Raw genomic sequence first — 144,179 nt, 5'->3', positions numbered from 1 at the left:
GTGATGGGCTCATTCTTACCCGATACTAGGAGTCACGACAATTTTCCTCCACCTCCAAGATTTAGTCAGGTCTGGTTCCTGTGATTCCTCTGGGATATATTCTGGCTGTGGTTCCCACCAGTCTCACTTCTGCTTTGGGTGACAAAATTCTTGCTGCTCATGTCCATGCTCCTCCTGAGAAACTTTGTGACTGCTGCTTTGTCCCAGAGAGTCTCCATACTGCGGTGCTCCAGACTTACCATTCTCCCAAGGCCGCTGGCCACCCTGGGAAGAATCAACTCTTTTGGGCCATTTCCCAACAATTCTGGTGGCCTAGTCTATGTGCTGATGTAACCGCCCTCGTAGCTGTCTGTTCCGTGTGTGCTAAGAGTAAGACTCCACGACACCTTCCAGTGGGCCTCCTACAGCCCATACCCAATGGAGAGAGGACCTGGACCCACCTGTCTATGGATTTCATTGTTGAGTTACCCAACTCCCAGGACAACACAGTTAATTATCCTTATAGTGGTTGACTGGTTCTCAAAAATGTCTCATATTCCACTTAAGAAGTTGCCCACTTCTAAGGACCTGGCTTCCATTTTTTGCTCAGGAGAACTTTCGCTTATATGGGCTACCCAAAGTAATTGTCTTGGACAGGGATAAACAGTTTGCGTTCTGGTTCTGGCGAGCGTTTTGTGTACAATTGAGAATTCAGCTTGCTTTCTCCTCTGTGTATAATGCGCAGTATAATGGGGCCGCAGAACGAGCCAATCAGTCCTTGGAGCAATTCCAACATTGCTATATTTCTGACCAGCATAATAACTGAAAATTCTCAACCAAAACACTGCGCTATTCTTATATATAAAAAATATGAAAACAGCTGCTAACACACCACCAGGGTATAAAGTGTGACGTGATAAATGTTAGATAAAAGTGTAGCGCTTCAAAGATATGGCGTATTTTATGCCAACCTTACAGAAATATCATTATATATATGCATTCAGTAAATATTCCCAATGTGAAATAGTGCACACAACATATGAAGTCACATATAAATATTACTTGCTATATATAAATATATAGCTATAAATTAATTCCATAAGAAAAAACAAAAGAATAAGTCAAAAAATGAGAGAGTCTAAACATGAAAATGCCAAAGTCTCTTATATGTGATGTCCGTGTATAGTCCACAGGTGTGCAGGGAAAATCATACACCTCCTTCATAAAAAATCATGCAGTCACCACGTGATATTCCCTTCACCAAGCGAAATGGACGCTTACCGGATTTAGTGGATCCACACAAATTTACATTTGGAGGATCGCATAAGCTCATATATATATATGCAGACTCCTTCAACGGTGCGTTTTCCAGAGGGATTTCAAATATAGTTACTCCATTCATGTATTAAGAGGTGACTTATCTCCAGCCATACAAATCCACAGGAGTAGTTGAGCACTTGTAGACAGTGGGTGGTTTGCTTAGGCAGCGTTCTCCATTGGCAGCGAGGGTATATCAAGACATACACAACTCCAGTTCATTCAGTGTAGGTACAGCAAAATGCAAAATGATGTTTGCAGAGGAGAGCAGAAGCCGGTCCGGCACCATACAAATGTACCTGATGCTTAGCGTTTGTCTCAGCTTGCGTCTCAGCTGCGGGGAAGTGGAGGACTCGTGTAGTGCTTGTCGAGCCTCGCTTTCAATATATTTCACGCTCCTGCGTGTGTCATCAGAAATTTCCTGATGACACACGCACGAGCGTGAAATATATTGAAGAGGAAGGGGAGGGGTAGAGGGAGAAAAAGAAAGGGGGACGGGGGAAGAAGGTGCGGAGCACAAAGTGGTGGGAACAGAGAGGGGGGTTGTTGTTCTGGGGATGGGAATCACACTCACCAATTATGTCTCCCCCATTCAGTCTGGTGTCCCTCAAGACTGTGGAATCTTTTGTTTAAAAAATACCGCTCAGCTGTTCACAGAACTCCTATCCCAGCACAGAGCAAGTGCATGGCATGCATGTGGATGGAGTGTGGGCGGGGTCGGGCGGGCACAAATGGGAGGCGGTGTATCAGATTGGAGAATCAGCAGAGTGAGGCAGGGGTTAGGAGGACAGTGGAGGGCTGTGGAGCGCTGGAGATAGAGATAGAGCTGCTTTCCGTCTCCACACTACAATTCATGGTGCCTGGGGGAGAAGAAGCTCCTCCCGCAGCTGCCCACATAGACTCTGCCCCCTGCTTCGCTTGCTTGTTCATCCTTATCACTGGACTGATACTGCCAGACTCCTCCGCTATCTTCTGCTCTTTTGCTAGCTCTTTTACTAGTGGAGGAGCCTGGCTTTCTCCTTCATCGCCGCCATCAGAGGGTCTTCTTCCGACTTTGGGGGTCATGTCCCGCTCTTCGGTTCTTTTTGCCGGGCCTCCGCTTTATTCTTCCAGTTCTTTTACTAGCGTTGGTCCGGTCTTGTCGCTGTCGCCGCCTTCTTCTTCTTCTTCTCTCCTTCATTCCGATGTGGACACAACGCTCTCTCCAGCCTTAATGCGACAACTTATAAAGGGATAAGGGGCAGGGTCACCGGGGGATGTAGCATGGTGACTCTGCCCCTTATGATGTCACAGTCCCGGAGGATGCTGGGACTGTGACATAAGGGGCGGGGTCACCATGTGGCATCACCCAGTGACCCCGCCCCTTGTCCCTATATAAGTCGCCGCACAACGCGTCCCTGCCATTACGGCCAGAGAGAGCGTCGTGTCAACATCAGAAGAAGGAAGAAAAAGCAGCAGGAGGTGGTGACAGCGACAAGACCGGGCCAACGCTAGTAAAAGAGCTAGAAGAAGAAAGTGGAGGCCCGGCAAGAAGAACCAAAGAGCGGGACAAGACCCCCGGACGGCGACGAAGGAGAAAGCCGGGCTCCTCCGCTAGTAAAAGAGCTAGCAAAAGAGCAGAAGATAGCGGTGGAGTCCGGCGAAAAGACCCCATGAAGACGGAAGAAGACCCCCGGAGCTGTCTAATAAAGTATTTTGAAAACCTGTGTTGTGTTTTTTTTTATGTACACTTTTTTTTCCCCAGGTGAATGGATAGGGGTACATCGTACCCCATAATCATTCACATAGGGTAGGGGGCCAGAATCTGGGGGCCCCCTTATTAAAGGGGGCTCCCGGATTCTGATAAGCCCCCCACCCGCAGACCACGACAACCAACGGCCGGGGTTGTCGGGAAGAGGCCCTTGTCCTCATCAACATGGGGACAAGGTGCTTTGGGGTGGGGGCCGCAGGGCTCCCCCTTCCCCAAAGCACCCCCCCATGTTGAGGGCATGCAGCCTGGTACGGCTCAGGAGGGGGGCACTCGCTCGCCCCCACCACCTTTCTTGACCGGCCGGGCTGCATGCTCGGATAAGGATCTGCTATGGACTTTGGGGGGCCCCCACGCCCTTTTTTTGGCGTAGGGGTTCCCCTTTAAAGCCATACTAGGTGACGGGGCTCACGAGGTGTCAATCTCGCCAATGGAGGCGGCGACATTGAATTCCTGCGCTAGTCCCGTCTACCTGGAGTCACGTTCAAAATGAACAGACTTTTCTCCATGTGTGGGCAAGTCCGTTCATTTCAAAAGTCCGGCGGACAATTTTGAGTCAAGACTTCTTTCTAAGTACGCCGGACTTTTGGGAACAAAAAGTCCACCGGAGCCCACACATGGGCGGGTTGATAATCCGATTGTGTGTACGCGGAATAAGAGCCTTTATGTCCCTACCTTGGACTACTACACGAATCGGGTAGTATGTCTTTATGCTCAAAACCTTGGTATATTTTTACCCCAAATAGTAGGGTATGCATTATTATTATTTTCCATTTCTAGGTCGCCTTTCTTAATCTTTGGCCTCAGTGCTCTTATTTGTCCAAAATCTCATGGTCGAGGGAGTTCGTCGTCACTGCTTTTTTGATCCACCCCCCAACACAGAGGAATATAAAACCTCCAAGGGGTTACTGAACGCAACTTTTGAGACTGTCCTTTTTACATCCTCCTTGATTTCTTTTTTTTTTTTTTAACAAGAAAAAAAACATTCTCCTTGATTTTAAAGATAGTTCAATGGAATGTTCATCTGTGACACCACCCTAGTATATGTAAATCTACCAGATATTGCATATTGTATCTATTATAAATACTCTATTGAAAACAAATTATGTTTGGTGATATTTAAATATTTTTTTATAATGTTATAGACGTACAATCTGTTTCCTAACAAAACACCCCTGAAGAAAGGAAATAAACTGAAACACGTTGGGTGAAGGACAATACTGGGCGTTGCTTGGATTATGGTGTTTATGAAACATTTGTATAAATCCCATGTTTCTGTAAAAATGTTTTTAAACTTATTTTGCTAAATAAATACTGTTTGTTACCAAACATACAATTTTTCTATATATCGCTCTTAAATACATAAGTGCCTATAAAGTCCGCTTAGGGGTATTCATTTTGTTCCTGTATTGATAGATACTGTATATATGGGAGTACAGCCAGTAAGAGTTACCGTATGTGCCAGCATCTATGTCAAAATTATAGAACTGGACAGCTTGGTCTGCATGTACAGTAAATGTGCACCAAAAAGTGAGTTTACTCCAGACTAGAAGTACGTTTTAGGGCTTTTTCTGCCCACTTTTATTTAAAAGTAATGCAAAAGTTCACACAGGTATCTTCTTACGCAGGGGGTTGTCACTATCAACACGATAAAGAAAATCAACATTCAGCTCTTTGGCTCTCTCCGCAGCTTTACTGCTCACCTTAGCAGATTTGGTCCTCCTGAACATCAAACACACTTCCCGAGGCTCGTGCACATCCGCTGTACTTCAGCTCTGTGTCTTTTCTGCAGCTTCCCAGCCACTTCGTCTGTCCCAGACTAACTCTCTCTCAGTGGCGGCTGGTGGTTTTTCTTTTGGGGGGGGGCAAACAGCCACTAGGAAGTGGGCAGGCAGTGTGTCCGTCTGCTTTCTTCCTCCTCCTGTGGTGTGGATCATGGTGTCTTCCGCCGTGCATCCCCTTCCACCTCCTCCTAGGCATCCAATAGGATCGCCTGACCTTTCAGCCAATCAGTAAACAGGTATCAGACCTGCGCCTCTTGATTGGCCGTTGGAGAAGCGATTCAGTGTTAGAAAAGCGAATATTAATTAGCTTTTCTAACACACTTGGTTGGGCTCTGAGTATTTTGAAGCCTATGGCTCTAATCTGGTGCTTCAAAAAAACACCCCCGTTGTAATTCATAAGTCCAGCCCCTTTCAGGGGGGTGCCCGCGGCGGCCATGGATGCATGAATCTATCCATTAACCATGTGGGGGTGGCGTGAATAGAGGGGACGGCCCCATCTACCCTTAATGGACGGGCCGCTCCTGCTTTCTCTTTCTCTCACAGGCTCGTGCCTCAATCTGTCCTGTCATGGACAATGTGGGGTAACATGCACCTCTCATGGTTCCGTGATGTTGGGGACCTACTGGCCATAGCGCAGCTGAAGTTCTGAAGCAAATGCGCAGGCATGGCCCTATGGGTACCCGTCTTGATGGGCACAGGCACATGAAGATGTGCATGCCTATGTGCACCATTGACACTGGCGCCAAATGGCCTATATAAGTGCAGGAGCTGCACTAGTCCATTGCTGTCTGATCTGCAGCTGTACCCATGTTCCTGAATCGGATTCTGCTGGCTTTTGTGTTTGGCTGTTTGGCTTGCTCCCGACTTCGCTTGAACACTACCTACCCTGACCTTAGCTTGTCTCTGGACCTTGCTCTGCCTGAGTTTGTGTTGCCAACCTCTGCCTGTACCCTGACTATTCTTTGCCTGCTGTGTGTGCCTGTACCTGACCTGGCTTGTCTGACCACGCATCCAGTTTCTCATCTGCCCTGCATACACCTACTTAGCTCCTGCTGGAATTTCCTCTACTGTGGGCCACCAATCTTCCTGCACCTGCTATCAGCTGCTGCCTATGCCTGCTGCCCACCAGTCCAAGGTCTGCTGTTGCTGCTGACATCTGCTGTTCCAGCTATCCAGTCCACATTGCTCTGTTACATAAGACATGTTCGGTTAGAAGTATTGGCTGTAAAGGAAGTCATACAAACCACGGCCAGGCCAACTGCAAGATCACATATTCTGTTTTGTTAGTTGGTCAGGAGCTTGTTTTGCTGTTGTTGGCTGTATTTGACATTTCAGCATGGGACAGTTAGAGCTCAGGAGGCAACAGGAAAGCAGAATGTTCTCCAAAATTTGGAGTTTTGCTGAGCAAGCAGAACACAATGTTGTCAGAGCAGTATGAAGAGGAAATTCCTGGATCGCAGCTTCTGGACCGTGGGCAGCAAACTTCATCCTTGCTTCATGTTCTATTGCTGAACACATACAGCTGTGAACATCATTTTTTTTTTTCCTTTTTGCAAGAGTTAGTAATGATGCAGCAGCTCCTAATCATTTTCCATAAGTAGCTGCAGGTCCTCCAAAAACACCCAGCTATTTCATCCCTATCTTTTCCTTTGGATCTGTTGTGAAGTTACTTGCTGCGCCATCTGCTGGTTAGAATAGTGAACTGCAGTGTTGGTTCACTTTAGCATGCCTGTCATATTGCTGAGAAAAAAGGCTTCTGTTTATTTCTTGTAGTTGGGTTGTAGATTTTGATCTGGTTCTCGAAAAGCTCACCTCACTTGCAGATACTCACCTTTGCCGCCATCCCACACTGCTCCATGGCTCTCTGTCAGAGCACTCAGCAATGCCAGGCTCGCAGTCTCCACTCTAAATCATCCGAAGATGTTTTATCAGATTGAGGTCAGGACTCTGTGATGGCCAGTCAAATTCCTCCACCCCACACTCATCCAAGTCTTCATAGATGTTGCTTTATGCACTGGTCCAAACCATTAGGCGGAGGGGGGATTATGGTGTGGGGCTGTTTTTTAAAGGGTTGGGCTTGGCCCCTTAGTTCCAGTGAAGGGAACTCTTAAGGCATCAGCATACCAAGACATTTTGGACAATTTCATGCTCCCAGCTTCGTGGGAACAGTTTGAGGATGGCCCCTTCCTGTTCCAACATGAGTGCTCACCATTGCACAAAGCAAGGTCCATAAAGACACGGATGAGCGAGTTTGGGGTGGAGGAACATGACTGGCCTGCACAGAATCTTGACCTCAACATGATAAAACACCTTTGGGATGAATTGGAGCGGAGACTGCAAGCCAGCACTTCTCATCCAACATCAGTGCCTGACCTCCCAAATGTGCTTTTGGAAGAATGGTCAAACATTCCCATAGAGACACTCCTAAACCTTGTGGACAGCCTTCCCAGAAGAGTTGAGAAACTGTTATAGCTGCAAAGGGTGGGCCAACTCAATATTGAGAATGGGATGCCATTAAAGTTCATGTGTGTGTAAAGGCAGGTGTCCCAGTACCATCGATAATATAGTGTATTTGAAGCTGCAGAGTGCAAGAAATTTTACTAAGGCTTCCAGATTTTCTCCTGTCTAAAATTTGTTGGGATATATTAAATGTGTTGTGTATTCTGAGAGGCAGAGTAGTTATAAAGTGCTTTATTAACACGTTCAGGTATCCATAAAGCAGGGGCAGGTTACTGAGTATATCATAGCAGGAATGCCGCGTACACACGATTGGACTATCCAGCGGACAATTTGACCGTGTGTGGGCTCCAGTGGACTTTTTTTCCCCAAAAGTCCAGCGGATTTTGAAAGAAGACGTGACTCAAAATTGTCCGCTGGACTCGGCTTTCCGGCGGACAATCCGCTCGTCTGTGTGCTAGTCCACCGGACTTTCCAAATGAGCAGACTAGCCCACACATGGACTAAAGTCCGTTCATTTTGAACGTGACTTGAGGTACGATGGTACTAGAGAAGGAAGACAATGTCCACGCTTTCATTGGCGAGATTGACACCTTGCGAGCCCGTCGTCTTGTATGGGTTTTAAGGGTAACCCCTATGGCGAAAAACGGCGTGGGGATCCCCCCAAAGTCCATACCAAACCCTTATCCGAGCATGCAGCCCGGCTGGTCAGGAAATGGGGTGGGGACGAACGAGCGCCCCCCCCCCCCTCCTGAACCATACCAGGTGGCATGCCCTCAACATGGGGGGGTGGGTGCTTTGGGGAAGAGGGGGCCCTGCGGCTACCCCACCCCAAAGCACCTTGTCCCCATGTTGATGAGGACAAGGTCCTCTTCCCGACAACCCTGGCCGTTGGTTGTTGGGGTCTGCGGGTGGGGGGCTTATTTAATAAGGGGGCCCCCAGATCCCTGCCCACCACCCTATGTGAATGAGTATGGGGTACATCGTAGCCCTACCCATTCACCTGAGGGGAAAAGTGGCAATAAAAAAAACACACAACACAGGTTTTTAAAGTAGTTTATTAGGCAGCTCCGGGGGTCTTCCGACATCGGGGGTCTTTTCACCGGGCTCCTCCCCTATCTTCTGCTCTTTTGCTGCTCTTTTGCTAGCGGAGGAGCCCGGCTTTCTCCTTCGTCGTCGTTGCCGTTGGGGGGTCTTCTTCCAACTTTTCCGAGCTTTCCGGTCTCGTCTTGTCTCTTCTCCCACTCTCTGGTTCTTCTGGCGGGGTCCTAAAGGCACTAAAACTCACTTGAACAGAGAATAGAAAGTATGAACACAACAGTATACCATGCCATAATGCTTTGGGGAGGTTTTTCGGTTAATGTAGAGAAGGCTTAAAACCATGGCAGTGTATGTATTGCTGTGTTTGTCCGATTGGGGAGATCTTAATTTTGAGATGCAACAAGAAGTGACAGGGAATCGTTTCAATGTCAAGGGAGGCCAGGAAGTCCCGCCGCTGGGGTTTTACCACTATTGCCACAAGGAGAACTGGAGTCATTCTGCACAGCCCATTGTGGCTCTCCTGGGGGTAGTACCACATTGTGATGAGCATTTTCCCCAATGACCCCCAATAAATAAAAAATTTTTTTTTTTTCTAGGGCTTTCCAGAGACCTAAAAATTATTTCAGGGTTCCTCTAGGGTAGAAAGGTTGAGAAAGGCTGATGATGACAATACACAAGTGAGGGTGTCAGTTTTGTGAAAGATCTGTAAGATCAGAATTCCTTTTCAAACATTAAGCCTTGTAATAATTCTCTTTCAGATTCGGAGTGGGAGAGAGCTGCACTGCGCACAGATGTCTACCCAAAACTACGGGAATATTGCAGACACAAGTACGGCCTGGAATTCCAGGTAAGTGATCTCTGGAAGATTCCCATAAGTATTGGGATGGCTGCCCTTACACACATTATTATACAGGATTTATATAGCGCCAACAGTTTACACAGCGATTTACAACTTGAGGGTAGACAGTACAAATACAATACACTTTAATACAGTAGGAATCAAAGGGCCCTGGTTCTTGGAGCTTACAATCTAAGATGAATTTAAAGGCATCCCAGTCTCAGTCTGTAGGGTTCAATATTGAGTTGGCGCACCTTTTGCCGCTATAACAGCTTCAACTCTTCTGGGAAAGCTGCCAACAAGGTTTAGGAGTGTGCCTATGGGAATGTTTGACCATTCTTCCAGAAGCGCATTTGTGAGGTCAGGCACTGATGTTGGACCAGAAGTCCTGGCTCGCAGTCTCCGCTCTAATTCATCCCAAAGGTGTTCTATCGGGTTGAGGTCAGGACCCTGTGCAGGCCAGTCAAGTTCCTCCATCCCAAACTCGCTCATCCATGTTTTTATGGACCTTGTTTGTGCACTGGTCCAAATCATTTGGTGGAGGGGGGATTATGGTGTGGGGTTGTTTTTCAGGGGTTGGGCTTGGCCCCTTAATTCCAGTGAAGAGAACTCTTAAGGCGTCAGCATACCAAGACATTTTGGACAATTTCATGCTCCCATCTTTGTGGGATTAGTTAGGGGATGGCCCCTTCCTGTTCCAACATGCACCAGTGCACAAAGCAAGGTCCATGAAGACATGGATGAGCGAGTTTGGGGTGGAGGAACTTGACTGGCCTGCACCTCAACCCGATAAAACACCTTTGGGATAAAGTAGAGCGGAGACTGCGAGCCAGACCTTCTCGTCCACATCAGTGCCTGACCTCACAAATGCTCTTCTGGAAGAATGGTCAAACATTCCCATAGACACAATCTTAAACCTTGTGGGCAGCCTTCACAGAAGAGTTGAAGGTGGTATAGCTTAAAAAGGTGGGCCAACTCAATATTGAACAATACAGACTAAAGCTGGCCATACACCTATAGATTATTTGCAGATTTTCTATGGTTAGATGGAAATATAACCATAGAAAATCTGCAGATAATCTATAGGTGTATGGCCAGCTTTAAACTGGAATGCCATAAAATTTCAACAGTGTCCAACAGTGCTATAGGATTTTGAGGGCCAGAAAGATTTTAGATAAGATTTAGATAATAGGTAAATTGCGGTTGTTCTTGGGTGGAGTTTAGATTGTTCTCTTTCCCAGAATGTAATCTAAAGCCTCATACACACGATCGGACTTTTGTACAAAGGGCGTGGTCCACAAGTTTGTATTTCATACACACGATCAGACTTTTTGACAACAAACACAAACGTAGTGACGTCACAACGTACTGACGACACTTCAAAAGAGGACGTTCAATGACTCCAGCGCCACCTTTGGTCAACTTCTGTATTGTAGTCTGATCTTTTGCATTGGTTCTGAGCATGCGTGTTTGTACCTTGTACAAAAGTTCGATGCTTTTGCGTACACACGATCGGACTTTGCTCCATTGGACTTATGTTGTTAAAAAGTTTGTCCGTTTGCACAGCCAACAAAAGTCAGATGAAAACAGAAAAAGTTTGTCCGATGGAACGTACACACGGTCGGATGTTGCTCCAAAACAGCTAATTTGCATGTTTGTTGTCAAAAAGTCAGACCGTGTGTATGGGCCCTAAGAGTGTTGGCAAGACTTTGCCGAAGACAGGTGAGAGAGAATCTCCTAGAACCAAGCGGACTTCAAAGGCAGGCATTGCATTACTGGGATCCAGGCGTAGAACCTAGGGGTCAGGCGGAGGTTGCAAGATATAATATAATTGGGACATCTACAATATATTTTCCTTTCCTATTGTGGACTCTTAGAAGGTGCCACATCTTTTTCCTATTTTTGTGATGGTTGCAAGATATGAGTATTGATTCCTGAGGGCCACCAAGAGTTCCAAAGCCTGGCTACCCTCCAGACAATAATGGCACCCTATAAAATGGCTATAAAAAAGCGCTATGAAAAAAAAAGCGCTATAAAAAAGACTGACGATTTTGAAAAACAAACAATATTTTTTCATTTTTTGCTATAAAACATATTCAATAAAAAATATAAAAAGTCATTTTTTTCATATATTTAGCCCAATATGTATTCTTCTACATATTTATGGTTAGAAAATCCCATTAAGCGTATATTGACTGATTTGCACAAAAGTTATAGCGCCTACAAACTACATACTAGAATTTTTATTTATTTATATTTTTATACTAGTAATAGCAGAAATCAGCGACTTATAACGGGACTGCGATATTGTGGCAGACAGTCTGACATGAACTGACACTTTGTGGGGACCAGTGATCAGTGCTAAAAATATGAACTGTCACTGTACTAATGACACGGGCTGGGAAGGGGTTAAACATCCAGGGTGATCAAAGAGTTAAATGTGTGCCTAGCCAGTGTTTGTTTGTGTGCTGCTTTTACTAAGGGATGTGCTGGATTTGATTTACTGCTTTGCAGGGAAACAAAATCCAGCCCATCGATGCTGACAGGGCAGAGCTCTGCCTTGTTTGCATAGACAGAGCTCTGTTATGTCTTTCTCCTCGCCGATCAGTGGGTGTCCGCGGCCATCCACCTTCACCCGCAGATCGGCTTGTGCTGTGTCTAATCACAGCAGGGCCGCGCCCCCTACCTGGAAGTTCACAGGAGAGCCGCTTTCCTGCCGTACTCCTATGTGTGGTGGTGGGCGGGCAGTTAAATACAACTTTGCCCAATTAGGTGATTTAGAGCTGCTATATGTCTCTATGTAACTCTTGAGTTTTCCAGACATCCAGTGGGGTGAACAACCCTTGTTGCCTGGGTTTATGTCCACCTTAAAGCAGAACATTTAGTAACTGCATTAATACATTTCTTGCATGTCACCAAAAACTGCAAAAGTATCACTTTTCAAAAATGCTCCACCTTTTATCATTAGAAAGTCATCCAGTGACTTAGACTAGGCAGAGATGGTGCTATTAGTCTGCTGCAGGTATGAGGTAGCATTTCCTCAGTCTGCTGTCCTCTAGATGGTGCCATTACACTGCTATGGGTAGGGCGTAGCATTTCCTCTGTCTCCTCTCCACTATATTATGTCATTAGTCTGCTGCAGGTAGGAGGTACTATTTCATTTGTCCCCTCTCCCCTAGATGGTGCCGTTAGTCTGCTACAGGTAGCATTTCCTTGGTCTCCGCTCTGCTAGATGGTACCATTAGTATGCTGCAGGTAGGAGGTAGAATTTCTTCTGTCTCCTCTCTCCTAGATGGTATCATTGGTATGCTGCAGGTAGGAGGTAGAATTTCCTCTGTCTCCTCTCTCCTAGATGGTACCAGTAGTATGCTGCAGGTAGGAGGTAGCATTTCCTTGATCCCCCTCTCCCCTGGATGGTGCCATTAGTCTGCTGCAGGCAGCATTTCCTTGGTCTCCTCTCACCTAGATGGTACCATTAGTATGCTGCAGGTAGGAGGTAGCATTTCCTCTGTCTCCTCTCCCCTAGATGGTACCATGAGTATGCTGCAGGTAGGAGGTAGCATTTCCACAGTTACCTCTCCCCTAGATGGTGCCATGAGTATGCTGCAGGTTGGAGGTAGCATTTCCTCATTCTCCTCTCCCCTGGATGGTTCCATGAGTATGCTGCACATAGGAGGTAGTATTTACTCAGTCTCCTCTCCCCTAGATGGTGCCATTAGTCTGCTGCTGATAGGCGGTAGCTATTCCTTGGCCTCCTCTCCCCTAGTAATCAAGACAACAATATTGTAACTTTGTAACAAGTCACAAGGTGACATGTGGTGTTCAGACATTTATGAACACCACCAAGAACTGCACAGGCGCTAGAATTTACATGACTGAGAAATCTCTGAGCCAGCTTCTCAGTATAGGAAGTAGATGGAGACTGTGGAGGATGCCTAAACAAATCTGGCTCAGTCCTGAGAGAAAAGCAGATGAAAGCATTGTCAGGGGGAATACTGTGATATATTAGGCCCATGTTAATTGAAAGCAAATGATCCCCTTTCTTTCCAAAGCCTCTTCCACAAACAGCCCCAGTTCAGCTGCAGTGCCCAGGCTGAGCAATTAATGAGCAGAGGTTGTGGAGAAGTAATAATAGGCCAAATAAAACGACATGTGGAAGAAAATTGTACTACTGGATGGTGAGCTTCTCCCCTACGTCTATTGGTTAAGATTGTGAGTCTACCCTGTGATGTCAGGTGCTGGATGGTGATCTTCTCCCCTACGCCTATTTATTTTGATTGTGAGTCTACCCTGTGATGTCAGGTGCTGGATGGCTATGATGGGATGATCTCTACAGCGCTAAGATTCACTATTTTCTAATTTGTGGATTTTTTCATTTTCAAATTTACGAGTTTACAAATTTTTTGAATTTATGAATTTTTGCATTTACAAATTTAACTAAAAAGAAACTAAAAAGAAAAAAAACGAATGAAACGAAAACGAACACATTTTTCGGCAGTGCATATGTCTAATTCCAACCAAAAAAAAAAAAAGTTTTGTGTTTAGTTATGTTTTAAAATATATATTTTTTCTACTAGATTTCAAAGTATTTTACCAACTTGTTGTCCATTAATTAACTCATGATTCATTACTTTTAGCATTCAAATGTATATTTTCTGTAAAGCAGGGCAAAATAAATAAATTCTAGATTTGTCTCGTTCTTCCATCCAACACTCTAGAGCAGCCTTTCTCAACCTTTTCAACTCAAAGGAACCCATGACACAACTTTCCGGTCTTAGGGAACCCTCTGCTAAAAATGACTATATCTACAACTCGTGATATATTAGTTTGATGGTCAGTGGAAAGAATGCTCTCCTTACACTTGTGGTCATTGGGAAGTATTTCCCCCTTATAAGTAGTTAAAGAGATCAATAGTGCCAGAGAGAGGCAGAAATTGCTCATTGCTCATACCCCTTTTACGCTGCACTGCCTAGGGCGTCAGCGGTAAAGTAAACCCACCACTAGTGGCCGAAAAGGGGTTAAAACCGTCCGCAAAACACTGCCGGAGCAGCGTTTTTCCAGCGGTATGGCAGCACTGCCCCATTCATTTCAATGGGGAGCAGTGGTGGAGGAGCGGCGAGTTCACCGCTCCAAAGAAGCTGCTGGCAGAACTTTTTCTGACACCCTGCAGCGCCCTGCTCCAGTGTGAAAGCCCTCAGACTTTCACACTGGAGTGAATGAGGACGCTTTTTTTCAGGCGCTATTTTTAGCTCTGTAGTGCCTGAAAAACGCTGGCAGTGTGAAAGGGGTCTCAATGAATTCCTAGCAGCCCCTGGAGGAACCCTAGTTCAGAAACCTTGGTCTAGACAGGCAGCTTCATCTGTTGAGGAACATGGGAACTAACGCTCAGAGCTGCCTCTTTTTTGCACCAATCAATAGAACAGATTTTTTGTTTAGCAGATTTTTTTTAGGAACACAATAAGATATATAACTGAGAAAGTGAAAAGTGTGTTACAATCCCTTCAATTAGCACTTTCTGTGTCACCTGTCAGTGCAGTTCTACCTTCTATCAGGGCTGGACTGGGACAAAAATTTGACGCTGGACTTCATCCAGACCGGCCCTCTTTAATTTTGCAAACAAGCACAAAAACAGTATATAAACTATACGCAATTGTGCAAAAAACATAAGTCGCATAACATAAGGAGTCGTCACTAACCTCTTCTATCATTTCACTTATTCTCCTTTGTATTTTTCTCATCCCTCTCACATCACTGCGTGAAGTTGAGGGTGAGCCGCACAGCCATTACTTTGACAGGCTTTCACTGAAACCGGCCCACTGAGCCATCAGCCCACCGGGAAACTCCCTGTAGTCCAGATGGCCAGTACATGCCTGCCTTCCATGGGCTCGTGTCAATGAGCTTTGGGCTTGAGTTGATGGCATCAGTTTAAGATGCTTCTGAGATCATTCAGAATTCATTGACAGATGCTCTGGACTTCAATTGAAAACATATCAGACACAAAAGGTTTTGTATACATTTGGTAGCCAGAAGCAGGCCCGGACTGGGACAAAAAATAGGCCCGGGCATTTTAAACCGGGCAGCCCAAACCCTGGGGGAAGTAAGGCGGAGATGTGGGGTTGGAGTTCGTGGGGTGGTTGGTGACCAGATATTCATTCTGAGAGGCATCTCCATATAGCAAAGAGACAGCGCCAGACCAGTACACAGAAAGCCCCATACCAGTAACAATAGACAGCCCCATACCAGTAACAATAGACAGCCCCATACCAGTAACAATAGACAGTCCCATAACATTAATAATAGACAGCCCCATACCAGTAACAATAGACAGCCCCATACCAGTAACAATAGACAGCCCCATACCAGTAACAATAGACAGTCCCATAACATTAATAATAGACAGCCCCATACCAGTAATAATAGACAGCCCCATACCAGTAATAATAGACAGCCCCAATCCACTCCCTTTCTCCGCCACTACAGCGCGGGATGTAACGCACTGGAACATTTTTATTTTTTTTCCAGTGTGCTCACCTTCCTCCCTGTGCAGCCATCACAGTGTCCTCGGCCAGTGTTAGGAAAGAGGCCTCTGCTGTCTCCTTCAGTGTAGCTATACCTCCAGCGTGGCCGGCCCATGAGGTGTCTGTCCAGTGCAGGCGCTTCCTGCATGTCACAGGAGCCTTCTGCACCTCGTAAATCGGCCCTGCTTTAGGGATGCCTATATAGCGGGAAGTGAGCAGCGGCCGCCAGCTGTGTACCCTATTGCCAGTCCAGGCCTGCCCACTATCTTTATCAAAATATAGAAATAATTGTATGCTATTTCTTTACACATTGCCTAGACAGTTTAGTGATTGAAATAAAATCCATGGTTTTTCTTTTATAAGGTAAACTTCCCAATGACGTGTGTGTGGTGACTGGTGCTGGAAATCTCAGAAGTAAAATATTAATTCACCTGATAGATGTACAGCCAGCAAACATTACACAATTTGTGAAAAAATCTTTGAAAACCTGCAAACATCATCACCTCCATTCCATTTCTCTTCCAGCTATTGGAACAAGTAAAATGAAATGTTGCCTAGCTTACTCTATTGCACCATTAAAGTGAACCCATGCCCAGACACTACACATTAACCAGTTCCTGACCAGCGCACGCCGATGTACGTCGGCAGAATGGCACGGGCAGACAAACGGGCGTACCTGTATGTCCCTTTAAAATTTGCCGCCCTGCCATCGGGAGCGTGCCGCCGGTGGCGCGTTTCCGTGCTGGTCGGGACCCCCGTGAGTCCGGTCGTGGGTCCCGCAGACTCGATCACTGCGGGCATACCCGTGATCGTCTCACGGGGCGGCCGAATGAAGAAATGCCGTTGTAAACAGCATTTCTCCATTCTGCCTAGCAACTAGTGATGCTGATCTCTGCTCCATGTGATTGGAGCAGAGATCAGTGTTCACTAAATGAAAGCCCAGCCCCCCACAGTTAGTAACACACCCCTAGGAACACTTAACCCCTACACTGCCACCCACTGGTTAACCCCTTCACTGCCAGTGTCGTTTACACAGGAATCACTGCATTTATATAGCATTATATAAATGACAATGGTCCCAAAAATGTGTCAAAAATGTCCGATGTGTCTGCCATAATGTCGCAGTCACAATAAAAATCCCTGATCGCTGCCATTACTAGTAAAAAAAAAATTATTAATAAAAATTCCATAAAACTATCCCCTATTTTGTAAACGCTATAACTTTTGTGCAAACCAATCAATAATCGTTTATTGCGATTTTTTTTTTACCAAAAATATGTAGAAGAATACGTATCGGCCTAAACCGAGGGGGAAAAAAATGTTTTTTTATATTTTTTTGGGGGGTATTTTTATTATAACAAAAAGTAAGAAATAATGCGTTTTTTTCTAAATTGTCGCTCTATTTTTGTTTATAGCGCAAAAAATAAAAACCGCAGAGGTGATCAAATACCACCGAAAGAAAGCTCTATTTGTGGGAAAAAAAGGACGTCAATTTTGTTTGGGAGCCACGTCGCATGACCGTGCAATTGTCAGTTAAAGCGACGCAGTGCCGAATCGTAAAAAGTGGTCTGGTCTTTGACCAGCAAAATGGTCCGGTCTGTACGCAGTTAAACTATTTACATAATTTGAACAAGCAGCCAAAAAAAATTTCACAATTAAAAAAAAAAAACTTTCACAATTAGATCATAGTACAAGCAACTAAAGAGGTAAGTGAGTGCTTGTTTTAAGATCATTTGGGTATAAGAATAAAAAAAAAAAAAAAAAAAGTGAGATGCTAACTCAAATAAAAATAATAATCATCTGTGCAAAATTGTCCAGTTCAAAATGTGTAGGTTCCACAATAAAACTCCATAAATTATGACAAGGAAAGTCCTCACAGAATATTCCAGTCACTGTGGTAAAGGAAATAGATGCAGTAGTAAATGAATGTTTTGACTTACAGCAGTGCTAAATGTAAGTGTGCATTTGCTATCTACTTGTTGGAACAGTTTTAATAAACATACTGCACTATGATATTTAATATGCTTCTCCTGAGCTTTTATGGTACATCAATGTAAGAAGACAACTCGAGCTGAGAAACATCCCCTTCAGATATATCACTGACCAAAGGAGTGGAATAGATACAAGACTTATGTCATTTAGGTTTCTGGTAGTTTGCATTTCTCACACGAGGTTGATGGTGGCGCACGGTCAAAACTTTAATTTACTACTGCAACTTTTTCCTTTATCACGGTGACTGGAATATTCTGTGAGGACTTTCCTTGTCCTAATTTATGGAATTTTTTTTATTGCGGAACCTACACATTTTGGACTGGATAATTTTGCACAGATGATTATCTTTGTTGTTTGAGTTAGCACCTCACCATTTTTATTCTTCTTATACCCATTATCAAGGGGGCTTTTCCACTTTAAAAGGGGCAGCTGCACTCACATTTTTTATTCACTATTGGTATTATTCTTTGGTGACAACAACTGTTGTTTAATTACACAAATGGTTTTAAAGTGATGTTCCACAGAAAAAAAAAAATATTCATTAAAATTCCTAAAAAAAAAAAAAATTTGGTAAAAAATGCCTGTTGCTAGGGTGTCCCTTGTAGTCTGCCTCCTTCAGTGTCTGGGCTGGTGACATCACTTCCCCTCGGTGCAGGAAGGGCTCAGCTCTGCCCCCTCCCTCCTGTCAGTCATCTGGGACATGTGACAGGTCCCAGATGACTGCGCAGTGGGTGCCCAGCTGTGAAGTGACAGCCGGGTGCCCACAGTTAGAATGCCAGCGCCGCGGGGGGGGGATACCTGGGCAGTGTGAAAGAAGGGGGGGATACCTGGGCAGTGTGACGTGTGACAGGAGGGGGATACCTGGGCAGCAGGGCTGAACTTTCCATAGGGCTTGACGGGGCTCAAGCCCATGGGCCCCATCCAACAGGGGGCCCGTGAGCCCTACCTGTTAATTATTCACACTAGGCATCCGCGCTATAGCAGACTACAGCGTGGTTGGCAATTGCTGGGAGGGCATCCCTGGACGTCCTCCTCTTATTTACTTCCCCGATGTGTGCCACGGGCGCGCACTGGGGAAGTTCTGTGTCGGCAGTGTCCCTTGGACACAGCCAATCACAGATCATGCTAAATGGCCAATCACAGCGGACATTTAGCACTGATCTGAGTATCTAATGAGAGATGATCTCTCATCGCTGGTGTTCTGGCAGATAGTGTCCTGCCATCATAAAGTGTCCGCCCCGTACTGTGCATGCGCAGTTTGGGGCAGAAGAAGCTTCGGAAAATCTCCAAAGATGAATGGCGCCTGCGCCGTGAGTGGAGGTGGTAGCCCCACCATCCAAGCGGACAAAAGGTTCAGAAAATTAGAGGGCCCCTCGCAGGCGAGCTTCACTCGCTAAGCTACAGGCTTGGCCTCGCTGCGCTCGGCTCTTTAATATTCCTACTCTATGTCCACTTGGATGGTGGGGCTTGAACCTGGACTCACGGCGCAGGTGCCGTTCATCCTCAGCTATTTTTGGAATCTGTGTGTGCTGTGTACTGCGCATGCGCAGTACACAGTGGACACTATCCGATGGGGGACCATATATGATAGGACATCGGCTCTCCCCCTCACAGAGACAACCTGTGAGGAGGGAGAGCGACGTGCAGCTCAAGAGAAAAAAAAAACAGTGGAAAATAAAGTGCTGTCACTAGTGCCATGATAATCTGTCCCCAGTGCCACGTATAAGTGCCATCTGTCATCAGTGTCACGTGTCATCAGTGCCACCTGTCCCCAGTGCCACGTATAAGTGCCATTTGTCATCAGTACCACTGCCATGTATAAGTGCCATCTGTCCCCAGTGCCACCTGTGCCCAGTACCATCTGTAATCAGTGCCATTGCCACGTATAAGTGCCATCTGTCATTAGTGCCACTGCCACGTATAAGTGCCATCTATCATTAGTGTCACTGCCACGTATAAGTGCCATCTGTCATCAATGCCATCTGTCATCAGTGCCACCTGTCCCCAGTGCCACGTATAAGTGCCATCTGTCATCAGTTGGAAAAAAGCTTTTCAAGCTTCAATCGGTAATAGATTATTACTTTTTTTTAGCATTTAACACTGTCTACGGTACCAGTCACCTTTTAAACGTAGCTTGGCACTTCAAATAACGATTGGATCGATTATATTGTTACGGCACCAGATGGCAACAAATTAATATAGAAGGTAGGGCCCGAAAGTGACCAGCACCCTAAGTCCTGCCCTGCTGGGCAGTGTGACTTGTGACAGGAGGGGGGTACATAGACAGTGTGACAGGGGGGGGATACATGGGCAGTGTGATTGGAGGGATACCTGGGCAGTGTCACAGGGGGTACATGGATAGGTTGACAGGTTGGGGCGGATACCTGGGCAGCGTGATAGGAGGGGGGATACCTGGGCAGTGTGACATGTGGCAGGAGGGGGGTACATGGACAGTGTGGCGGGGGGATACCTGTGCAGTGTGATAGGAGGGGGGATACCTGTGCAGTGTGATAGGAGGGGGGATACCTGTGCTGTGTGACAGGAGGGGGGATACCTGGGCAGTGTGACAGGAGGGGGGATACCTGGGCAGTGTGACAGGAGGGGGCATACCTGGGCAGTGTGACAAGGGGGGGATACCTGGGCAGTGTGACAGGAGGAGGGATACCTGGGCAATGTGACAGGAGGGGGGATACCTGGGCAATGTGACAGGAGAGGGGGTACATGGACACAGTGTGACAGGAGGGGGGAATACATGGGCAGTGTGACAGAGGGGGGGTACCTGGGCAGTGTGACAGGAGGGGGGGTACATGGACAGTGTGACAGGAGGGGGGATATCTGGGCAGTGTGACAGGAGGGGTGAATACATGGATAGTGTGATAGGAGGGGGGATACCTGGGCAGTGTGACAGGAGGGGGGGTACCTGGACAGTGTGACAGGAGGGGGGATACCTGGACAGTGTGACAGGAGGGGGGATATCTGGGCAGTGTAACGTGTGATAGGAGGGGCGATACCCGGGCAGTGTGACAGGAGGGGGGATACCCGGGCAGTGTGACAGGAGGGGGGATACCCGGGCAGTGTGACAGGAGGGGGGATACCCGGGCAGTGTGACAGGAGGGGGGATACCCGGGCAGTGTGACAGGAGGGGGGATACCCGGGTAGTGTGACAGGAGGGGGGATACCCGGGTAGTGTGACAGGAGGGGGGATACCCGGGTAGTGTGACAGGAGGGGGGATACCCGGGTAGTGTGACAGGAGGGGGGGATACATGGGCAGTGTGACAGCAGGGGGGGATACATGGGCAGTGTGACAGGAGGGGGGGATACATGGGCAGTGTGACAGGAGGGGGGATACCTGGGCAGTGTGACAGGAGGGGGGGATACCTGGGCAGTGTGACAGGAGGGGGGGATACCTGGGCAGTGTGACAGGAGGGGGGATACCTGGGCAGTGTGACAGGAGGGGGGGAATACATGGGCAATGTGACAGGAGGGGATACCTGGGCAGCGTGATAGGAGGGGGATAGTGTGACGTGTAGTAGATAGTGTGACGATAGTGATACCTCGGCAGTGTGACGTGTGACAGGAGGGGGGATACCTGGGCAGTGTGACGTGTGGCAGGAGGGGGGTACAGGGACAGTGTGACAGGGGGGGATACATGGGCAGTGTGACGTGTGACAGGAGGGGGGGTACCTGGGCAGTGTGACGTGTGGCAGGAGGGGGGTACAGGGACAGTGTGACAGGAGGGGGGGATACATGGGCAGTGTGATGGGGGGATAACTGGGCTGTGTGACAGGAGGGGGGTACATGGGCAGTGTGACGTGTGACAGGGGGGGTACATAGACAATGTGACAGGAGGGGGGATACCTGGGCAGTGTGACGGGGGGGTACATGGACAGCGTGACGTGTGACAGGGGGGTACATGGACAGTGTGACAGGAGGGGGGATACCTGGGCAGTGTGATAGGAGGGGGATACCTGGGCAGCATGACAGGAGGGGGGAATACATGGGCAGTGTGACGGGGGATACCTGGGCAGTGTGATAGGAGGAGGGGATACCTGGGCAGTGCGACATGTGACAGGAGGGGGGTATATGGATAGTGTGACAGGAGGGGGGATACCTGGGCAGTGCGACAGGAGGGGGTATACCTGGGCAGTGCGACAGGAGGGGGGGCACCTGGGCAGTGTGACAGGAGGGGGGATACCTCGGCAGTGCGACAGGAGGGGGGATACCTCGGCAGTGCGACAGGAGGGGGGATACCTCGGCAGTGCGACAGGAGGGGGGATACCTGGGCAGTGCGACAGGAGGGGGATACCTGGGCAGTGTGACAGGAGGGGAGGGGATACATGGGCAGTGTGACAGGAGGGGGGCTACATGGACAGCGTGACATGTGACAGGGGGGGTACATGGACAGTGTGACAGGAGGGAGGGGTACATGGACAGGGTGACAGGAGGGGGGTACATGGACACAGTGTGACAGGAGGGGGGTACATGGACAGGGCGACAGGAGGGGTTACATGGACAGGGTGATAGGAGGGGGGTACATGGACAGGGTGACGGGGGGATAACAAAAGAAGGGGCGGAGTAACATAAGGACACGTGCAGTGGACACACTATTCTCTCTCATGTATAGGGCACTGTCTATAATCCTGGTGCCGACCCTCACATCACACACAACACACAGTAATTACAAAGAATGCTCAGAATTCTCCCCTCCCCCCCCTCCCCCGCTCCTCAGGTTGTTGTTTCTCTTACTGTGGCTGACTTTGCGGTTGGTCTCCTGCAAGTTCTGTTCCTGGGCGGCCGCCTGTACATAAAGAACATGCTCATCGGCCAATCATGGAGCTTCCATCTCTGATCCAGCGCTGATGTCACATATTTCTTCACTCACACCTCAACACTGTGCAGAGTGATCCCACAGGTTGCTGGTCAGGCTCTAAAGAGGGAGAGGGCAGAGCTGGACTGAGTTCACTGTCACAATCCCTCTTCTTCAGCGGCTTCTTCCTCAGCATAAGCTGAGTTCTCAGTAAAGTCGTGCAGGGTTGGGGTGCCCTCCATGTCCGCACTTCTCCTCTCCCTGCAGGATCCCGGCTGCTCCTGTCCAGTGTCTGAGTTTCCATTGAGATGCTGGAATAGATTTTTGCCAGCTCCGCGGGGAAGAAAAGCCATGCCACCCTGGTTGAATAGCGTGTGCATCCCGGCACAATCGGCCCAGACTCATCCTGTGTGCACGCCTATGCTGCTCAGCCGCTCACAAGCTCCCCCTAAATATGGCGCCCATGGCACATGCCACATCTGCCATACCCTGAATATGCCACTGGAGCCTAGCCACGTACGGGACCCTGAAGACCAAGCAACACTTTCAAGATTTTTTATTTTTTTTTTTAATATCTCTTTATTCGTTTTTTTTACATATCCATTATACATTTCACCATTTACATTCATCGCTCTTATATGAGCTTCCATAAAATCCAGATTTCTAAGGGCATACATTTTTTATTTCACTCCCTATCACAGTTTTGAAGTCCATAAAATGCCAATATGGTACAAATACCCCCAAATGACACCATTTTGGAAAGTACACACCCCAAGCTATTTGCTGAGGGGCATGTTGAGCCTTGGAATATTTTATTTAATTTTTTTGTCCCAAGTGATTGAATAATGACAAAAAAAAACGTTGTCATTAAATGATATTATGCTCACACATGCCATTGTTATATGTGGAATTGTACCCCAAAATGCATTGTGCTGCTTCTCCTGAGTACGGGGATACCACATATGTGGTACTTTTTGGGAGCCTAGCCGCGTACGGGGCCTCCGATATCCAATCACCACCTTCAGGATTTCTAAGGGCGCAAATTTTTGATTTCACTCCTCACTACCTATCATAGTTTCGAAGACCATAAAATGTCAAAATAGCACAAAACTCCATAAAATTACCCCATTTTGGAAAGTAGACACCCCAAGCTATTTGCTGAGAGCCATGGTGAGTATTTTACAGCTCTCATTTGTTTTTGCAAATGAAGAAAGTAAAGAAAAAAAAATTTTTTTTTCTTTTTTCAAATTTCAAAACTTTGTGACAAAAAGCGAGATCTGCAAAATACTCACCATACCTCTCAGCCAATAGCTTGGGGTGTCTACTTTCCAAAATGGGGTCATTCGGGGGGGGGGGGGGTGCCATGGCCTCGGAAACTGTGATTGGCAGTGATGAGTGAAATAAAAAATGTACACCCTTAGAAAGCCTGAAGGCGGTGCTTGTTTTTTGCGGTCCCATACGCCAGGGCTTGACAAATTTGCTTGGAATCTAGGAGCCAGCTAAAAAAAAAAGTTAGGAGCTAGGTTTTTCTTTTTTTCAACGACCGACAAAGCTATTTTACTTTTTGCAATAAAACATATCCAATAAACGTTGGCCAAAACGCATTCTTCTACATGTCTTTGGTTTAAAAAAAAAAAAAATCACAAGAAGTTTATATTATTAGGTTTGTGTGAAAGTTAGTCTACAGATTATTATATATTCTGGAGTTTTTCTTTTCTTTTTTAATACTAGTAATGGTAGCGATCAGCAACTTAGAGCGGGACTGCGATAGTGCGGCTTACTATCTGACACTAGGTCGGAACGAACTGCTACGGACATCTCAAGTGACACTAATACAGGGCCAAGCAGGGAGATGACAAATAATAAATTAATTTTAATTAAGAAAAAAATAAACAGTTTTTACTTAAAATAAATAAATAAACCAGCCACCCCACACTCAATATTAGGCAAAAATGCCTGCAATCACTTCCTTCTCTTCTCCACTTTAGGAAGGAGATGAGTGGACAGTGAAAACAGGCAGGGGAAGCTCCATTAGCATTGCTTGTCTTGTCATACCAACGGCCACCACAGGAGGGTGCCAGATTCCAGAAGGAAGCATAGGACTACAGAAGGCCGCAAAGCCACGGCCTCAATTACCGGCCAGCGCAGCCCGATGTGATTGCGCGCCGGGGGGGGGGGCATGCATTGAGACGGGATGCCCCAGCTGTGCCGCCCCAGGCGCCAGGTCATTAATTCTAGTCGCAAATGCGACCTGGCGCCCGGGGTTTGTCAAGCCCTGCCGTACGCGGCTAGGCTCCCAAAAAGTCCCACAAATGTTGTATCCCCATACTCAGGAGAAGCAACAGAATGTATTTTGGGGTGTAATTCCACATATGTCCATGGCATGTTTGAGCAATATATCATATAGTGACAACTGTGTGCAAAAAAAAAAATTATTTTTCCCGCAACTTGTGTCAAAATATAAAATATTCCATGGACTCGACCCGCCTCTCAGCAAATAGCTTGGGGTGTCTACTTTGAACTGTCCTGGCATTTTATGCACAACATTTAGAAGCTTATGTCACACATCGCCCACTCTTTTAACCACTTGAAGACAAAGCCCTTTCTGACACTTTTTGTTTACATAAAAACTTTTTTTTTTGCAAGAAAATTACCTTGAACACCCAAACATTATATACTTTTTTTAAAGCAAAGGCCCTACAGATTAAAATGGTGGGTATTGCATTTTTTATTTCCACACAGTATTTGCGCAACGATTTTTTTAACTAATTTTTTTGTGGAAAAGTACACTTTTTTTAAATTTTAATGCACTAAAACAAACTATATTGCCCAAATTTTTGATGAAATAAAAAAATGATGATCTTAGGCCGAGTACATGGATACCAAACATGACATGCTTTAAAATTGCATACAAATGCGCAGTTGCGACAAACTACATACATTTTTAAAAGCCTTTTTACAGGTTACCACATTAGATTTACAGAGGAGGTCTACTGCTAAAAATTACTGCCCTTGATCTGACCTTCGCGGAATCGCGGTGATACCTCACATGCATGGTGCAATTGGTGTTTACATATGATGCCAGACCGACGCTTGCATCTGCCTTTGCGCAAGAGGGGGGACAAGGACTATACCAATAAGGGAGGTGTATGCTTTGCGTGTAGGTGTTAGCGGTACTGGCACTAACCTAGCGCTGCCTGGGGCGACGCAGACCCTATCTGACCCTAAAACCTAATTGATATCACCTGCTGGGCGATCAGGGGGTTAAACCTTTATTGGGTAATAAATGGCGGGTGCCCTGATGCTATAAAAAGCAAACTAACTAACCAGCGTCACCTGTAACACTTATACGGTGATCACTGGTGAAAGGGCTAACTAGGGACAATCAGGGGGTTAAAACCTTTATTAGGTAGTATATGGGGGTACCTGATGCTATATAAAAACCTGATGGGGAACCTAAATAACGAAATAACTAAATGGCTAACCAGCGTCACCAGTGACACTTATACGGTGATCACTGGTGAAAGGGTTAACTCTAGGGGCAATCAGGGGGTTAAAACCTTTAAGTTGTATATGGGTTACCTAACACTATAACAACCTGGCAGTGAACCTAAAAAATAACTAGCTACCTAGCGGCACCAGTGACACTAAGGCTCGGTTCACACAGGGGGCGACACGACTTGCCGTGCCGCGACCTGCCGCGACCTCAGCGGCGACTTGCAAATGACTTCTGTATAGAAGTCAATGCAAGTCGCCCGAGGTCGCCCAAAAGTAGTACAGGAACCTTTTTTCTAAGTCGGAGCGACTCGAGTCGCTCCTCTTAGAACGGTTCCGTAGTACAGAACGGGGGCGACTTGTCAGGTCACGGCACGGCAAGTCGTGTCGCCCCCTGTGTGAACCGAGCCTAATGCAGTGATCAGAAAAATGATTGCTTAGTGATACTGGCAAAAGGGGGTGAAAGGGTTACCTGGGGGCAATCAAGGGGTTAAACCTTTATGGGGGGAGGTAGAGGGCTACCCTGGACCTAAAGGGGCCTAACACTAACTGCCCTGACACTTTTTACAGTCACAACTGACACTAAATGCAGTGATCAGTAAATAAATGACCACTGCAATCAGTGACACTGTGACTGGGGGGGGGGGGCAGGGGGTGATCTGGGGGGTGAAAGTGTGCCTATGTGTACCTATGTGTCAGTGTAGTGATTGGTGCACTTACTTGGATGTCTTCTCTCCTCGCCGTCCTGTCAAAAAGACCGCCACGAGGAGAGTGACATCACTTCCTCGTGTAGTGTAAACACAGGCAGGAGAAGCTTCTCATGCGCCAGGAGCGATCGCGAGGGAGTGAACAGAAACCAATGGCCGTCCCCTCATCCCGGATCGCTCCTGAAGCTAAACGGACCGCCGCCGCCAGCGGGAGGGGTTCCGATCGGACCTGGCTCGTGGAAAGGGTCTCAGATAATAAACAGACTAAACATAAAAAAGGGGGTATACAATCCTCTATAAGTGCTGAAAAAAGCTATCAGAAATATTTTAAGAACCACTAATTAAAGTACAGATATAGTCACATGTGATTCTAAAACAAACAATGAATTTAAATAAAAAGGTGCAAAGTGCCAGTGCAATGTGTCACATAAAAAATTAATAAACACACTACAGAGGTGTCTTCACCTAAACCATAAAATAGGATCAGAAAAAATAAATAGTGGTGCTTTTTCAAAAAGTCTATACACCTAATACACAATTTTAAATGTAAACGCACTGCAGAGTCGACTGTGGCTTGCGTTACATAAATTCCCTTAAATTTGCTAAATTATCTATCAATATATAAATACCCAATTCGACCCTTAACCACTTGCTTACTGGGCTCTTAAACCCCCCTCCTCCTGCCCAGACCAATTTTCAGCTTTCAGCGCTGATGCACTTTGAATGACAATTGCGCGGTCATACGACACCGTACCCAAATGAAATTTTTATCATTTTTTTTCCACAAATAGAGCTTTCTTTTGGTGGTATTTAATTACAGCTAGGAGTTCTATTTTTTGCTAAACAAACAAAAAAAGATGCAAAATAAAAAAATCACATTTAATAGTTTGCAAACAGGTAATTTTTCGCCTTCATTGAAATGCGCTGATGAGGCAGCACTGGTGGGCACAGTTAAGGTGGCACTAATAGGCACAGATAAGGTGGCACTGATGGGAAAAGATGGGCACAGATAAGATGGCACGGATGGGTGGCACGGATGGGCACTGGTAGATGACACTGATGGGCACAGATATGTGGCCCTGAGGTGCAGCACTGTTTTTGCGGCAGATTGTGGGCACTGATAGGTGGAACTGATGAGTTTCACTTTTTCCCCTACTTAGGTGGCACTGGCAGGGGGCAGGTGGGCACTGATGAGCTGACTCCAGAGCCACTGGTGATCTGCTTTTTTTTTCTCCTCGCGCTGTCAGTGTGAGGAAGAAAAATAGCAGATTACCGGCTCTGTTGTGATCACATGATCAGCTGTCATTGGCTGACAGCTGATCACGTGGTAAGGGGTCGGGATCGACCCCTTGCTCCGATCTGTGATCAGGCAAGTCCCAGACTCGCTGATCACAGGGCGCGCAGGCCGCTCGTGCACGGGACAACGTCAATAGATGTTGTCCTGGCAAAGCAGGTCCGCGCTGTAGCCGTCATTCGGCTATAGCGCGGATCGCTAGAGGTTAAACATGCAAAGGTCAATACAACCGGAAAGTGCTATGTGCTTCTTATGCCGCGTACACACATAGCCAACTATCCGGCGGACTTAGTCTGCCGGACTGTCCGCCGGACTTTCCAAGCGGGCTACTTGCACACACATGGCACTTTTTCAGCAGACTAATACGGCGTACTAAGTCTGCCGGACTATCCGCCGTACCTTTGAAATGAACAGACTCGCCCACAAACGCATTTTTTTGGGGAAAAAACACACTTTTTATTTTAATGCACTAAAAATCACTATATTGCCCAAATGTTAGATGAAATAAAAAATATGATCTGAGGCCGAGTACATGGATATCAAACAGGACATGCTTTAAAATTGCGCAGAAACGTGCAGCGGCAACAAACTACATACATTTTTAAAAGCCTTTAAACGCATTTACAGGTGACCACTTCAGATTTACGGAGGAGGTCTACTGCTAAAATTAGTACCCTCGATCTGACCTTCACGGTGATACCTCACATGCATGGTGCAATTGCTGTTTACATATGACGCCAGACCGACGCTTGCATTCGACGCTTCGCCTTAGCAGGGGGGGACAGGGGTGTTTTTGTTTTTTGTTTTATTATTTATTTTGCTTTTTTATTTTATTTTTAAACTGTTCCTTTCATTTATATATATTTTTTTATCATTTGTATTGTTATCTCAGGGAATGTAAATATCCCCTATGATTGCAATAGGTAGTGACAGGTACTCTTTTTTTTTTGAAAAAATTAGGGTCTATCAGACCCTAGATCTCTCCTCTGCCCTCAAAGCATCTGACCACACCAAGATCGGTGTGATAAAATGCTTTCCCAATTTCCCAACGGCGCTGTTTACATCCCGCGAAATCTAAATCATGAAATGCTCGTAGCTTCCGCTTTCTTAGGCCATAGAGATGATTGGAGCCATTCTGGTCTCTGATCATCTCTATGGTCAGCTGGCGGAACCACCGGCTGCATTCTCAGGTTCCCTGTTGGGACAGAAGAGCAGGAGAAAACCATGGAAGACAGTGGGGGGGGGGGACATTCCCTCCCACTGCTTGTAAAAGCAGTCTAGAGACTAATTAGCCTCTAGGATTGCTTTTACATAAAAGCCGACCGCTGGCTGAAAAGAATGATACCAAGATGATACCTAAACCTGCAGGCATCATTCTGGTACTGTATAAGCACTCAAAGTCCAGCCAACATACCAGTACGTTGCTGGAACTGGTTGGGCATATATTGTAATTTTTTTTCATGCAGCCTGTGGGCTGAACGGAAAAAAAAATATTGATCGGTGGGTATGCCCACCATTAGAATACCTCCCTTCATCCACCCACTTCTAATGGTGGGAATACATGCACCATTTATATATGCCGAAGCATGGGGGCATCCTCCCGCAAAAGTTAGGAGCAAATTGCTCCTCCACCCCTTCTGCCCCCATGCTTTGGCATATATGCTCTTTTTTTAACTGTGGTGGTGAAATCACCTCCGACAGTGCTGGAGTCACGGCTTTATGTATCGTGGGAGCAAACGCTGTTGCTGTCAAGATAAATAAATCCGCGCTGCAGCTGAATGGCGTACCTGCTAAGCAAATGATGGTTAACAATAAAACAAAGTAGGAAAAAAGGAAGGAAACCTGCGCCACAGTGAAAAAAACAACAAATAAATGTGATGCAGCAATTCTAATATATACCAAAAATGCTATATACGTGTAAATTGGAAAAAGAAAAAAGAGAACTGCGCAATCCCTAATATTTCCTATTAGGATATAAATAACCCAACAGTGAAGTTCAAAAGTGCTCAATATAACTTAAAAGTCAAAATAAATTACATTGACTACATACAGAATATAAAGGAACATGCAATGTCACCCATTAGTGTAAACATAAACATATTAGCATATAACACTGAAGCTCAGTGATACCGGTACTCAAAAAAAGACCAAAATTTATCAAAGGAAAAAAATTACATAAAAAATTAGTGTAATAATAATGTAGAGTCCTTATGAAATAAACTGGAAAAACACCACGTGTCCAAAGTAATTGTCCAAATTCAAAACCTATGTTGACGTGAAGCAAATTGAGGTGCACCACCACCATACGAATAACAATGGCTCCTTACCAGATGCCCCAGTAAGGAGCGCTTTATCTTAAAATCAGGTCAGGAAATGCGTCAATCTTGAATCCTCTGAGACAGAAAAACCCTTTGGAGCAGGACTCAAGTGTATTCCAATGGAAAAGCAAAAGGTCCACCATAGGAAGGAAGAATACTCCAAATAGTGTAAAATCATTTATTAAAAATAAACATAAAAAGAAATGCACTTACAAGAGTAAAAGGACACAGGGCATATCATCAAATGGACAAGCGTCGGCCGATCGCGAACTCCAAGCGATATCCCGTTCTATAGCAATTCTGTTGAGGCATAAAGACGTGTCACGCCACCCAACGCGTTTTGTGAAAAGATCACGTCGTCCTGGGGTGTGGGTGACACGCCATAATGCCTCTGTTTTATAATGAATGCTGGCCCAAGTCACCTCCTCCATTAGACCGCTCCGCTCCACTTCCGGGTTAATCCCGGAAGTGACGCATGTGGGTCATAGATCGCAACTGTTGGAACCTTCCCCAACCACCAAATAGGGGGCGAAAAAAGAATAAAGAAAAAGAGAACGCCTACCCTTACACCCAGACCGCAGGCGCGAGAACCCAAAACTATATCCTTTTCGGAAATTGAGATCACTTCGTTCCATATCCACGGAACGGAACCAAGCCTCGTTATCAGCGCCAATGGGACGTGGGGTCAAAGGATTAGAGCGACGGAAGTGACGCATATCAATGCAGTCACCCGTCCCTCTATAGTAGACAAAAAAATAATGATGTCGCCCCTTCCACTAACGTGATGACGCGCCGTGCGTATTGAACGAGCACAACGCGTCACCGCCCATCACGGAAGCGTACGCGCTCCACCTGGGCCAGGCCTCGTTTTCACTACACAAGTGGAGCGACGAAAAATAAATGTGCTCCACCTGAGCCAGCCCTCATGTCAGTTGGTGAATAAGAAGCATCGGAGATCGTACACAGCTCCTCCCCTAAAGAACGGAAAAAAGCGATCGGCAACCCAGCCTGTGTAAATCTGTTCCCAAATCATAAAGGGACAGGGCCGCGGGTGCCAAACTCAGCAACTGTGTACTCAGATAACCCGAGAAAAGTGCACAAAAAGGGGGGAGGAGGGGGCTTGTCCCAGTACTAATATTAATAGAAAAACAGGGTACAAATAATCCCCAACAGCAATTAAATTAAAACATAAAAATAAGAATAAATAAAACGTGAATCCAACATTATATAAAAAATGCCTAGCTCACTTTGTAGTTATACCTATCTCATTCTAATGTGCATATTGCAAATTAAGTAACAAACTTAAATCCGAAACCCCCCACAGCCACGTAGTAGGAGGAATGTCGGTAAGCCTAGCACACATCCCGCAACACCCATCATACTCCATAGATGTTACGCTCCCAGAGTTTAGTTGGGGGCTAATCGGTACATATACACAGATTTCTTCATATAAAAACCCTATAAAAATTGAAAAATTTGGAAAAAATTATTAATTGCATAAATAATGAAAGGGTTGGAATCCACATTAAGCCTATCACTACGATACCTAATTAGGCATAATTAATAAACGCATTCACATCTGTGTCTGTGTTCATACCAAAGGGGGTATGAACACCCAATTAGGCGTTATTGATAAACGCATTCACATCTGTGTCTGTGTTCATACCAAAGGGGGTATACGTTTTTAGCTTGTGAATCCAAGACATTTCCAACCGTGAGATCTCTCTAACCAGAGCTCCACCCCTCCAGTGCGGTTTGTACTTGTCAATCCCCATGTATAGAGTATTGGACGGATCCCTACCATGTTTCTCATCATAATGCCTAGATAGGGGATGCTTGTCAAAGCCCCGTTTAATGTTAGCGATATGCTCATTCAACCTGACCTTTAGGGCCCTCTTAGTTCTCCCTACATACTGAAGACCACAAGGACATTGAATGAGATAAACGACTGCTTCCGAAGAGCAGGTGATGAACGGCTCTACTGTATATCTCCTCTGGGTGCTGGTGGAGACAAAATCGAGGATCTTAGAGTTTTTATTCACATTGCAAGAGCACACTTGACAGTTTTTACATCTGAAGAACCCTTTAAGGTTCTGAAAAAAACATCTATCTTTTTCGGGGGGGATTTTGCACACTGGGGGCGACCTTACTGCCTAATGTGGAGGCCCCTTTAAAGATCACCCTAGGGACTTCGGGTAAGATGGTTCCTAGAATTTGGTCACTGGTCAAGATATGCCAATGCCTGCGAATAAGTTGTTTAACCTTCTGATGTTGCATCGAGAAGGTGGTGACGAAGGGCAATGTTATCTGATCATTATTTTCGTTATTCTCCCTATCGGACAGCAGGCTAGACCTATCTCTATTACGTGGATTAGAACATGCCTCGGATAGCAGATTCACTGCATACCCCTTTTCCCGAAAACGTTGAGACAGTATTTTGGCCTGTTCATCAAACACAGTAATGTCTGTGCAATTTCTCCTTAAGCGCAAGTATTGTCCTAAAGGGACCGACTTTAGCCAAGAATCTAGATGGCAACTTCCTAAAGGAATATAGGAATTCCTGTCCGTGGACTTGAAGAAAGTGGAGGTGATAAAACTATCTCCACTGACCTTAATGTTTAGATCCAAGAAGTTCACCCCTTCCTTACTGGCTTCATAACTGAATTTGATGCCTCTCATGTTGTTATTCAACCCTTCCATATATCCTGTTCATCGCCATCCCATAGGAGGAGGACGTCATCAATGTATCGTGCCCAAAGCACTACCTCCGATCTTCTGGGAGAGTCGATCACTTCCTCCTCCCATTTGGCCATGAACAGGTTAGCCAAACTGGGGGCATATTTAGCCCCCATGGCAACCCCTTTGTCCTGACGAAAAAACTGGTTATCGAACCAGAAATAATTATGCTTAGCTGCAAAATCTAAAAGGTCCAAAATGAAATTTATCTGAGTCTGAGTCAAATTAGAGTCTCGCTCCAAATAGAATTTGGCGGCTTCAAAACCCAGATCATGGGGAATAATGGTGTATAATGATGTGACATCAGCTGTCACAAGCCACAGGCCTTGTTTCGGTTTAATAGTACTTAGCATATTGAGGATTTGCTTGGTATCCTTCACATATGATGGGATTTTTTGCACAAGTGGCTGGAGGAAATAATCTATATATCTGCCCACCCTGGACGTCACAGAGTCAATACCGCTGACTATTGGGCGACCAGGGGGGCAGGTAGTACTCTTGTGCAATTTAGGGAGATAATAAATGACTGGTGTTCTCGGGGCCATGGGTATTAAGAAGAGCTTTTCTTTCTCCGTAAGGATCCCCCTACGAAAGCCCTCTTCTACTATCACCGTTAACTCCTTTTTATATTTAACCACTGGGTCCCTATTAAGCAAAGAATAGGTTTCCCTATCGTCAGTGATTCGATGCAACTCTTTAAGGTAGTCACTCCTATCAAGGACAGCAATCCCACCCCCTTTATCTGCAGGTCTGATAACAAGGGACTTATTATTACAAAGGGTGTCCAAACCCTTCACTGTTGGGTTATTTATATCCTAATAGGAAATATTAGGGATTGCGCAGTTCTCTTTTTTCTTTTTCCAATAAAACAAAGTAACATTACAGTATAACAGTAGGACTTACCATACCTGCAAAGCAAATACAAAAAAAATAAAAAATAGCAAAAAATAAAACATTTAACGCAACCTGTGCCTAAAATATATATATGCCGAAGCATGGGGGCATCCTCCCGCAAAAGGTAGGAGCAAATCGCTCCTCCGCCCCTGCTGCCCCCATGCTTCGGCATATATGCTCTTTTTTAACTATGGTGGTGAAATCACCTCCAACAGCGCTGGAGTCAAGGCTTTATGTATCGTGGGAGAAAACGCTGTTGCTGTCAAGATAAATAAATCCACGCTACAGCTGAATGGTGTACCTGAAAATAAAAAATGGTTAACAATAAAACATTGCAGAATAGAATACAGTACAAAGGAGCAGAACAATAGAGAGAATAGAGAGAGAACAATAAAACAACAACTATTTTTGTTTTTTTTCTCTGGAGTCTTCACCCGAGAGCTGGTAGCTCAATCAGGGTGAAGTGACTCCTTTTCACTAGCAAATGTCTGGAGTCTTCACCCGAGAGCTGGTAGCTCAATCAGGGTGAAGCTACTCTTTTCGGTGGCAAATGTCTGGAGTCTTCACGCGAGAGCTGGTAGCTCAATCAGGGTGAAGCAACTCCTTTTCAGTAGGAAATGTCTGGAGTCTTCACCCGAGAGCTGGTAGCTCAATCAGGTTGAAGAGACTCCTTTTCGGTAACCACCGGCTGCATTCTTAGGTTCCCAGTTGGGACAGGAGAGCCGGAGAAAACCATGGAAGACGGTGTGGGGGGGGGGGGATCATTCCCTCCCACTGCTTGTAAAAGCAGTCTAGAGGCCAATTAGCCACTAGGATTGCTTTTACATAAAAGCCGACCGCTGGCTGAAAAGAATGATACCAAGATGATACCTAAACCTGCAGGCATTATTCTGGTATAAGCACTCAAAGTCCAGCCAACATACCGGTACGTTGCTGGAACTGGTTGGGCATATATTGTAATTTTTTTTTCATGCAGCCTGTGGGCTGAACGAAAAAAAAATATTGATCGGTGGGTATGCCCACCATTAGAATACCTCCCTTCATCCACCCACTTCTAATGGTGGGAATACATGCACCATTTATATATGCCGAAGCATGGGGGCATCCTCCCGCAAAAGTTAGGAGCAAATTGCTCCTCCACCCCTTCTGCCCCCATGCTTCGGCATATATGCTCTTTTTTTTAACTGTGGTGGTGAAATCACCTCCGACAGTGCTGGAGTCACGGCTTTATGTATCGTGGGAGCAAACGCTGTTGCTGTCAAGATAAATAAATCCGCACTGCAGCTGTATGGCATACCTGCTAAGCAAATGATGGTTAACAATAAAATATTGCAGAATAGAATACAGTACAAAGGAGCAGAACAATAGAGAGAGAATAGAGAGAGAGAGAACAATAAAACAACTATTTTTGTTTTTTTTGTCTGGAGTCTTCACCCGAGAGCTGGTAGCTCAATCAGGGTGAAGCAACTGCTTTTCAGTAGCAAATGTCTGGAGTCTTCACCCGAGAGCTGGTAGCTCAATCAGGGTGAAGCGACTCCTTTTCGCTAGCAAATGTCGGGAGTCTTTACCCGAGAGCTGGTTGCTCAATCAGGGTGAAGCGACCCCTTTTCACTAGCAAATGTCTGGAGTCTTCACCCGAGAGCTGGTAGCTCAATCAGGGTGAAGCGACTCCTTTTCGGTAGCAAATGTCTGGAGTCTTCACCCGAGAGCTTGTAGCTCAATCAGGGTAAAGCGACTCCTTTTCGGTAGGAAATGTCTGGAGTCTTCACCCAAGAGCTGGTAGCCCAATCAGGGTGAAGTGACTAATTTTCACTAGCAAATGTAGGGAGTCTTCACCCGAGAGCTGGTAGCTCAGTCAGGGTGAAGCGACTCCTTTTCGCTAGCAAATGTCTGGAGTCTTCACCTGAGAGCTGGTAGCTCAATCAGGGTGAAGTGACTCCTTTTCGGTAGCAAATGTCTGGAGTCTTCACCCGAGAGCTGGTAGCTCAATCAGGGTGAAGCGACTTGTTTTTGCTAGCAAATGTCTGGGGTCTTCACCTGAGAGCTGGTAGCTCAATCAGAGTCATGAAATGCTCGTAGCTTCCGGCATTCTTAAGCCATAGAGATGATTTCAGCCATTCTGGGCTCTGATCAGCTCTATGGTCTGCTGGCGGAACCACCGGCTGCATTCTTAGGTTCCCAGTTGGGACAGGAGAGCCGGAGAAATCCATGGAAGACGGTGTGGGGGGGGGGGGGGGGGAATCATTCCCTCCCACTGCTTGTAAATGCAGTCTAGAGGCCAATTAGCCACTAGGATTGCTTTTACATAAAAGCCGACCGCTGGCTGAAAAGAATGATACCAAGATGATACCTAAACCTGCAGGCATCATTCTGGTATAAGCACTCAAAGTCCAGCCAACATACCAGTACGTTGCTGGAACTGGTTGGGCATATATTGTAATTTTTTTTTCATGCAGCCTGTGGGCTGAACGAAAAAAAAAATATTGATCGGTGGGTATGCCCACCATTAGAATACCTCCCTTCATCCACCCACTTCTAATGGTGGGCATACATGCACCATTTATATATGCCGAGGCATGGGGGCATCCTCCCGCAAAAGTTAGGAGCAAATTGCTCCTCCACCCCTTCTGCCCCATGCTTCGGCATATATGCTGTTTTTTAACTGGGGTGGTGAAATCACCTCCGACAGTGCTGGAGTCACGGCTTTATGTATCGTGGGAGCAAACGCTGTTGCTGTCAAGATAAATAAATCTGCGCTGCAGCTGTATGGCGTACCTGCTAAGCAAATGATGGTTAACAATAAAACATTGCAGAATAGAATACAGTACAAAGGAGCAGAACAATAGAGAGAGAATAGAGAGAGAGAACAATAAAACAACTTTTTTTGTTTTTTTTTGTCTGGAGTGTTCACCCGAGAGCTGGTAGCTCAATCAGGGTGAAGCGACTCCTTTTCGGTGGCAAATGTCTGGAGTCTTCACCCGAGAGCTGGTAGCTCAATCAGGGTGAAGAGACTCCTTTTTGGTGGCAAATGTCTGGAGTCTTCACCCGAGAGCTGGTAGCTCAATCAGGGTGAAGTGACTCCTTTTCGGTAGAAAATGTCTGGAGTCTTCACCCGAGAGCTGGTTGCTCAATCAGGGTGAAGCGACTCCTTTTCGGTAGAAAATGTCTCAATCAGGGTGAAGCGACTCCTTTTCGGTAGAAAATGTCTGGAGTGCTCATCTGAGAGGTGGTAGTTCAATCAAAATGAAGCAACTCCTTTTCTGCGGTAAGAGCCTTAATTATGTTTTTTTCTAGGCATCATCTACTTTAAATAGAAGATTGCGCAAGCATATACTTTTTGGTATACATAAGGGCCAGTTCACACCACATGCAGTCCAGTGCATTATTTTTGCATCAAAAACGCATGAAAAGTAGGTTATATGGTTTTCAATGGCATAGTTCACACCAGTGCGTTCAGTTCCAGTGCGTTCCAGCTCCAGAAAGTAAAGTAGAACATGCTGCATTTTTTCTGCACTAGACTGTACTGGAACGCTGTAAAACACATCAAAAATGCACTAGAATGCACTGCAACACATTTGTCCTTATTTAAGGTTAAAAAAAAAAAGGAGGGGGGAAAAAGCACTAGACTGCATCAAAAACGCACTGGAATGCATCAAAAACGCGCATGCAGGAAAGAACCTGGAACGCATCTGGACTGCGTTTCTATGGTGTGAACTGGCCCTAACCCCATGTTGTTTTCAGGGGACCTGAAAGAGACTATTATAATATACGATGCATTACCTGGATGGGGACTCCATTTTCATCAATCCCCTGGACATAAATAACGTATTGATCACCGTAAATTTCAACATAAGTATGATATGGGATGAATGTCCGACACAAGGGACAAGTTGGGTTTAGCTGAATCCACCTGTTGACACAATCATAATGTAATGTGTGAGAACATATTAATTCCATAGAGTCCTCTTCACTATACTCACCAAGGCAGATGGAACAGGTAGGCTGATCCATTGCCGGTGGTCTCTGGGGCGCTGGGTGCTGATCCCTGTCATCTCCATCCTCTTGTCTCCTCCGAAGCTGTGCTCGTGTTCGGTGGGCGATCGGTGACTCTCCTCCCTCCTGGTGTGATCGTCTTCCACGGGTCCGTGAGGGTCGTGGCATCTTAATGCCGGTATAACTGAAAAAACACCAAAACTAAAAATATTAATTATAATATATACATATATATACAATAATAATATGATAATAGCAAAAAAATTTATAAAAACGCTAATAATTGCAGGAAACACAATCTGGCAATGATAAAATTAAGTGTGAACCTTGCTCTATGATAAATTTAGAATTAGTGATTAATACGAGCTGCTCCCCTAAGTGTAAACACTGACTTGAGTAATATTTAACAGTGATGGGGGGCGCTATTAATAAAGTGCTAATAACTGATCATACCAACTGACACTTTTCAGGCCTGGAAACTTTGACTGGGAATACCTCGGTCGTGTAACACTGTAGCCAAATAAATGTTATATCATTTTATAGATATTACATATAATTAAACTGTACTATAGTAATTTTACCATTTCAGCCCTGGAAGATTTTACCCCCTTAATGAGTATTTTTTGCAATTTGGCACTGTGTAGCTTTAACTGCCATTTGCACGGTCGTGCGACCTTGTACCCAAACAAAATGAACGTCCTTTTTTTCCCACAAATGAAGCTTTCTTTTGGTGGTATTTGATCACCTCTGCGGTTTTAATTTTTTGCGATGTAAACAAAAAAAGACTGACAAAAAAGAAAAAAAAAATAGTAATATTTTTTACTTTTTGCTATAATAAAATATCCCCCAAAAATATATAAAAAAAAAACTAATTTTTTTTCTCAGTTTAGGCCGATATGTATTCTTCTACATATTTTTGGTAAAAAAAAAAAAATTGCAATAAGTTTATATTGATTGGTTTGCGCAAAAGTTATAGCATCTACAAAATAGGGGACAGATTTATGCCATTTGTATTATGAATTTTTTATTTTTTTATTAGTAATGGCGGTGTTTTGCGATTTTTATCAGGACTGCGACACTATTTTGGGACTATTGACATCTATAGTGCTAAAAATAGCCAATGATTACTGTGTAAATGTTACTTGCAGGGAAGGGGTTAACACTAGGGGGCGATCAAGGGGGTTAAATGTGTTCCCTCATCCTGTTCTAACTGAAGGGAGGATGGGCTACCTAGGACATGAAATCACTGCTCCCGATGACAGAGCAGCAGATCCCTGTCAGGTCACTAGGCAGAACAGGGAAATGCCTTGTTTACAATTCCCCATTCTGCCTCTCCTTGTCACCATCGCGGGCCACCGGCAGACATCAAGTCCGAAGGACCCAGGGGCACGGGCCGCCATCCCGGATTATGAAGGGACGTATGGTTACAACCTTTTGCACACCTGTGCCATTCTGCCGACGTACATCGTGCGTGTGGTGCTTGGGAAGCAGTTAACGGCTGTGTATGCTGGGCATTATTCTCAGTATCTGTTCTTATTCTGTATGTATGGACCCTGCACAGTACCACGTCTCTTGTCTCATATGCTGGGTGTAATTTTTAGTAACTTATTATTGTATGTGACTTTATACTGCGCCACTGAATGATCCTGAGCAGGGCCATCATCAAGGTTGTTCCAGGGCTCTTCTATAGCATATCATCAATTGCAGAACGATGCCCTCTGCAGCAACTTAAAGCAATTTTCTTCCTCTCTCCCTCTCGCCAGCTTTCAGCTGCTGGATCAAGAGACACAGACAAGGCTGATCCAGGGGGTGATAATTTACACCCATATTTCAGTTGTGCCCTTTGATGTAATGCCTGAGTGGCTGCTGATCTCCCCCCACCATCGCCCGCTCTCAGAGCCAGGAAAGGGGAATGGCATCCTGGAGCAAACAGAGGAGAAGTGGCAGAGTGGGGAGATGGCATCGGACTGTACACACACAGTTTGATTACTCCCCGCTCATCTCCCAGCAGCAGGAAATGTGGATAGGGGGCTGTAATCAAACCTGTGTGTGTGAAGTCTAATGCCATCTAAGAGCAATCCTCTCTCATGTGCTGGATGAGTGCTGTAGTGACAGGAGAGTGTGAAGGGGGAAGGTTACAGGGAAATTGTACACAATGAGGGGGAATAATAGTTTGTGCATTTGTGGAGAAGGGGGATGGGAAGCTATCTGTGCTGAGAAGTGTAATCAGGATTGGGGGGGGATATTTTCTAGGAGGAATGGGGGGATATGTGCTAGGAGGAGAGCTTGGGGGGGATTTGGGGAAAATGTGTGTGCTAGAAGGTGGTGGGAATTTCTGCTAAGAGGGGGGAATTTGTGCTGGGGGGGGTGGAGAGCTGGATAGTCACCGATCCGTGATCTGAAAGGGTCAACCTTTATTGATACGTGGCACTGGTGGGCATTGATCGGTGGGCATTGATGGGCAGCATGGATAAGCGGCACTAATGGGCATTAATGGACATCACTGAAAGCCAGCACTTACTGGCATCACTAATGGGCACTGTTAGTACTGGTTGGCATGGGTTGCTGGCACTGGTGGCGCTCTAATGTAACATCTCTCACTGTCCCTGAGAGGAAATGCCGCTGATCCGGCTCTCCTCGTCACACACACTGTCAGTGTGAGCTGAAGAGAGTGATTACCAGCACTTCCTTGTTTACATGTTACCGGCTGTGATTTGGACACAGCTGATCACATGATTAAAGAGCCGCGTCAACTTAACTGCATCTTCTTGACGGTACAGAAGTGGCCGTTCGGGTGCGCCATCATATTACGTCCATCCAGAATGAGAGCTGCACCATCCTGCCGTCATTTGGCAGTGGGTGGGGCGGCAAGTTGCTTACTGGGCACTTACCACCCCCCCCCCCCCCCCCGACCAATTTTAAGCGCTGATGCACTTTGAATGACAATTGTGCAGTCATACAACACTGTACCCAACTGATCATTTTTTTTTTCACACAAATAGAGCTTTCTTTTAGTGGTATTTAATCACAGCTGGGATTTTTATTCTTTGCTAAACAAACAGAAAAAATGTAAAATTTTGAAAATAAAATAAAAATCATGTTTCATAGTTTGTTATAAAATTTTGCAAATGGGTAATTTTTTTTCCTTCATTGATATGCGCTGATAGGCAGCACTGGTGGGCACTAATGGGTACAGATGAAGTGGTACTGATGGGTGGCACTGTAGGTGACACTGATGTGCAGCACTGTTGATGAGGCAATGATAGGTGGCACTGATGGGCACTAGTAGGCAGCACTGTTGTCTGCTGCTAGGTGGCACAGGTGGGGACTGAGGAGCTGGCGGCAGCTCTCTGTGATCGTCCTCTCACAGCCACTAGCGATCAGCTTTTTTTTTTCTCCTCACGCTGTCAGTGTGAGGAGAAAAAATAGCCGATTACCAGCTCTGTTTTACATTACATGATCAGTTGTCATTGGCTAACAGCTGATCAGGTGATAAAGGGTCGGGATCGACTCCATACCCCGATCTGTGATTCAGCGAGTCTCATAGACTTGCTGATCACAGGAGCGCACCCTGCAGGAGGCACGCAGGCTGCTCGGGAAAGGGAGGACGTCAATAAACACCCGCCTGGCAAAGCAGGTCTGTGCTGTGTCCGGGGGGGGCTCCCAGACGGGTAGGGTGTCTGGGGGGCTCCCAGTCGGGTAGGGGGTCCGGGGGGACCCTGCCGGGTAGGGTGTTCGGGGGGACCCTGCCGGGTAGGGTGTTCGGGGGGGGGCCCAGTCAGATAGGGTGACCGGGGGGGGCCCAGTCGGATAGGGTGACCGGGGGGGGCCCCAGTCGGATAGGGTGACCGGGGGGGGCCCCAGTCGGATAGGGTGACCGGGGGGGCCCCAGTCGGATAGGGTGACCGGGGGTCCCCTGCCGGGTAGGGTGTCCGGGGGGGTCCCCTGCCGGGCAGGGTGTCCGGGGGGACCCCAGTCGGGTAGGGGGTCCGGGGGGACCCTGCCGGGTAGGGTGTTCGGGGGGGACCCTGCCGGGTAGGGTGTTCGGGGGGGACCCTGCCGGATAGGGTGACCGGGGGGCCCAGTCGGATAGGGTGACCCGGGGGGGCCCAGTCGGATAGGGTGACCGGGGGGCCCCCAGTCGGATAGGGTGACCGGGGGGGGCCCCAGTCGGATAGGGTGACCGGGGGGGCCCCAGTCGGATAGGGTGGACCGGGGGGGGCCCAGTCGGATAGGGTGACCGGGGGGGCCCAGTCGGATAGGGTGACCGGGGGGGCCCCAGTCGGATAGGGGACCGGGGTCCCCTGCCGGGTAGGGGTGTCCGGGGGGGTCCCCAGTCGGGTAGGGTGTCCGGTGAGGGGGTCCTCTGCAGGGTAGGGGTGTCCGTAGGGGGGTCCCCTGCCGGGTAGGGTGTCCGGTGGGGGGGTCCCTGCCGGGTAGGGTGTCCGGTGGGGGGTCCCTGCCGGGTAGGGTGTCCGGTGGGGGGGTCCCCTGCCGGGTAGGGTGTCCGGTGGGGGGGTCCCCTGCCGGGTAGGGTGTCCGGTGGGGGGGTCCCTGCCGGGTAGGGGGTCCCCTGCCGGGTAGGGTGTCCAGAGGGGTCCCTGCCGGGTAGGGTGTCCGGTGGGGGGGTCCCCTGCCGGGTAGGGTGTCGGTGGGGGGTCCCCTGCCGGGTAGGGTGTCCCCTGCCGGGTAGGGTGTCCAGGGGGGTCCCCTGCCGGGTAGGGTGTCCAGGGGGGGGGGTCCCCTGCCGGGTAGGGTGTCCGGTGGGGGGGTCCCTGCCGGGTAGGGTGTCCCTGCCGGGTAGGGTGTCCAGGGGGTCCTGCCGGGTAGGGTGCCGTGGGGGGTCCCCTGCCGGGTAGGGTGTCGGTGGGGGGGTCCCCTGCCGGGTAGGGTGTCCGGTGGGGGGGTCCCTGCCGGGTAGGGTGTCCGGTGGGGGGGTCCCCTGCCGGTAGGGGTGTCCGGTGGGGGGGTCCCTGCCGGGTAGGGTGTCCGGTGGGGGGGTCCCCTGCCGGGTAGGGTGTCCGGGGGGACCCCAGTTGGGTAGGGTGTCCGGGGGGGACCCCAGTCGGGTAGGGTGGTCCGGGGGACCCCAGTTCGGGTAGGGTGTCCGGGGGCTCCAGTCGGGTAGGTGTCCGGGGGGCTTCCAGTCGGGTAGGGTGTCCGGGGGGGCTCCCCAGTCGGGTAGGTGTCCGAGGGGGGCTCCCAGTCGGGTAGGGTGTCCGAGGGGGGCTCCCAGTCGGGTAGGGTGTCCGAGGGGGGCTCCCAGTCGGGTAGGGTGTCCGAGGGGGGCTCCCAGTCGGGTAGGGTGTCCGAGGGGGCTCCCAGTCGGGTAGGGTGTCCGAGGGGGGCTCCCAGTCGGGTAGGGTGTCCGGGGGCCCTGCAGACACACACACACAGATCCAGTCCTTACACAACTTTAGGTCTGGGGCAGGGCAGGAGAGGGGCCCCTGTGATGAGGACACAGAGGGGCCCCTGTGATGAGGACACAGAGGGCCCCTGTGATGAGGACACAGAGGGAATCTTCTGACACGTCCTATGCCCATTGGTTCTCTGTGGCAGACTGAATATCTTGATTCCGTCTGCACAAATCCCCTCCCCCAGTGGCAGCTGGTGAAGTTTTAGAATGGGGGGGTGGCGCAAGACCCCGCCCCTCCAGATGTGGTCCCTCCCACTTCTAACAAGCCACACCTCTTATAGAATCCACATCATATACCTGGCTGCACATTATACACAGGGCTCTAGTAAAGCAAACTGTAAATCGCACATATCTGCATTCTGCAGCCTGTATATCGCACATATCTGCAACCTGCAAGTCGCACATATCTGCATTCTGAAACCTGCAAAGTCGCACATATCTGCATTCTGCAACCTGCAAGTCGCACATATCTGCATTCTGAAACCTGCAAGTCGCACATATCTGCATTCTGAAACCTGCAAGTCGCACATATCTGCATTCTGCAACCTGCAAGTCGCACATATCTGCATTCTGAAACCTGCAAGTCGCACATATCTGCATTCTGAAACCTGCAAGTCGCACATATCTGCAACCTGCAAGTCGCACATATCTGCCATTCTGAAACCTGCAAGTCGCACATATCTGCATTCTGAAACCTGCAAGTCGCACATATCTGCATTCTGAAACCTGTATATCGCACATATCTGCATTCTGCATGTCGCACACATCTGCATTCGGGTGAGTGGGGGAGGGGGGCATGTGCTGCCGCTGACCACAACAAAAGTTTAACAGGTAGTTAAGCTGGGGGGGGGGGGGGGGGGGGGGGGGGGTCGCTGCCAACGACAACAGAAAATGTGCAAACAGTTATTAAGCGACCACCATAAATGTGAAAATAAATCATGAGGGGGTGTGTTGGGGGGGGGGGGGGGGGCGTGAAGGCGACCTCCAAATATAAAAAATTGGGTTGGGGGGGGGCTTTTCTTTTAACTTTTTTTTGAACTGAAAGGGGGGCACCCCCCACGTATCCATCCATAATCTATTCAGTGACAGACTCCCGATCATTGTCCCCTCCCCCTCCTCCTGGGGGTGTAGATGAGTAGATGGGGGGGGGTCCTTGGTGTACAGTCTATCAGCGGGAGGAGGGATGGAGGGCGATCGCTGTGTGTGGGGGGTCCAGGTTTCCTACAAGCGATGCGGGGAATGGGGAAGGTGTCCGGAGGACCACATTAGATCGCCCCCTGCAGGCCGGTCCGGTCCCGGAGCTCAGTGTCGGGACTCGCACTGGGCTCCGGACTTTATTCCGGCACCTCCGTCCTGACAGGTTTGTAGTGAAGGGTCTTATGGGAGCCCTGGGGACACTGGGACCCCGCCCCCTACATCTGTACTGGTTGTCCCCCGGTGGCGCCTCACTGGGAAGATTACATGGAAAGTAATGACACTTACTATAGCTATCCTGCGATCAGAGCTGTAATCTCCGAAGATTCCTCCGCTGTGGGGCGCTGTTCCGAGATCAGATCTTCTCCGTCCTCAAAATATTCAAAATGGCGCCGGGCTCAGCGGTCACGTGCCTGATATATCAACTGTCAACCCCCTCCGCCAATCAGAGCGCGCGCGGCTGTGAGCTCCAATATACCCGGGACTGGAGTGGGCAGCTGAGAGAGGATTCGGATTTCTCCTGCCTGCAGGTGGCAATAAAGAGCGGCGCTGTGCAGTGAGACAGTCTGGCCTGTGTGTGTCGTAACAATCTGCAGTGCTTTGTGTCATCGCCTGAGGCGGGTGTGAAATGGGGGAACAGAGGGGTACCATGTCTTACAGTTAGGTGCAGTGTGGAGACCGGGGGTGTCTGTGCGGGGGAGGGGCTGGTGTGTGTCCCGACAGTGCTCTGTGTGAGAGAAATCCCAACACTTCTCTGTGTCTCCTCACTGCCCCCCCCCCTCCAGTGTGTCTCTCCTCACTGCCCCCCCTCCCCCCTTCCAGCGTGTCTCTCCTCACTGCCCCCCCTTCCAGCGTGTCTCTCCTCACTGCCCCCCCTCCAGTGTGTCTCTCCTCACTGCCCCCCCCTCCAGTGTGTCTCTCCTCACTGCCCCCCTCCAGTGTGTCTCTCCTCACTGCCCCCCCCCCTCCAGTGTGTCTCTCCTCACTGCCCCCCCTCCAGTGTGTCTCTCCTCACTGCCCCCCCCCCCCCTCCAGTGTGTCTCTTCTCACTGCCCCCCCCTCCAGTGTGTCTCTCCTCACTGCCCCCCCCCCCTCCAGTGTGTCTCTCCTCACTGCCCCCCCCCTCCAGTGTGTCTCTCCTCACTGCCCCCCCCTCCAGTGTGTCTCCAAAACACAGGTTCACTAGACTATTAGCTATTTACAGGACATATTCATAACACGCAATGAATAATCTTAAAGAGGCATTCCCCTTAAAATAAAGTCAGCAGCTACAAATACTGCAGCTGCTGACTGCTGTCCCAGGGTCCAGCAATGCGGAGGAACGAAGCCCGTTCGTTTCGGCGATCAGCAAATATTATTTATTATTATTTATTTTTTATTTTTTTATCGGGACTGTGACATTTGGCGGACACTTTTGACACTATGTTGAGACCATTGTTATTTATATAGCGATCAGTGCTATAAAAATGCACTGATTACTAGAGGTCGACCGATATGGGTTTTTCTCTGGCCGATGCCGATATTTAGAAATCATGGCGGCCGATAGCCGATGTATGATGCCGATTTTTTTGGGCCGATATGTTAGGCCGATTTTATTTTATTTATTTATTTATTTTTAATCCCCCTTGATCTAACACACCTTTCCCACTGGGGCGTTTTAAGGCGCTTTTGGTCTAAAAATAGCGCCTGTAAAGTGCCTGTAAAATGGCTCCCCTGCAGTCTGTGTGAAAGACAGAGTGCTTTCACACTGAGGCGATGCGCTGGCAGGATCTTAAAAAAAAGTCCTGCAAGCAGCACGTTTGGAGTGGTGTATACCGCTCCTCCATCACTCCTGCCCATTGATATGAATGGGCACCACTGCCGAAGCGCATGCAATGCGATTTGGCAGCGGTGCTTCATGGGCGCATTTAACCTCTTCCTTGGCCGCTAGCTGGGTTATATGTGCCCCACTAGCAGCCAAATAGCACCGCTAAAATGATGGTAAAGAGCCGCTAAAACTTGCGTTTTACCATCAACGCCTGCCCGCTCCAGTGTGAAAGTGGCCTTCATACGCGATACAGAAAATTTCTTACACTTAAACATTTATTAAACAAAACAAACCTCAGTTTACTTGTATGTATGATTTAGATAAAAAAAAAATATATATATATATATATATATATATATTAAATAAAAACAGGTAGTCAAAACTTTTGGACAAAAAAAAAAAAATGGGCTAACTTTACTGTTTTTATTTTATTTTTATTTTTTAAATGGTGTATTTTTTTCCCAAAAAAATGCATTTAAAAGACCTCTGTGCAAATGCCGTGTGACATAAAATATTGCAACAACCGCTATTTTATTCCCTAGGATCTCTGCTAAAAAAATATATATCCTTTTTGGGGGGGTCTAAGTGATTTTCTGCCAGAAAATACAGGATTTTTTACTTGTAAGCAACAAGTGTCAGAAAAGATTTAGTCTTTAAATGGTTAAACTGAGAACTTCTACACACAGAGATGACTTAATTCATTGAAGTGTAAACATTGTATCTTTCTGTTCTTTTCTTGGCAGCCTGCCCAGAGAGGAGGAAGACGTTTCTATGACGACTCAGGCAACTTACACTGACTTCTATACAGAAGTCATTTCAAAGTCCTGCTGTAGTTCTAAATCGGCTTTTTATCAGCACAAATCGGCCGATGCCGATTATTTAAAAAACGGCAAATATCGGCCGATATATCGGCCGGCCGATATATCGGTCGACCTCTACTGATTACTGTGTAAATGACACTGGTAGCGAAGGGGTTAACCACTAGAGGGCGATGAAGGGGTTAAGTGCGTCCTATGGGGTGATTCTAACTGTGGGGGGGGGGCTTCAAGTCACATGACAGCGATCACTGCCCCTGATGACAGGGAGCAGTGATCTCTGTCATGACACAAGCCAGAATGGGGAAATGCCTTGGTTACATAGGCACTTCTCTGTTCTGAGGCTCCATGACACGATCGCCGGCGGACATAGAGCACAGGCGCGGTCAAGCTGTATGCGGCGGGCAGTCACACGTGTGCCTGCTATCCCTGGCTCTTAAAGGGGATGTACAGGTACGCCCATTTGCCCACCGCTGCCATTGTGTCGACGTATATCCGCGTGCACACATCTGAAGACGTGATTTCAGTGCGGTTTACATTGATGTCTATGTAGAGGAAATTTGCACCACAACGCAGTAAACTTGCACCGGACCCTTTTTGTTGCCGTATCGCATTTGAATAGCAATCGCAACTTGCATCAGTCTGAACGGGCACTTATGCCCGGTACGGAAAATGCCGCTTTCGAAGCGATCGTACGACTATATGATCATTAGTACAGAGCTTTCCAGAGCCAATCAGGACAGTTCATCCGATATTATTTGATCGGACATGCCAGATCGTACGATTTTCATCTAATCAGTACAGTTATCATTCGAAAATGCAATACAAATACACTACAACACATGACATCACTTCGGATTTTTTTTATTCTGTTGTAGGCAAATTTTTGTGACTTTAGTAAACTCATCAGGTTCGATCTGAGATTAGCATGCAAAAAAAATGGGTGATCGTTTGTCCGATAATCTCATGGTGTGTAACGGACATAAGGCTCTGCTGTGACACACAAAGTTGCATGACAAGTTGCAGTCCATTGATTTCAATGGCATCTGTTCCAATACATGCAACTTAAATTCGCAGTGACTTTGAAAAGGTTCCTGCACTACTTTGATGCAACTTGAGTGCAAGACCGGCATAAAGTCACATCAAAGTTGCACTCGAAATCCTGCGACTTTGTACTCTCAATACTGTGAACGGAGCCTTCATGATCTAATGAATACAGAGATGTGATAATTTGTGTCTTTTTAGGCCTCCGTTCATACGAGTGCGATGGAAAGGCACCAAAAATGCTTGTAAAATACATATACATTTGTTTTTAGCAGCATTTTGTATATAAAATTCTGTCTCCTACCAAAAAAAGAAACGCATTAAGCATACAAAAAAGTGTGACGTCAAAGTACAAAAAACGCATTGTGCTGCAGCAGCACTAGTGTGATCGAAGGCTTGTTCTGTATCTGCCTGGAATTCAGCTTTAAATACACCTGTGTACAGTACGTGTCTTTTTTTATGTGGGTTTTTGGAGTGGTGATTGGCCAGAAAAGGTGACCAATCCCAAGTCACACTAATGCAGAGTGGAATCATTGAAGCTTCTCACACAGGCCTGTCGGTGCTTTCCCTCGATTGGTTAGATCTCCTGACATGATCAGCCCTCTTCCCCAATGAAAACGCCCCAATAAATCACAAGCTTAGCTGGTTTTTCCAGTAGTGTGACCGCTAACATTGTCCTGTTCCTTCATTTGTCATCTGTTTTGATTTTTATGATCTGCTCATAATCTGAGTGGTAGCCACAGCAAACTTTATATAGAATGTTGTGTCATACCCTGAGATATCTTCAAATGCAATGAGTTTTTTTTTCTTTCTTATACTGAAGGATGGATATAAAACATTAGTCTATTTATTTATTTATTTTTTAATACTGAAGGATATAAAACTTTTATTCTTGTGTGGGGGTTTTTTTTTTATTTTATTTTTTTTATGAAGGATATAAAACATTAGATTATTTTGTTTTTAATATGGAAGGATATAAAACTTTTTTTTTTAATTTTTAATTTTTTTTGGGGGGGAGGGGTGTTTAATACTGAAGGATATAAAACATTAGTTTATTGTTTGTGTGGGGTTTTTTTTGGTTTTTTTTTTTAATACCGAAGGATATAAAACATTTTGCTTTATTTTTTTTGGTTTTTGTTTAATACTGAACGATATAAAACGTTTATTTTTTCTTTCTTTCTTTATTTATTTTTTAAATACTGAAAGATATAAAACATTTAATTTTTAACTACCGAAGGATAGAAAATGTTTATTTAAAAAAAAAATATATATATATATATATATATAGAACAAGCTAACATTTTACATCGTTCAGTATTTTAAAAAAAAAATAAAAAAAATAATTGAATGATGTAAAGTTATTATATAATTTTTTATTTTTTTAATATTTTTTGATTTACCTGCCCGTTTTCTACTAGGAGTGTATCCAACCTCTAAATCTCATGTAGCGCTGTGTTCAATCATACACAGGCTGTTCACAGCATAGTAATAAACTAGCCTTCTCTAACAAGATTTTGCACTAGCAGTCTTGCTGCTCGGAGGTGGTAAATATGAAATGTCCACATGCTGTTTTCACCTGACTGTGAAAGACGTATTTTATGTTCTGAGCTTTAAAAAAAAGTCATGCGAAGGCTGTGCAGATAGGCCTTGTCCTTTAGTGCATAAAGTTAATAGTATCACCACAGGGTGGTCCTGTGGATACTTCTAAAATACTCTGTGCCATGTCCTATAATTTGAAACTGAGAAATTGGAATAGAAGGCTTGGCCTTTTTACACGAACACATGGGTAATTAATGCATAAAAAGTTTATTATACATTTAAAAAAATGTTGGCATTAGAAAAGTCAATATAACAGGGTTGAGTATTTTCTACTGTACATAGCCATAGGAAATTGGCATAAAAAACTTGGAAGTGTTTCCAATTTGCTATGTACAGTATAAAATACCCAACCCTGTTATATTGACTTTTCTAATGCTGACATTTTTTTTTAATGTATTTTCTATGTATAATAAACTTTTTATGCCTTTAATTACCCATGTGGTCATGCCTAAAAAAAAAAATCCAAGCCTTCTATACCAATTTCTTTGTCCTTTTAATGCATTGAGACCCATTTTTCCCAATAAAATGCATAGTAGAAATTCTGGGAATGCTGTACATGGAGTATGTGAAGTAAGCAGTTAGGCCCGGTTCACACCTATGCAGGTTGCAGTTTGCATATTCCAGGTGCATTTTGCGTTTTCCAATACATGTTTTTGATCCATTGAAGTCTATGGAACCAAAACCCAGAAAAAAATTCCCTGGTCCTTTCCATAAAATGCACAGATGTGTATTGGGCGGCACAGTGGTGTAGTGGTTAGCACTCTCAGCAGTAAAAAGGGCTGCTGGTTCGAATCCCAACCACGACACTACCTGCCTGGAGTATACATGTTCTCCCTGTGCCTGCGTGGGTTTCCTCCGGGTACTCCGGTTTCCTCCCACATTCCAAAGACATGCAGGTAGGTTAATTGGCTTCTGTCCAAAATTGGCCCTAGTATATGAATGGGGACCCTGGATTGTGGGCTCCTTGAGGGTAGGGACCAATGTGAGTGTGCAATGTACAGGGATAGGGACAATTGTAGACACTCAGGTTGGACTGGTGCCTTTATTCAACCTTACTATGTAACTACAGCCATAGACAACCATGTTATATGGACTGTAATGTGTCTCTGCAAAACTAAAAATGCACTAAAAAATGCACAGGTGTGAGGAGGTGAGTTGCCATCTAGATAAAGGAAGGCCTGTAGACGTGGTGTATCTGGATTTTGAAAAAGAATTCCCCCCCCCCCATAAATGTTTACTGTACAAAATAAGATCCGTTGGCATGGACCATAGGGAGAGTACATGGATTGACAACAGGCTAAAAGGGCGAGTTCAGAGGGTGGTGATAAATAGGGAGTACTCGGAATGGTCAGAGGTGGGTAGTGGGGCCCCCCAGGTTCTGTGCTGGGACCAATCCTATTTAATTTGTTCATAAACGACCTGGAGTTCAATCTCTGTATTTGCGGATGATACTAAGTTAAGCAGGGCAATAACTTCTCTGCAGGATGTGGAAACCTTGCAAGAAGATCTGAACAAATGAATGGGGTGGGTAACATGGCAAATGAGGTTCAATGTAGAAAAATTTAAAATAATGCATTTCGGGTGGCTAAAATAGGAATGCAATCTGTACACTGGGGGGAGAACCTCTTTCCTCTGGAAAAGGACCTGGGGGTCCTAGTAGATCATAGGCTCAACAATGGCATGTAATGCCAAGCTGAACAGAATATTGGCATGCATTAAAAAGGGGATCAACTTCAGAGATAAAATGATAATTCCCCCACTCTACAAGACTCTGGTCCGGCCGCACCTGGAGTATGCTGTCCAATTCTGGGCTCCAGTCCTCAGGAAGGATGTACTGGAAATGGAGTGAGTTCAAAGAAGGGCAACAAAGCTGATAAAGGGTCTGGAGGATATTGGTTATGAGGAAAGGTTGCGAGCACTGAACTTATTTTCTCTGGAGAAGAGACGCTTGAGAAGGGATATGATTTCAATATACAAATACCATACTGGTGACCCCCACAATAGGGATAAAACTATTTTGCATAAGGGATCTTAACAAGACTCGTGGCCACTCATTAAAATTAGAAGAAAAGAGCTTTAACCTTAAACTATGTAGAGGGTTCTTTACTGTAAGAGCAACACGGATGTGGAATTCCCTTCCACAGGCGGTGGTCTCAGCGGGGAGCATTGATAGTTTCAAGAAAGAGAGAAGCGCCTGAACAACCGCAATGTACAAGGATATACAATGTAATACTGACATATAATCACACACAAAGATTGGACTTGTCTTTTTTCAACCTCACCTACTATGTAACTATGTAAGCAGGCCTTAACCATTTGTCAGAACTTGTTTAAAGTGACTCTAAATTCTGGATTAAAAAGAAAAAACTCTATTCAAGTATGGATTCTCATGTCAAAGTCCTTCTATTGCTCTCAGCCTCCAAACCTCTAAGTTCCCTTTTCTTTTTTTCTGTTGTGACCCGGCTTCCTGTTAGAGGACTACACTGTATGTAGGAACCCTCCCTTGCTCGGTCGTGCAATGCTGTAATCAAATAAAAGTGGTGTCATTTTTTTTTTCCCTCACAAATAGAGCTTCCTTTTGGTGGTATTTGATCACCTCTGCACTATAAACAACAACAACAATATTTTTTGCTATAATATCCCCAAAAAAAAAAAAAAACTTTTTCATCAGTTTGGGCCACTATTTTTGGTTAAAAAAAAAAAAGAGAATGCAATAAGCGTAAAGGAATTGGTCTGCTCAAAAGTTATTGCTTTGACAAAGTAGGTGATAGATTTATGGCATTCTTATATATATATATATATATATATATATATATATATATATATATATAATTTTTTATTTTTTTTATAATTTTTTTATTTTACTAGTAATGGCGGCAATTAGCGACTTATAGGGGGACTGTGACTTTGTGGCGGACAAATCTGACGCTTTTTTTTGGGGGGACCAGTGATATTGACAGGGAAGGAGTTAACATCAGGGGCGATCAAGGGGTTAAATGTGTCCCTAGGGAGTGCTTGCTAACTGTGGGAAGACAGAGGTCCATGTCCCTGCTTAGCAGAAACACAGGATCTCTGTCTTCCCTTTGTCATAGAACAGCAATATGCCTTGTTTACATAGGCAGACTGCCGTTCTACCTCTCTTGGAAATAATGGGAAGGTCCCAGTGGGCTGCCGCTGTTCACAATCACAATGGGAGCTGGGTGCTGACAGCGCTGCAGACCTGGAAGACACAAACCTGTACGCGTTTTCGTGCAGAAGAGCTGTACGTGGGGGCGGTCAGCAAGTGGTGGTTAAAGGTGGGGGTTCCCCCCCCCTAAATTCCAACTAACCTATGTACCATTAATGTACCTCTGTTGCAGAAAAATAAAAAGCTTTCTGTGATTTTTAGCACAAGCCTTACCTTAGCATCTGCTGACTTCCTGGTACGTAGATTTGGGACGATCCAGTAAGGCACACAAAGCGCTTCACCAGCTTTTGTTTTTTATCTCCTGCATACAGTTGTGCTCATAAATTTATGATTTCTCCTACCACTTCCATCAGCTCATTCCCCACAGGTATAACCTTTTGTACCACCTGCCCCCTCCTATTAGATTGTAAGCTCTTCTGAGCAGGGCCCTCTTAATCCTCTTGTATTTTATTGTATTGTCTCCTTTTATATTGTAAAGCAATGCACAAGCTGTTGGAGCGATATAAATCCTGTATAATAATAATAATTTCTTGCCCATATTTCAGAGAATATGAATAACACACAAACTTTTCTTTCACTCATGGTTAGTGTTTGGCTGAAGCCATTTATTCTCAATCATCTGTGTTTACTCTTTTTAAATCATAATGACAACATAAACTATCCAAATGACCCTGATCAAAAGTTTACATACCCCAGTTCTTAATACTGCAAATACTGCAGCTGCTGACTTTTAATAAATGCACACTTACCTTTCCAGTGATGTCGGCAGCCGAAGCCGAGTAATCGCTCAGCTGCTACCGGCACCATTCTCTGTGAGGGAATCAGGAAGTGAAATGTTGCGGCTTCACTTCCCTGTTCCCTACTATGCATGCGCGAGTCGCACAGCGCAATGAGAATGGTCCGCTCTGTCTCTGGCAACCGTGTGTGTAGACTCCCATTTTAGACATGTATCTGCACTCCCCCTTCCCCCTGAAAGGTGTCAAATGTGACACCGGAGGGGGGGGGGGGGGGGGTTCCAAAAATTGGAGGTTCAATTTTTGTGTGAACCTCCGCTTTAAGCCACTTGAGTACCTGTAATGCCCCTTCATTTCCAGGCCATTTTTCCATTTCCAGTGCTGTTATACTTTGACAATTACTCCATTGTGCAACACTGTGCACAAATTGATTTTATAACTTTTTTTTGGGGACCAATAAAACTTTCTTTTGGTGATAATTAAAGAGGGACCAACGTCAGTAATACCGTTACTCACAATGGATGCCTACAAGGTCCCTCGTCTGGTCCGGCACCTTCTCCCTGGTTTCTGTCCAGTGCCGGTCTTTATTTCTCTTGGTTGTCTGATGCAGGATGATGTCATTCCTGAACCTGCACGGCAATTCAGTCATCCTGGCATGCAGGCACTGTGTGGGTATGTACACTGTACAGCTCGGTATACTGTGTAAAGCAGGTAGGTTTATTTTTATTTCAGAAGAGAATTTGCATGTCTATTCTGCAATGAAGATCCTACCTGCTCTTTTTTGTTTTTGTTTTTTTTAAATTTAGACTTTAGTTCCACTTTAACACCTGTTTGTTTTTTTTAGATTTTATTATATAAAGGAGAAAAAGACCAAACATTTGGGGGGAAAAAAGTTTCCCCTTTGTTAAAATAAAAATGCCAGGACAGTACAAACACCCAGGAAATGGATCTTTTTTGGAAATCCAAAGTGATCCATTTTTCGCCCCAAATATTTTGAAAATTAAGAAACATGCTGGTTAAAACACTGTGCTTGGTAATGGTGAGCAATACAGGTCATACACAGGGAAATAATTGAGAGGAAGGGGTTAAAGGTACAAGGTTTTTTACTTTTTTTTTTTTTTTTTACCTTTTATGCATAAAGGTGAAAAACCTGAGTGCAGCAGCCCCCCTAATACTTACATGAGCCCTCTTCTCAATCCAGCCATGTCCACAAGAGTCCGGTCTCTCTGGGGACTTGCACTCCCGATTGGCTTTCGGCAGCAGTGGGAGCCATTGGCTGTCAATCACAGCCAGTCAGGAGACCGGGGGGGGGGGGGGGGGGCAAGCCGCAGCTCTGTGTGAGTGGACACATGGAGCCATGGTTCAGGATCGTGCCTGCTTGGGTGACCCCCACAGCAAGCTACTGTTGGGGACACCACCACTGTGGCCAAACCACAGCACTATGCATCACAGGCCTCCTGAGACCATCCAGAGGGGCTTAATCTGTATCTTTTGAGTCTGCTGATTTAGCAGTTTATATTTACTAAAATATTTGCATTTCCATGTTCTGTTTCCTGTGGGAGACCAGATATAGTGAATGCAGGGTCCTGGGTTTAGTAACGCTTGAAGAGGAACTGCAGTCTGCTCACATCATTTGTCATAGAAACATCTTCGACATTCTGAAGCTTCCCTCCAACCACTTTGCATATTTTATATATACTGTGATTCTGTACTTGCCAAATATGCTGCAGAAATATCCTTCCACTGAGTCTGGCTGCATCCATTTTAACTGTGGACAGCTGAAGCTGCTGCCTGTTCACTTCCTGGATTTACACAGATACAGAGACACACCTCCAGCTCTGCAGCTCTCATTGGCCCTCTTATGACCTCCCTCCCTCCCTTCCTGGCAACTCTCATGAGAGAGAGAGAGCTGTCCATGATGTCATATGCCTAGGCTTTTTACCAGACAAGAAAAAGGAAGTGGGCTGTATAAGGGATTTACCGTAAGAAAAAAAAATGTTTTGCTATCCAAAGTTAAAACAACAAGGGCAGAAGATTTAATAGATGGAAAGATGAAAAAAAAAAAATGACTAAAGTTGCGCTTTAATATAACACTTCTTCTATTAAACACAACCTTGTTTATGGTTTACATGGGCTGACCGTCTGCAGCTCTGGGCTGCTCCAGCCACATAAGCAGGGCACCCATTCATGCTGTATAGGCCACAGCACCCATGCGATTAAGGCATGGGTTCCCACTATTGCGAACACAGACATTGAATGTGATTCACACCCGCATTGCTGTGCCAATCGCATGCGATGTCTGTGCAATGCAAATTCAGCCATACAGTTGTATGGCTGAGCTCGCATTGGATTTGCACAAAAAAGGTGCAGGGACTTTTTTTTTTCTTCTTCCCCGCACGGGAATTGGATCGCACACTATAGTGTGAACCCAGGCTAAAGGATAAATTTGCCTTTATCTACATGTTACACTCATATATAGGGATAGTCTGCAGGAGCCTGACATTGCACCTGTAATCCCTTGATTGGGGCTGCAAAGCTTTGTTCCTTTAAGGGAAAAAAAGCCCTTTTTTAAAAAAAAAAAAAAAGAGGCCCGAAAGGCCAACGTAGCACGTGAAAATAATTGAAAAAAATGTGGAATGTGAATAAACAATATACAGCGGCTAGCACTTTAAAGTCTAATACAAAAATTTCAAACAGATAAAATATTCAAAAGAAATGCAGCGCTAGTAAAATTGGTGATCTATTAAACAAGCAATGTAAAAACTAAAACAAAGTTCCATTGAAGAAAATCCAGGTGATAAGAAAACAAAGGCAGAGTCCCATTTTAGATTGCACTGCGCATGCACAGTAGAGAACCAGGAAGTGAAGCTGCAAGGCTTCATTTCCTGATTCCCATAGCGAAGATGGCGGTGACAGCATCCGAGGGACAGTTCGTTCTCGGGTGCCGACATTGCTGGACCCTGTGACAGCTAAGTGTCATTATTTTAAAAGTCAGCAGCTGCAGTATTTGTAGCTGCTGACTTTAAAAAAAAAACATTTTGCGGGTCTCCCGCTTTAAGTAATCTGCTTACCAGATCGCTGTGACCGCTAATCGGTGATCTCACCAAGCTCGGGGAATGGTTAAGTTTCCCCAGACCCTTAAAAGGCTGTCTGGAACTGCAGCTGGGACCAATGGTACTCAAAAAACATAAAAGGAAATGCTCCCATAGTGTGATACTGAATAAAAACGAATTTAATCAAGCAAATAGATTTGCACTTGCAGTAGTAGGAGCCAATTAGAAAGCGATACAGCAACGTTTGCTAAGAACGGAACCGCAGCGTCTCCAGAGACTTCTGTTCACTTCCTGTGTAATTCGCCCATCCACCTCCTGAGAAGAAAAACGTGATCACGTGACCGTCGTAGGCTCCTTCCTACGTGTTTCGTCACTAACAGACAACAACTGGGGAATGGCCAGATGACGGTGTCATCACGCTTGCTCATTATATACACCACCGGCGCCATTTTGACTGCTGGACGCTAGATCAGTGTAATCGATGGAATAGCCACGCAGCTGTTTTTAATACTGGCCAAGATTCAAGGCAATGTAAATGAAGTGTGAGAACTGGAGAAAATAGAACACCGCCATCTAGTGGCGGAAATAGAACAAGGACAAATTAAATGGATGACAATACAGAGGAAGTGAGAAGAAGTCATACGGACAACGGATATAAAAAAATAAAATAAAACTCATGATATACAGTGGGGACGGAAAGTATTCAGACCCCCTTACATTTTTCACTCTGTTATATTGCAGCCATTTGCTAAAATCATTTAAGTTAATTTTTTTTTTCCTCATTAATGTACACACAGCACCCCATAGTGACAGAAAAACACAGAATTGTTGACATTTTTGCAGATTTATTAAAAAAAGAAAAACTGAAATATCACATGATCCTAAGTATTCAGACGCTTTGCTGTGATATATATATATATATATATATATATATATATGTATGTATGTATGTATATACTAATAATAATTATATATATATTAATAATAATAAATATAAATATATATATATATATATATATATATATTATACTCAGGTGCTGTCCATTTCTTCTGATCATCCTTGAGATGGTTCTACACCTTCATTTGAGTCCAGCTGTGTTTGATTATACTGATTGGACTTGATTAGGAAAGCCACACACCTGTCTATATAAGACCTTACAGCTCACAGTGCATGTCAGAGCAAATGAGAATCATGAGGTCAAAGGAACTGCTTGAGCTGGCCGTCCAGCCAAACTGAGCTGTCAGGGGAGAAGAGCCTTGGTGAGAGAGGTAAAGAACCCAAAGATCACTGTGGCTGAGCTCCAGAGATGCAGTCAGGAGATGGGAGAAAGTTGCAGAAAGTCAACCATCACTGCAACCCTCCACCAGTCGGAACTTTATGGCAGAGCGGCCCGATGGAAGCCTCTCCTCAGTGCAAGACACATGAAAGTATGCATGGAGTTTGCTAAAAAAAAACACCTGAAGGACTCCAAGATGGTGAGAAATAAGATATTTTTTTTGGCCTGATGAGACCAAGATAGAACTTTTTGGCCTTAATTCTAAGCGTTATGTGTGGAGAAAACCAGCCACTGCTTATCACCTGTCAAATACAGTCCCAACAGTGAAGCATGGTGGTGTCAGCATCATGCTGTGGGGGTGTTTTTCAGCTGCAGGGACAGGACGACTAGTTGCAATCAAGGGAAAGATGAATGCGGCCAAGTACAGGGATATCCTGGATGAAAACCTTCTCCAGAGTGCTCAGGACCTCAGACTGAGCCGAAGGTTTACCTTCCAAGAAGACAATGACCCTTAGGCTCGGTTCACACAGGACGCGGCACGACTTGCAGCGCCGCGACCTGCCGCGACCTCAGCGGCGACTTGCAAAATGACTTCTGTATAGAAGTCAATGCAAGTCGCCCGAGGTCGCCGCAAAAGTAGTACAGTAACCTTTTTTCTAAGTCGGAGCGACTCGAGTCGCTCCTACTAGAACGGTTCCGTAGTACAGAACGGGGGCGACTTGTCAGGTCGTGGCGCGGCAAGTCGCGCCGCGTCTGGTGTGAACCGAGCCTAAGCACACAGCTAAAATAACAAAGGAGTGGCTTCACAACAACTCCGTGACTGTTCTTGAATGGCCCAGCCAGAGCCCTGACTTCAACCCAATTGAGCATCTCTGCAGAGACCTAAAAATGGCCGTCCACCAACGTTTACCATCCAACCTGACAGAACTGGAGAGGATCTGCAAGGAGGAATGGCAGAGGATCCCCAAATCCAGGTGTGAAAAACTTGCTGCATCTTTCCCAAAAAGACTCATGGCTGTATTAGATCAAAAGGTTGCTTCTACTAAATACTGAGCAAAGGGTCTGAATACTTAGGACCATGTGATATTTCAGTTTTTCTTTTTTAATAAATCTGCAAAAATGTAACAATTCTGTGTTTTTCTGTCAATATGGGGTGCTGTGTGTACATGGAGGGGGAAAAAATGAACTTAAATGATTTTAGCAAATGGCTGCAATATAACAGAGTGAAAAATGTAAGGGGGGGTCTGAATACTTTGTCCCCACTGTATATTCATGAAAAACTATGCAAGTTACAAAAAAGGTCCGTATTTAAACAATACATAAAGGACAATAATAAAGAGAACAAAAAATCTTGAAAAAATGTTTTGTTCTGAAAACAATAATAACTAGGCATTATTTATAAAACAGTTAATATCCCAGTTGACGTTTAAGCCTTTTTGTTGTGTTTTATTAGTCTGCTGTTAGGAGTTTAGAACAGATGAGACACTAACATGTATAGATTTTCCCAGTGCCCGCTCCAGACACAATGGGATGATTTAATAAGATGTCTTGTTCCGGTCACTTTATGGTCTACTAATGAAATCCCTGTGGTTGTGGGTTGTGGTGTGTGATGTATCTCTCTCTCTTGCGAAGTATTGGGACATACCTTTGTTGCAGTCTGTTCTAAGGTTGGCATTGGCTTTTCCAGGACGCACAACCCCTGCGGGACACGTAGGGAAGGGTAGCAGGTGTTAAACCGTACGTAATAGACTGGAGGACAAGCCATTCTTTACACTGCTACCTTCTGCAATGTTGGTGCTGCTATAAATGCTCAGATGTAGGGCACTGTAGCTGCAGAATTGGGTTTTGAGTTCAACCACTTAAGGACCGGAAGGATTTGCCCCCTTAATGACCAGGCCATATTTTGCGATACGGCACTGCGCCGTTTTAACTGAAAATTTTGCAGTCGTGCGACGCTGTACCCAAACAAATTTCATGTCCTTCTTCCCCCCCCCCACAAATAGAGCTTTCTTTTGGTGGCATTTGATCACCTCTGCTGTTCAAAATTTTGGCGCTATAAACAAAGAAAAAAGCGACAATTTTTAAAAGAAAAATATATTTTTTTACTTTTTGCTATCAATATTCCCCCCCCCCCCCCCAAAAAAAATCTTCATCAATTTAGGCCAATATATATTCTTCTACATTTAGTAAAAAAAAATATTGCGATAAGCGCATATTAAATGGTTTGCGCAAAAGTTGCAGCGTCTACAAATAGGGGATAGAGTTATGGCATTTTTATTTTTTTTACTAGTAATGGCGGTGATCTGCAAATTTTTATATAATATATATATATTTTTTTTTAAATAGCCACTGATTACTGTATAAATGTCACTGGCAGGGAAGGGGTTAACACTAGGATCAAGGGGTTAAGTGTTACCTAGGGATGTGTTTCTAACTGGGGGGGGGGGGGGGGGGCGCGACGACGCCTGACTGGAGGAGTAGAGAGATCACTGTTCCTGATCACTAGGAACAGCAGATCTCTCTACTCCCCTGTCAGAACGGGGATCTGTCTGCTTACATTGACAGATCCCCGTTCTGGATCTCTGTGGCGCGATTGCAGGTGGCTGGCTGACATCGTGTCCATGCTCATCACCTCCGCCGGTGCCCCCTATCGTTTTTACAATGGCCGACGTCTACCTATGGTGATTCCTGCAGGGGAGCCAACCAGCTCCAATATAATGACAGCGGCTGGTAAGCAAGTGGTTAAATGTATGGTAATGGAAATAGGAATGTTTAGTGTGGGGTTTTTTTTGTATGGTATTTAGTATGGATTTTTAGACAAAAAAAAATTAAAAATTAGGCAATTAAAGTGTTCCTAAACTCAGGACCCTGCATTCACTATATCTGGTCTCCCACAGTACACAGAACATGGAAATAAAATAGTTTTTAGTAAATGTAAACTGCTAAATACCTTTTCTCATTAGCAGTCTTGTGACTTCTATCAGTGCCTGGTTAAAGCTTGTAAGAGTTTTTTCATACTGTACTGGCTGTCCTATCATGATGCAGGGCCCCTGACCCTCTGTCTGGACAGTGCTGATTGGCCTTGTGCTGATCACATGCACTCTCCCAAGAAAAAGGAAAAAAACCTCTAGCAATACGAAAATAAAGCATGTGCAGCCTGACTCCAGTAACTCTGTCTTATCTGGACATGTTTTGGAGACTATGCAAGAAGGGGAGGATCTCTGCATACAGGATCAAACAGCCTTTTTTACACAATGCAGATGATTAACCCCTTAGGCTCCACAGTGAGTATAACGAGCATGCCTTACTGCATATACAGACTGATTTTACTGTTGTGGGTTTAGTAGCACTTTAAAGCTGAACTCCAGACAGATGTAAACAACTCCAAAAGCAGCGCTGTATTTATTAATATATCCTTTAGACCCCTTTCACACCAGGGCGTTTTGCAGGCACTATAGCGTTAGAAATAGCACCTGCAATCGGCCCTAAAAAAGCTGCACCATTGTCTGTAGTGTACATTAACTGTAGACAGGTTAATTTGGTTGTCTGTGAGCTGGTGGTAAGTAGGCTTTGGTTTTTTCCTGGGCATTCCCCAGACATTGTTGTTACCTGTAGTTTAGCCTTCCAAAGCCGCTTACTGCGATAGCCAGCTATAGATGAGGGCGGTGGCAAGTTTTTGTTAACACGGTGCACTGCTGGACCAATACAGACACTACCAACACCTTTGCTGCCATTGTGCTCTCGTTGGGTGTTTGGTGTGCTCCCCTTCAGTCCGCCTGCTCTCATCTAACCATCAGAATGCATGTGCCTCCACTGCGGGGACACTTATATGTTAGTGTTAGGACCACAGATACCAGGATGCCTTGACATGGCTCACGCATGCGTTTGCAAATGCGTGCGGACTAAACCCCTGTTTTTAACGCATACTGTTAGACAGGTTAATTTGGTTGTCTGCGAGCTGGTGGTAAGTAGGCTTTGGTTTTTTCCTGGGCATTCCCCAGACATTGTTGTTATCTGTAGTGTGAAAGCCTGAGGGCTTTCACACTACAGCGGTGCGCTGGCAGGATGTCAGGGAAAAGTCCTGCCAGCAGCTTCTTTGGACCGGTGAAGGAGCGGTGTGTTTACCGCTCCTCCACCGCTGCTTCCCATTGAAATCAATGGGGCAGCGCTGTAATACCGCCGGCAAAACGCCGCAATTGTGGCGTATTGCCGACGGTTTTAACCCTTTTTTTGGCCGCTAGTGGGGGGTAAAAGCGCCCCGCTAGCGGTCGAAATGCGGCGCAGATCCGGCGGTAAAACGCCGCTAAATATAGCGGCGTTTTACCGCCCACGCTATGGGTGGTGTGGTGTGAAAGGGGTCTAAATGTGAAATGTATTTTTTTAAATGTAAGCAGTGTAAGTACCATAATTTGACCTGATGTCACCACCTTACAGTTCCTGTACAGCAAGGCTGGAGTATGAAAGAAAGAAGCAGTACAAGGAGCCAACCAGTTCAGATGGTAGAAGCATGCTGATAGGAGTGACATGGATGAGTTCATCACTGAGCTGCTTCTCCTACCTTTTGGCTCTGGCAGCACCGTAAAGCAGGGGGGTGAATAAAAAAAATACTCGCCTTTTGGAGCATTGCTGACTTTGGGACATAAGGCAATCTGCTTAGATACAGTGCCTTGAAAAAGTATTCATACCCCTTGTCATTTTCCAAATTTTGTCATGTTACAACCAAAAACGACATTGTTGTGTGTGTGTGTTTTTTTTTTTTTTTTATTATTATTATTTTATTCGGATTTTATGTGATCAACACAAAATGGCACGTAATTCTGAAGTGGAAGGAAAATGATAAATGGTTTTCCGACCCTTTTTTTTTCTTTTACAAATATGTGAAAAGTGTAGTGTGCATATCTATTCAGCCTCCTGAGTCAATACTGTGTAGAACCTCCTTTCACTGAAATTACAGCTGCAAATCTTTTTTGGGGATGTCTCTACCAGATTTGCACATCTAGAGTGACATTTTTGCCCATTCTTCTTTGCAAACTTGCTCAAACTCTGTCAGATTGGATGGAGAGCGTCCGTGAACAACAATTCTCAAGTCTTGTCACAGATTCTCAATTGGATTTAGGTCTGGACTTTGACTGGGCCATTCTAACACATGAATATGCTTTGATCTAAACCATTCTATTGTAGCTCTGGCTGTATGTTTTAGGCTCATTGTCCTACTGGAAGGTGAATCTCCGCCCCAGTCTCGTCTTTTGCAGACTAACGGGTTTTCTTCTAGGATTGCCCTGTATTTGGCTCCATCCATCTTCCCACCAACTCTGACCAGCTTCCCTGTGGATCCCCACAACATGATGCTGCCACCACCATGTTTGACGGTGGAGATGGCGTGTTCAGGGTGATGTGCAGTGTTAGTTTTCCACCACACATAGCGTTTTGCTTTTAGAACAAAGAGTAAAATTTTGGTCTCATCTGACCAGAGCACCTTCTTCCACGTGTTTGCTGTGTCCCCCACATGGCTTCTCACAAACTGCAAACAGGACTTCTTATGGCTTTCTTTCAACAATGGCTTTCTAAGTGCCACTCTTCCATAAAGGGCAGATTTGTGGAATACATGACTAATAGTTGTCCTGTGGACAGATTCTCTCACCTGAGCTGTGGATCTCTGCAGCTCCTCCAGAGTTACCATGGGCCTCTTGGCTGCTTCTCTGATAAATGCTCTCCTTGCCCGGCCTGTCGGTTTAGGTGGACGGCCATGTCTTGGTAGGTTTGCAGTTGTGCCATACTCTTTCTATTTTCAGATGATGGATTGAACAGTGCTCTGTGAGATGACCAAAGCTTGGGATATTTTTTCATAACCTAACCCTGTTTTATACTTCTCCACAACTTTATCCTTCTCCTGTCTGGTGTGTTCTATGGCCTTCATAATGCTGTTTGTTCACCAAGGTTCTCTAACAAACCTCTGTGGGCTTCACAGAACAGCTGTATTTATACTGAGATTAAATTACACACAGGTAGACTTTATTTATTTAATAATTTGACTTCTGAAGGCAATTGGTTCCACTAGATTTTAGTTGGAGGGGATCAGAGTAAAGGAGGCTGAATACAATACACGCCACACTTTTCAGATATTTATTTGTAAAACATGTTGAAAACCATTTATAATTTTCCTTCCCCTTCACAATTATGTGCCACTTTGTGTTCTATCAGATAAAATCCCAATAAAATACATTCACGGTTTTGGTTGTAACATGACAAAATGTAGAAAATTTGGAGGGGTATGAATACTTTTTCAAGGCACTGCATGTGTTCTTAAAGGGAGTCTGTTAGGATACTAATAAAAGTTGCTCTTGCCTGCTTAGTTTTGTGCACGTCAGGGTAAAATTAGAAAAAATAAATCCGTATATCTCCGTAGTACAGACAAATTTAGTCTCTTTTAAAAAAAAAAAATAATAAATCTGAGAGTACAGAAAAACATCAGTTGATCTGTCAGAAATCCAGTGAGCTACTAACTTTCTGCAGCAAGTAGACAACACTGCCACTGCTGCACTGACATATAAATCATCGATTAAATGAAATGTTGTTTTCTGACACTTCAATAAAGTAAAAAAAAAAATAAAAATGCAACTTCTTATCACAACACCCCTTCATTGCATACACCAGCCCACGCGTGTTAACCAGCATATTTTGTGTTTGTTTTTTGTTTTTTTATGATTTGAGCAGATTCTACCTAGAAAGGCTGAATCTGCTATTTGTATGGGTGACCATTGTCTTTGGTACAGAATTTGATGAGAAATCCAACATGTTGGGGTTGTCACAGGAATAGGGAGAGGGAGGAAATCTTACAAATGAGGACACTTGTTCCATTGATCACTATCTCAGAGGAGATTTCCCCTGACTTCCTGTTTGCTGCTGGGAAAGGAACGGAAACTGCTCCGTCAGAACCTAGACTGAAAAAAAAAAAAAAACGACAGGGAGCTTAACCACTTATATGTACATATATGTATATGTACATTGGCCGGGTGGGAGCTCTCTACTTCTGAGAGGACGTTCAGTAACGTCCTTCAGAAGGAGGGGGATTGCGCGTGCCCGCGCAGCGGCGCGATCCCGATGTGCTCGTGTCACCCGGACATGGCGCATCTCGGATCGGCAGGAGGGCTCTGTGATTGGCCCGCCTGATCACATGACGGCCGTGTCCAATCACGGCCGTCATGTGATGTAAACAAACAGCCGGTTGCTAGGCAATCGGCTCCTCCTCTCCTCACACAGAAGTCATCGCTGAGGAGAAGAGAGCAGATCGCTGCAGCCGGCTGGTGATCAGTGAGTATGAGCTGTTTTTACAGCTTTTTACTCACTGATCACCAGTCTAGTGTAAACACACATCACCACAATACACATGTCACCACACATGTCCCTAAAACACACATGTCCCCAAATAAAAAAAACATATGTCCCACTAAAATCACATGTCCCAATGATTATCTGCACACATATGTACGTGATCGCCTGCACACATATGTACATGATCATTTGCGTACATATGTCCGTGATTACACAAACCAATTATTATACACTTAACTGAATTTTTTTTTTACCAAAGACATGTAGCAGAATACATTTTGGCTTAAATTTATGACAAAATTTGATTTTATTGGACTTCTTTTAAAATAGAAAAAAGAAAATAGTTCTTTTTTTCCAAATTTCCGCTTATATCGCAAAAAAAAAAAAACGGAGTCGTGAATAAATACCCCCAAAATAAAGCTCCATTTGTGCGAACAAAATGATAAAAATTTCATTTGGGTACAGTGTAGCATGACCGCGCAATTGTCATTGAAAGTGCAAGAGCGATGAAAGCTAAAAATTGGGCTGGGAAGGAAGGGGGCAAAAGTGCCCTGTATTGTAGTGGTTAAAGTGTTACTAAACCCACAACAGTAAAATCAGTCTATATATGCAGTAAGGCATGCTTGTTATATCCACTGTGGAACCTAAGGGGTTAATCCTGTGCAATGTGTAAAAAGGCTGTTTGATCCTGTCTTCATGATTCCTCCCCCCTCCCCCCCCCCTTTCTTCCACAGTCCTCAATCTATCTGCTGATAGTACAGAGCCCTAGGAGGTACTCTGCACATGCTCAGTTTGGTGTGCATTGGTAGTTGTTTCTTTTTTGGAGGATGCATTTGATGGGCACAGGGCCAATAAGCACTGTCCAAACAGAGGGTCAGGGGTCATGCAGCCTCATAGGACAATCCGAGGAATAAAAACCCCTCCTATCAGTGACTGGTTAAAGCTTGTAGAAGTCACAAAACTGCTAAATATTGCTGATGAGAAAAGGGATTTAGCAGTTTATATTTACTAGAATACTTGCATTTCTGTGTTCATTTCTGTGCACTATGGGAGACCAGATATAGTGAATGCAAGTCCTAGGTTTAGTAACACTTTAAAGCGGAGTTCCGACTAAAAGGGAAAAAAAAAAAGTCAGCAGCCACAAATGCATCAACTGCTAACTTTTAATTATCAGAAGCTTACCTGTCCCAGGGTCCAGCGATGCAGGGGAAGTAGAATACCAGTCTCAACCCAACTGGCCACACAGAAAGGGCCAAAGGGCTGCATGTGTCTTCTGGGGCTGCAGGGTGAGTAAAGGTAAGTATCTGCAGTGTTTGCATAGCCCAAGATTTTTTTGTTTTTTAAGTTTTGGATGCAGTGGGGAGTGCAGTGAGTTTTTAAAGTAGAATTCCATCCTCGACCTATGTAGAGTGTTCTTTACTGTAAGAGTGGCAAGGATGTGGAATTCCCTTCCACAGGCAGTGGTATCAGCAGGGAGCATAGATGGTTTAAAAAAACTATTAGATAAGCACCTGAACAACCACAACATACAGGGATATACAAAGTAATACTGACATATAATCACACACATAGGTTGGACTTGTCTTTTTTTCAACCTCACGCACTATGTAACCTAACTACACCTAAAAATGTTCTCTCCCCCTACTAACACCTATGCAGTAAGAAGAATGTATATACTTGACTTTTTTCAGCCCTCTCTGGTCCGGTCATGTGATGCGGCTCCCCTGTGTCAGCCAGCACTGGCTGCAGGGGAGAGGAGGGAACGAATGGGCCTATAGGTGACCTCAGGGCTTCAGGCTTTACCAGCCACGATCAAGTGGTCTCTCCCTTGCAGCCACCTCTGGCTGAAACAAGAGGTCACATTTCTTTCACGCCACCTTATTTTTTTCTGTACGTTCTATCCCTTCCTGCTGTGTGTTTCCCTTATCCTCTTATCTGTGATAATGCATATTGCTGAAAGAAGTATCAGATGCGTAATTTGTAAGGGGGCTGTGGGGAGTATTGATTTGTAAAGCGCTTTCATATTGGTGATCTCTAGCAGTCTCATGTAATGTCTCTCCAGTCTGCCTTTTGAAGCAGGTCCCCATTCTTCAGCAGCCCCTTCGTGACTTCATCTTGTTCAGTCGCCAACCATCGAATATGGCTTTTTATAGCATTACACTCTGTAAATATTATGTGCACCCCTTTGCTGACATCAAAAAAAAAATTCTATTTGAGTGTGTATTTTTAGCTCAAAGTCCATTCTATTGCTCTCCGAATCTTTTTTTTTTTTCTGCTGTGATCTCACTTGCTGTTAGGGTGGCTGTTAATTCTCCATTCTCCCACAGCATGTAGGGATTTGTTGGGTGCATAGAGCACTGCACACGTGACTACAACTGACACACAGCACTGTTCATGTTGAAAATACAATGGGGGGGGGGGGGGGGGGGGGGGAATAGGAGAGGTTTGGGAGCTCAGAGGACGTTCTAATGAGGCTGAAAAACACAGTAGGAAACTATTTTATGAAAAACAGATTACAGGATTAAGTAGTTGATGTTTATGGATTATCTTTGGAGAATAAGGATATCATTTAGTGCAGGGGTGTCTGACTCCGTTTCACTGTGGGCTGCATCAGCAGTATGGATGCCTTCAAAGAGCCGGTTGTATCTGGGGTGCCCTGCGTACAGAGTGCAGGGTTCAGAAGTGCACCGTGTACAGATTTCAGGGTTTTTGGGGTGCACTATATACAGAATGCAGGGTCCAGATGTGCGTTGCATCCAGAATGCAGAGTTCAGCAGTGCACTATGTACAGAGTGCAGGATTCATAGGGCTTCTATATACAGAGTTCAGGGTTCATGGGGGTGCTATGAAGGAGTGCAAGATTCAAAGGGGTGCCATGTACAGGGTTCAGGGGGGGCACTATGTACAGAATGCAGGGTTCATGGGGGGGGGGGGGGGGAATTATGTAGAGATTGCAGGGTGTATTGGTGTATAACACGCCGTTTTTTTCCCCTCTTTAAATCAGGGGGAAATTGTGGGTGCATGTTATACACCGAACCCTGTTTTCTATGAGGGAAGAGGAGCGAGCGCCACTGAATTACATAGAGCTGCAATCTCCTGTGTACCAGGGGGCCACTATTCTGTCCATCATATGAGCAGGGCCAGGAGGCATTGCTGTGAGTGATGGCATGCTGGGTACACAGGAAATCGCAGCTCTGTAATTCAGTGGTGCTCGCTCCTCCTCTTCCCTCGGATACAGCAGGGACAATCCAACACTGACGAGGCTTGCGACTGCCTTGCGTTTATGTAGATTTGTAAATTTGTGCTGATTGACCCGTCAGCTGCTTTTCATACTCTAAGTGCGATTCTCTTTGGATTTATTGATCCATGTTTGGCCGGCTTAAACTGTGATAGACATAACAAACATTGAAAATATGTAACCTTTTGTCCCCAAACATATATCACACACACATTTCAGAAATATACTTTATTTTTTTACTCAACAAACACTTGTTAAAAATACAAGAATGTTCTCACAATTCTGGGAGGAAAAAAAAAGTACATTGTACTTGAGTGGGAAGCATCAATGATTTGTTCATGATGTCTACAACTCTGTAACATACAAAACAGTATTTGGGTTAATGCGAAACACACACTATCTGACATTGTACATCACAAAACCATGATCAGGTGGCATCCTGTAGCATTTCTGTCAAGTAGTCTTAGCAAAAGAAAAAAAATGTCAAACCGATGCATTAATTAGCCAGGGAGTTTAGGAATTTAGCATTTGCAAATAAAGTGTACACTGAAAAATTTACCAGGACTCCACCCTGCTGTAAACAAAGGACACAAAATGTAAACCTCCTAGCATCTTAATCAAAACGGTGAGGCAATCCCATTCGTCCCTTTAAGCTAAGTAACTCAGAGGACCTCATGTTACTAAATGTAAAAAGCATATAAACACTAAGATGGTGCAAGATGAAGAGTTTTGTGGAATGGCCAGGAGACCAAAGAGTAAACTATTAAGAATCTGAGGAGGGTAGAGAGCTGGTTTTGAGAAAAGAGGTGTGGCAGATATAGGAAACCATTGACCAATTATCTAAGGAGGAGTGGACAGATATACCAGAGGCTAGGGTCACAGGTTTCCCAGGAGCAGCCACCGATAGCAGGGGTGAGCAGTGTACTAAAATGGACAGCAGATATTAAAGGATGGAGAACTTATGGTTGGGGTGAGAAAGTGGAATGACATGACTGCAAGAGTCTGGACCCTCATGGCAGGAAAAGCAAAGTTTAGTGGGAACGAAATGAGTAAACATCTGTGAAGGAGCAGACTATCTGCGGGGAAGATGGCTGGCATGTTGCAGATCAGCAGACAATTTGAACTAAGGAGAGTATATGCAGAAGAGTAAACAGAAGAGATGTTGGAGGTCTGGCAGGGAGAGGGTTGAGAGGTTGTGGAGGAGCATACACAGATTACAGCAGATGAGGAGTGCACTGGAGTGACCAAAACATACAATAGTAAGTAACCAAGTACTTGAGAGATGTGGTAAGCAGGGGGATTGCATGTATCAAAATGAGGGGGCACAGATTGTGGGAGGTGCAGAGTATGCTGGAGTAGGCAAGAGCAAATTGTACAAGGGTTTGAGGAGGAGTTGACCATTTTAACAGGGAAAGAGATGAGAGCTTTTAAAAAAGCAGACACAAATTATGGGGAGGTGAGGAATATAAATAAATGACCCCGGAGATGGTACATGGAAGCATACCATCTCTTATCATAAAGCTTTGAATGGAGGACTACTTGGGAGCATTATGTTGGGAATAATCATTTGGTGGAGGTGACCAGAGAGGGCTTGTGAGAAATGAGTTGTGTAGTGCACTGGCCAAAAAAAGAGTAGAGAGGAATGCTCTGGGGAGAAGGATTACAGGTTGTGAAGACATGGCCACAGGTTAGGAGATACCAAGTTAACACACTTGTATTGATTACTGCATTTTGCTTACAGGTTATTAAACCATCCCAAATGGGTAAAAAATGTGCTGTTTTGAAACAAAAAAGTCTAAATATTTTTAGATTCAGGGATACAAATGCTACAGGCAATAGGCAACCGTTTGAAAACATGGTACAAGCAGTAAAGATTTGCAGATTTACTCTCTGGAACACTGCAATTTCACCGCACACTCCCAATTAGAATTCAGCCTGGATAGAACATGGTGATACAAACAACTATTCCTTCCGAACAGAAAATGGGGGTAAAGCTGCAAAAAGTTTCTTAAAATCCTTGCAATGAACATAGATTACCCAGCAGAATATTTGTGGGTGTAAATTACAATTAACAGTATACAGTCACAGACTTAAAGAAAGATGGAGAAATATGCTGTAAGGCTTCATAGATTTATTTTTTATTGGGAAAGATACCAAAGAACCATTTGCCTGAAACTCTTCAGAAACATGCATAAAAACCCAGTACATAACCAGAGCTAACCGCATAAGAAACAAATGACTAAGCACATCAGAGCAAGGGCCAGTAAAGATTTGGAAGGATAGAAACTTAGAGCTTTCAGTCCGATTAGAGGGCCAGTTGACACCCCAATATGCAGTTCGGGAAGGTGGACAAACTACCCTTGCGATCAAGCACTATAGATTTTTTTCTGTGGTCCAGTGCATTTTGCAGCTCATTAAAATAAATGGGCTGTCAAAATACACAGCACGGGAATGCTTGTGTTCCCGTACAATCCCAGTATAAACCAGCCCTAAAAGATAATTTATGAAATAGTCAAATCATTACTGCTTTATGCTACTCTGTGTGAAATGTAATATTTGGGGCCTCATTCAAATGCAGATTCAAAGACCTCAGTACTTTGAAAGTCACAGTCCTGGAAGAAGTATTCAGATTAATTGTACTGATTCCACATTGACTTTCATTATTTGCATGTTTGCTTGGGAGGTAAAGATCTCAATTAATGAAGCAAAAAGACTGCAAATACAGCATCTTGTAAAAGGAAGTTGGCAAAGGTAGAATATGGCATGTTGCAAATCACCTGACACAGGTTTGGGGAACAGAGAATAGTAGTATGGTAAGCAGCAGACTGGAGATTAAACAAAGATGTACTTGGGAGATGTGGGTCGGAGGGAGAGAGGAGAGGTGAATAGAGAAGCATACACAGAATATGGATGATGATCGTAATAGAAATTACAAATACTAGTAAGTGATTGAGGACTTGAGAAATGTGGTGGGGAATGGGATCCATGTATTAAATGAGAGGGTGCTGCTTGCAAGAGTTGAGGAGTGTACTGGAGAGTGCAAACAAAAAAAAAAAAAAATCACACTGAACAAGGTTCCAATAGGGAGCTGGCAGTTGTGGCACAGAAAGGATTGAGGGATTTTGGGGGATGAGGATTGTGTGAGGTGAGGAGTGCTTGCTATAACTAATAAAAAAATGTAAATACTTTGGCCCTAATCATAAACATACTGCAGGTGAAAAGTGTCAGTTCAAGTGATTCAATCAATAGGAAAATGTGAAATACAAAAATGTCAGGTGAAAATCTACCGTGCAATATTAACACAATGAAATGTAATAGGGCCCTATTTTTACGAAATATAATCTTGGTTTTTAAAGTCGTTTTAAGACATTTTAGATCAGTGCAGCTTTTGTATGTGTATACGCAGATCTTTGAGTGCTCATCAAGCCACAGGGCAAAGTGTTCATAGCTTGAAAAGCTTAGAAGCCAACAATATTGCAATCATTATTCTACATGGGCAACTGGCAGCAAATGAAGTCTGCAAGATATGGCCTGTTGCAATCTGTTCAGCAGTGGCTGTGATGTCTGTACACATCACCAGATGTACTCTAGTAGGGATTAAAGCAACCACTACCAGCATTACTGGACACAAATGCAGCATGACAGCACCTGTGTATGCATTCCCTTTATAGTGCAAAATCTAGCTCAAAATGGACCTGACAGAGTAACTTAAAAATCAACTTTTAATTAACAGTAAATGGATTATATAGCAGTCCTTTGAATTACTGTATGCATTTTATTTTTATGTAGATTAACACATGTGCTTAAGCGCTGCCAAAAGCTGAACTTTGGATGCTGAATCTAAGCACCTTTCTGCCAATAATACAAAAATAAGTGACACTATTCCAATTGGCAGCAGACTACAACTCTCAACTGGCACAAATTGATTTCACTTCCATGCTACTCAAAGCCTAAAACTTAAACTGACAATTAGAAAAAAGTCATTTGAACAAACTTTAAGCTGACCTGTGATTTAACCAATTTCTTTTATGGTCTTTGTATGGCAAAAAAAAAAAAAAAACAACATCTTTCAAAACGCCTAGCATTCTGTCACTGACAACTTTGTTCAGATTGTATATATATATTTTTTTAACACCGATACAAAACTAAATTTCTTTTAATAAAAGAGCAAAAACAAACAAACAAACATAGAAATCAGTTGGACATACAGAAAAAACAAAACAAAAAACTAATGGAAGACAGTTTGCCGCGTTTTTTTCTCCACTAAAAATGGCCACAATGATTCTCTAATGCCAACTCTAAATGGTGTCCTCTGTCCAATGCCAAGTCCCTCCAGCTTGGAGCAATCAAGCTGTGGGTTCCATGGTCGAGCAGTTGGGCCTATGGGTTCATCTGTGATCTGAAAAAAAAGTAAAAAACAAACATTCAGCACCACTGATATGGACAACAAAATACAGGTGTCAAATAGAAAATTCTATATGCTGACCCAGTCACAGTTTTTTGTCCTTCCCCCAACATCGGGATTTCCCACTCTACAGTTGAAACCAAGTCTATCATGAGTTTAGACTGTCTTCCCCTTTAACTAATTACATTTGGTACATTTTTCCTGTCAGAACGGTTCTGTGTCCTCTTATTTGTGTCACTACTGTTCAGTGTTTGTAGTCATTTAAAAGCTCCACCCTCTCCAGAAAATCTTTAGGAAAATATGTAGACTGCCACTGATGAGCTCTCCCGAAAATGCTAACTGCCTGACCATCATGCTGGCCCTCATTCTTCAATATGTTGAGTAGTAGGTCTTAAACATTTATGCAGATGAGAACATTTGGCTTTGTAAGCACACTTATTCCAAGTTAGCAGCTCAGTATATACAGCCAGTGGGGTTTATTTAATAAAGCTGGGGAGTGCAAAATCAGACTCTCTTCTGCATAGAATTCAATAGTCTTCGAACGTCAGCTTGTTCAGTTAAGCTTTGGCAATAAACCCTGGAAGTTGATTGGTTTCTATGCAGAAGTAAGCCTGGTTTTGCACTCTCCAGCTTTAGTAAATAAACCCCAGGGTGTCAAGACAAAATGTGAAGCAACTAAGCATTTCCAGCCTCAGTCTCTTCCTTTGTTAGGGTGTACAAGACAGAAGGCCTAGGCCTAAGGCTCCATTGTACACTAGCAGCTCCTAAACTTGAGTTTAGGAGCTTTTGGCGCTTTTTGCTGAGGTTAGAGGAGATTCGAGGAGGTTCAACCTCCCCTAACCTCCCTCTCCTGAACGTGGAAGAATCACATGCAGGATAGGAACATTTTGACCAAGTCTACATGAAGCCTAATCTGACCTGTTTTGGCTTAGGCTTCTGGTCTGCTTTGTATTGCCTCTGACTTATGTTGCTTTCTGCTTAATTTGACTCCCAATTACAAATCCACATGTTCATGCCCATGTACGGCTCCCAAATACAAATTAATTTGCTTAACCACTTCCGGACCGGCTCACGCCGATATACGTCGGCACTTTGAAGAAGGATATCGTTATGGCAGTAGCTAGCTACCATAACCCCCCGGTTATCCTCTTCAGTGAGCGGTCCGGTTTCATAAAAAAGTGGTCTCTGTGGCATATTAGCCGCCAGATCACCTTTATCTGCTGCGAGAGGGCACCCCTCCCGACGCGTCCAGCCCCCTAAGCCGCTTACCGCATCGGTGGAGGTGATCCTTCTTCCTGCTTGACATGGAGTTGATGAGGGGAAGATGACCCCCACCCTGCTCCATACCATTGCAGGGCGGAAGAGGAATCAAAACGTCACTTCTGCCTCATACCCTAACCACTACCAAAACCATCCCCCTTCAGTGGGATGCTGAACTACACCACCATCCATGTACAGGTATGCCTCCTGCTCGAACTTTGCTTTGGTAACAAGAGACAATTCCTACCTCTCCAAGCAATAGAGACACCAGCAAATTTAGCCCTTTGGAGAAACAAACCAACATACAAACTCGCAAGGAACCTAAAGGACCCCACACTTTAAATGAACTCACCAGCCAACCCTGGAACAGTCGGGCCGGGTTCTGTTCAACCGCCTGGCCTCCCAAAGACTTAAATATGCCCTTATCGTACTTATGACCAGAAGACGATTTCTGGATGAAAATACGAGATAAGCTCTCCTTAGCTCTGATGCATTTCCGCCACACTACAACCAATATATCTTGGTACCCCCCCAACAGCCTTCTCCCCTGGTCACCTCTACCCTTCCCTCACCCCTTTCCCACTCTAACCCTCCCCCCCCCCCCCTTCATTCCCAGGTCTTCCATCCAATTCTCAAGGAAATGTAACATAGCTACAGCACGTAAGCAGGATAAGGGAATACTTAGGCAGGTTACCACTTGCTACCTATGCTTGGGAAGGAGGGCCATTCCGTGTGGAGAGTACCCATACCTATATACACTCCCTTAACATATAATTTGTCCATCCTGGTGGGCTCCACATGCAACGGACCTCTAAAAAGGATGACAAACTGCTAGTAGGATCACTCATGAGGCAACAAAACTTGAGGTCCTTTGAAGCATTACCTGCCCGTAGATTAATATTGACTGTCTGTCTAAGCTACAGAGGAGCACATCTTCACCCACAATAGGGCCACTACTGATGAGAGCTCGCAAGCAGCTGGGGGTGGGCCTAACCCCCGATACGTTGCACCCTAGCCGAACTCAAGGGCCTACACCCGAGTTTCCCAGTCACCCTCCCCAGAATATACAACCCTTGGTTGGCACATACGTGTCATATTACAAGAACGCACTCCCGTATTCGCTCCACGCACCTTCCTAAAACCGTAAGGCAATGCACCAATCCTACCAACCCTTGAGAAAGTTCTCTACTGCAGTTAGTATGTCTAGCCAAGTTCCATTTAATGGTTATGTTACATGGTTTGTTAGTTGCCTAGTATCTATATACATTTATGATAGCTAGCTCTCCAAATTCTGTCATCACAGAGCAATATTTTCTAGGTGGTGTAAAATATGGAATAAGCATATTGCCTGTATTGTTTTTGGTGTCTAATATACTAATACTGTTGATATTCCATTGTGTCCCCACAATGACCAGAGATCCATAACAGATTGCGCCTAACATTTCCCCTCTTTACCGTATAGTAGGCTCCAGCTCGACACTCGAAAACAACCACAGAGGACTCCTATTGGACTGGACGCCCCACAAACCCACGTCGGATTACCTTCCACTCCCTCACACAACGGGAGAGTGAAATCTACCATTGACCTACACTGGACTTCACAACTCATACTAGCGTAAGGTAGCCTAGCTACACATAAATCCGGTTACTACACCGCTTTCCATTCCAACAACCCTCATCCTACTGACCCCTCTCCCTGTCATTCAACCTTTCCCCCTCCCTTCCACCCACACACTCATCTTCCCTCCTTGACCCTCGCCCTCTACCACAGCACTTATCACCGAAAAGACAGGGGATTCCTCTGGGAACCACAACTTCCCTTAGGCTATACAATTTCACACCCGCTACGGTCCCAAAAGACCAAACTAACACACTGAATCCAATAAGTCCATAAAAAAAAAAAAACACAACTTGAGAAACACGGCCTTCCCAAACCTCAAGCCGTCACTTTAAGGCCGTGTACACATGATCGGACTATCCGGTGGACCAGAATCCGCCAGACAGACAATCCGCCAGTGTGTGGGCTCCAGCTGACTTTTTCTTTCTAAAAGTCCGGCGGACTTAGAAGTTTTGACTCAAAATTGTCCACTGGACTCGGCAGTCCAGCGAATAATTTGCCCGTCTGTGTGCTAGCCCACTGGACTTTTGAAATGAACAGACTTGCCCCCATGGAGAAAAGTCCATTCATTTTGAAAGTTAGTCCCGGCTACCTGGATCCACGAAGGAAGTGAATGTCGCCGACTCCATCGGCGAGATTGACACCTCGCTAATCTCGTCACCTGGCATGGATTTAAAGGGGAAGCCCTACGCTGAAAATACAGAGTGGGGGTCCCCCCAAAGTCCAAAGCAGACCCTTATCTGTGCCCCCCCCGAGCCATACCAGGCCGCGTGCCCTCCCAATGTGAATGAGTATGGGGTACGATGTACTCCTACCCATTCACCTGGTGAAAAAAAAGTGTAAATAAAAAAAACACAACACCAACTTTTTAAAAGCGGTGGTCTTCTCGCCAGACTCCTCAGCTATCTTCTGCATTGTCGCCATCCGGGGGAAGAAGAAGAAGAAGAAAGAAGAAGAAGAACCGAAGAGCGAGACAAGACCCCAAAGTCGGTAGAAGACCCTCAGATGGTGATGAAGAAAGCCGGGCTCCTCCGATAGTAAAATAGTAGAAGATAGCGGAGAAGACACCCCCAAGGCGGAAGAAGAGAAGAGAAGACCACCGGAGCAGTCTAAAATTTTAAAAACCCTGCACCCAAACGAGAGACTACACGTTCTTTTCAACGCCTCATAACAAGTACTTCGCTTTTTGAAATCTGCTACAATAGAAAATTTCATCTTATCAGATTACCACCCGATCACGTTCCTCCTCTCATTCCCAGAAAGAAGCTGGATCACAAAAACATGGCGTCTAGACTCCTCACTTCTGAAAGTGAAGTCAACTAAATACGCACTAGCCTGAATAACTACTTCCAGGAGAATGATAGCCCTGAAATAACACCCCTAACACTGTGGGCAAGCACACAAGTGCGTTATCAGAGGGAAATTTTTAGAACTTACAGCCACCAGGAAAAAGAGCACATCAGACAATAATGCTAGAATTAACCAACAAAAAAAAGGAGATTGGAATTAGCCCATAAACAATCACAAGCTCAAGAAACTCACCAGGAACTCACACAAACTAGAAAGCAACTCCTAGAAATACTTGATCGTAAAACTTGTAAATTCATACTAAACCAAAAACTTTTCTACCAACAGGGGGAACAAGTGTGGGAGATTGCTAGCCACAGCTATTCATTCAAACTAAAAGAGCAAACGGCAACATCCACACCATAAAAGATTCCCTAGGCAAATCGCACACGTCGTCAGATGACATAGCGGCTCAGTTCGAGCAATATTACAAGGGACTATATAACCTACCTGGCCAACCCGAAGCTACCACAGGCTACAAACCAAGAGAAACCCTCATCACAAATTTCCTTAATAAATACAGTCCCAAAACCATATCCAGAGAAGATGCTTAAGATTTAGATAACCCCATCACCGAAGACGAGCTTAAAAGGGCAATAGCCCCGGCCCAGATGGCCTTTCGGCACCTTATTTTGAAACATTTATAGATACTCTTGCAGTTCCGTTCCTAAGGGCATTCAACTCCCTTGCTACAATGCCTACACCTTTTCACAGATTATTAGAAGTGCACATTACGGTCTTACTAAAGGGTGGGAAGGACGCTACATCAGTTGCCAGTTACAGACCAATATCACTACCCAATGTTGATTTGAAATTATTTGCCAAAATATTAAGAAACCGCCTCCTACCTCTTCCACCCTCAATATTTGGGAGAAGCCAGGGACATCACCATTAAAGCAATAAACCTGTACTATTGGCTATCCACGCAAAAAAACAAAAAGAGCTTCTTTCTGTCCCTGGACGCGGAGAAGGCTTTTGACAGGTTGGCCTGGGGCTACTTGGGGGCGGCCTTATGCCACCTAGGACTGCAAAACAAAAACGTACAACTTCATCACGTCCCTGTACTCTATACCAACTTCCAAAGTTAGAGTCAATGGCCATCTGTCAGATGCCCTCTCCATCTAGAACGGAACAAGACAGGGGTGCCCATTATCCCAAATCCTTTTTCTCCTAACCTTAGAACCACTCCTACAATGCTTACGATCAAATAATAACATAAAAAGTATTCCCATAGCAGGACATACCTACAAATTCGTGGATTTTTCCAATGATCTACTGCTATTTTAAGTGACCCATTGACCTCAATTCCCAATCTGCTAAAATATTTTGATTTGTTCTGACACATATACAATCTAAAGATTCATTTCTCAAAATCCTATGCCCTTAACATATCCCTCCCAAAAGACCTAGTCACCCATTGCCAAAACAATTTACTATTTGTATGGAAGCAAGATGCTATAACTTATTTGGGAATCTAATTACCCACATATTTACCAGACCTCTTCATAAAAAGCTACCTACCACTGTCTCGCACCATCTCAGAGGACCTGCGCAAATGGGACAAACCCCATTTTTCGGGGTTTGGCCGCGCAGCTATTCTGAAGATGAATATTCTCCCCCGTATTCTCTGCTTACTGCAAACCATTCCCATTAAGCTTCCATCCTCTTTTTTCCAGACTATCAAGCGGCTATTTTTCCAAAGGAACTGTAGGAATAAACGCCCAAGGATAAGCTTCGTCCAACTCTCGAAACCCCAAAACAAGGGGGGGGGAAATTGGTCTTCCAGACCTCCAAAATTACTCCCGAGCATGTCACTTGGGAAGAATCATAGATTGGTCAATACATGAGGAATCTATAAAGACTGGGAGAAGCTGGAAGACTCCTTCTCACAACTGCTAATTAAAACTACCCCCTGGATCCTCCCTCGTCACATCCCTAGAGCCCTAAAAGACCACCCTCTTATAGATGCTACCTTGTGCAGCTCCAGAGAGGTGTGAAAGAAATTCCACCTTTCTTCACACCCATGCGACTCAATCCGGCCTTCATGCCTGGAATCTCTTACCACGTCCTAGAGACTACACGGCCACACAAGGACATACAAGCTCATCACTTCTTCCAAGATGGTAACTTCGCGACAGGACTCCATTTGAGAGTCTCTGTTCCCAACCCTCACCACAACAAAACCTGGTCTCGAACATTCACTCCATGCTCTTTACACCGATTTCCCCAAAAGAAGTGAAAGCTTGTCAGGCTTGGGAAAGGGAATTACAAATGGATTTTTCTGAGGAAAACTGGGAAAGAATTCTCACAATTGCACACAAAGGCTCCCTCAATGTTACTACACAAGAGAATAACTATAAAACCATATCTCGGTGGTATCAAACACCTGAACTACTAAACAAATTCAACACAGACATTTCAGACAAATGCTGGAGGTCTTCTAGCGACACAGGGACATTCCTGCACATTTGGTGGTCCTGCCCAATACTCTGGGCACAGGTTCACGATATCACCTCTCAAGTGATCAATTGTCCTATAGAGTATACCCCAGCTCGGCTTATTCTCCATCACTCTTCCACTCCAGCCCACTCATAGAAAATCTCTGGGAATACATATGCTCAACGCAGCCAAACTATGCATCCCAGCACACTGGGGTTCTCCAAACACACCATCTATACCTGAGTGGCTGACTAGAGTGGGGAGAATAGCCAAGATGGAGGAATTAATCCATGTCACACGTGACTCCCCCCATAAATGTGCCCAGACCTGGGCGGGATGGACTCATTTTCGCTCCACGGTGAGATACAAATCCATCATAAGGATAGACCACCCTGATTCCCCAAACGGCTGAAAGAGAAATCCCGGTAAATCTCCATACAGTAAAGCGCTGTACCAAAGAAACAGAGGCTTTCCCATTTCCATCTCGAGGTCAACCCCAGGAGGAGCTAGTCCTAGATGGGACCGCCTTCGCGCAGCTCTGTTTGCCCCTAAAGTGTGGTGGAGTCCGGAGAGGTGACCCCCTCAGACCCTCTCCTTCCCAACCCCCTCTCTTCTCCGCCCCCCTCGATCCCCCAATGGCCCACTCCCCTTTTCACCATACTACCGCCCAAACGCAGACGATCCATGTACTTGTCCATAAGATTACCTTAGCCTAGGTCAGTGATGGCGAACCTTGGCACCCCAGATGTTTTTGAACTACATTTCCCATGATGCTCTTGCACTCTGCAGTGTAGTTGAGCATCATGGGAAATGTAGTTCCAAAACATCTGGGGTGCCAAGGTTCGCCATCACTGGCCTAGGTGAACGTCCGCGCTCCTTACTCCCTACACTAGACAAATCAGAAGAGAAGAGAATGCCCCCCGCTGTTTTTTTTCTCCCCAAAGACCATACGCTATAATACCCGCCCAGGGACAGACGGGTTGACATACACATATAAGCCTACCGCTTAGATGTAACAGGTCCCATACTCCAGGAGTTATGCTTAAAACAGCTACCTTTCTGTGCCTGGCATTGGATCTCAGAACAGGGTGGACTTTCTCAACGTTTGTAAAAAACTTTTCTAACCGTCAAAGTTTTTGAGAGTAAGAATGTAGTATAATTGTATTTGTTTCTGTTATTCAAACACAAACTGTTTGCATGAAAACCATGTACCGCTACCCTTTTTTTTTTTTTTTTGAAAAGAGAAACCCTTACTTCTCTTTTAAAAATGACTTGCAGCTTTGCATACGTTTTTCAAAAATGCACAATTATGAATTTACAAATATTTATAATTTATGATATAGATACAAATATCTGAAACAGTTTTATGTAGTAAGAGCTTGGGAGATTATGCTGGTTTTTGTTTTTAACCCTGTTCTGTTAAACATGTTCTAATATACTATGGAATGTACAAAATCAATAGCAATTCATTCTAGATTCCCATACCTGGACCTGGGATGTTGTGTTCCAGCTAGCACCCAGTGATACAGGTATGGGTGGTCAAGCTCCATCATGCCTCCACCCCTGGCCCACCGGCCTCTATCACTGGGGTCTCATATGACCATAATTTACCCTAGTGGGTTGTCTTTCCCAGGATCCCCTTATTTATTTTATGAACATATGACTGACTAGATTTGGATCGTTGCACTTGGTAGCTCCCCCGAGTTGCCACGGGGGACAAATTTTTAGGCGAGTGGTTTATGATCGATGTCCGCTGAAGCATGGATAACCTCCTGATGATGCGGTTTATGTCCGCGAAACTAGTCGAGGAATACTATATCTGTGATCAACTGCTTCATTGTGAACACCTCTTGGTGACATATTGTGTATAGCTATGATGTTTTATCTGTAAATGATCAATTTTTTTTTGGCATTAATAAAATCCTTTGTAATTTTTATATATTCAATTGTTATATTTTTACTGTACCGTGATAGTCCAACTGCCCCCCTTTTTCATGGTAGCCTGGTTGGGGATCAGGCTCCCAATTTCTATATTATTGATTTTGGATGATGGTACAAGCTCTACCCATTCTTGCTTTTGTATTACTCTATAAGAGGCCACATTTAATTTTCTAGATTCCCATATCTGAAAGCAGAAGGATGTGGAGTGGGTACCTGGTTTTGAAAAGGTGCCTGCTCCCATTTCTAATTTAATCACCATGGCACATCTACTGGAGGTTCTCCTCCAACCCTCCCCCCCAGCCTGCAACCCTCTGAGACACTTTACAGGCCCCAAAAGGCTGCAGGACCATTTACAAAGTGCAGTGCAGCTTGAGCACATACACAGTGGGCAACCAGCTGTGAAGCCACAGAGAATCAAAGCCAGCTGCCCACAGTAAAACATGCCAGTGCCACTGTATCTGTTAACTTTTAATAAACAGCCACTCCTGTCCCACAATCGAGCGGTAGGCTCACCCCAGCCGATCGGACTTTGCATCTTCTCTTTGGCGCTGGCCTCTTAAGTGTGGGCACCCAGCCTTGACAGCTTGTGGCTTCACAGCCAGGAGCCCACTACGCATACCACGCTGCACATTGTGAATGGTCCCGTAGTTTTCTGTCACGTAATAAATATGAACAAGATGCTGCCACACATCTAAATATATTGGCACTTTTGTTAAGTGTTCATTACAAAAAAACCTTAATGTAAAAGAATGAAAGCATTTAAAAAACTGCATGTGTTGCTCACAACCAACCAACTGCCAACAGATCAGGCAGAAAATGAAAGCGGTAGTAAACCCGCATTTTTTTTTTTTTTTTTTTAAAAACCTGCAAAGCAAAAGGCATAATGAGCTAGTATGCACCGCATACTAGCTCATTATGAAATACTTACCTTAGAACGAGGCCCCGACATCTCGCCCGATCCACGGCGAGGAAGCCGACATGCTCCCTCGGCGTCTCTTCCGGGTATCGCGGCTCCGGCGCTGTGAGTGGCCGGAGCCGCGATATCGTCACTCCCGCGCATGCGCGCGGGAGATTTAAATCCGGCCGGACGAGCGCTGCCGGATTTTCGCGGAGAGAACCCCCTTGTGCGCATGCGCCGCTGCAGTCAGCGGCGCATACCGAGGGGAATATCTCCTAAACCGTACAGGTTTAGGAGATATTTTTTTTACCTACAGGTAAGCCTTATTATAGGCTTTCCTGTAGGTAAAAGTTAAAAAAGTGGGTTTACTTCCACTTTAAAGATTGTTTCATTTAGAAACCAATCTTTACTTGACCTTTCATATGGTTTTTATAACTACTGCTGTTGCCATCTACTAGGTTCTTGATATTTGCTGCTAAAATGATGTTCAGGATGGCAGAGCTATGTATATATGTGTTAATAAAACATGACGATCTCCATCTTAGAAAATCTGAAAATGTTTGAGCTCCAAAAGAGTCCATCTTAATATTGCTGTGAGGAATGTGCAGAGATATTTATATACAAGTTCATTTGCTTCCATTCTGGCATAACAGTGATGTGACCTTAGTAAAAGGTTGATATGTCGACATGAATCTATTCATTTTTTTTATCCTCGCTTGCCTAAGCTCTGTTCCTGGGAGAACTATGCCAACAGCAAATCGTGAGAAGACTTGTACAGTCTTTTTTGAGATTCCGGCAGTAATAAAAGACCTGAAGGCAAATTTCACATTTGTTACACATACAGTAGCCACTGAATTAGGTACATAAACAAAGCACCTTGATATTAAAAAGGAGCTGTTAAAAAAAGAGAAGAATGTTTTTGTTTTTCCCCCCCTTTTATACTTACCCAGGTGGATGCAGCATGGGACCGGGGCTGCATCTGTCCCCCAGCGTCTCTACACTGAGAACCGAGCCATTGAACATCGCTGATGGCTTTTTTCTCACAGATTCCTGAGAGGAGAGCTGCTGACTGTCAATCAGCAGCTCTCCTCTCTGCGCCTTCACGCTCATTGGGTGGGAAGTGGCCATCTCAGTCTCTCACCGGCTCGTTTGGAGGCCGAGATAGGCATCAGTTCAGACATTTGGCGGATCCAGGCTTTATTGTCGTAATGATGCAGTACCTGGACTGATCTTGGTGGCATCAGCCGAGAGCAGACTTCAGACCGCTCTCTGCTGAAAACGAGTTACAACAAATTGTACTCCTGTGGCCCAGATGAAAAGCCCAGCCAAACGAGCTCAGGCTGGACTTCAACACTTTCCACATGCTTAAATGTTCAGTTTCAGTTTATGGCCAGGTGTCTGTTTTGCTTGGCAGTAAGATGTGCCGTTTCCCTGCATTGCACCTTTTTAATTTATTTTATTGAGTTTGCATGCTGTTACATTCCAGTCAAGTCTCCACACTGCAGCTGTACTTTATTAATCTGTGCTGCCATCTGATGTGCTGTGGAAAAATGCAGCACGTCTGCACATCACCGCAGTGTGATTGAGCGAGTGAAATTAATCGTCATTAACTTCATATATTGTGTGAACGAGTCCTTAGAGTAACTCCATAACACTGTTAGGGGTCATGTTAGGTTGTGTTATGTGAATGGACAGGCAAGCCACCTCAGAGAACCAGCAGCAAGCTTGGTCATTGCACAGCCATGTGTTACTGCATGGAAGCATTGCAGTGTGGGTGCTTCAGGGTGCAATTCACTATGAATGCCAGAATACTGCATGTTAAAATAACATATGTTGCTGAGAACAGGTGTGAATCCGCCCTTCAGTACAAATGGCCACTACCCCCACCTATAACTGGCCTTTGCAGCAAGGAGCACATGGAAAGGTGATGCATTCCAAACACAACCAAATTCCCAGCTCAACTTACAGCCTGTAACCAACCAAAATATCTAGGCTAACAGTATGCATTAAAAAAAAACAGGGGCTTTGTTTGCACAGATTTTGCAAATACATGCATTAGCTGCAGAGCCACTTCATGGCACCCCAGTATTATCTGCAATTATTATCTCAATTTTTGAGCGCCTCCATTAGTAGAAACACATGCATGATCACTGATAAGAGGGCAGCTGAGCATGGAGGGAGCCCACCACTCAAAAAGGCACTGGGATGCACTGGACACCCAGCACATAGCACAATGGCAGCAAAGGTGTCCAATGCGCCCCTCACCCTTAATGTTGAAAAGTTCAGTTTTTTGACCATGTTCTCTGCAACTTTGGCTGATGAATAATTTTTGCGACCTGCATCAGGTCTGAGAAACAGCCAACTGTGTTTTGCATGCACTACAGTCTCTAGATGTGATAGGCAATGGCACATACCGCTAGAAAAAAAAAAAAAAAAGCGCACACATTAAGAGCTATGGTTGAAAACACTTTAATGGGTTAGATTTTTTTGGAAAAATGAATGAACTAGTTTAGAAGTGTTGAGTACAAGCAGGTCTTTGAATGCACGAAAACATTTGAGTCTAAAAGGAAGATGGGCTACAACAGAATAACGCCAGGCTAGGATCACATTTGTCAGACAAGAACAGCAAAGTAAAACTTGGCATACAAAATCACCAAACCAAGATGCTAAAGATCAGAAAAAATTGCCTTTTCTGATGAATCACCAAGTCTCCCACTGCAAAATACAGACACAGTCTTGTTTCAATATTAATCTTTGTTTCAACTCTTCAGACTTGTGAAGTGGTGCTGCAGCAGTGTGGACACATTCCAATACCACCTTGGCATCATTTGGAGTACCACCGCATACATATACATTACTATCCATTTATACATACTATGTAGATAGGTGTATCTTATGATTAGGTGCCAATTAAAAGTATATGAAATTGACTTACTGGTCTCAGATGACTGCTGGGGAGATTGAAAGCATCGGCCATAGCACAAGCCATTTCATACTTTGTCATTTGTTCATTCCCTGACCATTGATAAATTCCCTTTATCAGAGAAGGTTCCTGGAAAAATAATAACAGGAAGTAGCACACATTTACATTTTCAAAGAAAAGCATTAAATATGTACAAAAGTTCACAAACAAGAGTAAAATAAAGAGAGGGGCTACAACAACAAGTAGGGGCCCCTAATAGCGTTGTAATGACATAGATCCACAAGAACTACAGAGCAAAAACTTGCTCTAGATCAATAGAGCTCACAGCGGTATATGTAGAACATTTTCTTCATTTCTGATGTATTATTATAGCAGCAAGTGGGCAAAAGAAAGATGGGTAAGTAAAGCTGAGAAGGTAGCAGTTAACCTGCTGCTTTGCCCTACATAAGCAAAAGCACAGATCCACTTTAAAAAAATGTTCTTTCCCAAATCCTGGCTAGCTGCTGATTGTTTACAAGGTTATCAGTGTAATGAAGGACAACTTTCACTACAAGGACACAAAAAAAACACACCCCACACTAACCACAAACGTGCGTTTCCTTGCAGGTTTAAATGCATATTTTCATTTGATAAGTCTTTACTGGTAAGAAACAGGGAAAGTTAGAAGGAATCCATTTCCAGTCATTTTTTTTATAGCACTATTTTCATCAGGTACGCAGATATGTAACCCAAATAATCAACACACAAGAATATAACATCAGTCTGATTTTTACATAAAAAAAAAAAAAAAAAAAAAAAAAAACAGCTTGCCTAGAATTTTAAACCCTACTCTTCTCCAAGAGGACTGCTAGGTCTAATATGAAGCCCCAGTGACTCCAGAGATGGGATTTAGCATCAGTGAAGAAACATTAGTGTAACAAACTCTTCCATAACAATACAATATATACGTGCAGTGAATTGCTTTCTAAAAGAGCAGATTGCCATTTCTTTCCAACTTAATAAAAAGCAGAAGTGGGGCTAAAGCTCTTTTGGCCATACTTTTCCTGTGGGTCACAGGAGTGAACCTAGTTCTGCACTCCTGTGAACCATACTTTAGCCTGCTGACGTCACTCAGCTGGTCCAGGCGCTGGAGAGATGCCGACTAATGTCCAGATCCACCAAGTTTCCTGAGCGGAAGCTGCCTCAGCCTCTCAGCACGTCGCTAAGAGCCTGAGCCAGAGCACAGAGCCAGTGAGTGACAGTCACCGGCTCTCTGAAGACCAATAACTGAGCAATCAGAGGTGTTTGATTGCTCGATTCTCAGTCTTTGAGGCAGCAGGGGACCGATGATGCCTCCACCTAGGCGAGTATGGCTGTTTTTTTTATTTTTTTATTCCTGCACTTCTCTTAGCAGTGGTATTCTTAATTTGCAAGGTGTTATTGGCCCTTTTTTGGAGCAAATAACCATTCGGAATTCCTACACTCAAACTGCAGCAAGTAAAACAAACCAGTGACATACTAATAACTGCAGCTGTTCTAAAATCGGAAGACTCAGTCAATTTAACTGAACTGAAGTTATTCATTACATCCACAGCATACATATGAACCTCAGAGAGTTGTGCAGTGTAACTTGCAGCAACCACTTCTACATTTCCTAGATGGGTTTAAAACTGATAACTGGATTTGAGAAACATCTTATGTGAAAAGGAAGGCGTTATAACATTAAAAGCAGGGCAGTTTTAGGATTACCAGACTACAGTCAACATTGGTGGAAGGACTGTTACAGCACAGGAATGCCTGGATGAAAAACTGAAGACACTAATAGCCCTAAAACCTATGCAACCCAAGGCTTCATGTTCATTTACGTTCATAAAAGAGTAAAGTTGGAGATTATGTATAAAAAGACAAAAACTAAGATCTTGCCTGGAGTTCCACTTAAAAGGAAGTTTTGACTGACAAGTCATGTGACCAGGCTGTCCTTGCAGCACCCTGGTTCCCCATTAATTTAAATGAATGGGGTTTAGCTCACTTCTGATTCCTGCAACTGAAGAACTAAATAAATGTGCAACACAAAAAGACCCACATAGTTGTTTTATAAATGTGCCCGAGTGTATTTGTAATTGAGCAAAGACACTCAATATCAATTCTTACCTGCAATTTTTTCTCAGCTATTTGGAAGCAGACACTGGCTACGTCCTTGACATAGGTGGGAAATCTCTGTTGCCAGTGGTCCATATTAGCAGATTTGTTGCTAAACTGTACCTTGTCAAACATAATTGTAACTGCGCTTTCCTCTAATTTCTCCACATCCCCATATAACACAGGAACTCTGAGCACAGCAGCATCTATTGGACAAGGCAAGGAAAAAAACGATCAACCACTTTAAAAGACTTCCAGGAAACATAAGTATGCAATAACTATACATTATAGGTATTGTACAGTAATTCATGACATTACAGATAAAAATACTATGCTGCAAAAATAATTTTAAATGAAGACTGACTGGTACTTACCATCGCTGTTCTGCAGGATTACTCGCTCTCCTTCTAGTTTGGTTTTACCATACAGGTTCAGGGGATTTGGCACAGAATCCTCTCTGTAAGGGGGATTTGATCCGTCAAAGACATAGTCTGAACTAATGTAGATCAGGAATGCTCCAGATGCAGCTTTGGAACAGAAATAGACATAAAACATTACATTTATGTAAATTAATTTTAGTGGTTGTCTTAATGCAGATAAAACAGCTTCTGTGTGCAGCATCCCCCCTTAACCCCCCCTAATATTTACCTGTGTCCCATCTCGATCCAACAATGTAGTAGGAATGTTTTGGCTGACGGAGTCTCCCCCCATTGGCTGAGACAGCAGCACTGTGCCATAGGCTACAGCTGCTGTCAAAGTCAGTCAGCTAATGAGAAGAGACAGGGGGTGGGGCAAGGCCGCGGCTCCGTGCCCAAATGAATACATATAGCTGTGACTCTGTTTGGGTGCCCCCACAGAAAGCTGCTTGCTGTGGGGGCACTCAACAGGAAGGAGTGGCCAGGAGTGCCCAAAAGGGACCTGAGAAGAGGAGGATCGGGGCTGCTCTGTGCAAATCCACTGCACAGAGCAGGCAAGTATAACACGTTTGTTATTTTTACCTAAAAAAAACCCAGAGGCTTTAAAATTACTTGTAAAGCCTCTTGGTCAGACTGATGCTGCATCTGTCACCCACCATCTCTGCTCTGAGAACCAAGCAATGGAACACCACCAATGGCTCGGTTCTCACAGATCCCCCCAGAGCAAAGCTTCTGCCGGTCAGTCAGCGCCTCTTTTCTCTGCTTTCCACGCTCATTGGAGCGCTGAGCAGTGAAGGGGTGGAGCGGCTGTCTCAGCGGCTCGCTGGGATGCAGAGACTGACATCAGTCCAGGCAACTGGCAGATCCAGACTTTGGAAGTCGGGATGACGCAATGCCTCGACTGAGGGTAGTGACGTCAGTGGAGAGAAAAAACGAAAAGCACTCCTGTGACCCTTAGGAGAAGCCCAGCCTAAAAAGTTCAAGCTGGACTTCTCCTTTAAAGAGGAAAAAAAAAAAAAAATTAAATATAACATTTCATCTCAGGCCTTGTTAAAAAATAAAGGACTGTGGTGGCCACACAAAACCTTTCCTGTAAAAGTGTTACTCGGTCCTGCAGCTCCTATTTCTTTACCTCACTTTTGATGCTTAAATAAATGGGCAACCTTACCAACCAACAAGGAGGCACAAAAGGTTTGGAAACATTTGAACTGAGTAGGTTTGTTACATATTTAGACTAAGAATGACAAAGGTAAATACCTGCTACTTTGGCAAGATTTGCAGATGCCTCCACATTCAGCCTGGTGGCAGACTCAGGTTGATTCTCCACAATATCTGGTCTTCTTTCTGCTGCACAATGAACAATCACATGTGGCTGTAAATAAATACATGTACAAGAATATATTAGAGACTAGATTTCCACACATAGGTTATAGTAAATTCAAGAGTAACACATTTCAAAGAACTAAGGCATCTTCAATTATGTATAATTCATAATAGATATGCCACTGGCAAGCCTGTGCAAACATCATTAGCACAGTTTCCTATATAGTATCCACTGGAAGTGCATGCGATAACATAGGTGAGAAACTGCAACAGGACTGAGCGCTGTCACTCTAACAAGTCAGGAAGTACCTGAACAATGACCTTCAAAACAGGATCACCTGTTACTATTCCAATAAAAGCTACATAGTTGGTAAGGTCGAATAAAGACACCAACTGTGGAAGGGAGTCTCTTCCACAGGGAGAATACATTTATTGGTCCTAATTGTTCCTCATAATGGAGGTCCTCCAACCCTCTTATTTGCTGTGTTGCCCTTCTCTGGACTCTCTCCAGTTCTAGCACATCCCTTCTAAGTACTGGAGACCAGAACTGGACAGCATACTAAAGATGCGGCGAAACCAGAGTCCTACAGTGGTAGGGTTATAGTTTTATCTCTTGAGTAAATCCTTTCTAGTTTTGCATGCTATTGCTGAGCCTGTGCACTACTAGGACCCTCAGATCCTTTTTTAGCCTCGATTCCCCAAGAGGTTCTCCCCCTAGCGAGTAACTGGTATTCAAATTTTTAGCTCCAAAGTGATTTAAAAACAAATAAAGTTTGATACTAGAGGCCGGAGAATTCTCTACAGGCACGACCTCCCCTAAATATATTCAAAAAAGTACCAAGAAACTAAATTGGGAGTTTTGAGGTGCAAAAAAAAAAAAAAAATCAAATTGATATTACAACTTGCATAATTTAAATTTTAAACAAACATGGTTAAAGAGAGAATCAATGTTTAAAACTGGAGCATGCGGTCACAATACATGACAGTCATGCGGTCACAATACAAAAGTTTGTTGCCTCTACACATTTCACCACAAATCGTGGCTTCTTCTGGAGCTTTTGTAGGACCTTAATACAATGTCACACAAAAGTGATTAAGGTTCTTCCAAATGCTCCCCAGGGCCCACCAAGAGGCCCAATGAGGTGTCAGTGTGCCATCAAAAGGGGGGGGGGGGGAGAGATAATGACCCTACCTTCACACTCTGTTATAATAAGAAGTCAAGGAATTCACAGGTTGATAATTATATCACTCCCAACACATATACTTAAAGTAAGCTTCAAGGGGACCGTGCCATTGAAACAAATCCTGCAGGTACCATACAAGGCAATCAGCCACAACCATTGGTACCTGCAGGATTTTTAATCCAAGGTGAAAAGGTATACTGCCTTGGGATAGATTAATCAACATTGATCTTCCCTGGTTCAATGGTATCACATTGATACTAAGGAAAGAAATACGGTTATCTTCAATGGAAGTATTTAGATGGCACAGTCACCTTGAAGCTTACCATAAGTACATTTTGGGAGTGATATAATTATCAACATGTGAATTTCTGTTCAAAGAGGTTCCTGCCACTTGATGTCCTTCACAGAGGTAATAACCACATCAGTCAAACAGAGGCAACAAAGACACATAGGCCATTTCATGTTCTTCCCCCACAGTAACATTCATTATCTAATCAAAGTCACGTTGCTGTAAATGGTGAAAACTTAAGGCGTAATGTACACGGGACGTTTTACAACCTCTCCTGAGCGATTTAACTTGACAGATAGCAACCCACGTTTTTTTCAAAATAGCAAAAAATTAAAAACCGCTGTAAACGAAACAAGTTACCGCATTTAGAAGCGCTTGGCACTTGAAATGCCTCTAAACGCAGCGTCTGGACTCATTTTTTTGCATTTCAAAAAAGGCCTCTTAACTGCCTAGAAACTACTATATATGACCCTGTGTACATGTACTGATAAGATAAGAAAGGAGAGTTCAATGCCCAACTGCTCCTAAATGTCCATTTACCAGCAGCAGTGCACATTGGTTGGCTTATCCTAAATTCCACTCTTTTTAATAAGTAACAACATACTGTAATGGCTTACCGGCCACCTTCAGAGTGGCATATCTTACAAGGACTGCAGAGAGCTTTGTTGATAGAAAATTCTGCCAAGCTTACAAGTTAAAACTAAAAAGTTTAGTATAACATTTTTGGGGGAGGAAACAGCACAATACACATCTCTGTGCCTCCTCACAGCAGCCGGATACGGTCCTCAATGACTATCTAACAGCTCTGTGAATGTGTGGAGGAGACCACTGCTCCATTGTTCAATCACAGAACACAATGCATTGGGGACTGTAGGAAGAGGAGTTCTGTATCCCCAGAAAAAAAAAAAAAAAACTTTAGCTTTAATTTCACTGCAAAGGGTAGAGGGTGAGAGCCCAGTGATGGCATGTGATACCAGCACCATTTATCTCCAAGAGGATAATATGACCTGTAATGTTTAGCAGTCAGCTAGTCATTATAAGCCTGTCACCATGGACAAGGGATCATAATCCTTTCAGTATGTTCTCTCATGTTTATAGGTAGCTTTAGGCTGTCAGAAAGGCTGTGCTTTAACCACTTACAGACAGGACCATTTTGCTGGTTAAAGACCAGAGCACTTTTTGCGATTCGGCACTGCGTCGCGTTAACTGACAATTGCACGGTTGTGCAACGTGGCTCCCAAACAAAATTGATGTCCTTTTTTTCCCACAAATAGAGCTTTCTTTTGGTGGTATTTGATCACCCCTGCGGTTTTTATTTTTTGCGCTATAAACAAAAATAAAGCGTCAATTTTGAAAAAAAATAATTTTTTTTACTTTTTGTTATAATAAATATCCCCCAAAAAATATATAAAAAAACATTTTTTTCCCCCTCAATTTAGGCCGATACATATTCTTCTACATTTTTTTTTTACCAAAAATATCGCAATAAGCGATTGATTGGTTTGCGCAAAAGTTATAGCGTTTACAAAATAGGGATAGTTGTATGGCATTTTTTATTAATACTTTTTTTTTTACTAGTAATGGCGGCGATTAGCGATTTTTATTGTGACTGCGACATTATGGCGGACACATCGGACATTTGACACATTTTTGGGACCATTGTCATTTATACAGTAATCACTGCTATATAAATGCAGTGATTCCTGTGTAAATGACACTGGCTGTGAAGGGGTTAACCAGTGGGTGGCAGTGTAGGGGTTAAGTGTTCCTAGGGGTGTGTTACTAACTGTGGGGGGTTGGGCTTTCATTTAGTGAACAATGATCTCCGCTCCAATCACATGGAGCAGAGATCAGCGTCACTTGTTGCTAGGCAGAATGGGGAAATGCTGTTTACAACGGCATTTCTCCATTCAGCCGCCCCGTGAGACGATCGCAGGTATGCCCACAGCGATAGAGTCCGCGGGACACGCGACCGGACTCATGGGGGTCCCGACTGGAGCGCTCGCAATGGCAGGGCGGCAAATTTTGGCAGATGATAAACAGAGATGAAGCCCTCCTACATAAGTTTTGCCTTTTTATCTGCATCCCTCTTTCCTCTACATCCATTAAAAGTGCAAAATTTAAACAGCTTATCTGGGCTTCCAGCAAGTAGAGGGTAGGGAGCCAAAGTCACACACCGCAGAGTTCAGTATGGAGAGTGGTTGGCAGATTGGAGGAAAGGGACACACCTCCCTTCACACAGAACACAGAAACAGGGCTGAGGCTGTTAATCACAGGCTGTGTGCTAGAGATCTCTCCACTGTGACCTTTTTATCTCTTGGTGGCGGAAAAAACTTGTAAGTAGTGATTCATGCTGATATCAGATGAATGAATCAGGGAGAAAATGGCACTTAGTGCCCTGGAGAGAGACAAGTACAGACTAGATAGGGATATCAGAAATTCCAGTTAAGGACAGATGCATATCTTAGGCCATACACATAATGGGTTCCACATGCAAATAAAAGAAAAAAATGCTTCTGATAGTGCAGTAAAGTAACAAATCTTTAATCACAAATCTCACTGCATTACACTCACATGTGAAAAGTCAAAGGCACGCCAAAAGGTATAAAACCACAAGACTCCAATACTCCATGCATCTGTGACTGAGTATAGTATGGTTACGGCGGACTCAGGGTGTGCGAGCATATAGATTCTTATCTCAGCACTCCTCGTCCCCTGCTATGCACTGTATGGTGTAGTGTATCAAACAGCGTCCTCTACCTCACTCAAACGATCGGCAAGTAGCCACGCCCCGACATGTTTCGTCATGAATGACTTATTCATGGGTGAATCCCATGAATAAGTCAGTCATTCATGACGAAACATGGGATGGGAATTCACATTTAAAGCGGTAGTAAACCCGCAATGTTTTTTTTTTTTTTTTTAAACCTGCAAAGCAAAAAGGCATAATGAGCTAGTATGCACCGCATACTAGCTCATTATGAAATACTTACCTTAGAACGAGGCCCCGACATCTGGCCCGATCCACGCCGAGGGAGCCGACATGCTCCCTCGGCGTCTCTTCCGGGTATCGCGGCTCCGGCGCTGTGAGTGGCCGGAGCCGCGATGTCGTCACTCCCGCGCATGCGCGCGGGAGATTTCAGTCCGGCCGCACGAGCGCTGCCGGATTTTCACGGAGAGAACCCCCTTGTGCGCATGCGCCGCTGCAGTCAGCGGCGCATACCGAGGGGAATATCTCCTAAACCGTACAGGTTTAGGAGATATTTTTTTTACCTACAGGTAAGCCTTATTATAGGCTTTCCTGTAGGTAAAAGTTAAAAAAATGACCATACTACCACTTTAAGCGCCACTTTTTCCATATTTCACTTGGAAGGAATATTGCTTGCATATTTTGTTTATTTATAGTGGCAGCTGGAGTTTTATTTAGTGGCTTTATTTTTTTTTTTTTATTTATAGCGCAGTGGTGATACACAGGTGTGAGGGCGATTGTGTATCATTGATTTATAGATAGGGATATGCTTTGTTCATATCTCATGTCTTTACGCTTTTGGTGCACATTAACCACTTGACAGACTCATGCGGATATATGTTGGCAAAGTGGTTCATTCCCACGAAACGCTGTATGGGTACGTATGTATCTTTAAGGGTGATAGGCACACGGCCACCCGCGATCACATGCAGGAGAGCAGGAACAGGGATTTGTGAGTGTAAACACACAAATCCCGGTTCTGTCAGGAGAGGGGACAGATTGTTTGTTCCAACTAAGTAGGAACATCAATATATGTCTCTTCCCCCAGTCAGTCCCATCCCTATACAGGTAGAAACATTTAACCCCTTGATCCCCCCTAGTGTTAACCCCTTCCCTGCCTGTTAACTTTATACAGTAATCAATGCATTTTTATAGCATTGATCGCTGAATAAATGTCAAATGGTCCCAAAAAAGTGTCCGATTTGTCCACCGCAATGTCGCAGCACTGCTAAAAATTGCAGATCACTGCAATATATATATATATATATATATATATATATATATATATATATATATATATATATATATATATATATATATATATATATATATATATGTATATAAACTTTTTGGGCTTGCCAGTTACCTCCGTTTGGCTTGTTCTTCCACGTCTAGGGGTTCCCAAGGTTGATGCCCAACAACTTGGACACTGCCACCAATAAAGTCCTTTTGAAAGGTTTGATTTTGCAGGGGTAACATCCAACAACAGTGTCTCATATAGCAACAGTGGGCAAGGGTGAAGAAACTCAGGCACCTTGAACTGCAGACATAAAGTCTCTAGTACCACCCAGAGAGTAGCCACGCACATCTGGGCACTTCAAAGCTGAACAAATCTCTAGCCAGAGATTATGGCAGTCAGCACTTTGATTCAGAACTTGTAAAATCTCTGAACTTGAACAAGTTGTAACTGAAAGCGAACAGGAACCTTTTCCTCAGTACGTTCTCCGTCTCCTTGATAGTACTGGAAAAAGTGTAGATTCGTCAATGTCCTTCCCAACTCAGTAACCAGGAACTTCTCAGGATGCCAGCTTGTCGGCCCTCCTCCGAAGAGTCCTCCCCCGGTCACCTTCACAAGCTGTGGCGGCTCTCCAAGCCGAGAGCACACCCAGACACCTTGAATCCTCCCTCAATTACTGTGCCTCGGGAACAGACGGATCCCTACCACAGACCAGGCGGGTCTATCGGGGGTAACCAACAGAAGCATGTTGCGGAGCGTCAAACGCTCCGTGACCGGGACCCCTCGTGGAGCTACCCCGGTCAAGGAAAACAGGAACAGACCTCTAAGGCCTCACAAACGAACTCCCCGTAACACGAGACCTCAACATCTTAAGTACCCCTCCCCAGACTCCTCTGCGGGGCCCGGCACACCCACTGATTGGCTCTGAGGAAGCTGATACCCAAAACGTCCAACCAGGCCTGGTTCTGGCCTGTCATGTGCACCTCACTGTACACATGACCAGGCAGAACTCTAACAGCCCAGCCAAACTGATGTCAAAGTTAACCTACATAATTAAACCTCAGAATCCCATTACCGTTCTGAGGCAAAAACTAAATTTACAATCGAATGACACTATAACTATCTATCTACATACACACACACACACACACACACACACACACACACCAGGGCTCGACAAAACCCGGGCGCCAGGTCCCATTTGCGACTAGAATTAGCGACCTGGTGCCTGGGGCAGCACAGCTGGGGGTATCCTGTCTCCGTGGACCCCCCCCCCCCCCCCCAGCGTGATCGCGTCGTCCGTTCCGCCGGCGGCCAGTAATTGAGGCTGCGGCTTTGAGGTCTTCTGCGGTCCTATGATTCCTTCTGGAATCTGCCACCCTCTTGTGGTGGCCATTGGTATGACAACCAGCAATGCTAATGGAGCTTCCCCTGCCTGTTTTTTTTATTGCCTGCCCATCTCCTTCCCTTTATTTAGAACCCCTAAACATTATATTTTTTATTCTAACATCCTAGAGAATAAAATGGTGGTTGTTGCAATACTGTCTGTCACACCGTATTTGCGCAGCGGACTTAGAAGCGCACTTTTGGGAAAAATTATTTATTTATTTAATAAAAAAAAAAAAATAAGACAACAGTAAAGTTAGCCCAATTTTTTTTTATATTGTGAAAGATAATGTTACGCAGAGTAAATGGATACGCTTAAAAATTGCACCCGCTCATGGAATGGCGACAAACCTTTACCCTTTAAAATCTCCATAGGCGACGTTTAAAAAAATTCTACAGGTTGCACGTTTTGAGTTACAGAGGAGGTCTAGGGCTAGAATTATTGCTCTCGCTCTACCGATCACGGCGATACCTCCTATGTGTGGTTTGAACACCGCTTTCATATTTGGGTGGGACAGGGCGCGTTGAAAAAATTATTATTTTTTTTTCTTATTTTAACTTTTTTATTTTTATTTTATTTTTTTAAATTGTGTCCCTTTTATTCTCATTTTAACCACATCAATACAGTGCACTTACACCCCCCTTCCTGACCAGACCAATTTTCAGCTTTCAGCACTCTCACAGTTTGAATGACAATTACTCAGTCATCCAACACTGTACCCATATGAAACTTGTGTCCTTTTTTCCACACAAATAGAGCTATCTTTTAGTGGTATTTAATCACTAGTGGGTTTTTTATTTTTTGTGCTATAAATAAAATAAAACTTAAAATTTTGTGAAAAAAAAAGCCTCTCTTTGTTTCTGTCATAAATTTTTGCTAATTAGTAATTTTTCTTCATAAATTTTGGCCAAAATTTATACGGTTACCCATCTTTGGTAAAAATAACCCACATTAGTATATATTATTTGGTCTTTGTGAAAGTTATAGTCTACAAACTGTGGTGCGAGTCGCTGAAAATTGATCACATCTGATCAGGCCTTCAGTACATCAGGTGTACCTCATTTCTTGAGACACTAACAAGTCAGGAAAGTACAAATACCCCCCAAATGACCCCTTTTTACAAAGTAGACATTCCAAGGTATTAAGTAAGTAGCATGGTGAGTTTTTTTAAGTTGTCATTTTTTCCCACAATTCTTTGCAAAATGAAGATTTTTTTTATTATTATTTTTTTTTTTACAAAATTGTCATATTATCAGGTTTTTTCTCACACACAGCTTATGGATACAACAAATTACACCCCAAAATACATTCTGCTACTCTTCCCGAGTACGGCGATACCACATGTGTAGGACTTTTACACAGCGTGGTCACATAGAGAGGCCGAACATTGAAGTAGTACGTTCAGGCATTCTAGGAGCATAAATGACACATCTCATTTCATTCCTACCCATCACACTTTTGAAGGTCCTGGACCACCAGGACAGTGAAATCACCCCATTTTGGAAAGCAAACACCCAAACATATATTCTATGAGACATGGGCTGCAAATAGGTACTTGGGTACCCTGATGGGCCTGTGATTGACAGGTACTATGAGAGGTGGTGATAGGTCCTCTTTATTGGGGGGGGGGGGGGGGGGGGGGGCAATCAGTGTGCTTGATGTGCACTGTAGGCGGTGACGAGATGTTACCGCAATCTCCTCCTCACACAGGATCGGTGTGTGAGGAGGAGAACCCGGTAACATCTCGTTACCGCGGTTTGTTTAGTTTAGTGAAAGGATCACAGCCGATCACGTGGGTAAACAGCCGGCCAATGGCTGTTTACCAGCATCGGTGACGAGCAGTGTTCCCGGGGAACACGCCGCCACCAACGTGATCGCGCGCATGCGCCGTGCACAGTCGGGGTGTGACCATCTGTGATCGGCCATGACTTCATCATGGCCGATCACGTGGTAAACAGCCATAACCAATGGCTGTTCACCCCCTTCGGTGGCGAGCGGTGTCTCCGTGACACGCCGCCACCGAAGAAACAGGGGTGCGCGCACGATCGCGCGCATTCCCTGTTTAAAACGGGAGGCCGTCATATGATGGCCTCCCGCCACAATAGGTGCACCGCCTGGCCGTCATTTGACGGCCGGCGGTCAGCAACTAGTTAAGGAATGTAAAAATCCCTTGTAATAGAAAAAAGCATGACAGGTCCTCTTACATATGAGATCTGGGGTCAGAGAGACCTCAGATCTCATATTTACACTAAAATGCAATTAAAAAAGAAAATAGTCATTTGAAAAAAATAAATAAATAAAATGTCCCTCTAAGAGCTATGGGCAATGACTTGGAGACAGGGGCAGCGGCGCCATCTTCCCCTCACAACGTCTCCATGTCAGGCCAGGGACAGGTCCGGATCGCCGTTACCGACCTGGCCCCTAGATTCCTAGCAAATTTGTGAAGCCCTGAGAGATATAGAGAGAATATATATATATTTTTTATAATAATAAAAATGGCATACATTTTTCCCATAGTTTGTAGACACTATAACTTTTGCGCAAACCAATCAATAATGCTTATTTCAAAAAAATTTTTACCAAAAATATGTAGAAGAATATATATTGGCCTAAACTGGGGAAGAATTTTTTTTTTTTAAACATTTTGGGGATAGCTATTATAGCAAGTAAAAAATATTGTTTGTTTTTTGTTTTCTTACAAAATTGTCACTTTTTTTTTTAATGAAAATAATTTAAAAGAAAACGGCAGAGTTGATCAAATACCACCAAAAGAAAGCTCTATTTGTGGGGGGAAAAAAAATGGACGTCAATTTTGTTTGGGTACAACATTGCACGACTGCGCAATTGTCAGTTAAAGCTTCGCGGTGCCGTATTGCAAAAAATGGCTTGGTCATTAAGCAGCCAAATTTTCCGTTCTGTAAGTGGTTGACAAACAACTGTACTGAAAGAAACAGGGAATTTTCCATTGTGAACCTGTTAAAAAAAATAAAATAAAAATAATAATAATAATAAACTACCTGGCTATCTCTGACATCTGTACTTTTAATCACTGGTCTTGAGGAAGCATGCAGATTACAAAGTCAGAGTGAATCTGCATATTAATTCCAGGTCAGTGCTTTAGAAGGAACTGGAGCCATTGTATGAACACGACAGCCAGGAATTCTTTGGTACAAGTTTCCTTTACAGAAAGGGTAGTTTTAATGCAAGACATTGACTTCAAGCTTTTCGTCATAAACAAGGTTTAAATATTCATCCTGGAGTTTGTTTACAATGGCACAGAGCATTATATCCACCCATATTGATTCACATAGGCGTGCCGGGACCTCAACATGAAAGACGTCACGTGCTAACAAAACCGACACAGAATGCTTAAAGCGGAAGTAAACCCATCCATAAAAAACGGTTTCATTTCCGGCGCGTACCGAAAATGTAACAACCTGCGATGGGAGGTTGTGCTCAGAACCAAACTGTCAACCCATCCAATGGTTGGTGTCATAACTGATCGCATTTACAGCATCACGGCGGTTGGAGATGAAAGAAGCTACCTTCTTTGCTTCTGTTTACTCAGCTGAACCCCCCTGGGGGGGGGGGGGGGGGTTACTTACATTTTAAGTAAAACCTTTGTAATAAAGAGAGTGTAAAATAAAAAAACACCACCATAATATAGCAGCGTATTCTTACAGTTTCAATTTACAGAGCAGCAGCTCTCGCTCAGCAATAGGTTCAGTTGTAACCTCCTGTTACAGAGCAACCAATGTTCCCTGAACAGCTCCCTAAGCCAGCACAGCCTTGTAACCCTCCAATACCTGCTCCCACTTTAGACCACAAGCCGACATGCCAATGCACAGCATTTCAGGACATCCAACTTGATAGCAGAGGCATTCCAGTATCACCTACTGTGCTTGGTGCAATTTATTTGATATAGGCAGGGCTTTTTTTCTGCCGGAAGTTGGCAGAACTGCGTTTTTTTTTAACAGTTGGTTATGCTGCTGCCAGCCGGCGGAGTGATCTGACAGCCGCATAAGCCGACACAGCTCCTATAGTTCCAGCTGCAGCCTTAAGAGAGGGGAGAGCGGAGTGATATCAGCTGCACTCCGCCTCTCCCTGTAGAAGAGCGCATGTTCCTTTTGTGAGGAAGAGTGGCCGTGTGGTGTCCAGAGACTTCTGTCTGCCAGACCAAGACTGCTTTTGGTAATTGTTTAACTGTTATCGTTGTCTTGCTTTTTAGATATTAATCTATTAATGCTGCTGTCATGATATATACACATGTGGGCTGTCTCAGGTTGGCGCACGAAGACCGAGGCCAATCTGGGCCCTCTAGAATGACAGGAATCCCTTCGGCCTTGATCCTGCACAAAAAAGCCGCGGCAGAAGCTTCAGAGGAGGAAAGGCGTAGATCAGACGATACCGGCCCCACGGGCCACCAGAGAAACTTCATTACCTTTCTGTTGGGCCAGGATGCCAACAGATCTACCTCGGGAGTGCCCCATCAGAGACATCTGATGAAACACGTCCTGTGAAGGGACCACCCCGTGGTCCAACACTTGCTGACTGAGGTAATCCACCTGTCAATTTTCCACTTCTGGCATGTGTATGGCAGAGGGGGCCAGAACGCGACAGACATTCTGCCCACTGGAGGATGCTGGTTACTGCCAACAAACTCTTTGTTCCACTCTGGTGATACATCGCCCACCACGGTGGCATTGTGTTACCAGGAGCCCCCCCGAAGTCGATCCGTCCATGATCCAGACATAAGCTGGAACTTCGAGCGATCAGGCTGTTGAACGGAAGTCCGGATTCCTCCAGCGTCCAACAACCCTGAGCAGAGCTCAGTCCCAGGACACCTCCCCACCTGGCATTAGTGGTGACCACTGTCCAATACAAGGGGAGAAAGATTTGCCCTCCCGGAGAAGGAGGCCAGCAGACCAGGGACCCCCCCCCCCCCCCATCAGGCCCAACACCCGCATGCAGGTCCGCAAGGGGGCCCACCTGCTAAACCATAGATGAAGCGCAGCATGCAACTTCTGGAGTTTGTCCAGAGGAAGAAATTCTCTGGCTCTGGCCAGAGTTGCAGCCAGAGTCAGGCCCAGATAAACCAATTTTCTGGAAGGAGCCAGAGCAGACTTCAGGTAGTATAGAAGCCAACTGAAATCTGTCAAGGAGGAGGCCCCTTACTTACCAATCCAGCAAAGCATGCGGGTAACGCTCCCAGACAGATCCGCCACCCCGCCGAAGTAGGGGGCTGTCGGCCAGGAAGAACGCTGCGACTCAGGCTGAGACCCAGTCGTATGCGACCTTGCGAGAAGTTTAACTCGCAGGGCCAGCCCCCACGGCCGACCTAGCATGTAGCTGCAATCTGCACGCATTGGCCAGACTGGGGGAACCACTAGATCTAGATTATCCAGCCCAGTCTGGCAGTGGATTGTAGATTTCATAGAAAACAAGAGATTCAGGGGGCTGGGGCTTTAACAGACAGGCGGTGCTCTGATGAAAGCAGAAGTCCAGGTGAGTAAACATCCCTCTCACAATTTCGTTCATTGACAAAAACTGGAATTTATTTTAGGCATAGTTTTCCTCAATTGACTTATTTCCGATTTTATTTTCATTTAGTTTTCGTCACTGAACATGCAGCTGACGAAAACTTTGATAAAAAATAAAAATAAAAAAAGTGCTTTGCCGAAATTAACACTGGGCTGGACATTCAGAGTTGCAGGACATTGTTCAGACACCAAGCATGCCTGCACTGTGCAGTTTGTTCAGCCACCACGCCCCTCAACCAATCACAGCTTGCCTCTAGCACACACTCCCAATCAGAGCCTTCCATGGCACAGGTCCTCTTGCTCAAGCAGCCTGCATCCTACCTCAAGCTGAACAGAAAAATTAAATATAGGCATACTGAGGTTAGTTTACTAAAACTGGAGAGTGCAAAATCTGGTGCGGGAGTGTCCGATTGCACTCCCTGTAATCAGGAGCGGTGATCAGTGACATGTCACATACACAGCCCCCCCCCCTCACAGTTAGAATCACTCCCTAGGACGCACTTCCCCTTCAAGATTCTTGCATGCCAAAGTCGGATTAGTAAAGATGATGATCTGACTTCAAAAATGATACTCAATGACCTGAAGACCAAAGTTGTGCAGTTATCTTTTTCAAAGTTGGACCAACTTGTGTCGGACCAGTTAAGACGGCTCTCATAGGGAACCACCATTTATACTCATCATGCGACATGTGCTCCCAAAGTAGGAGCATGTGTCGTACCAGTGTGAACCGGAACTTAGTGTCCTGCAACCCTGCTCCCCACTATCAGGAAAAAGATGCATGGTCAAATGACAGAGCTTTGTAACCTTGCAAACAAGAAAGATATTTTCTGAAACTAAGCAAAAGCAGTTGTGGTGCTTGCATACCTGTGTCTGTATTAGAAAGTTCTTATAACATTGTATGTTCACAACTACTTAAAAGGGAAGCGAGTCAAACTTGCAGACTTTGAGTACTAGGTTTGTTGGAAAACATTAATGAACTAAAAAAAAAAAAAAAAAAAAAAAAAAAAAAAAAACACACCCACACACAAAACACCAGTGCTACAGCTAGAGGTACAGAGCTAGAGCTTTCCATTCAGTAAGCAGCATTACCTTACTAATTGGAGTGCTCTGGCTCTGACTCAGCAAGGGGCCTGAAGAAAAAGATGGCTGCCCACGCACACACAGAAGCCTACAGCCTGGGGAAGAGCACTGTGGTCACGTAGTGGACATCAATTAGAATAAAAACAGTAAAAAACATTTGCTGCACATAAAACGTATCTGAATAATGTAATAAGAAACTCTGGTTGTGCTGTAAAGAACAGCTGCCCCCAAAAATAAATATTGTAATGACACTTGCATACTTATTAAATCAGCAACATAAATTATAATTTTTTCCCCAAAATAAACTAAGATTTTGTCATAGCCTGCCTAATTTAACACTGTTACCAAAAAACTATTAAATGATGGCTGTCTGCATCATCACTTACTGACCATCCAGGCTACAAGAAAACAAACTGAAAAAAAAAAAAAAAAAAAAAAATCATCAATTGCAGCCTCACTGTGCCCATCAAATGCAGTCATTGTGCCCCATCATTTGCCCCCTCTCTTCTTCGGTCTGCTAGGTGTCCAAACGGGGCGCATGTGCCTTCAGCCAATCGGGGGACGGGCATTAGTCCCACGCTACCTGATTGGCAGGGAAACCGTTCAGTGTTAGGTGCTCAGGTGCTTTAAAAATACAACCCTGCTGCTGGAATTCAAGCACCCGATGCCTGAATAGGGGGTGGCAGTGGCAGCCATGGATAGATCCAGGCTATGCCTGAATGTAATCATTAGTCATAGAGGGGGTGCCCGTAATGGACGGGCCGTCCCAGAGTACTATCCCATGCTCTACAAGGCCAAGCAATCAATTTACCTGAGAAAAAATGCCAACCAATCAGCAGGTGAGAGGGGTGAAAAGAAGGGGAGCCAACTGGCTGAAATTAGAACATGAATAAAATTCTGCCAGTTTCCTGGGTACTGTGAGCTTCGCCCAAGTGTATAAGAGTTGGGTGTATCTCTCTTCTGTTCAGTCCTGCTGAGATAGAAAGGCGAGTGTGAGATTAGTGGATATGAAGAGATTTAGCAGCAAACAAGGACAGAAGGAGTGGACAGGAGTGAGTTTCCTAGGGTGCACTAAATACTGAGACTTGTAGAGCATGAGAAGGTATACTCTGAGTGGATCCACAGGAGGAAATTTGATGGTCAGTTAATGATGAAATCAAATAAATCAGAGAACAGGATTTTTATGGAAAGTAAAAAAAAGCAATATAGAAAGGTGGGAAACACTAAGCAGTCTCCAGACCCACGTATTAAGAAGGTGGGTACTGCAATACCAAAGCCAAGAAAAACATGCCTCACAGAGACAATAGAAAAAGGAAGCAGCACAGAAGAAGGAGTTACAGGTGAGGCGCCCTGTAAAAGAGACAGCAAAGAAGGGGAACAGGTGGATAGAGCGCGCCAGCATCCAAGCCATTACCATTATGACACATAGGACAAGAAATGCTGCTCCAGACCTGAAAACACAAAGGAATCAGACCAGATACCGCTAACAGAGCATGGCAGGAATGGATGCTGCGGTTTGTGTACCCAAGATAATCCATAAGATAATGAGTCCAAATGCATGAAGATAAATCTAAGGCAGAGAGCCATAATATTATGTCCAGAGGTGTAAGAACAGCTAATGTCCCAAGAACCTTCAGAAGGCACATGGGTGAGCAAAGCTCCTCAAACAAAAACCCTTGCACTGAGAAGGTCGCCAAGACTCCACATCAGGATAACAGATTGAAAATCCAACATGAGGATCAACAAGACACAGGGAGAAGGAACCCCCACGGCATTCAAGTCATCAGGCCAGGAACAACCTGGTCTTAGGCCCCTTTCACATGGGACGGATCCGTAATGATCCGCTTACTCAGCGGGGATCGCTCCATTGTCCCCGCTGAGCTGGCGGATGACAGGGCGGTCCCTGCAGTCTGTGCAGGGACCACCCTGTCAGATCTCCGCTCTGCTCTATGGGCAAAACAAAGGGTGGATGACTCCTGGACAGAGCAGAGGTACAATAGTGGAGATTTAAAAAATCCTTCAGTAGACAAAAGAATCCCATCTTCAGCCATATCTCGGTATACCCAGAAAGGAAGAATATGTGCAGAAAAATAATCCCAACACAGGAGGCTGGGAACTATAGGTATAGTATACAAAAATATACTTGTGCAATCAAAAACTATAAATACTGTGTTATCTATTTATTCAACTGTTGCCAACACTAAAAGTCTTCCACATACCCCCTCAAGTGTGTTTACTATATAATGTAGTGTTGCTCAATGAACAAATAAAACAAAGTGAAAAAATTACCCACGCTCTGGAAAATCTCTACTCCAGCAATACGCAACATACATTTATTTTTTCTAATGTGATACAATCTGACAAACAAGACCACAGTCTCATGTTGATTTCCATTCTTCTTAATAAACTATATAACAAACAGTCCTGTGTATTATCTATGTGTAAATCATTCAAATCTTTAGTGAATCTATCCACTCCAAAGGATATACAGTGCATCCGGAAAGTATTCACAGCGCATCACTTTTTCCACATTTTGTTATGTTACAGCCTTATTCTAAAATGGATTAAATTAAATTAATTATTTTCCCCAAAATTTCACAAACAATACTCCATAATGAAAACATGAAAAAAAAAAAAACTCCAATTTTTATTGATTATCGGGATGGAAGCATTGCGTTTTGCTTCATTTAAAGTCCCAAATCCCCCCCCCCCCCTTTTTGCTTATGAAAAAAGTTTGTTTTATAAATTTGCAAAGATTAAAAAAAAAAAAAAAAAAAAAAAAAAAAAATCACATGTTCATAAGTATTCCCAGCCTTTGCTCAATACTCTGGTGAAGCACCTTTGGCACCAATTACAGACGCAAGTCTTTTTGAGTATGATGCTACAAGCTAGGCACACCTATTTTTTGGGCAGTTTCTCCCATTCTTTGTAGGAGCACTCAAGCTCCAATCAGGTCTCTCCAGAGACGTTCAATCAGGTTCAAGCCTGGGCTCAGGCTGGGCCACTCAAGGGCATTCTACATTGCTGCATTCAGCCATCTTTTCCTTGATTCGGACTAGTCTCCCAGTTCCTGCCACTAAAAAACATGATGCTGTCACCACATGCTTCACTGTAGGGATGGTATTGGCCAGGTAATGAGCGGTGCCTGGTTTCTTCCAGACATGCTTGTCATTCAGGCCAAAGACTTCAATCTTTGTTTCATCAGACCAGAGAATTTTGTTTCTCATGATCCGAGAGTCCTTCAAGTGCCCTTTGGCAAACTCAAGACAGGCTGTCATGTGCGCTTTACTGGAGAAGTGGCTTCTGTTTGGCCACTCTACCATACAGGCCTGATTGGTGGAGTGCTGCAGAGATGGTTGTTCTTCTGGAAGGTTCTCCTCTCTTCACAGAGAAACACTGGAGCTCTGTCAGAGTGACCATCAGGGCGATCACTCTGTTTGGCTAGGTGGCCTGCTCCGGGAAGTTTCCTGGTGGTTCCAAACATCTTCTATTTATGGATGATGGAGGCCACTGTGCTCATCGGGACCGTCAATGCTTAACCACTTCCCACCCGGCCAATGCACATATACGGCCAGGTGGGAGCCGTCTACTCCTGATAGGACGTTCAGGAACGTCCATCAGGAGGAGCGGGATCGCGTGCCCGCGCAGCGGCGCGATCCCGATGCGCCCGTGTCACCGGGACACGGCGCATCTCAGATCGGCAGGAGGGCTCTGTGATTGGCCCTCCTGATCACATGACGGCAGTGTCCAATCACGACCGTCATGTGATGTAAACAAACAGCCGGTTGCTAGGCAATCGGCTCCTCCTCTCCTCACACAGAAGTCATCGCTGAGGAGAGGAGAGCAGAGCAGATTGCTGCAGCCGGCTGATGATCAGTGAGTATGAGCTGTTTTTTACAGCTTTTTACTCACTGATCTTCAGTCTAGTGTAAACACACAACACACCACACAACATACATGTCCCCAAAAAATAAAAACACATGTCCCTAATAATAAAAACATGCCCCCCACATATGTCCCACTAAAATCACTTGTCCCAATGATTATGTGCACACATATGTACGTGATCACCTGCACACATATGTACATGATCATTTGCGTACATATGTCCGTGATCACACAAACCAATTATTATACACTTAACGGAATTTTTTTTTTACCAAAAACATGTAGCAGAATACATTTTGGCTTAAATTTATGATAAAATTTGATTTTATTGGATTTCTTTTAAAATGGAAAAAAGAAAAATATTGTTTTTTTTCCAAATTTCCGCTTTTTTGCGCTTATATCGCAAAAAATAAAAAACGGAGTCGTGAATAAATACCACCAAAATAAGGCTCTATTTGTGCGAACAAAATGATAAAAATTTAATTTGGGTACAGTGTAGCATGACCGCGCAATTGTCACTGAAAGCGCGAGAGCGATGAAAGCTGAAAATTGGGCTGGGAAGGAAGGGGGCGAAAGTGCCCTGTATTGTAGTGGTTAAGAAATGTTTATGTAACCTTCCCCAGATCTTTGCCTCAATATAATCCTTTCTCAGAGGTCTATAGTAAATTCCTTGGACTTCATGGCTTGGTTTCTGCTCTGACATACACGGTTAACTGTGGGATCTTATATAGGCAGGTGTGTGCCTTATCAAATCATGTCAAGTCAACTGAATTTACCACAGGTGGACTCCAATCAAGTTGTAGAAACATCTCAAGGATGATCAGTGGAAAACAGGATGCACCTGAGCTCAATTTTGATAGTTTCATATTTTTTTTGATAAATTTACAAAGACTTCAAAACAAACTTCTTTCACATGGTCACTGTGTGGTATTTGTAGAATTTTTAAGAAAATAATGAATTTAATACATTGTTATGTAATGTAACATAACAAAATGTGGAAAAAGTGAAGCGCTGTGAATACTTTCCGAATGCACTGTAAACCACTTATACCACTACCTTAAGGCCGGGTTCACACCGCTGCGATGCGGGAACGCCGCGAATCCGTGGCGTTTTCCCGCATCGCATTACTCCCGCCGGCAGTTCACACTGCCCTATGCGGACGGCTGGGAGTGTCAATGATATGTTAATGACACCCCCAGATCCGTCCGCATATCGCAGTGCGATCTGCCGACTCGCACAGGAATCGGATCGCATGGTGTGAACCCCCAATGCGATCCGATTCTGTTGCGGACCAAAAAAAAGGGTCCCGTGCGAGTTTGCTGCGGGAGCGATGCGAATTCAGCCATACTATCTGTATGGCTGAACTCGCATCGCTACGGAGATCGGATGTGATTTGCGGTGCGAATCACATCCGGATCTCCCCCCGCAGCAGTGTGAACCCAGCCTAAAACACCAGTTGCTCACCCCCTTTGTTTGACCTAAAATTTATAATTAGGTAAACAATATGCCTTCCCCTTTAAGAAAAGGGTGATGTACGATTCCACTTTTCTCCTTCCTCCTCTGATTGGGGTCCCTTTTTCTTTTACGTTGACATTATTATTTATAAGCTGGACCTTAAAGCGGAGTACCAGCCTGTAAAATTAAAAGTCAGCAGCTACAAATACTGTAGCTGCTGACTTTTAATATAAAAAGGACACTTACCTGTCCAGGTATCCCATGATGTCAGCGCCCGACCTGATTCTTCAATTGGCTTTGTGTGCATGTTTCGGCATCTTCACTAAGGGAGACAGGAAGTGAAGCTTTGCGCCTTCACAGCCCACTTCCTACTGCGCATGTGTGAGTCTTGTGATTTCTGAATGGTCCTGCTGTCTTCTGGGACCTGTGTGTCTCCCAGAAGGCAGTGGGGGGGGGGGGGGGGTTGCAGAACAAGCAAAACTTCCTCTTTTGGGTGGAGTTCCACTTATTCCTCCGGGCACTACTATCCCTTCCTAACCAGGCTAATTTTCAACTTTCAGCACTCTCACATTTTGAATGAACAACTAGTCATGCAAAACTTTACCCATATGACATTTTTTGTCTCCTCCCCCCCCCCCCCCAAATCATGCTTTCTTTTGGTGGCATTTAATCACACTGGGTTTATTTTGTTGCACTATAAAATGGAAAAAAAAAAAAAAAAAAAAAAAAATTTTGAAAAAAAAAAAAAAATTCAATGTTGCTTAGTTTCGGTTATGAAATTTAGCAAATTTGTAATTTTTCCTTTATAAATTTTGCGCAAAAGTTAGACTGCTACATATCTGTGGTAAAAATAACACAAATGAGTATTGTAATTTTTTTCCCACAAATATGAAGATTTTTTTTTCCATAAAATTGTCATAAGGTGGAAAGAAAATAAAACCCATTTTTTTTTTTTTTTTTTTTTTTTTTTACACAAAGTGTCCATTTATAAAAAGATATTTCTAACAGATAGCACGTACATAGCAAAAGTTACACACCAAAATACCGTCTGCTACTCCTCCCGAGTATGACGATACCACATATGAGAGACTTTTACACAGCGTGGCCACATACAGAGGCCCAACATTCAGGGGTTAACGTCAGGTGCTCTAGAGACATAAAATTACAAATCAAATTTCCCGACTACCTATTATACTTTTGTGAGGCACAGGTACCCTATGCTGGAACCAGTAGGAGGCTTGAGGAACCTGAAGATCAAGCACAGAGGGGAAAATGAGGGCCAGGCCAAGACGTGGCTTCGGAGATTGAAGTCTAGAAAACCCTGCAACTCAGACCACCCTCAAAGAGGGATGAGACATAACAGAGGCTCAAAAAAATTCCTCAGCTGGAAAAATTAGGTATGCCTACCCATACCCCCTTCCAGAGGAGTTTAAGAAGGGAAGTGCCTGGAAGGGTATACTAGCAAGCTGGTTCCTTAGCCCAGTACAGCCACATAAGATAGTTACAAACCACACAGAAGGGAACTTGATTGGGAAGATATCTCTGTGAAATCGCCCATCCAGCCCCAACATCGCAGGCATAAAATCACACATGCATAACTGTTAAGCAAAGCCCGTTAGGACCCGTTTCCCACAAAATGGAGGCTCAGGATGTAGGATTCATTGAACAAAGCCTGCTTGGGTCTAGCCTAGGGAGTTAACCACTTAACTACCGCCGCATGCCATTGTACGTCATCACAATGGCATGTACAGGCACAAGCACGTACATGTACATGCTTGCCTTCCAGCGGATGGGGGGTCCGTTTCGCTTCAGGAGCGATCCGGGATGAGGGGACGGCCGTTGGTTTCGGGCCATCCCCTCTCGATCGCTCCCTGCAAATGAGAAGCTTCCTCCCACTGTGTATTGTATACACAGGCAGGGAGGAAGTGATGTTATTCTCCTCGGGGGAGTCTTTTTGACCGGACTACGAGAAGAAGACTAAAAGTAAGTGTGCACCAACACTACACTGACATGTAGGCACACAAACCCCCCCCCCCCCCTCCCCCTCCCAGTCACAGTGTCACCGATTGCAATGATCATTTATCTACTGATCACTGCATTCAGTGTCAGTTGTAAAAGTAAAAACTGTCAGGGCAGTTAGTGTTAGGTCCAGGGTAGCCCCCTACCACCCCCCAATAATGGTTTTAACCCCCTGATTGCCCCTAGAGTTAACCCTTTCACCCCCTTTTGCCAGTGTCACTAAGCGATCGTTTTTCTGATCGCTGCATTAGTGTCACTGGTGCCGCTAAGTAGCTATTTTTTTAGGTTCACCGCCAGGTTTTTATAGCGCTAGGTACCCCCATATACTACCCAATAATGGTTTTAACCCCCTGATTGCCCCTAGTTAACCCTTTCACCAGCGATCACCGGATAAGTGCAACTGGTGACGCTGGTTAGCCAGTTCGTTATTTAGGTTCCCCGTCAGGTTTTTATATAGCGCCAGGGACCCCCATATACTACCTAATAAAAATTTGAACCCCCTGATTGCCCCTAGTTAACCCTTTCACCAGTGATCACCGTATAAGTGTTACGGTTGACTCTGGTTAGTTTGCTTTTTATAGCATCAGGGCACCCACCATTTATTACACAATAAAGGTTTAACCCCCTGATCACCCGGCGGGTGATATCAATTAGGTTTTAGGGTCAGGGCCTGCGTCGCCCCAGGCAGCGCTAGGTTAGTGCCAGTACCGCTAACACCCACGCGCAAAGCATACACCTCCCGTAGTGGTATAGAATCTGAACAGATCAATATCTGATCAGATCAGATCTATACTAGCGTCCCCAGTTTTGGGTTCCAAAAAAACGCATTGTTAGCGGGATCAGCCCAGATACCTGCTAGCACCTGCATTTTGCCCCTCCGCCCAGCCCACCCAAGTGCAGTATCGATCGATCACTGTCACTTACAAAACACTAAACACATAACTACAGCGATTGCAGAGTCAGGCCTGATCCCTGCGATCGCCAACAGTTTTGGTAGCGTTTTATATTTAAATCTGGAAGGCAGTGCTTGGTTTTCGGGGTCCCGTACGTGGCTAGGCTCCCAAGAAGTCCCCCACATGTGGTATCCCCATACTCGGGAGAAGCAGCAAAATTTATTTTGGGGTGTAATTTGACTTATGCCCATAGCATGTGTGAGCAATATATCATTTAGTGACAACTTTGTGCAAAAAAAAAAAAAAAAAAAAAAAAAATTATAATATTCCTGCAACTTGTGGCAAAATATAAAATATTTCATGGACTCAACATGCCTCTCAGTAAATAGCTTGGGGTGTCTACTTTCCAAAATGGGGTCATTTGGGGGGGGGGTTTGTGTTATTTTGGCATTTTATGGCCTTCGAAACTGTAATAGGTAGTGAGGAGTGAAATCAAAAATTTGCACCCTTAGAAATCCTGAAGGTGGTCATTGGTTTTCGGGGCCCCGTACGCGGCTAGACTCCCAAAAAGTCCCACATCTGTGGTATCCCCGTACTCAGGAGAAGCAGCAGAATATATTTTGGGGTGCAATTCCACATATAACTATGGCATGTGTGAGCAATATATCATTTAGTGACAACTTTTTGCAAACTTTTTTTTTTGTGTCATTATTCAATGGGCTCAACATGCCCCTCGGCAATTTCCTTGGGGTGTCTACTTTCCAAAATGGGGTCAGTTGGGGGGGGGGGGGGGTTGTACTGCCCTGCCATTTTAGCACCTCAAGAAATGAGATAGGCAGTCATAAATTAAAAGCTGTGTAAATGCCAGAAAATGTACTCTAGTTTGTAGACGCTATAACTTTTGCGCAAACCAATAAATATACGCTTGACATTTTTTTTACTAAAGACATGTGGCTGAATAAATTTTGCCCTCAATGTAGGACTAAAATTGGAGTTTATTCGATTTTTCTTATAACAAAAAGTAGAAAATATATTTTTTCTCAAAATTTTCGGTCTTTTTCCATTTATAATCTCAAAAAATGAAAATCGCAGAGGCAATCAAAGAAAGCTCCATTTGTGGGAAGAAAAGGACACAAATTTCATTTGGGTACAACATTGCATGACCGCGCAATTACCAGTTAAAGCAGTGCAGTGCGAAATTGTAAAAAGACCTCTGGTCCTTAGGCTGCAAATTGGTCCGAGCTGAAGTGGTTAAGGGATAAAAAATACCAAATGGCACCCTGCACTACCTCAGAGCTGCAGCAGGTGATCACTTTCCCCCTTAGAGACAGTCAAGAGAGGATGTTTAATGCAGCTGCAGGAGGTGGAAACCCAGAAAAACAAAAAACACATGTAAAAGTTTGGGCCTGCCCGTTTCACGGTCCAAAGATGACCACAACAGCCTGTATGCATTCCAAAAGCACCACTACAAGATAGGAGGATTAATACTAACCACTATCCACCTGCAAATCCAAGTTGTCACCAGAGGCAACCTGAATAGCACAAGATAAAAGATTCACATGCCAAAAAAAAAAAAAAACACACACACTCAACACAACTGTGAGCAAGGTAACCCCACAATGCCTATACAGAACAGCCTCCCACAGACCAAAGCTGGAGGGACAGCAGGCAGGACAAATATGACCACCATAGAGGGAAGTGAAATCACTCAGTGCCATCGTGGTATACAGCCAAACAGTCAAAGCACAGCCCATACTGCATGAATAACCTGCATATTGTCGGTACCCAAAATAGGGAGAACCTCCTGATCCCAGAAGCAAGCGTCTAGCCCGCTAAAAAAAAAAAAAAAAAAAAAAAAAAAAAAAAAAAAAAAAATGGGAGTGTGTAAGGCAGCCAGCAGGGGATACCAATGCAGTTACCACAACCAGTTTGGAAGGCAGAAACCCAGAGACTCACAAGAGCCCAGAAAAAGCATCATCATTAGCCACACAGGCATATAGGGATCCTCTCCACTGCAACCAGGAAGCCTGTACTGCATTCCAGAATAGTGAAGGCTCCAGGCTGAACGTCATCATGCGCCCATTCTTAACATGGCCGTTGTTGTCAGATCCGCCCACATGCTGTGTACAAGTGCAGGCCTGAAAGCGCTCCCTAAGAAAAAAGGGGCACTGCCCTAGACAAAAGTGGTGGGCACAATAGCTAGCCCCAGTAGACTGCATCCAAAAGTCCCATGGTGCATACAGGGTTTATTCTTGGCTGGCCTACGATTTTTTTATTTGACAGTGTCCAAATCTTCTGAAGGCAGCAGTATAACTCAAGGTGAAATATTTCCCTCAATGGACAAGAGAAGAAAGTTATAGCAATTATACTGCCAGTTTGACAAGCATGCTAGGCTAGTTTCAATATTGATTTTTAAAACAAGGTTGAAGTTGCCCTTACAGTATTTGTTGTAGTTACGGTATACCTTAACCTCTTAGTGTTCTAATTCACCCAAGAAAAATATTCAAAAAAAAAAAAAATGTCATAAATGGGATGTTAAAGTAAATTTCAGGCTTAAAAAATGGCAATTTTAATGTGTTCCGAAAAAAATGCAACTTGGAGCACACTTTTTTTTTTTTTTACATTTTGCAAAAAAGAAAAGAAAAAAAAAAAAAGTTACGAGACTGAGATGCCAAAATAGGTCAAGCACTTCAGCCCCGGACCATCTGGCTGCCCAAAGACCAGAGTGCTTTTTGCGATTCGGCACTGAGTCGCTTTAACTGACAATTGCAGACGTGTGACATGTCTCCCAAAAAAAAATAAAAAATTAACGTCCTTTTTCCACACACAAATAGAGCTTTCTTTTGGTGGTATTTGATCACCTCTGCGGTTTTTATTTTTTGCGCTATAAACAAAAAAAAAAAAAAAAAAAGCTATATTTTTTACTTTTTCCTATAATAAATATCCCCAAAAAATATATATTTAAACAAAACTATTTTTTTCCTCTGTGCCAATACGTAATCTATTTTTGGTAGAAAAAAAAAAATAAATAATAATTGCAATAAGCGTTTATTGATTGGTTTGCGCAAAAGTTAGTGTCTACAAAATAGGGCATAGTTTTATGGCAATTTTTATTAATTATGCCGCGTCTCAAAGGCGATGTACCCATATGTTGATATGCCCAGCTGTGCCATTCTGCCGACGTATATCGGCATTACGCGGTCCTCAAGTGGTTGAAACTGTGTGCACCCATGGAACAGCAAAAAGTTGATTTGACATCACAAGGGGCGCTCTCTTCGAGTGATGTCATCAGATGGCCCCGCCCCATGGCTATATAAGAGATACCACACAGCGAGCAACACCACAACGGAGGAAGAGCAACTGAACAGCAGCTTTTTTTATAGCGGGTAACCGGCAGCGAGAAAAAAATGGCACAAGACAGCTTGGGGAGAAGACTGAAGCGGCAGGAGAGGGTGGTGGAAGAAGACGACACCAGGAGAGAGATGGCAGTGGGAGAGCCGGTGCCAGGAGAGATTTGTTTAATAAATGACTTGTTAAAAACCTACCTTTGTTGTTATTTTTAGGTTTCACTGCTTTTTGAGGTGAATGGGTAGGTGCATTCAAATCTTATGTTCTGGCAAATATTCACACGAGTAATTTTTAGCCAGTTCAAGAGATTTTTTTTAAACATCTATATCCAATTTGGTGTACAGGTAATACAAAACAAGCATTTTTCACAAGCTTTCCAAACATTAGGCTTCACTCCCTAATCCATTGCTTCACCCCCTGCATGCCCAGGCCAATTTTCAGCTTTCAGAGCGGTCACACTTTGAATGACAATTGCAGTCATGCAACACTGTACCCAACAAATTTTTTTCACACAAATTGAGCTTTGTGGAATTTAATCACCACTGGGATTTTAATTTTTTGCTAAATGAAAAAAAAATATATATATATTCAGTTATACAATTTTGCAAACAGGTAATTTTTGTCCTTCACTGATGTGTGCTGATAAGGCTGCACTAATGAGGCTGCACGGGGGGGGGGGGGGGGGGGGGGTGTTAGGGTAAGAAGAAAGGTGGCATTTTACCTTGAATTCGCAGATGAACTCTTTCACGGCAGATGTATCCAGTAAATTAAGATACTCAAAGCGAGGCCGCGCCCGGCTATATCCACATCCCACAACATGCCAGTTGTTGTCCTTGAATTCTCTGTACACAGCACGGCCCAAAAGACCAGTTGCTCCAGTTATCAGTGCCCTTCGATTAGGGAAAAGAACATTTGCCTAGAACACAAAACACAAATCACACCATGATTCAGGAAAGTATGACATGGACAGCGTGCCAAACAAAACAGAACACCATACACTGAATAATGAACTTTAATATTAAATCCCAAAAAAAAATTCGATTATAAAAACACCACCATCTAAAATGTAAAGGTTAAATAAAGGGTTGTGTCCCCTTTTTTATTGTACAATTCTGGTCTTTTTAAATAAAAACATTTTAAACATATTTTGCATGTAGTTTTTTGAATAAAGGATTACATTAAAAAGGATTTAAGTTAATGTGAAATACTATATACACACACGTCATATTTACCATTGGTATTCAGCAGGTGGTGAAGTGTTCAAGGTTATAAACCAGGATTTTTGCAGTGATCTACTGCTATGCTGTAAATAGACACCCAAATAGCAGGAAATCAGATTACACATAGCTGAATTAGTAAGAATAAAAAAAAATGACCAAAACCATTAAACACTTCCTTCGTTAGCATTCAATCTTTTCAACTGACATTTGCCAACAGTTCACACTTTCAGCAGAACAAAGCCAAGAGGCTAAATTTGTTGATTTTCATATGTAGTAGTGGGAACCCCTGCAAGGGCAAATGTTTGATTTGTTGTGTTACATTGAAAATTGCATGGCCATGCAACACTGTACCCAAAGTAAATTTATATCATTTTTTTCACACAAATATAGCTTTCTTTTGGTGGTATTTGATCACCTCTGGGATTTTTTTTTTAATTTTTTGCGATATAAAACGAAAAAAAAGGAGATTTGGAAAAAATATATATACTTTTTAAATTATTTTCTGCTATAAAACACATCCAATAAAAATTGTATTTTAAATCTAAATTTCTTCAATAATTAAGGCCAATATGTATTCCGCTACATAGTGTTGGTTAAAAAAAATCCCAATAAAGCATATTATAATTGGTTTGCGCAAAAGTTATAGCGTCTGCAAACTATGGTATACAGTATCTCACAAAATTGAGTACACCCCATCACATTTTTTGTTTATTATATCTTTTCATGTGAAAACACTGAAAAAAAAAAATGACACTTTGCTACAATGTAAAGTAGCGAGTGTACAGTTTCTTTTAACAGTGTATATTTGATGTCCCTCAAAATAACGCAAAACACAGCCATTAATGTCTAAATCGCTGGCAACAAAAGTGAGTACACATCGCTCTCACTCTCTCATACTGGACACTGGAAGTTCAACATGACACCTTATGGCATAGAACTCTGAAAAAAAATAAAAATAAAAAAAATGTTGCTCTACATCAGGAATATGCAATTAGCGGACCTCCAGCTGTTGCAGAACTACAAGTCCCATGAGGCATAGCAAGACTGACAGCCAAAAGAATGACACCCAGAGGCAGAGCATGATGGGACTTGTAGTTTTGCAACAGCTGGAGGTCTGCCAATTGCATATCCCTGCTCTACATAAAGATGGCCTAGGCCAGGGATTCTCAACCAGGGTTCCTCCAGAGGTTGCTAGGGGTGCCTTCAGCATTGAGCAATTTCTGCCTCTCAGATAAGTTCCCACTGACACCACTGATCTTTTTAGCTATCTGTAAGGAGGCAATTCTTCCCAATGACCACAAGTGTAAGGACCATTCCTCTCACTGAACATCACACTAATGTATCATGAGTTGTAGATTTCTAATTTTTAGCAGGGGTTCCTCGAAACTGAAGAACTATTTCAAGGGTTCCTCTGTTGAAAAGGTTGAGAAAGGCTGGCCTAGGCTATAGGAAGATTGCCAAGAACGTGAAACTGAGCTGCACCACGGTGGCCAAGACCATGCAGAGGTTTACAGACAGGTTTCACTCAGAACAGGCCTTGCCATGGTGGACGAAAGAAGTTGAGTGCGTGTGCTCACTTACTTGGTTCAGATGGTGTCAAGCGTGTGGGGGGCGACCAGGCGAGGAGTACAAAGACAAGTGTTTCTTGCCTACAATCAAGCATGGTGGTGGGAGTGTCATGGTCTGGGACTGCATGAGTGCTGCTGGCACTGGGGAGCTACAGGTCATTGAGGGAACCAAGAATGCCAATATGTACTGTGACATACTGAAGCAAACATGATCCCCTCCCTTCAGAGACTGGGCTGCAGGGCAGTATTCCAACATAACAACCCCAAACAAACCTGCAAAATGACCATTGCCTTGTTAAAGAAGCAGAGGGTAAAGGTGATGGACTGGTCAAGCATGTCTCCAGACCTAAACTGTATTGAGCATCTGTGAGGCATCCTCAAAACCGAAAGGGGAGGAGTGCAAGTTCTCCAACATCCACCAGCTCCGTGATGTTATCATGAAGGAGTGGAAGAGGACTCCAGTGTCAACCTGTGAAGCTCTGGTGAACTCCATGCCCATGAGGGTTAAGGCAGTGCTGGAAAATAATGGTGACCACATAAAATATTGATACTTTGGGCCCAACTTGGACATTTTCACTTAGGGGTGTACTCACTTTTGTTAGACATTAATGGCTGTGTGTTGGGTTACTTTGAGGGGACATCAAATTTACACTGTTATACAAGCTGTACACTCACTACGGACGTACTACCACTAAGGACGTAAAAAGGTTTTTGTTTTCAGATTCATACTTGCCTAGGTAGATGCAACATTGTTCCAATGCTGCATCTGTCCCCCGGCGCCTCTACATTAAGAGCCGAGCAATCGAACACCGCCGATCGCTTGGTTTTCAGAGCTTCCCGAGCAGAGAGCTGTAGACCCAGCCACAGCCCTCTGCTTATCGCTCTCCTCGCTCATTGGAGCATGGGGCTGAAGAGAGGGCGGGGGCTCACTGAGAGTCTGAGACTGGTGTCGGTCCAGGCACTTGGTGGAGCCAGACTTTATGGTCGCAATGAGGCGGTGCCTGGATCGATTTCTGCAACGTCAGCAGAGAGGCGTTCAGTCCGCTCCTTGCTGAAAAACAGGTCACAGGAGTGCAAAATGAGCTGCACTCCTGTGATTTATTGGAGAAGACCAGCCAAACAAGCTTTGGTTGGACTTCTCATTTAAATGTTTACTATTGAATAAAAACTGAATTTATTTCACCCCCTTCCTACCCGGCCCAATTTTCAGCTTTCAGCGCTGTCACACTTTGAATGACAAATGAGTGGTCATGCAATGCTGTATCCAAAATTACACCTTTTATCATTTTTTTTTTTTTTAAAACAGAGCTTTCTTTTGGTGGCATTTAATAGCTTTTTATTATAAAAAGTTTGTTAGAAAATTTTGTAAATAAAGTCATTTTTCTCCTTCACTAATGAGGCGGCACCGACTGGCATCACTGCTTGGCACTGGTGATCAGTGCCCCGATTATCTGTGCAGGTCTCCCCTGTGAGGAAATGCTGCTGATCGGCTCTCCTCATACGTTGTCAGTGCGAAGAGAGTAAAGCAGATAAACTGGATTTCCGCGTTTACACGTGAATACTCACAGCTAATCACATGGGTAAACAACCTCGTCATCAGCTCTTTACTGAGATTGGTGATGCACCGTGTCCCAGGGAAACGGCGCACTGCGGCAGGCGCGAAAGTGGGACAATGTCATATTACATTGTCCCAGAACGAGAGCCACCTTACTGCCATAATTTGTCAATATGGTGGGCAGGAGATGGTTGAATATGGTGCATAAAACCATTTAAAAAATGTATGTCTGCCGGGACCAGACGATCGTTCCCAACAGAGGCAGAGCGGTGGTCTAAACAAGGCAGATCGCCGTTCTGTTAGTAGAGAAGACAGAGATCCTGCGTTTCTTCCAAGCAGAACAAGGATCTCTGTCTTCCCACAGTTAAAGCACCCCTCATACAGTTACAAAGCATTCCCTAGGAACACCTGCCAGTTTCACTAGCACAGCAACAGTACACATTTTTTTAGCATTGAATTGGTGTCACTGGTCCCCAAAAAAGTATTAGTGGTTAATGTGTCCGCCGCAATGTCACAGTCTCGCTACAAGTTGCTGATCGGGCCAGTACTAGTAAAAAAAAAAAAAAAAATCCTATAGTTTGTAGACGCTATAACTTTTGCACAAAGCAAATCAATATACGCTTTTTGGGGGATTTTTTTTTACCAAAAATATGTGGCAGAATGCATATTGGCCAAACCTGATCAAGAAATTAGATTTTTTTATTGGATGCGTTTTATAGCAGAAAAATAAAATATATATTTTTTTTCCCCCAAAAAATGGTCTTTGTTTTGTTTATAGCGCAAAAAAAAAAAAAAAAAAAAAAAAAAAAAAAAAAAAACACAGGAGGTGATCAAATACCTTATTGACGATCTACTATATGCATGATGTGCTGACGAAGGGGCTAGCGTGAAACACATTAACATAACATTTTCACAAAGCAGAGGTGAAAGAAAGACAGTGCGCAGTGGTGGAAAAGGGTGCACACATAAGTAGAGGTAGAATAGGGGCACAAAGGTGAGCAGAAATACAAAAACTTTGTAGAAGAGTGGAGAGATAAATGATGGACAAGGGGGTGCAGGGGGAGTGGTGGAGTTCCCATTTTAATAAAGCTCTTTTTTGAAAAGGAACTTCAGTCGCTCCTCTGTTTTTTTTTTTGTTTTGCTTTTTATCCATCATGCAGCGTTCGAGATTCAGATACTCACCTGCCCAAGAAAAGGATTGCATTCGATTTTCAGCACACAAGGGTATGGTTCACACAAGTGAGGCCACTAATTTTGATGCGCTGTCTTAACACGTGTGATCACATTGCAAAGTAGTAAATGAACCGTCGAAAAAAATTTTTACATGTAGGTTGTTGATAAAAGGTGTACATGGCCATATTCACTCATTAACCAGTTGTCACCCGGCCACTAGGGGTGCAACGGATCGTCACTGATCCATGACACACGCCGCGATCCGCAGGGCACTCCGCGGTCTCGGCCTTAGGAAAGGCCACGGCTTCGGCCTAGTTCCGAAGCGGTGGCCATCTTGGTGCACCCGACGGCGTTTACAATGTGATCGCTCTGTCAAATGAAGGAGCGATCACTTGTAAACAAACTGGCGTCATGATGACGCCAGCTCCTCTCTCCCCTCTGTGTACAGATCTGTACAGTGGAGGGGAGAGATCGGATGGCAGCAGCGCTGTGGGCTGCATCTGTAGAGCCCACAGTGCTGCTCTGTGACAAATGCAGTCACAGCCATACCTCCATACCCTGCCAATACTTGGTGGCACCCAGCCATGCTCAGCCAATATTACAGTGGGGGAGATGAATATTACAGTGGGAACTATATGGTGGTCAGGTTTTTGCAAATTAAATTATTTGCTGATCTGAAAAATGATCCGATCCGTGAGTTTTTAGATCTGTTGCACCGCTACTGGCCACAGTACATTTATTGCAGCAGGGCAGCACGGGCATAGCGCGCCGCTCCCGTTGTGTCTGGTGGGCTCATGGTACCTAGCCACTTTGAGTGATCGGGGGATCATGTAATGACAGTGTCAACAAAGCTGTTATGACTGAATTTTATTCATAACAGCTGTGATGTGGCCCATTCATGACAGTTAAAAATATTGCGGTTACAATTAGGGATGCACCGAATGGGTTTTTTGGTGCCGAAACCGATACCGAAAACGATACAGCACCGATACCGAAAATGACTGTTTTTAAAAAAATATTTTTATACAGGAGATGGTCAGAGACTGGGGGACGTGGTACAGGAGATGGTCAGAGACTGGGGGACGTGGTACAGGAGATGGTCAGAGACTGGGGGACGTGGTACAGGAGATGGTCAGAGACTGGGGGACGTGGTACAGGAGATGGTCAGAGACTGGGGGACGTGGTACAGGAGATGGTCAGAGACTGGGGGACGTGGTACAGGAGATGGTCAGAGACTGGGGGACGTGGTACAGGAGATGGTCAGAGACTGGGGGACGTGGTACAGGAGATGGTCAGAGACTGGGGGACGTGGTACAGGAGATGGTCAGAGACTGGGGGACGTGGTACAGGAGATGGTCAGAGACTGGGGGACGTGGTACAGGAGATGGTCAGAGACTGGGGGACGTGGTACAGGAGATGGTCAGAGACTGGGGGACGTGGTACAGGAGATGGTCAGAGACTGGGGGACGTGGTACAGGAGATGGTCAGAGACTGGGGGACGTGGTACAGGAGATGGTCAGAGACTGGGGGACGTGGTACAGGAGATGGTCAGAGACTGGGGACGTGGTACAGGAGATGGTCAGAGACTGGGGACATGGAACAGGAGATGGTCAGAGACTGGGGACATGGAACAGGAGATGGTCAGAGACTGGGGACATTGCAGCCAGTGTGCCCCATTGCAGCCAGTGTGCCCCATTGCAGCCAGCCTGTGCACTGCCTGTGCACTGTGTGCAGGGAAGAGAGCCGCCTCCGCCGCCTGTTTGATAACAGCGCCGGGAACATCACAGCTTTCATTTCAATTGCTGTGTGTTCCCGGCCGTGCGCCGTCACACGCAGCCCCTCCCCCTTGTCCGGGCACTTTGATAGACAGATCATCTGTCCAATCCTGCGGATGATCTGTCTATCTAAGTGCCCGGACAAGGGGGAGGGGCTGCGTGTGACGGCGCATGGCCGGGAACACACAGCAATTGAAATGAAAGCTGTGATGTTCCCGGCGCTGTTATCAAAAAGGCGGCGGAGGTGGCTCTCCTGCGCTATGATGGGCGTCACCAGGGGCGGGGTCACGCCCCCACCCAGGCCACGCCCCTTTTTCGGCTCCATTATCGGCCGTTTTTCTCTTTCGGCAAATTGCCGAAAAGGGCATTTTCGGCCGATATGTTTCGGCGCATCACTAGTTACAATGATCATCACTGTAACAGCAAAGTGTAAAAAATAAAAAAAAATATACAAAAAGGGGAATCCCAATCATCTCCCTCTAGAGTAGCACAGTATGAGGACATTGAACTACCCCGATGGGTAAAAAAATAAATAAAAAAAATAAAATAAAAAAACACCACACAGTTTTATTTCTTTACTTTCAAAAAAATCTTGTCAAAAAATAACTATAACAACTTCACAAGGATTCACTGTGCCCCTTATTGAATACCTCAGACTGTTTACTTTCCAAAAAGGGGTCAATTAGGCTGCTTTCACACTGGGGCGGTATTCAGGCGCTACAGCGCTAAAAATAGCGCCTGAAAAAAACCGGCCCCTTTCTCTCCGGAGGGCTTTCACACTGGAGCGATGCGCTGGCAGGACGGTGAAAAAAGTCCTGCTAGCCGCATCTTTGGAGCGGTGAATACACCGCTCCTACCCATTGAAATCAATGGGACACCGCGGCAATACCGCCGGCAAAGCGCCGCTGCAGCGGCGCTTTGCGGGCGGGTTTAACCCTTTTTCGGGCCGCTAGCGGGGGTTAAAACCACCCCGCTAGCGCCCGCAGACCGCCGCTAAAACGGCGGTAAAGCGCCGCTAAAAATAGCGGCACTTTACCGCCGACGCCGCTCCCGCTGCAGTTTGAAAGCAGCCTTAGGGAGTATTTTTACTGTCCTGCCATTTTAAGAGCCTGAAGGAAAGTGAAAGGCTGTCAGTACATCAGAACAGATACATTTTTAATATATGTACAGTGCCTACAAAAAGTATGTATACCCCTTGAAAATTTTCCACATTTTGTCATTTTACAACCAGAAATGTAAATGTATTTTATTGGGATTTTATGTGATAGACCAACACAAAGTGGCAAATAACTGAAGTGGAAGGAAAATGATAAATGGTTTTAAATTTTGTTTACAAATAAATTAGGGCTGGGAAAATTAAAGATTAATTCCTCGATTAATCGTTCATTTTTGTTGATCGATCAAATTCCTTTTGATCGGTACTCGCCTCTCCACCGGTGTCTGGGTCTTCGAGGAGTTCTGTCGGAGATCCAGACTCCTCCCCCTTTCCCCAAGTGCCTCCGTCTGCTAACGAAGGGAAGGAGGGAGGAGTCTGGTGACGTTGATGTCCGTGACGTCACCAGACAGCCTGGAAAGTGATGGTAAATATGGATTTGGTTATCTGGGATTCAGTGAGCTAAGTGTAGGCAAACTCGATAACCTCAGTTTTTAACATTGTTGTAAAAAAAAAACAAAAAAACAAACACTCTGGTATGTGTGCGTGACTGTCTAAAGCAGGGGTTGACAAATTTGCTTGGAATCTAGGAGCCAGCTAAAAATGTTAGGAGCCAGGTCCGTGACGGCGATCTGGACCTGTCTTGACATGCCCCAAATGTGTCCCAGGCTGCTTTTTTTTTTTAAACTTTTTCCAGGTGCTCGAAAAATATCACTCTCTGCATCTCCTGATAGGTGGCGATTTTAACCTAGTGGCCCATTCTAAAAATGGACAGAAGTCATACAGGGTCTGCCTCCAACGCTTTCCTTAAATCCCTTAATTATTCCCTCAAAGTCTCACCAGCCAATAATAGATGATTGGAGGGCACACAATGTGGGCTCTAGAGGATACACCTTTTACTCCCACCCACATGACAGTTTTTCTCACCTAGTCTACATCTTCTGTTCTACCTTAGCTGCAAATTCCACCGCAGCCAATACGCACATATGCCCGTGGTCAGACCATCATATGGTCTCCTGTGACCTCACATGTATAGGCCTCCCCAATAACACCAGGGCATGGCGCCTCAATGATTCCCTACTCACAGATCCTGCCATACTAAACCAACTACCTGAGCGCATCACTGAATATTTTAGACAAAGATACCAAATAGATTTCCCCCTACAACTCTCTGGTCAGCCCATAAGGCTGTGATGAGGTGCCATTTTATAGAAATCGCAACCACCAGAAAGCTCCAAAAACTCCACGCTCACCTTAGACCTTGAAAGACTATACCACAGACACGGCCAATCCCCATCTCAAGATTTAATACTCCAGATTAATGAAAAGAGGAGCACCCTAGCCCCCCACCCCCCATTTCAAAACACGGTGAAAAATCCCTTTGTTGGTCAAAGGCCCGCTTCCTCCTCCACAGCAATTCAGGCTCCATCATGTTTGCAAGAAAATTGAAACAAACTACTCAGCCAACACACTCCTATAAGCTTTGCAATAGGGAAGGTAACCTCTCAACCCACCCCAACAATGTCCTTAACATTTTCTCCTCTTACTACCAAGAACTACTGTCAGATCCCAACCTCCCGCCCCACCCTGGCTCCCAGACCTGGCTGGACACCCTTGCACTTTCCCAGCTCACATAGTTGCAACTACAAACCCTTAATGCGCAATGTACTGAGGAGGAAATTACCTCCATTGTCTCCGCTTTGGCACCCTCCAAAACCCCAGGCCCCGACAGGTTCTCAGCCTCATACTAAAATGGAAAAAATAAAATAAAAAAATTGCCGGAACCCCGATTGCCAAAATGACAAAACGTTTTAACCACATTTCCCTGAGGAAATGCTACTAGCAAATATCTCCCCAATCCCAAAACTAGGAAAGGACCACACCGTCCCCCAAAACTTCCGCACCATCTCAGTCATTAACAAGGACCTTAAGATTTTTGGACGTCTCTTAGCAGAACCTTTGGCCTCTGTTATTACATCACTTATCTCCCCCGATCAAACAGGCTTCATACCATCTAGACAGATCACCAACAATATTCACCTAGCAGCCAATATTATCCAAAATGCTGACACTCGCTCCAATAAAGGTATTACTCTTGAGCCTAGACAGTAATAAGGCCTTCGACCGTGTCTGCTGGCCCTACCTGGACACTATTCTGTCTAGGTTTGGGTTCATCAGCAAGTTTATCAACGGATTTAAAGTGGAAGTAAACCCACTTTTTTAACTTTTACCTACAGGAAAGCCTATAATAAGGCTTACCTGTAGGTAAAAAAAAATATCTCCTAAACCTGTACGGTTTAGGAGATATTCCCCTCGGTATGCGCCGCTGACTGCAGCGGCGCATGCGCACAAGGGGGTTCTCTCCGCGAAAATCCGGCAGCGCTCGTCCGGCCGGATTTAAATCTCCCGCGCGCATGCGCGGGAGTGACGATATCGCGGCTCCGGCCACTCACAGCGCCGGAGCCGCGATACCCGGAAGAGACGCCGAGGGAGCATGTCGGCTTCCTCGGCGTGGATCGGGCGAGATGTCGGGGCCTCGTTCTAAGGTAAGTATTTCATAATGAGCTAGTATGCGGTGCATACTAGCTCATTATGCCTTTTGCTTTGCAGGTTTTTAAAAAAAAAAAAAAAAAAATATGCGGGTTTACTACCGCTTTAAAGCCGTTTACCATCACCCCCGTACCCGCATTAAACTTCCAGGGTGCAACTCCGAGTACTTTGCATTAGGCCGTGGTGCCCCCTTTCTGCCCCCCCCCCCCCTGTTTGCCCTGAAAATAGAACCACTAGCCCGCTCAATCTCCTCCAACCCTAATATTAAAAGGTTATATTAACAATAATTTAAAATAAGCTTATATGCGGATGATGTCCTATTCTGATCTGACCCCCTAATCTCTCTTCCCAACCTTTTAACTTCCCTAGACTCTTTACCACCTTACTGGCCTAGGAGTAAACCCGTCAAAATGTACAGCCCTACTCATCAACATCCCTCACCCTTTACTATCTATCCTCAAAGATAAATTTAAATTCTAATGGAGCTCTGCTACACTACAATATTTAGGGGTAAAGCTTGCCCCCTCACTTAAATTGATGTACACTCATAATTACCCTTAAGCGTTTTCCAATATTAAACACCTCCTCAACCAATGGTCCTCCTACCGAATTTCCTTCTTGGGCCGAATCCAAGCAATAAAGATGTCAATCCTCCCCAAACTCCTATTCTATTTTAGACCATTACCTCTGTATGTACTTCGTATGATAAGACTATTCAGACAGTTGCTTAACCACTTTCAGACCGGACCATTTTGCTGGTAAATGACCAGAGGTCTTTTTACACTTTGGCACTGCGCTGCTTTAACTGGTAATTGCGCGGTCATGCAATGTTGTACCCAAACGAAATTTGCGTCCTTTTCTTCCCACAAATAGGGCTTTCTTTTAAAGGTATTTGACTGACTCTGCGATTTTTATTTTTTGTGATATAAACGTAAAAAGACCGCAAATTTTGAAAAAAAATGATATTTTCTACTTTTTGTTATTAGAAAAATCCAATAAACTCAATTTTAGTCATACATTTAGGCCAAAATTTATTCAGCCACATGTCTTTGGTAAAAAAAAAAGTCAATAACTGTATATTTATTGGTTTACGCAAAAGTTGTCACATCGACAAACTAAGGTACGTTTTCTGGAATTTACGCAGCTTTTAGTTTACGACTGCCTATCTCATTTCTTGAGGTGCTAAAATGGCAGGGCAGTACAAACCCCCCCCCCCCAAATGACCCCATTTTGGAAAGTAGACCCCCTAAGGAAATTGATAAGTGGCATGTTGAGCCCATTGAATATTTTATTTTTTTGCCTCAAGCGATTGAATAATGACAAAAAATATTTTTTTTTTTTTTTTTACACAATGTTGTCATTAAATGATATATTGCTCACACATGCTATGGGCATATGTGAAATGACACCCCAAAATAAATTCTGCTGCTTCTCCTGAGTACGGGGATACCACATGTGGGACTTTTTGGGAGCCTAGCCGTGTACGGGGCCCCGAGAACCAAGCACCGCCTTCAGGCTTTCTAAGGGCGTTACAGTTTTGAAGGCCATAAAATGCCAAGATGGCACAAACCCCCCCCAAATGACCCCATTTTGGAAAGTAGACACCCCTAAATTTACGGGTACACTAGTGAGACTAGGTAATAAATGGCGGGTGCCCTGAAACTATAAAAAAATAACTAACCAACCAGCGTCACCTGTAACAGTTATATGGTGATCACTGGTGAAAGGGTTAACTAGGGGGCAATCAGGGGGCTTTATGCGGTAGTATATGGGGGTCCCTGGCGCTATAAAAAGCTGCGGCGAACCTAAATACCTACCTGCCTAACTAGCGTCACCTGTGACACTAATACAGCGATCAGAAAAACGATCGCTTATTAGGCTGGGTTCACACTGGAGTGATGCGGGAACGCCACGAATCCGCGGCGGGTTCCCGCATCGCATGCCTCCCGGCGGCAGTTCACACTGCCCTATGCGAACTGCTAGGAGTGTCAGTGAAATGTTAATGACACCCCAGATCAGTTCGCATATCGCAGTGCGATCTGCAAACTCGGATCGCATGGTGTGAACACCCATGCGATCCGATTCTGCTGCGGACCAAAAAAAGGGTCCCGTGCGAATTTGCGGCGGGTGCGGCGAATGGCTGAACTCGAATCGCAGAGATCGGATGTGATTTGCACTGCGAATCACATCCGTTCTCATAAACCGCTGCAATGTGAACCCAGCCTTAGTGACACTGGCGACGGGGGGTGATCACGGGGTTAAACCTTTATTGGGGGGGTTAGGGGGGCACATTAGAACTAAAGGGGGCTAACCCTAACTGCCCTAACAGTTATTACAGTCACAAATGACACCAATGCAAAAAAAAAAAAATGCATTGGTGTCACTGTGACTGGGGGGACAGGGGTAATTGGGGGGGGTGATCGGGGGGTAAAGGGGGGGTGTGAGTGTGCCTGGCATGTTCTACTGTGTAGTGTAGTGCTTGTGCAACTCACCGATGCTCTCTCCTCGGTGCCGGAACGAAAAATACCGACACGGAGGAGAGATTACATCACTTCCTCTCCTGTGTTTACATTACAGGAGAGGAAGTGATGCAATGCTTCACTCCCATTCGTCAGGAGCGATTGCGAGGGGGTGGCCATGAATGAATGGCCGCCTCCTCATCACCGATCGCTCCTGCACGGATACCGACTGCCGCAGGCACCGGGCGGGGGCCCGACCCGCGGGAAGGCAGGGACGTACATGTACGCCCATATGCCTGCCCGTGCCATGCTGTCGACGTACATCGTCGTGCGGCGGTCGGGAAGTGGTTAAAATTCATATGGTAAAACAAAAAGCTTCAAATAAGCAGTTTATTGATGTACAGAGCCCAATCTAGAGGCGTTTTGGGATGCCTGGATCTATAGAAATACTTCCTGGCATCTCGCCTCATCCAAATGGCACAATGGCACACCTCCTCTACGTCAATACCATGGATACAATTCAAGCAGATTTCGGTTACCCCTTACTACTTCCCAGGTCTCCTCTGGTCTCGATCAGTTTCCCCAAGGGATGTTGCTCCGCTTAATGGTGTTGTGAGTCAGTCCCTTTGTCTCTGGTCTCTCTTAAAACAGTTTAAATTGCTCTCCAATCCACCAAGACTGACCTCTTTCCTAGGAGAACCCCAGTTCCCTCCTGCCTTCAACACGGGCCTATTATTCCATAGCTGGATTGCACAGGGGCTTGTAACCTTAGAATTCCTGCTGCAGGACACATCCTTCTGCTCATTTAAACACCTACAGCAGAACTTTGCCCTCCATTAGATCAGAATTTTTTTTAAATATTTGCAAATACGTCACTTTTTTTTCTAACTCCCTAATGCAAGGCATGGAACTGGCTAAGTCCCCATTTGAGAACCTTTGTGGGGAGACATCCAGAGACAGGGGGACTATCTTAGCTTTATACCAGTACCTTAACCACTTAAGGACCAGGCCTCTTTTTCAGATTTGGTGTTTACATGTTTAAAACAGTTTTTTTTTTTTGCTAGAAAATTACTTAGAACCCCCAAACATTTTATATTGTTTTTTTTCCTAACACCCTAGAGAATAAAATGGTGGTCATTGAAATACTTTTTTTTTACACCGTATTTGCAGCCGTCTTACAAGCGCACTTTTTTGGAAAAAATTCATTTTTTTTTTTGAATAAAAAAATAAAACAGTAAAATTAGCCCATATAAACATTTTTTTTATATTGTGAAAGATAATGGTACGCTGAGTAAATTGATACCCAACATGTCACGCTTCAAAATTGCGCCCGCTTGTGGAATGGCGTCAAACTTTTAGCCTCAATAATCTCCATAAGCGACATTTAAAGAATTCTACAGGTTGCATTTTTTGCGTTACAGAGGAGGTCTAGGGCTAGAATTATTTCTCTCGCTCTACCGATCGCCGCGATACCTCACATGTGTGGTTTGACCACCGTTTTCATATGCGGGTGCTACTCACATATGTGATCGCTTCTGTGAGCAAGCTCGTCGTGACGGGGTGTTTTTAAAAACCTTTTTTTTTTTCCTTCTTATTTATTTTTACGCCGTTTTTAAAAAAAAATTATAAAAAAATAAATAAAAATGTATCACTTTTATGGCAAAAAACCTCCTCACTGATCCTCCAGTTAACTGGAGTACCTGTGACCTTGACGTTATAAACATGCACACTTTTTGCTGAGCTCCCAGGGGTCTCCTCCCCTCAACAGAAGCTAGTGCATACGCTCTTCAGCGCTATCCAACGGGCCATCGCCCTCAACTGGAGACGCCCCCCTGTAACATGGTCACAGGTGCTCCTATGTATGGAATCCATCAGATTGATGGAGAGAGTGCATCACACTCTCCTAGACACTATGCACATCTTTGACTGTAAATGGGGTAGTTGGTTGACTTATCAAATATGTACTGGGCTTGGAGACCTCTCAGTCCATAATCCCAATGACAAGATGGGGTGAGGCCTCCCATGTCAATATGCCCAATACTGAAGAGGATTTTATTTGTTAACGTTTTATTCTATACATAGTCAGCTTCTATTTACTTGTCACACCTAGTAGATAAAATCTGGTCTACATGCATTACTGCCCTTACTTTTCTTTTTTACAAAAATTTTCTTTTCTGGTTTCCTTTATCTTTTTATTTTTGATTTTATTTTTATTTTTATTTTACGTTGTTCACGGTTTAATCTGTTAATAGGCAACGTGAGAGATCCACGTGTGCCCCATTTTATCTTATTCCTTGGTAGCAATGATTACCTCTGTGTCTGTATGACTTGTATTTACCCGTTATACTACAATAAAACCTTTGAGGGGGGTTGTTTTGTTTTTTTGGACTCCAATCCATCAACATCACTGGCCTTATGAAACAGTTTGAGTTTCTTGGTGTTGGCTACCCTAAGGGCTCTTTCACATAGGACGGATCTGTAATGATCTGCCCCGTGGACATCCACTTGTTCAGCGGGGATCGCTCCATCGAAAGACAGCACTCCTCCTACAAATCTTGCACCGCTCTGTGCAGCTACAGCACCCCCTCCTCTCAGAATTCTAACACCAACCCTCTTTTGGACCTCCTCCAGACCCTGCACTTTCTGCTTCCCAATGCCACCTTCAGCTCCTTCCCAGCAATAGCACAATGTAAGGGGGGGGTGCAATCTGATGCCGGTAAGGGGTGGTTCTTGACCATGGCAGAACCATGTTCTGTCTGAGTAGTCTCCAATAAAAAGTTTCTTGTGAAGGATACTGGGGGTGTGCGATCCTCCTTTAAAAAAAAAAAAAATGGCATCATCTGCTATATGGGTGTGAGTGGGCTATGCACCTGCCCTTCACACCGGCGGTACGCATATATGCAGCCTCGCTGGGCTTGGCTTTTTTCCGTGTGGCTATATATCCATCTTGTTGCTGGGAGCACACTGCATAGAGTGCTGCCAGCACAAAGACTGGGCTGTCACCAGGTTCTGTACTAAGAAAGAAATAGCTAGATCAAGGTTTGATCTAGGTCAGTACCAGGGTTGGGTCCAAGTCAGGGTCAAATATCATGGTCGGTATATTTTGGGCAGGATTTTAAAAATAAACAAAAATGTTTTAATTAAATTAGTGTCAGTGTGTTTTGGGTATAGGACAGTAAAAATAAAAGGGTGAGAGAACGGTCTCCTGTGGAACCTCAATATTAATGACCATCCTATCCAAACGCTTCCGTGGTCTTCCAGTCAGGTTGTCTACAATCCATGACACAAGGGAGAAATTAACCACTTCATGCCGATGCAGCGCAAATATGCAGCTTTGGTTTGTTCCGGGGTGAAGCCTGCGGCTGCACGCATCACCCAGGTAACATAAAAAATAAAAAAATAAATACAGCATTCAAAACTGCCAAACTTGGCGTTTTGAATGCTTTTAAGTGCAAAGGAGGGATTTGGGGCCTTATTCTTATAGACCCCAGAGCTCTCCAGAAAGAGTGCCTAAAACTGCCTATTACTATCACAAGGGATGCTTGCATTCCTTGTGACAGCAATGAAAGTGATCAGAACTTTTAAAAACACAATAAAATAAGAAGAAAAAAAAAAAAATATTATATATATATATATATATATATATAAAAAAAAAAAATGTAAAGCGCTCCATCCCTTCATGCTCATGTGCAGAGTGAACGCATCCATAAGTCACGCCCACAAATGTAAACGGTGTTCACACATGTGAGGTATCACCATGATTGTTAGAGTGAAAGCAATAATTCTAGCACAAGAACTCTTCTGTAATGCCCTGTACACACGGCCGGAAATTCCGATTGATTTGGCAGCGGTGCTTCACGGACGCATTTAACCTCTTCTTCGGCCGCTAGCTGGGTTATATGCGCCCCAGTAACAGCCGAATAGCACCGCTTAAATGATGGTAAAGCGCTGCTAAAACTAGCAGCATTTTACCATCAACGCCTGCCCGCTCCAGTGTGCAAGCAGCCTATAAAATAAAAACAAGTAGTCAAAACTTTTGGACGAAAAATAAAAAAAAAATGGGCTAACTACTGTTTTAGTTTTTTTCTTTTTTTTAATCATTTAGTGTATTTTTTCCCCCAAAAAATTGCATTTGAAAGACCTCTACGCAAATGTCGTGTGACATAAAATATTGCAACAACCGCTATTTTATTCCCCAAGATCTCTGCTAAAAAAATATATATAATTTTCTGGGGGTCTAAGTGATTTTCTGGCAGAAAATACAGGACTTTTAGGGCCGGTTCACACAGGGGGCGACACGAGGCGACACGACTTGCCGTGCCGCGATCTGACAAGTCGCCCCCGTTCTGTACAATGGAACCGTTCTAAGAGGAGCGACTCGAGTCGCTCCGTCTTAGAAAAAAGGTTCCTGTACTACTTTTGGGCGACCTCGGGGCGACTTGCATTGACTTCTATACAGAAGTCATTTGCAAGTCGCCGCTGAGGTCGCGGCGAGGCAAGTCATGTCGCCTCGCATCGGCCCTTACAAGTGTCAGAAAAGATTTAGTCTTTAAATGGTTAAACTGAGAACTTCTGCACACAGAGTGGAGTTCATTAATTCAAGTGTAAACATTGTATCTTTTTGCTCTTTTCTTGGCAGACTGCCCAGAGAGGAGACAAGTCCTTCTATGAAGACTCAGGCAACTTACACTGACTTCTATTACAGAAGTCATTTCCAAGTCACGCTGTAGTTCTAAATCGGCCTTTTTATCAGCCCAATCAGCCGATGCCGATTAATTAAAAAACAGCAAATATCGGCCAATATATCGGTCGACCTCTAATGTAAAGTACAGAAATTTTTAAAGCATCGCCTATAGGTATTTTTAACTGCTTCCCGACCGGCGCACAATGACATATGTCGGCAGAATGGCACAGACAGGCAAATGGGTGTACAGGTACGTCCCTTTGAATCTGCCGCCATGCCATCATGTGTGCGTGCCAGTTGGGAGCCCCGTAAGTCCGACTGTGGGTCCCGTAGACTCGGATACCTATGATTGTCTTACGGGGAGGAAGAACGGGGAGATGCCGATGTAACAGCATCTCCCCGTTCTGCCTAGCAACAAGTGACACTTATCTCTGCTCCCTGTGATTGGAGCAGAGATCAGTGATCTGTAAAAACACAGCCACGCACCCCCCCACAGTTAGAAATACACCCCTAGGACACACTTAACTCCTACGCTGCCACCACTGCCAGTGTAATTTACACAGGAATCAGTGCATTTGTATAGCACTGATTGCTGCATAAATGACAATGGTCCCAAAAATGTGTCAAAAATGTCCGATCTGTCCGCCATAATGTCGCAGTCACAAAAAAAAAAAAATATATATATATATATATAATAAAAAAATAAAAAAGCTGATCGCCAGCATTGATGGTAAAAAAAAAAAAAAAAAAAAAAATTATTAATAAAAATGCCATAAAACTATCCCCTATTTTGTAGACGCTATAACTTTTGCGCCAAGCAATCAATAATCGCTTATGGCATTTTTTTTTCAAACAAAAATATGTAGAATACGTATCAGCCTAAAAACGGCGGGGAAAAAAAAAAAAAAAAACATCTTTTGGGGATATTTATTATAGCAAAAAGTTAAATACAATGCGTTTTTTTTTCAAAATTGTTGCTCTTTTTTAGCGCAAAAAATAAAATACCACCAAAATAAAGCTCTATTTAAGGGGGGGGAAAAAAAAAAGACAATTTTGTTTGGGAGCCACATCACACGACCGCGCAATTGTCAGTTAAAGTGACGCATTGTCAAAATGCAAAAAATGCTCTGGTCTTAAGTACCGTTGTTTCTCACCATTGCACAATTGTGTACAATTGTAAAACCTGACATGTTGGTTATCTATTTACTTGGTGTAATACCAGCTTTTACATTATACAAAAAAAACTATTTGGGCTATGTTTTTTTTTTTAAACGCATAAAAAAAAAAAAAAATGAATTTGAAAGACCGCTGCACAAATACAGTGTGACATAAAATATTGCAATGATTGCCATTTTATTCTCTAGGGTCTCTGCTAAAAAAAAAAAAATTATATATATATGTTTAGGAGTTCTAAAGGAGAACTCCAGCCTGAGCTCGTTTGGCTGGGCCTCTCTGGGTCACAGGAGTACTATTTGTTTTGCACTCCTGCCTGTGACCAGTTTTCAGCAGAGCGGTCTGAAGTCCGCTTTCTGATGTCGCACAGTCAGTCCAGGCACTGTGTCATACCGACACTAAATTCTGGATCCGCCAGGTGCCTGGACTGATACCCATGTCAGGCTCTCAGTGAGCTGATGGCTGCTCCCCATGCCTCCACAGCTCATGGCTCCAGTGAGTGCGGAGATGCTGATTAACAGGCAGCAGCTCTCTGCTCGGGGAGCCGAGAGAACCGAACAATCGGTGATGTTTGATGAATCGGTTTTCAGTGCAGAGGTGCAGGGGGACAGACGGAGTATCGGACCCATGCTGCATCCACCTAGGTAAGTATGAATCTAGGGAAAAGTAAAAAAAAAAAAAATAAATTTACTTAAAGTGGTTGTATAGTCATTTTTATAAGTTTAACCTACAGGTAAATGCGCCGCTGACTGCAGCAGCGCACAGGGGGATTCTCGGCTGAAAGCCCGGCAGACATCTCCCGCGCGCATGCGCGGGAGTGACGATATTACGGCTCCAGCCACTTACAGCGCAGGAGCCATGATACCCGGAAGACACGCTGAGGGAATATGTCAGCTCCCTCGGCGTGGATCGGGCAAGATGTTGGGGCATTGTTCTAAGGCAAGTATTTCATAATGAGCTAGTATGTGGTGTGTACTATCTCATTATGCCTTTTCCTTTGCAGGAAAAAAACAAACAAACACACACACACACACTTCAGCGGGTTTACTCCCACTTTAAAGAGAAGAATGAGGAAAAAAATAAATAAAAAATTGAATTTTAAACTTGTAAGCAACAAGTGTCAGAAAAAGGCTCAGGTATGAAGGGGTTAGGGCTGGGTTTGCACATATGTGATGTGGGAACTAGTGCAATTCCTGTGCGGATTGCTGCATTGCATGCCACTCGTAGGCAGTTCGCATTGCCCTCTGAACCGCTGCAGGTGTCAATGTAACGTTAATGACACCCCCAGATTGGTTGGCAGATGGCCATGTGAACTGTTAAATAGTACAGGAATTGGATTGCATAGGTGCGGCCACCCATGTGATCTGATTCCAGCGCATACCAAAAAAAAAAAAAAAAAGGGCCCTGCACCATTTGGTGCGAATGTGATGCGATTTCAGCTATACAGTTTGAGGCTAGGTTCACACCATAGCGATGCGGGAACGGCGCGAATCCGCGGCGTTTTCCCGCATCGCATGCCTCCCGCCAGCAGTTCACACTGCCCTATGCGGACTGCTGGGAGTGTCAATGAAATGTTAATGACACCCCCAGATCCATCCGCATATCGCAGTGCGATCTGCACACTCGCACAGGAATCGGATCGCATGGTGTGAACACCCATGCGATCCGATTCTGCTGCGGACCAAAAAAAGGGCAAGTTTGCGGCGGGAGCGATGCGAATTCAGCCATACTATCTGTATGGCTGAACTTGCATCGCTACGGAGATCGGATGTGATTTGCACTGCAGTGCGGTGCGAATCACATCCGGATCTCTCACCCGCAGCGGTGTGAAACGGACCTGAATGGCTGAATTTGCATTGCACAGACACTGCATGGGATGTGCACAGCAATGCGAATCACATGCAATATCTGATCACCACACCAGTGTGATCTCAGGCTGACCTTTATCACTGCCTGCTTCTAGCCCAGGAGAGACGATTTGATGGGGGACCCCACCCCCCAAAATCACCATTCTGCAACACACACACACAATCTGTAACACGCGCGCACACACACACACACACGTGAAGAAGCTGAGGTCAGGCTCCTGTCCATCTCACAGTCTGTGGCCCATACACAGCGATCAGCGCTCGTGTGAGAAGCAGTGCGGCCTAGGTGTAGTGCCATGCCCGCTCCCCTATGCAGGCCCCGCTCGTACCCCGTCCCTCACCTGCACCACCTGCACATGACCCGGTCGGAATCGGATCCTCAGATCGAGGTATCGGCCCTCCATGGCTCTCTCTCTTCTTCTATCCTGCAGCGAACACGACCCGGACCTTAACAAGCACAACTGTACAGACTGCGGATGGGCGTGGCTGCGCGTCCGATTGGCGGAGGAGAAATATACAGCTCCACGCTGACCTATCAGAGGGCGAGTTGCGAAACGTATGTTGTTATTCAGCCGCACTCCCTGACCCCAGCTCAGAATGGGGACCAATAAACACGTGACGTCACCCCGCTATATACCATGTACACTGCCTGTGCCTGTCAGAGCTTAGTATATAGGAAAAGAGTAAACAGGCGCAGGGCGGTACAGCGGGCACTACTTCCTGGTGAATTCAGGTTACACACAACACTGACCACTAAATGCTGAAGTTATTCCCTCCACATGCAGCGAAGTGCTTTTCTTTTGCACCAACAAAGCATGGACAGTTGGTTATATGGGTTCCAATGGCATGGTTCACACCAGCGCTTTTCAGTTCGTGAAAAAAGTGCATGCTTTTTTCCTGCACACAATTGTACTGGAATGTGTTAAATGCATCAAAAAGCGCTAAAAATGTGCATGCAGAAAACTTTTTTCTCTGCATCAAAAAAAAAAAAGAGCACTGCACTGCATATGGAGTGAACTGGCCATAAATCACATTCGGAATAAAGGCTTAGTTCACTTTTAAGCCTAATTCACACCTATGCATTTTGCAGAACTTTCCGTAGGAAACCATGTTAAATGTTCTGTAGTGCAAATCTGCAAAATGCACAAAAAATGTATAGGTGTGGTCACCCCATTATTGGAGGTGACTTTAACAGGGTTATGGACATGGAGATGGACAGAGTCCGATGCACCACACCACAATCTCCTGCCTTAAAGGACTGGGCAAATGCTTATGAGCTGATTGACATATGGCGCTGGAAACATCCAGATAAAAGAGTTCTCTTGTGCGTCGGAGTCCTGCAGGTCTCTAGACTAGATATGTTTTTTTTTTTTTGTCAAGAGATACTTTACAGAGAGTGCAGGAGGTTTCCTATCTACCAAGAGCAATCTCTGATCACTCCCCTTTGGAGTTAACCATACGTGAGTCTAGAAACCCAGGTAACCAAGTGTGGAGGATGAGTCCCTACTGGTTGCAAGAACCATTGGTACTGTAACTGTACACTTGCAAGGACCCCATAACTAAATTTTGGCAGGAGAGTGACGGGGAGGTATCAGAACTAATCACTTGGGATACCTTCAAGGGGAGGAGCTTATATGAAGGGGGCCTGGGACTTAAAAAAAAAGCCAATGGGGAGCAGGTACAGAAGTTGGCCTCTGCTTTGAAAGAGGGGAGGAACAATATGTTAGAGATCCCTCACCAACCTGTTACCAGCACCTGCAAAAAGCCAGTAGAGAATATGAGTTAGCACTCGCGTCAAAGACCCAGAAACAGGTACTGTACCAACGTCAGAGGATCTTTGAAATGGGAGATAGGAGTGGGAAGCTACTTGCCTCACCCCATCACTTTCCCCTGTATTTATGATAATTCCAACACCCTTCGGGATTCCCAAGACAAGATTATGGGGGCTTTCATGAGTTTTATACACCTATATGAATCTCAGGCTCACTATACTCCCCCAGAATTAAATGAATACATAGACACCATGGATTTACCCACTCTGACACCGGAACAATTGTCTCCAGAAGCACCCATATCTGTAGAGGAGATAATGCAGACTCTTAAAAACGTTGCTAAAACTTAAAACCCCAGGCCCAGATGGGTACCCTATCGAATGGTATTTAGAACATCAAGAAGCCCTAGTGCCAAGACTGCACAAACTTTTTTCAATTATTTTTCAACAGCAAAGTCTCTCTTTATCTATGAAAGAGTCCCTGATTGTACTAATCCTCAAGCCCAATAAGGATCCTCTTCACTGTGAGCCCTATATGGTATAACCCCACATTTCCACATTTTTATGACTTACCTGATGACTGCCTTTGGGCAATGAAGGGATTGAAATGCGTACATCAGTTGTATGACCAAGGCCATTTTAAAGCATTTTCAACACTGCGGCAGGAATTGAGGATACCTAATGCATGTAGCTTTAAATATCTTCAACTAAAACATGCTGCTAGGGCCCAACTGGGACTTAGCAACGTTTCTTTTCAAAACTCTACTCTAGAAGGGGCACTGATACAACAAGAACACACAAAACTGATTTCCACTTACTATAAAATCTTGGGGGAATGCAAGTCCACACGACTACAAGCTTTAAAGTGGTTGTAAACCCTTACAAACCACTTTGACCTACAGGTAAGCCCAGATTAAGACTTACCTGTAGGTCCAAAAAATATCTCCTAAACCTACACGGTTTAGGAGATATTTACCAAAAGACAGTCACTGCTGTCTACGGTGCATGCCCTGTAGACAGCGGCGCGCAGGCGCACTATCGCCGTTAGCAGCATGCCCCTGCTAATGGCGATATACAGTTAGTGGCGGCTCCTGTGCGCATGGGCGGGAGTGACGTCATCGCTTCTCCAGCGCTGTGAGTGTCAGTAGCAGCGATACCCGGAAGAAGATGGACGCTACAGGGGACAGCGGTGACATCGCTGGCTCCTGTGTCAGGTAAGTGACACATAATGGGCTACTATGGGATGCATAGTAGTCCATTATGCTTTACCTTTGCAAGGAGACAAAGAAGAAGTAAACCCATTAGGGTTTACTTCCTCTTTAAGCACAGATGTCTATTGAAGTCGCACCCGAAATTGGCAAAAGTAGAGCAGAAACTGAAGTCGGTGTAGTATCGATTGGAACAGTGCCATTGCTGGCAATAGGCTGCGACTTGTCAAATCGCACCGATATGAACGAGGGCTTAGATAATTAACAGATTGCAGTTGAACTCCAGCTAACACTTTATAAACAGTTACAGAAAACTAGGTGTAAGCCACCACTCAAGACTAAACCTGGTGCTCATAGAACATGTTAGATTTAGTGGCCAGTGCTGCTAGAGGGCATGGTCGGAGCAGCACTGGCTGAGGCCACTAAATCGAACACTAAAGCATAGCTCCCAACTGTCCCTCATTTCAAGGGACTGTCCCCATTGTGGAACAAAGTCCCTCTTTCATCCTTATCTGTCCCCCATTTTGGTCTGATCTATATAAAATGCATTATTTAGCTATCAAAAAGTGTTTTTATAGTGCCAAGTTTTCATCAAATTTATAAATTGCTGCATTTATAAAATTCCAACAGCCAATATAAAAGGAACAGTGGTGGTAAAAAAAAAAAAAAAAAAAAAAAAAAAAAAACACACACTTGGTTTAACCAATTGTTTTGTTTTTTTGTACAGTTTTTTTTTTGTTTTTTTTGGGGGGGGGGGGGGGGGGGGCCGTGGCAGGGAGTATGTCTTATACCTACAGTGGTGTGAAAAAGTGTTTGCCCCCTTCCTCATTTCCTGTTCCTTTGCATGTTTGTCACACTTAAGTGTTTCGGAACATCAAACCAATTTAAACAATAGTCAAGGACAACACAAGTAAACACAAAATGCAATTTGTAAATTAAGGTGTTTATTATTAAAGGTGAAAAAAAATCCAAACCATCATGGCCCTGTGTGAAAAAGTGATTGCCCCCTAAACCTAATAACTGGTTGGGCCACCCTTAGCAGCAACAACTGCAACCAAGCGTTTGCGATAACGTGCAATGAGGCTTTTACAGCGTCCTGGAGGAATTTTGGCCCACTCATCTTTGCAGAATTGTCCTAATTCAGTTACATTAGAGGGTTTTCGAGCATGAACGGCCTTTTTAAGGTCATACCACAACATCTCAATAGGATTCAGGTCAGGACTTTGGCTAGGCCACTCCAAAGTCTTCATTTTGTTTTTCTTCAGCCATTCGGTGGTGGACTTGCTGGTGTGTTTAGGATCATTGTCCTGCTGCAGAACCCAAGTTCGTTTCAGCTTGAGTACACGAACAGATGGTCGGACATTCTCCTTCAGGATCTCTTGGTAGACAGCAGAATTCATAGTTCCTTTTATCACGGCAAGTCTTCCAGGTCCTGAAGCAGCAAAACAGCCCCAGACCATCACACTACCACCACCATATTTTACTGTTGGTATAATGTTCTTTTTATGAAATGCAGTGTTCCTTCTACGCCAGATATACTTGGACACACACCTTCCAAAGAGTTCCACTTTTGTCTCATCGGTCCACAGAATGTTGTCCCAAAAGTCTTGGGGATCATCAAGATGTGTTGTGGAGAAATTGAGACGAGCTTTGATGTTCTTTTTCCTCAGCAGTGGTTTTCTCCTTGGAACTCTGCCATGCAGGCCATTTTTGCCCAGTCTTTTCCTGATGGTGGAGGCATGAACGCTGACCTTAACTGAGGCAAGTGAGGCCTGCAGTTCCTTGGACGTTGTTGTGGGGTCTTTTGTGACCTCTTGGATGAGTCGTCGCTGCGCTCTTGGGGTAATTTTGGGCGGCCGGCCACTCCTGGGAAGGTTCACCACTGTTCCATGTCTTCGCCATTTGTGGATAATGGCTCTCACTGTGGTTCGCTGGATTCCCAAAGCTTTGGAAATGGCTTTATAACCCTTTCCAGACTGATAGATCTCAATTACTTTCTTTCTCAATTGTTCCTGAATTTCTTTGGGTCTCGGCATGATGTGTAGCTTTTAAGGATCTTCTGGTGGACCTTACTGTGTCAAGCAGCTCCTATTTAAGTGATGCCTTGATTGTGAACAGGTGTGGCAATAATCAGGCCTGGGTGTGGCTAGAGAAATTGAACTCAGGTGTGGACAACCACAGTTATAGTATGTTTTAACAAGGGGGGCAATCACTTTTTCACACAGGGCCATGATGGTTTGGATTTTTTTTCACCTTTAATAATAAACACCTTCATTTACAAATTGCATTTTGTGTTTACTTGTGTTGTCCTTGACTATTGTTTAAATTGGTTTGATGTTCCGAAACACTTAAGTGTGACAAACATGCAAAGGAACAGGAAATGAGGAAGGGGGCAAACACTTTTTCACACCACTGTACATACTTTTGCTAATAGGCATCTCTCATCTCAAAAATTTGGGAGGCATGTTAAAGGCTACTAAATTTAACATATTCCCAGAGCACCAGGTTCAGTCTTATGTGACATCTTACACCTTAAATTCAAGCACTCCTGGAATAGTGAACGGATGCCTGCTCCCATATCCTGGAAATCCTTAAGGCCCATATACACGATCAGACTTTTTGACAACAAACATGCAAATTAGCGGTTTTGGAGCAACATCCGATGGAGCGTGTGTACGCTCCATCGGACAAACTTTTTTGGTTTTCATCAGACTTTTGTTGGCTGTGCGAACGGACAAACTTTCTGGCAATAAAAGTCTAATGGAGCAAAGTCTGATCGTGTGTACAGAAAACCATAGGACTTTTGTACAAAGTGCAAACAGGCATGCTCAGAACCAATGCAAAAGATCAGACAACAATACAGAAGTTGACCAAAGGTGGCGGTAAAGAGCAGAAAAACCACATGATTTGGTGAAAGTTGGCTGAAAAAGTCCTGCTGTGTGTATGCAATACAAGTTCAGGGCCGACGCCCTTTGTACAAAAATCCAAGGGAAAGTTTGTACAAAGTCCTATCGTGTGTATGAGGCTTTAGGGAAACATTACAGCCTCTGCAAGCTAACCAATATCACAAAAAACTGTCCCCCCCGCCCCCTCCTTTTAGGCTAAAGGTTTTACATAAATAAACGAACGCTGATTAGGCAGCAGTGAAAATGTTCGTGGTAATGCACATAATAAGTTTGTACATAATATAACTGGGTACTAACATTTATAGGTAAAGTTGATCCAGGGAATATCAGATTGCCTCTCGGGGGATCAGGAAGGATTTTTTCCCCTGCTGTAGCAAATTGGTTACCGCTTTGCTGGGGGTTTTCGCCTTCTTCTGGATCAACAGTGGGTGAAGGGTTCTGTATATGGGATTGTATTTATTTTTTGGTTGAACTAGATGGACTTGTGTCTTTTTTTTTTTAACCTGACTTACCATGTAGCACGGAATATAGGTCTTGGTCTCAAAGAGCATGTTAAATAAGAGTCTAAACCTTCATAAAGCATACACTATACACAGACATCCCTCCCAACTTTCTGAGATGGGAATGAGAGACACCTATTATCAAAAAGTATGTAGGCATAGGACACGCCACTGCCACGCCCCCTTAAAGGAGAATCATGCAAAAAAATAAAGGTTTTGAAATTTACAAATGCAGCAATTTAGAAATTGTAGGTAAGGCCGCGTACACACGGGCGGATTGTCTGCCCAACTAAGTTCGTCAGACAATCCGACAGACAGTCCGTTCAACTTTTGAATGAATGGACTTGCCCACACACGACACTTTTTGAGCAGACTAATACGGCGGACTAAGTCCGCCATACAATCCGCCCTACTTTTGAAATGAACGGACTCGCCCACACACGCGGAGGAAAGTCCGCTCATTTCGAGCGCGTCTCCAGGTAGGCGGGGCCCGCGAAGCAGACATCGCTGACCCCGCCGCCTGGAATGGACTTAAAGGGGAACCCAACGCCGAAAAAAAAAAAAAAAAATCGGCGTGGGGGTCCCCCCAAGTCCACAACAGACCCTTGTCCGAGCACGCTACCCGGCCGGCCAGGAAAGGGGGGCGAGCGAGCGCCCCCCCCTCCTGAGCCGTACCAGGCCGCGTGCCCTCAACATGGGGGGTGCCTTGGGGAAGGGGGGGGCCGCGTGGCCCCCCCACCCCAAAGCACCTTGTCCCCATGTTGATGAGGACAAGGGCCTCTTCCCGACAACCCTGGCCGTTGGTTGTCGGGGTCTGCGGGCGGGGGGCTTATCGGAATCCGGGAGCCCCCTTTAATAAGGGGGCCCCCGGATACCGGCCCCCCACCCTATGTGAATGAGTATGGGGTACAATGTACCCCTACCCATTCACCTGTAAAATAAAAGTACCAAAAAAAAAACACAACACACGAGATAAAATATTTTATTGCACAGCTCCGGGGGTCTTCCGTCTTCGGGGTCTTCTCGCCGGACTGCTCCGCTATCTTCTTGTAGCTCTTTTGCTAGCGGAGGAGTCAGGCTTTCTTCCCCGCCGCCGGCCTCTTCTCCCGACTTCGGGGGTCTTGTCCCCCTCTTTGGTTCTACTGCCGGGCCACCGCGCCTTCTTATAGCTCTTTTACAGGCGGTGGCCCGGTCTTCTGTCGCCGCCGCCGCCTTCCGTTCTTCTTCTTCTTCTTCTTCTTCTCCAGGAGATGTTGCCTCGACAATCTCTCCGGCCGGAATGCCAGAGCCGCGCTGCGCGGCCACTTATATAGTGACAATGGGGCAGTGTCACATGGCTTTATGTCACATGGTGACCCCGCCCCCTTACGATGTCATAGTCCCCATGTGACATATACCATGTTACACCGCCCCATTGTCACTATATAAGTGGCCGCGCAGCGCGCCTCTGGCATTCCGGCCGGAGAGATCGTCGAGGCAACATCTGAAGAACAAGAACAAGAACAAGAACGGAAGGCGGCGGCGGCAGAAGACCGGGCCACCGCCTGTAAAAGAGCTATAAGAAGGCGCGGTGGGCCGGCAGAAGAACCGAAGAGGGGGACAAGACCCCCGAAGTCGGGAGAAGAGGCCGGCGGCGCGGAAGAAAGCCGGACTCCTCCGCTAGCAAAAGAGCTACAAGAAGATAGCGGAGGAGTCCGGCGAGAAGACCCCGAAGACGGAAGACCCCCGGAGCTGTGCAATAAAATATTTTTTTATCTCGTGTGTTGCGTTTTTTTTTTGGTACTTTTATTTCACAGGTGAATGGGTAGGGGTACATTGTACCCCATACTCATTCACATAGGGTGGGGGGCCGGTATCCGGGGGCCCCCTTATTAAAGGGGGCTCCCGGATTCCGATAAGCCCCCCCGCCCGCAGACCCCGACAACCAACGGCCAGGGTTGTCGGGAAGAGGCCCTTGTCCTCATCAACATGGGGACAAGGTGCTTTGGGGTGGGGGGGCCGCGCGGCCCCCCCTTCCCCAAGGCACCCCCCATGTTGAGGGCACGCGGCCTGGTACGGCTCAGGAGGGGGGGCGCTCGCCCCCCTTTCCTGGCCGGCCGGGTAGCGTGCTCGGACAAGGGTCTGTTGTGGACTTGAGGGGACCCCCCACGCCGATTTTTTTCGGCGTTGGGGTTCCCCTTTAAGTCCATACAAGGCGGCGGGGCCAGCGACGTCTCCGTCGCAGGCCCCGCCTACCTGGATACCT

At 44.8% G+C, this 144,179-nt stretch overlaps 1 protein-coding gene across 1 annotated transcript; it reads right to left on the bottom strand.

Moving 5' to 3' along the window:
* Positions 1-70,730: 70,730 nt before the first annotated feature.
* Positions 70,731-136,051, bottom strand: MAT2B (methionine adenosyltransferase 2 non-catalytic beta subunit). Its single transcript, XM_077473376.1, has 7 exons — positions 135,891-136,051; positions 115,093-115,287; positions 89,237-89,351; positions 87,938-88,090; positions 87,576-87,769; positions 85,458-85,574; positions 70,731-73,013 (listed from the first exon to the last, which is right to left on the bottom strand). Exons 1-7 carry the CDS (start codon positions 135,951-135,953, stop codon positions 72,843-72,845), a joined length of 1,008 nt encoding a protein of 335 aa, XP_077329502.1. The 5' UTR covers positions 135,954-136,051; the 3' UTR covers positions 70,731-72,842.
* Between the last annotated feature and the right edge of the window lie 8,128 nt (positions 136,052-144,179).

The sequence above is a fragment of the Lithobates pipiens genome, unplaced genomic scaffold (genome assembly GCF_037356315.1).
Source record: "Lithobates pipiens isolate NorthernLeopardFrog02 unplaced genomic scaffold, aLitPip1_a1.2 Scaffold_8, whole genome shotgun sequence".
NCBI classification, from domain to species: domain Eukaryota; kingdom Metazoa; phylum Chordata; class Amphibia; order Anura; family Ranidae; genus Lithobates; species Lithobates pipiens.
The sequence above is the reverse complement of the archived record's forward strand: the minus strand, read 5'-3'. Positions and strand labels throughout refer to the sequence as shown.

Excerpts from the sequence above, each read along its gene's own strand:
- MAT2B (XM_077473376.1), bottom strand. The coding sequence starts at position 135,953 with ATGGAGGGCCGATACCTCGATCTGAGGATCCGATTCCGACCGGGTCAT. Across the intron at positions 88,091-89,236 it reads AAATCTTGCCAAAGTAGCAG|CTGCATCTGGAGCATTCCTG; the intron begins GTATTTACCTTT and ends TCTGTTCCAAAG. Across the intron at positions 73,014-85,457 it reads CCAGCAGTCATCTGAGACCA|ATCACAGATGAACCCATAGG; the intron begins GTAAGTCAATTT and ends CTTTTTTTTCAG.